We start from the raw sequence: 144179 nt of genomic DNA, 5'->3' as shown, positions 1-144179 counted from the left end.
AATTCCAACTCTAGTCCTCATCGCTAGTCTCTGGACCTGAATGGTGTAAATGTGGGTATTTCCATGTACGTGAAGCGCATAGACTTCTCTTGGTTGTGTATTAATTTTCCATCCAATCAGAGGACAGTAAGGCAGACTCATTATTTTTTTTCAAGGCTTTAAGAGATCACAACCATTCTGAGACAACAAGAAAACAGCACAGAGTTAAAAAACCACAATGGTTGGGGGTGGGGCACTTGGGTGGCTCAGTTGGTTAAGCGTCCGACTCCTGATCTCCGTTCAGGTCTTGATCTCAGGGTCATGAGTTCAAGTCCCGAATTGGGCTCCATGCTGGGCATGGAGCCTACTTATAAAACTAAAAGAAAAAGAGGGGCGCCTGGGTGGCTCAATCGTTAAGCGTCTGCCTTTGACTCAGGTCATGGTCCCAGGGTCCTGGGATCGAGCCCCGCATCGGGCTCCCTGCTCTGCGGGGAGCCTGCTTCTCCCTCTCCCACTCCCCCTGCTTGTGTTCCCTCTCTCGCTGTCTCTCTCTGTCAAATAAGTAAATAAAATCTTAAAAAAAAAAAAAAAAAACTAAAAGAAAAAGAAAAAAATACCACAACGGTGGGAAGTGCCTATTGCTCAGTTTCAGGACGGTACTGAGGCGTTTGTGTGTTGAGATGTGTTGGCAGGACGGGAGCTCCACAGACCACGCTGAAACCTGGGGCAAAGGGGCAGAGGCAGCTTGCTTTGACCCTCAGACTACAGGGTGCCCCTTGTGCCCCACGTCCCTGCTCAGGGCTTTCCTGGACTTCAACTCAGTTGTTCCTACAATACTCTGTGAGGCAGGCTCTGATCATTTTCTCTTGCTCCCCAGTTCCTCCCTCTCCTTCCCTCCTTCCTACTTTCCTTCCTCTTCTCCTTCCTCCCTTCTCTTCTTCCTTGTTTCTTTTTTTCTTTCATTCTATAGTCAAGAAAGAGAAGAGCATGCAACACTTCCTAAGATCACATGGGAGTAAGGGGAGAACCAGATGCAAACCCAGGCCTCTCTCCAGCCTTGTGAGGCAGGGACTTAAATCTTTCAGGTCCCAAGTACAGGACCTAAAAGAGCTGCCCCCACAGGCAGCTCGTCTCTCTCCATCACGTAAACTCTGCTCATGCGCCCACCGTGCTGAAGATGTATCGCGGCTGGAGAGCCCTTTGTCGCTCTTGGAGAAATCGTCTTCTTTGGCAAACAGCAGTAGATGTGAGAACCTCTCTAAAACAGTCACAGTGGGACCCAGAAGATGACATGCTCCTGCTTCTTAGCAAAGATTTGCCCGGCCACGACTAGCCTGCAAGCCTCATTTGACTGAACAATGCTGGTGACCATGGACCAATGGTTTCCCTGAAGCATGAGAAGTCCAGGGAGAGTCCTTCCTCCCAATTTGCCAACAACATGAAAGGCAAGCTAGTAAAATATGATAAAGTGTATTTACAATGGTTATACGGATGAGCGGGTTATACGGATGAGCGGATGCCAAGTATGAGGCAATCTTCAGTGGTTACCCACGCTTACCTTCTTTGGTCCCGGTAGAATGGAAGGCACTTCGATACCAGAGCACAATGTCGATCTTAAAAATGTTGTAGAGGTACATGACAGACGCTGTTGCACCTACCAAGGCGAGAAGCCCTCCTATCAAGTAAGCTTGAACATTTGGAGCTACAAATGACAGCAAATAAAGATATAAACAAATAATAATGATAAAACAAAGAGTCAACTCTATGCTTTACTTATACAGATCACATTACAAATGCCAAATGGAAATGCGTTAGAGGTCAATGAGGATACCGCTTAAATATTTTTTTACAGTTAAATATAATAGGTATATGGGAGTAGAATAATCTGGTGTGGCCCATGAATTTCAGAAAGCAAATGTGCTCTTGGGAACCTGGGGAGGGAAATTCTGCAGAAGCCTAGCTCCTGATGGGGCTGGCTGGAGGGCATGAGGCCTGCTCTCAAAACACACACGGCCAGGTCTCACTGAAGCCAACTCTACTAGACTCTCCCGAGGTAGAGCCTTGAACATGTTTACTGGAAGACCTTTCCCAGTGGTTCTGTTGCACATTCCTGATTATTCCACTGTCATAACTGCTTTCATGGGCACTCAAAATTGAGCAGCAGGACACCTGTTATAAATAAAGAGCCATCAGCTGCCTCCCCTGAAAGCCAACTCTGTTGTCTCCCAAAGCCTGCCCTAGAGCCAAACTCCCCCCTCAACCTCTTTGTGCCAACAAGGTCCAGGCCGGGGGCCTGTCTGCAAGGCACAGTCTCCGAAAGGGCAGAAAGGGTGTCTATCCCTGCTCTGCTTTGCAAACACGCTGCAGAGCAATTATGGCAAAAGCTGTGGGTGGGAGATGACCAAGAAGCAGAACCAGTTCCCCTGGAATGTCAAGTCCCTGAAAACAGGCTCCTACACATCCCAGAAGAGGAACAGTACAGTCTGCTCCCTTACCACAGCCCAAAAGAGTGATGCCATGGAAGGAGGCTCTAAGAAGGAGAGAATTTGGAAGGAGGAAGAAGGACAAAGGAAGAGAAAGTCTCTCCATTCTTAGAATCCACCGCATACACCACTGCCTTCATCAGCCCCTTCCCTATGCTCCAGTCTCCACTAAAAGGTGTGTATGTATGTGTGTGTGTATGGGGGGGGGGGTTAAAGGGGAAATTCTCTTTTCTGTGAACCCCCCAGAGCACATTCATTTTTTTTAAATACTCCCTAAGGAGTTTATCATGACCTGCCCTATGTCACACCATGTTGCAAACAGTTTGAGGTCCAAGACATCCCTATGCACTGCTGTATGTCTTTAAATACAATAAAGCACAATAACTAAAACACATTCTGGGTCAACAGAAATAGCAATGCATTGATTAAGTCCCAGCACAACCAAGTGGATCTGCTCTGCACGCAGGTGCCCAATCTGATCCTGACCACCTGTTTGAGCCTCTAGCTTCTATTAGATGGATTCGCCCTTCCCTCCCACCTTTCCACTTCTCTTTGTCCTTCCCCAGATCTAGGAGCAACAATGCCACCTCCCACTTTGGGAGGTCCCAGGTCTGGGAAGCTGTAATGTATAGACTTCAGGGACCTTGGTACTGCAATGGTCACGATAAGAAGACCATGCCCTGCAATATTTATGAGATTCATAAAGCCCCTGGTAAGTAGACAGGAGTGATGGCTGGCAGTTCTTGAGTTCGTCACTCATTGCCTTCAGGAGCATTGATCCCCTGCTCTGCTCTGGAAATGAGTTTGAAACCAACAAATTCCACACAAGAAATTAATGCTGAGTTTCCCTACTGAATACCACTCTGCTGCCTCACACCAAGTGTCTCCTTGTCATCATTTTGAACCTCCTGAACAGCGTGTACCCCACCAAACCATTACCTGGGAGTTTTAAAATAAAATATGCCGCTGACACTCCGGCGTGACAAATGAAAGGATGACCATAATCTTCCATTTTCACTTCCAAGAAAGTTATGTTCACTGTGTAAAAAATATGTTTCTGGAAAGAAATGTGGGATCTGTGAAAGAAAGGAACCAACCATTTATACATGAGGCATAGTTACCCAGCATAGTGTATCATCTTCAGTCTAGAGAATAAAATTCTCTCTCTGGAGAACACTTCAGGCCATCACAGTTACCCTGGGAATGCTTCACGGACTAGCTCGGTGAGGTGCGTGAGTCGTGGCCCTTCCGGATTTGCATTTTCTTCTGGACGGCGACAGACGGCATCCTCAGCCCTCCAGAGCCTTCCGCTGGTTGTCTCCACATAGGCTCACTTATCTACCCTGCAGGGCCCAGCATCAGTTCTTCCGCCCTCGCACTAGTGAATCTTGCTTTATGCCACCCAATTTTATACCACCACAAATTGGGTTTCTACCACGCAATTAGTGCATGATTAAGCCCTGTCTCCCCCAAGAGTCCCCATGCTGCTCCCTGCTTTGCTACTGGAGCCTTGAAGATCTATGGCTCATGATATAACAAAATCGGAAGGAGGCTAGTTTTAAGGACTAGCTGAGAGAAATGGATTTTGTTGTGTGAGTCCCATACTTGATGTGTTGCCTCATCTGTCTAACTAGGATGTGGGAATGTTGATAAGATGAGCCCCTCACACTTCTCTGAAGCGGAGGTAGCCCTGCCGAGCACTGAGGAGATCTTTGAGAGACAAAGCCAAAAGGAGTGATGAGGGCTCAGTGAGAAGCATCTAAAAAAAGTAGTACTAGCGCCAAAATAATGTAAAGTGAGGAAATGCTTGTCGGTTTTTAGGGAAGGCAGAAAAACACAACACCTACTCGGATCCTTCTCTGATGCGTTTGGATTCACTGTAGTAATCATCCACCAAGGTGTTATTGACTCTCCAGCATCGGAGATTTGTATTATCCCTTGTGTCTGTGATATTGCAGTCCACAGTAAGGGGAGAGCCTATAAAATCAAATTTATAAATGTTACATGAAAAGCCTACAAAAAAGTGATCAGCTGGACAATATCCTTGAATATCTTTTGATTACCAAAAATTCACCCTGGAGGTCAATGTTCCTCTACTTTATTCTCTCCCTGGACAGAGATGATAAGGGACAAGTTACCTTCCAGAGTGTCTACTGTACAGAGATATCCATGTGATATCCAAATACCACCAGCTTCTGGCCAATGCCCTCCCCAATATCAGGGACACAGATACTACCACCAGTCTTAGGAAACTTAACAAAGAACTTTGCAAAGTATTTCACAGCTTAACAATAACCCACAACCCTCGGACCAAGTATTTCACACACATTGTCTTCTTCAGTCTTCCTATCTTCAAAACAATCCTACAATCAGGAAAGAGGAGGTAATGCCCATTTTACAAATGAGAACGCTGAAGTTCAGAGAGGCTGGTGACTTGCCCAAGGTCACACATGAGAGCAAGAAATGAGACACGAACGCTGGTTTTCTATTTCCAAATCCAGTAATATTTCTACTTCACCAATCGTGACCCCTCTCCTGACTCCACCACACACATTCACAAATTATTCATAATTTTCTATTTTTATTTGATTTTTCTATTTATTTTCTATTTTTATTTGATTTTGTTCCACGAGCCTAATATATCCCATCTATTTACTCTACATAAAAAATTACTTTATTCCTACACAGTCTACTTCATGTTTCTTTATGCTAGGTGGAATTTATTTCTTCTAATTTGGTTTTTTTTGAAAGATTTTATTTATTTATTTGAGAGAGAGAGAGGGAGAGAGAATGAGAGAGATCACAAGTGGGGAGGAGAGAGAGAAGCAGGCTCCCCATGAGCAGGGAGACAGATGCGGGGCTCAATCCCAGGACTCTGGGATCACGACCTGAGCCGAAGGCAGAAGCCCAACCAACTGAGCCATCCAGGCGCCCCTAGGTGGAACTTATTTTTTTAAAAATCATGAACTATAACACATGTATAGTAAAAAGTATAGAACATAAATGTAAAGCACACATCCATACCACCTTCACCCCGTCAGGAAAACAACATATTGCCGGAACTCCAGAAGCCTCCCACGTTCCCCTTGCCTACTTTATACTTTATCACTTATGCATTCACTCTTGAACTGTAGCTTCTGTTGCCCGCATTTTGTTTGTGATGCTGATCCGTGCTGCTGCATGCAGCTGACTCCCTTCAGATAGGAGAATGCACTAGCACTTGTTTATTTCTTGTACAGCTGCTATGCACACATCTGCATTGTTGCAGTGTTTGCCTCAATGCATAAGGCTGCTGTGAGCTCTCCGCTGCATGCCTCCCGGGGCACGGTCCACACCTTTCTTGTATACACACCCGTGTACGTGACAGTACACGTGCCTCTCTATCTACCAGTAAAACCGGTAGATCTTAGGTTATGCTTATCTTCAACTTTAAAGGAGATGCCGAATTGTTTTCCAGCGCAGTTGTACCGATTTACCCTTCCACCAGGAGCGTGGGAGAGCACCTGTTACTTTACCTAACTCAGCAGTATGTGGTGTTGTCAGTCTATTTATTTTCACCAGCTCGGTGTGTGTTGGGACATCACACTGTGGATTGAATTTGCATTGCCCTAGACTGCACTGCCACAGCACATTTTTAGACCTTCACTGGCCATGTCAATACCCTCTGTTGTAAACTCTCACAGCGGTCTGTCTTGCCTTCTGGTAGGTTGACTTGTCTTTCAATAAACGGAAGTTACTATGTTTACCGTAGTCGTACTTATCAAATTTTACCTCAAGACTAGTCATTGACTAGCATGTGTTTATTTTTTTTAATCTTTCCTTACCCCAAATCATGAAGGATCTTTTTTCTAGAAATGCATCATTTTGACTTCTTTAGATCTACAACTCATTGGAAATTATTTTTATAAATAGTGTGAGAAAGGGGTCAGGTTTTTATTTTATTCTGTATTCCATCCCATTATCAAGTTCCATTTATTGAAAAGGTCACACCTTCCCCAGAACAGTGTCAACCTTGCCAAAATCAAGTGTGTTTTATGGTGGATCTATTTCTGGGCCTTCAATTCTAACCCGTTATCTATCCTTGCATCAGAACTACACTGTCTAAACCACGGTAGCTTTTTAATAAATCTTGAAATCTGGTGGTACAAATCCCCTCAGCTAGTCCTTTTTCATTAAAAGTGTCCTGACTATTATTCAGTCTTTACTTTTCCATACCAACATTATAATCAACCTATCAAGTTCAGCAAAAACTAAAATCTGTTGAGACTTTGGCTCTCCCTCAAAACAAAGGACATATGTTTAATAGTTCAGTCTTGTGTTGTTTCTTCTAAGGGCTTCTAAAAATAGATTTTTAAAAATCAGATTAGGGACATTCCTTTACATTCCTAGTTTTAAAAGTTGTTTTTTTTTTAAATAATAAATTCCTAGTTCAGGTGTTCTAAGTGACTTTGCTGTATCTATGAATGTATTTTTTCTTCTTTAGTTTGTTAATGTAAAATAAAAGGAAGACTTACCTAATATGAAGCAACTTGGCATTGCTTCACGCAAGCCCGAGCCGCAATGTATCATCCTTTGGGTATGCCGATAAAATAAATTTGCTAATAATGTGCTTAAAATTTTTCATCTGTGTTGAGGAATGAGACTGGCCTGAAATTTCCTTGTCCTTGCTGGGTCTGAGTGTCAAGATTTTCCTGACCTAATAAAATGTGTTAACGACGATTTCTTCTTTTTCTACTTTGTGAAAAAATTTGTTTAAATCCGTCAAATTTCTTTATTAAATGCTTTGTAGAGTTCACTAGTAAAGCCAAGTGCATCTAGAATTCTGTTTGTGGTAAGATTTTACATTTCTGGTCATATGTCTGTTCTGAAATCTGTATCTTCTTGTGCCAGATCCTTTGTGCTGATTTTTATGGAAACTGCCCATTTCTTTTAGATTTTCAAATTGTTTGGCACTAGGTTTTCCAGAATAATTCTTTTATGACCTTTTTCATGTGTATATGATCTATGGTGATGGCCTCTTTTTCCTTCAGATTGTGCCTTCCCTCTTTTCCGAATCATTCAGGGGGTTAGCAATCACATTCTACTTTTCAAACAACGAACTTCTTTCTCTGTTCATCACTCAATTGCATGTTCATTTACTATTTCACTATTTTCTGCTATTACTGCTCACCTCATGTCTTCCATTTCTGTTGGATTTATTTTGCTTCTCTTTTTCTGTCTTCAGCGGTGAGCGTGCAGCTCATGGATATTTCAAGTAGCTTCCTTTTCTAATTCAGACTATCAAGTATGTTCTGATCAAATCTTTGTATCCCACCAACCTCGGTGTAATCTTTTCATGAGTATTCATTGTCAAATTATTTTTTGATTTCTATTTTTATCCATGGGCTATCTGGAGGGACTTTTATTTGACTGTTTTCCAACCTATGCAGTTCTTCTAATTGTCTTCTTATTGCTTATTTCCAACTTCAGTGTCTTATGGTCTGAGAATATAGTTTATATGATTTCAATCTGTTGGATTTTATTGAGACTAGTTTTATAACCCAACATATGGTGGATTTTATTAAACATTTCTTTTTTTTATTTCTTTTTAAAGATTTTATTTATTTGAGAGAGAGCAAGCACGAGCTGGGGGAGGGGCAGAGGGAGAGGGAGAAACAGACTCCCCGCTTGAGCAAGAAGCCCCATGTGGGGCTCAATCCCAGGACCCTGGGATCATGACCTGAGCTGAAGGCAGACACTTAACCACTGAGTCACCCAGGTGTCCCTTTATTAAACACTTCATTGTGCTTAGAAAGAATGTGTAATCTGTAGTAGTTGGGCTCAGGGCTCTATAATATGAATATTAGGCCATTTGTTGGGCACATTTTGTTTGTCGTGATAGGGTGTTCTGTTTGCTTTGTTCTACCAGCTACCTTGCAAAGTGTCATTATTATTATTCCATTGTTAGTATGGACTTACTTTCTTCCGTAATCCTGAACTAACTCTCTCTTTCTGCACGTGTACACACACACACACACACACACACACACACACACACACACACACACTTCTAAGGCCATGTTATTATGTATCTACAGGTTCACCAGTGAACTTTTAATCATTACAAAGTATCTCTGTGTGCCTCTAATAATGCATTCTGCCTTCAGATCTACTTTAATATTAGTATAATTATACCAACTTTATTTTGGTTAGTGTTTATAGCATATACCATTTTCTAGTCTTTTCTCTTCCAGCATCTTGTAAACAGCCCAGAGTTTTGATATCTTCTTTCAAATCCAGTATGACAATCTTTATTTGGAGCATTTAGTCCAGCCTGTGATTGGTGATATACATACGTTTAAATCAACTATCTTATATATGTATATTTTTTATTTGTAGCATCTGTCTTATATCTGTCTTTTCCTTCTTGCTGTCTTTTGATTCCTTCTTTTGGATTCCTTCTTCCTTCCTCTTGATTATTTTTTATTATTCCATATAAGGCTGTATTTTTGAAATTATTATTACTTTAGTGTTACCCTAAATATTAAAGCATAGATCCTCAAACTTATCAAAATCTGATATTATTGATTATTTCTATTGTCTTCTAAGAGAATGTAACGTATTAGGATGCAATTGCATTTAACCTTCTCCCAGCAGACAGGCAAATGCAGTTGTGAATTCTAATTTCATATATATTTTAAACTCCATGAACAACCGTCCTCATTATTGCCTCATTCAGTCAAGATTCATTTGGATTTATTCACATATTTATGCCAACATTCACTCCTTCCTTCCCTCCTACAAAGCTGATTCACGATCTAGAAACATTTCCTCCTGCTTAAGGAACACTGTAGTAGCTCCTTTAGTGTAAGACTGTGGTTAGCAAATTCTGTCATTTTTAGTTTGTCGTATTTTCACTGACTATAAAATTAGCATTTTTTTTCAGCAGACAACCTCCATTATTTCCATCAAAAATTCAAACAGTGAGCTTACTGTTGCACACAGAGGATTTTTTTTTCCTTTTTTCCCTAACTTTTAAGATATTTTCCTTTGTTTTTCTGCAGTTTCACTTTGGTATTTCAAGGTATAGGTTTGCCTTTATTTGTCCTGCCGAGGTCTCCTTAGCTTCTGGCGTCTTTGGATTAATGTGTCTATCAGTTTGGAATATTCTCAGATTATCACCTAAATAATACTGCCTCTGCTCCCATTTTCTCTTTTCTCTTTCTTCTGGGATTGCAATTACATACATGTTAGCTCTGGGTATCCTCTCTCTCTAGCCTCTGTACTTCCTATTCTTCTGTCTCTTTGTGCTTAATCATAGGCATTTCCTCCTGACCTATGTGTTTTTGTTCAGTAACCCTTTTTTCAGATGTCTCATATGCCATTAAACCCTTTATTGAGTTTTTGGTTTGGGTTACTGTACTTGTCAATTCTGATATTTTATTTGTTCTTTTTCGAATCTGATATGGTCCTTTTTATTTTTATTTTTTTATTATTTTTTAAAATTTTATTATGTTATGTTAGTCACCATACAATACATCATTAGTTTTTGATGTAGTGTTCCATGATCCATTGTTTTCGTATAACACCCAGTGCTCCATGCAGTACGTGCCCTCCTTAATACCCATCACCGGGCTGATGTGGTCCTTTTTAAAAAGTTTGCAGTTGTCTTTTGAAAACGGCAATCATGTCTTTTCCTTTCTTGCATATAATAAGCAAAATTAATATCTATCTATCTATCTATCTCTGGGGCCCTGGGGGTCTGTTTCTGTTATATGTGGTTTACCATCTAGAATTTACTGAGTCAAAAGTTATTTGTGAAGGTTCTGAATGCATATTGGCATTTCCTTCTACAAAGTTTATACCAGTCCATTCATTTATTTAGCTATTTAGCAACTATTTCTTGAGCATCTGCTTTGTCCTAGAAACTGTTCTGAGCACTGGTGATATAGGAAGGAACAAACCAGACAAAAAGCCTGCTCCTAAGGAGCATTGATTCAAATAGAATTAGAGACACCAGGACAAAATATGTGAGGTAGTGATAAGTACTTTACCAAAAATAGAGAGAGCTCAGGGGATAGAACATGATGGTGAGTGAGGTGTGCTACTTTTTGTTTTTTAAGATGTTATCTATGTATTTCAGAGAGAGCAAGAAAGAGAGCATGAGCAGAGTGAGGGGCAGAGGGAGAAGTAAGCTCCCGCTCAGCTCGATGTGGAGCTCAATCCAAGGACCCTAAGATCATGACCTGAGCAGAAATCAGATGCTTAACCATCTGAGCCACCTATGCACCCCAGAAGTGTGCTGTTTTAATGTGGTGGTCAAGTGAGATGACATTCATTGGCGACCTGATGGAAGTGAGAGAAGGGACCATGGAGCTGTGTGGGGAAGAGCATTTCAAATAGAAGGAACAGCAAGTGCAAAGTCCCTGAGGTGGAGGTGTGCTTGGGATGTTCAAGGAACAGCAAGTATACCAGGGGTATCAAGTGTGAGCTTACCAGTGTGAGCACTGGCAAGGGGAAGTCAACCATGGAAGGCCATGTTGGGAATGCAAGGACTTTGAATTTTATTCAAGTGAGTGGGAATTTAATTCACTGAGTGAGATGCGAAACCATTGGAGAGCTTTAAACACAAATGTTTTAAAGGGAGCGCTCATATTCATAGCCAGTAATGTATTAGAACACCCTCTATATTATCCTTGCTAATATTTGGTATTTACATTTTTAATCCTTACCAATTTCATAGATGCATATCATTTTTTGTGTATATTTCTTTCATTGTGGATGAATATATTTTCATATTTTGTTAGTCTTTTTTTCTCTTCTGTGAATTATTCATTTGCCTCTTTTGGATTATTCCTTGTCCTTGATTTGTTGGTATTTAATGATATTACCTGTTTTTTGATGTCTCTGTTCCAAACATTCTCTCCTAGTTTGTGATTCACATTTTCACTGTACCATTTTTCCTGTATACAGATAGTTACAGTTTTTATGTGAGTCTAATTTTTAATCTTCTGTAATTTCTTCCACTGATTTTATGTGTAGAAAGTACATCATCCTGAGGTTAGATATAAATTTATCTCAGTTTTTAATGGTACTTCTGTGGGTTTATTTTTATATGGAGTTCTTTGATTCATCAAAAATGTATTTTTATGTCTGATATGAGGTAAAGAATGAAATACATATTCTTCACATTTAAAAAGTTACACTAATATCACACATATACTATATCTCTCTCTATGCATTTTTAAATGCCACAAATCTTTACCAAACTGTTGTATATTGTAGGATATGCTTATTATTTTCCATTATGTTGCTTTAATCTTTCTATTTGTATATAAATACCAGTATTTACGTACTGTTGCTTTATAATTAAACATACTTTACTATTCACTAGAAAAGATCTCTATTTCTTCTATTCAGTTATTTTCTTGCTAATTTTTCCAACATTTTTCAACATGAATTTTTAAAATGCTTTGTCAAGTTTTAGGACATTCAATGAAATTTAACTGGTTTTATATTAAATATGTGTATTAATCTGCCCTTAGTGATTTCAATGGCTTTGATAATTTTACTCACCAAGTTGTACTTCAATTGAATTGTTTTTTGGATAAATGATTTTAGGAATTCTTCCTGCATATCCATTTGTTTCTGCTAAGAAATCATACCCACATGAAATTGCATTAGAATCATATATGATACATTCCCACCTATTTATCCAATGACAGTGCAAAGAAAACATGGCACTGAGCAGGCCTTTAATAAGCATGAGTCAAGGAAAGACAAAAAACTCATGGCGTGATAAACTACCACTTCATAAATGCATATTTTTAAGCCAGAAATAATTGAATGCTAAGGGAAAACCCTAAAAGCTGGGCTACCAGGAGAGTTCGCTTCGCCGTTCTATACTCGGTATAAATATAAACTGACGAGATCGTGTAATAAAATCTTATTACCTAATAATCCAAATACAGTTTGTAAACAGTGGCTCTAAGCCAAGCTCCGTTCTAGGTCCCAGATAGAGAGAGAGCATGAGCCAACGTTTTATCTTCGGTCCCGCTGCTCCATCCTCCATCCCTGCTTTTCCATATTCTTTACATCATGTCCTCTTCTGTCCTTCCTCGGCTCTTCCATTCCTTCACCCTGCTGTAAGACTGCCTTTCCTCGTGTTGACTTCCCAGCCCTCTGTTTTACTCCACTTCTTCCCTTCCTTCATTTGCCCACCAACATCTAGCAATCACCTACCTAGCTCCACATTCGTCCTCTATATTTGGGGTGGGATGCAGAGACATTACAAGAGGGAAGCTAGGAAAATGCAAAAACATGTGTCCTGTATAATGACAATACTATGTGCACATTCTACAAACGATTCGAGTTCAGTGCGTCCCAAACAGAGGTCATCACGGGCCAGTGATGTACCACTCTGCACTAGATCACACACAGCTCAACTCTGGAAGTCACTCTAGGCAACAGCTCTTCTCACCTCTTCAAATTATCAATCATGAGACCAAACTAATTTCAGCTCTTAACATTTCTCCGTGTGCGCATCCTTCTTCATGGCTAAACCCTCTATTTTCCACTCTCTGGTCTTTCATTTGTGCTCTTATTCATATCCACTTCTTCCATTACCATCTAAAGGACAAGGACTTTGAAAGTTGCATCTCCAGACCTTTCTCCAGACCAGGACCAGGCCAACTTGATATCTCCACAGGGGCACCTCCAAGTACTCAGCTTACCCATGACCAAACTCATGATCTCACTCCTAAATCCAGTTTTCCTCCAGAGTTACACTATTTCGTTGAATAGTATCATCATCTAGTCTGTTGCATATGCCAAAAGGCCTAGCTCCCTTAACTTTGCCTCATCCCTTATCCCATATTCAATCCAACACCAACCCCTGTGGGATTTACCTCCTCAGAAGCCTTGAATCCATCCACATGTATCCATCTTCAGTGCCACCATGTTGCCTGTGCCTACCTGATATCTCACCTGCATTTCTGTACCTGCCTCCTCCCTGCCACTCCTAACTCTATAGGGATCGTTCTGTGCATGGCAGCCACACTGAGCTTTCTGGAATGTAAGTTACATCATGCCACTCTCCTGCTCTCAATCCCTCTGGCTGCGTACCACTGTTCATAGAATAAACTCCATACTCTCTGCTTTGGATTGCATGCTCCTACCAATTCTTGGCCCTGATTACTTCTCCAGCCTCATTGCCTCACATGACCTCCCCACTCAGCATTGCTCCGGCCCCCCTGCCTACTTCCCATCATTCACACATACCACGGTCTATTTTGTCAAAGGGCTCCTTCAATCTGGAAAAATCTTGCCCACTCCATCACGCAGTTAATGCGTCCTGACCGGCAGCGTCACTATTATCAAGAAGCTTTCCCTGACCCTCTGCCTTCTCAACAGGTCCTTGTCTGTTCGGTCTTATACTTTCCATTCCTTCATGGCATTCATCTCCTTGATTATTACACGACTCACTAGCAGATTATCTGATTTATCTCTGCCTCCCTTCCCTGCTCAGACTTCAAAGCTCCATCAGAGTGGTGATCATGGCGGCTTTCCTCCTTCTCTCTACAAAGTGCAGAACCTGGCCTTATTAGGCACTCAGTAGAGAGCCACTAAATTACTGCCCGAAGAAGAATCCCCTGCCACTTCCACTCAAGTTCAGATTATCAGCACTCTTATCAATACTGGGTATTGCAGCAGCTGCCAAAGTGGCCTACAGGCTTCAAGATCCTCCTCAACTCTTGCTCAACCATCTCAAGACTGGTCTTGTCCATCACAAACACAGCCTCATTGCTCTGCATCCAAGGGCTCTTCAGGGGCTGCATGGTAAAGCCTACATGTAATTGGCCCCCTAAACCTTGACCCTATTTAACTCCATGGCCCCAGCTCCCACCACTCCTTACCTCATGCTTACGTTTGCTCTAACAAAATTAGTTTTAGGTCCAATACAAACTATGCTGGTAGACACTGCTATGCTTTGTCTTATAGTATTCTCTCTGCTCTACATCACTCTTCACTTTTATAAATTTGATTCATCCTTCAAAATGCAGCTGAAAAGCCATTTCCTCTTGGAAGCCTTCCAAGACAATTTACTTGCCACCCCTGTGGCTAATTCTGATTCTTTCCCTGGTCCCCCAGACACTATCTATAACTCTATTTATAACTCTATCCTTACTACATAATGTGAAAATGATTCATTTATATCTCTAACTCCACTACCACCAGGCTGAGAGCTTCTCAATAGAAGAAATGATGGGTTTTTTTTTTTTTTTTAAGTTTTTAGTTATCAGGTTCCAACAATTGGGGCATATACTAGATCATAAATAAGTGCTTATTGCAACGACATGAAATATAGACTACTGAACTCAATGACCTCTTGAATCCCTTATGGGATTTACTTGAGGTAGTCTTCATTTTGCCTTTCAAAGAATTCCTCCAGCTACCAGTGGAAAACTAAGCATGATAAGTCATCAACCATTCAGTTATTAAATGGGTCTGTGCCTAGTCTAGTCCAGGGGCTAGGTGTGGGAGATTCAACTGTGAACAAGACAAAGATCTTCTTTGCCTACATCTGGAGAGATAACAGGTAACATAAAACCCAAGAGCATAAAAATCATGAAATGTGATACAATTAATTTTCTTAATTAAAGAGTTCTGGGTGGGAAGCAAGAAGCCACCCATGCTGGACTCATGCCCCAAGAGAGCCACACCATCGAGAAATTGTTAGGTACCACCCAGTACAATGAAATCTGACAGACATGATGGTCCAAGTCAAAGAAATATTCAGTTTTCAGTTCTTTCCATTTAGATGAGTCAACATAGAAGACAACTGTCTACTGACAAAGGAGCAAAAGGCAACGTAGCAAGAACTCCTTGCTGAATGTGTTGAGAAGAAATGATGTTCATCTGGGCACCGCAAGCCTTTGTCCTGGCCTTGTTTCTGTCACTAACCAGCTTTGTAAGCTTCCTAAGTCACCCCCTCCTGGGTCTCTATAAAATTAATGGCTTAAGCTAAACTATCTTTAGGGTTCCTTCTACCCTGAAGATTCTGTTTTCAACTCCAGGTCATATGTTCAAGCAAACTGGCTGCTCTGGGTTGAGAGCTGATGCCCCACGAACATCAAGTATCCTGGAGCCCAGTTCAGAGACCTTGAACTCTGCATGCCCTGGGCGGGGGGCGGGGGGGGGGCAAACCTGGAATGGCCCACCAAAGTAGTCACACCAATGATGGCTGAAGGAAATAAGAGTAACAATAATATCTACCACTAGATGAACACCTATACTTTGCCAGGCACCCCAGTACCCACTTTACATACATGCTCTCATTTAATTTTCATACCAAGAGTGTTAGGGATTCTGCTTTTCCAGATGAGGAAATGAAACTGCTCATGCTTCTTGCCCTCTTCTTTCTACCCTCTGATTCTAACAATGGCAAGTCTGAGAGCCTGCAGACCCTCAAAGAAATCAAGATCAGGAATCACTGCTGCCCAAAAAGCCAGCCATCTCGCGCAAAGCCAAGAGGAAGCCAAGGCGAGGGATATGAGCATACTTACCAATATTCACAGTGATGCTGTTTAAAACGGTGTACTGTTTCCCTGTGTGTGTCAGTCGGGCTTGACACGCGTAGCTCCCTCCGTCCTCTGCTGAAACATTGCTCACTGATAGCTTTGTTTCCCAGGAAATAAACCGTTCTCCTTTAATCTCTTCACAGCCCTAAATACAAAAATATATGTACATACATAAATTAATTCAAAGAGTATTTTGGTGTATCAGTTACATTTCTAGTTAGCACCATCCTATGAACCGCGGGGAGATGCAAGAAACGTAAGTGATCCCCAGGGTAACTTATAATCTAACTGAAGATGATATCTTTATCTATAGATATCAATAGGTAGATAGAAAAATAGATAGACAGATATCTATAGATTTGACAAAGAATATGTTACAGGTTACAGTGAGTACTATAAATATTAAGTCTAATGGAAGTTGAAAGGAAAGAGGCCTACGTGAGCTAGAAGGCAGACCACACAGAGGAAGACTGCATGGGCCCACAAAGGAGTGTGGTAGGAGGGTGTGAACAGGCAGGAAAGCCCTCCACCTACAGGGGCCTATATCTCCCAGTGGACCACCATCTCACGGCACCAAGGCCCTATGCCAAGACTGCAAGCCCAGGTGGTTAATGACTGCTTCCGCTGTGTTCCAGGGCCAAATACACCTTCTCCACCTATTGGGTCAGACTTTACAGAGGTCCAAAATAATTCTTCAAGAACATTCTGCTTGGAGGCCTGAACAACAGTCAAAGTATGCTGGCTAGGCTTGTGGGCAGACGTCACGTAACTTGTTACATCACCCTTGCTTCCACTGCATCAACAAGAACAACCTCATGCCAAACCAACTTGAGGCCTGGTTAGTCTCAAGAATGCCTTTCTCACTTGTCATCCTCAGCAACCACTCCCAGGGCAGACCTCACCATCCACTGGGCAGGACACAGTCAGCAGCTCGCATTCCCGTGCTCCTTCCATCTCATAGACCCACTTCTGAACTCTCTCAAAACTTTTCCCCCCTCTCTCAAAACATTTCTTTGGTGGGGAGCCTGGGTGGCTCAGTTGGTTAAGTGACTGCCTTCAGCTCAGGTCATGATCCTGGAGTCCCGGGATCGAGTCCCACATCGGGCTCCCTGCTCAGCGGGGAGTCTGCTTCTCCCTCTGACCCTCCCCCCCTCTCGTGCTCTCTCTCTCTCATTATCTCTCTCTTAAATAAATAAATACAATCTTAAAAAAAAAGTTTCTTTGGAAAGTGCCCCTCTACAGAGTGAGTTATTGGATTATTGAGGCTGCTTATTCATTCAAGCATTCAGGTTTCTGCTCTTTGCTAGGCTGTGAGAGGCTCTGTCATGCAGGAATAAGATAGAGTCCCTGTCCTTAGAAAGCTCACAATCCTAATATAGAAGACAAACTCATAACCCCTAATAAAAAATTTAATTGCCCAAGTGTCCAGCTCTCTCATCACTGAGTCAGCTGTAGCTAGTTCAGCGTCAGAGCCCATTCATCACCACTGGAACAGTGTGAATGGATCCACCTTGGAAGAGGAAACGCAATCATGCCCAAATGAGCATTTGTTTATTCATGATGCGAATTTCTAGAAGTCTTACATTATTCCCTATTTGGGAAACCCGATTATAATTGGACAATTGCTTACCAAGTAGAATGGGAATTACTAGTAAGAGTCAGATGGGCGAAGGCATCAGATTCCAATAATGTGGTGCCACCTTCTTTAGAGTAGGGACAAACAAAAAGCATTGAGTCCTTGACTATGAAAACTTCTCTGGAGAGAGCTTGGAGAGGGGCAATCCCTGGGCCTCCCCTTCTATCTATGTTTCCATCATTGACCAGTCCCTTCTGATCAACTCATTCTTTCTCTCAAGATGTACAAATATTTAATCATATGAAAACCCAGCCTTGATAGCTGAAGAGCCATTCTGTCCCTTTATGGTAACTAAAGCTGCTTCTACTGTGATCCACCACAGCATCATTTTAGAGTTTAAATTCTCAGAAGGCCTTGATTTTTATTTAAAAATTTGTGGGCGACGTCTCATTAAGATTTAAAGTTAAAATATTAATACCAATAGCAGCCAACATTTTAATATATTTTGTCTTTCAAGCACCGAGAAGAACACTTTTGACTCAGCATGGACATGGGCTGGAGACATAAAATAGCCCAGGGCATTCTGGTTAAGGTGCAGGGCTTACAGGAGATGATGGAGATAGAACAGGTCAGGCAGCCAGGGGCCCAATCCCAGAAGACGATGAAAAGGGGATGAACATTGAAGCTTTTCCAGCAAGGGAATAACATGATTCCATTTGCCTTTGAGAATGATCTCAGCAAATATAGATTTAGCACAGTGGCAAAGCAGAAATCAATATATTGGGAAGTAATTTGGAATTGGAAAAAAAAAAAAAACCTGGGGACATCACTGCATTTCCAAATGTGAATACTTCACTATCTATGAGAATGGATATTTTAATACCTGAACCTTGTCCTCCATAACACCTCAATTTCAAGGACCACCTCTATACTCCTCTCGATCTCCAGTTCTCCCACCTACAAGCTGGACTTTGTCACGATCCAGAACTGCTATGTCTCCAAATTCCCAAAAACATCTATACCATTCTGATCGTCATTTCTTATGATTCCTTCTCTTCCATTCCTTTATTTTCACCAAATAATAATACCTGATATTTATTTATCAAGTAATTACTACGCATCCACGCTGAACTAAGGGCTAATGGATGGATTATTTCATTTACTCTTCAAAACAAATCTAGGGGGCTATGTCCCTCCGACTGGATTTAGTTGCAGAAAACACAAAGCATTCTGGCTGTTCCAGGTGGAAAAGGATTTAACACAAGGTATTAGGTGCTCACAAAATTTTAAGAAGTACGCAGGGAGTGAGATCTAAGCCAGAACCGAATGGCGGACCTAGCTCGCAGGATACCTGCTACCCTCCACCACAGTGGTGAGGTGGGACTCAAGACCTTGAACCACAACACCTGCTAGTCAGAGACCAGGGGTTGCCACGGTGCAGCCAGTGTGTGTGTGGCCATGTCACCTCTAATGAAAGCCACACCAACAACAACATCAGGAGGCAGATGCACGGCCTCTCAGCTCCCACAGAGCTAGGGCCTGGGCCCGGAGACACCGCTGCAGAAAATCCCCATGGCCATGCTGCCTAGCAGAAAAGCAGGAAGAGCTACTGTTCTCACTTAAGCCTTTCGGGGAAGCCAGCTGAAGAAAGTGAATCACATCCAGAACCTCAGCTGCAGGCAACTCGGGGAAAGCACAGGGTGTGTTTGGGGTTGCTTGGTTCTAACTTTGTAGCTTTATAGCCGCTCTAGTTTAAAGAGGCTCACCATGGATAGTGAGCGTCTATCCACCACATTCATTATACTTTTCTACCCGAACTTTCTCTCAAACTCATTTTTCTATGTTATCTTGAACATAGAGTCCCCTTGGCCCCTCTGTTTTGTTTTAATGACCACTTTCCTTCAGGCATCACTTCCTTTCCCAACCTGTGGCCATTACTTTACTCACACCCTTTCAGTTCCTCAATACTGTTGCCCTTGATCCTTCCAGCACGTTCGGCCTGCAAAATCCCATCCATGTCAGTGCCATCATCCTTCTCCTACAAGCCTGCAACCCGATGAGCACTACCGGAGAAAATCACATCGACACTCCTCTTGGCACCACCACCAATTCACGGTCCTCACCTTAGATATTCTTCGCCTTCGACTCTCTCATTCACCTATTCACCTCCGCCGCTCTTTCTAAATGTCCGCCTAACATCCCAGGGAAGGGCGGGGCCACCAGGAACGAGTTCCCTCCACTGACTCTCCTCTCCTTCCCCCTCATTCGACCAGTTCCACTTCATATGCTGTCCTACCCGGTCCCCACTCATTCACTAAATTTCTGAAATAGCCTCAATGATCCACATGCCACCACTCTCAAGCCCTTCCAATGTACTCACTGCAGTGCCGAGAGGACTTGACTAACACATAAAGAAGCTGAGCATGTCATTATGCTAATGGTGTAACTGACATGCTTTTTAAGTGGGGAAAAGGCTACGTGTAGGTGAGCATACACGATCTACTTCCTAGCATCACCTTACTCCACTCTAACATGGACCCCAAACTCTAACCAATGCCCCCAAACACCATTCTCTTTCTCACCTGATACCTTTGAAACTGCTGGGTTTTTGTTTTGTTTTTTTCCTAATTACCATCCTCCCTTCTGCCTGCCACGGCTTCATTGCGATTCATTCCTGAAGCCGTGCAATAGTCATCTCTTCCAGGAAGCATTTCCTAGCACAGCTGCAGGCAGATAAACACGAAGCTCTACAGCCTGGAAGAATTGATTCCAACTCTCTCATTTGACAGAAGAAAACACTGAAGCCCAAATAGTAACTCAAGGTCTGAGAACCAGGAAGTAGCAAAAATAGAGCCATAACTGAGGTCACTGAATCTGAGCAGGTGGGACAGTTTCAGAAGGATCTCTCCTCCTTATATGGCTTGGCTCCTAGCCTCCTGTCTTCTCAAGCTGAGCAGTTAATTTATTTTTTTAAAAGAATTATTTATTGGGACGCCTGGGTGGCTCAGTCGGTTAAGCGTCTGCCTTCAGCTCAAGTCATGATCCCAGGGTCCTGGGATCAAACTCCACGTCGGCCTCCCTGCTCAGCAAAGAGCCTGCTTCTCCTTCTGCCTGCCGCTCCCCCTGCTTGTGCTCTTTCTCTCTCTCTCTCTCTCTGATAAATAAATAGATAAAATCTTTTAAAAAAAAAAAAAGAATTATTTATTTATTTGAGGGGGGAGGGGCAGAGGAAGAGGGAGAGAGAGAATCTCAAACAGACTCCCGGCTGAATGCAGACCCCGACATGGGGCTCGATCCCATGACCCTGAGCTCATGACCTGAGCTGAAATCAAGAGTCGGACATTCAATCGACTGAGCCACCCAGGCGTCCCTGAGCATTATTTTAAAAATAAAAATGCCTGAACCCCACCCATGGATAATCTGATTCAGTGAGTAGAGGCAGAGCCCAAGCAAGTGCTTTAAAAAAAAAAAAAAATCCATCGCTCTTAACACTGAGGTAGTAACAAAGTTGATTCTAAACATCTACCTTTCTACAGATGTCAAGTACTTTTAAATCTATGACCACAACAGGTCCGGGCCAAGAGGAAAAGATTTCCGGAAGAGTCCTATGGTCAAGAGGGTCCTAACGCTGGTTCCATGAGATAATGGTTGCAAGGCCACAAGCTGGGAGACAGGATGCTTGAGGAAGAGTCTACAGAAGCCACGGAGAGGAACTGAGACTCACCATATCCTGAGAAGGCCAAAGCAGGACTTGAAAAATGGGTAATGCCACAGTCAGAGCCAACTGAGGCTGAGGGGACTGTGGCCTGGCAACCAATACCCTCTGAACGGAACAGGAATACTGTAAGGGGATTTTTTTTTTTTTCAAGTAGGCTCCACGCCCAGTGTGGGGCTTGAACTCACAACCCTGAGATCAAGAGTCACATGCTCTACCGACTGAGCCTGCCAGGCGCCCCCTGGAACAGGATTATTGTAAATAATTAAATTGTAGCCAGAGCCAATGTTAGTAAGAGGATAATGAGAGAGAGTATGCAGAGCATTTATTATACATCCTGACACACATTAAATGAATACCTGTGTAATTTTTCCATTAGCCCAATAGTTGATACAAAAAAGGGAAAATACTGGAGGTAGGAAGAACTTGGAAGCCATCCACCTATTCAGTAGAAACTTCCTGAACTAAGGCTAATACCTAAGGGCCAGGTATTAGCGTTGCAAGTGGAGACAGCACAGGTGGTAGCTTTAAATTCGATCAAGATGAACTTTTCATTAATGGAACAATAGATGTTTAGAACTATCGCCAATTATTCTGAAGGTGATGGCTGACAAACTGATAAGACAGTGCTTCTGACAGATCTATGCATGTAGGGGACAAAAGCTAGAGTCAAGACTTGACAATGAGGAACATCCCCACCAAATTCTCTAGTTGTCATCGGGATGTGACCAAGCCATGTGGTTTGGTTGAACCACTAAAAGCAGGGCCCTAAAGAATGACTGAACCAATCCTCTCTTCAGAGGATGATTCTCACAAGTTTACAACTGAGCCAAGCAGGCCAGACACAAAATGCGACATACAATAGGACTCAATTTCAATAAAGTTCATAAGCTGGCAAATGAACTATTATATGCTTATATGCTGTTATAAGTCAGGGGATTCGGGAGGCATAGTTTTTGGAAGATGGCAGAAGTGAACCTTCTGAGGTGCTAGTAGTATTTTTGTTCTTGACCTTGATAGATGGAAGGGGTAGCCAAAAGGTGTATTCACTTTCTGATAATCCATCAAGCTTGTCCAATTATGCTTCCTGCATTTTCTATACATATACTATTCTTCAATGAAAACTGTTCCAAACATTGGTACCCAGGATATATAAATATATAAGATCTCCTGTAAGTCAGTAATGAAATGGTAAAAAAAAAATGAAAAAAAAAATATAGGGCAAAAGACATGAATCACAAGTTCAGAAGAGGATTCAAAAACAGTCAATAAACGTATGAAAAAGTTGGTCAACCTCACTAATAATTAAGGAAAAGCAAACTAAAACAAAAATAAGGTAGCAATTGTACCCATCAAACTAATTTTAAAAATGTAAGTCTTATAATACAAAGTCCCACTTAAGGTTTTAGGGACCCCGGAATATTGCACAGGAGAGTATAAACTAATTTAAAATTTTGTAGAGTAACTTGGCAGCATCAATAAAACTGAATACTTTATTCATATACATACTCCACAATCTTAACAGTTATAAGGCTAATCAGCATGTACCCTAAAAAAACTCACACACTGGCAAATGTGCGTTAAAAGACAGGGATAAGGGGCACGTGGGTGGCTCAGTCGGTTAAGTGGCCGACTCTTTTTCAGCTTAGGTCATGATCTCAGGGTCCTGGGATCGAGCCCTTCTTGGGCTCTGTGCTCAGCATGGAGTCTGTTTGAGGATTCTTTCTCTCTCCCTCTGCCCCTCCTTCTATGCATGCACAGGCACACACTCTCTCAAATAAATCTTAAAAAAAAAAAAGACATGGATAAGGATATTCATTGCCACGGTCCTTTTGAGACAGGAAAGTGGAAACAAAGTAAATGAACACGAATCACATAATAAAAAGGATGAACAAGGCCAAAATTTGATTCTTTGAAAAAAAAATAATAGAACGGACAACTCTCTTATGGGACTAAGCAAGTGAGGAGTGAGAGAGAAATACATTGTAACAGGGATTAAAAGAAGAACCTTACTTCAGAAACAGACATGAAAAGAGCAAAGATGACAAACAGTTGGGTGCCAGAGTATCTGGAATATTTAATGAAATGAGCGAATTCCTACAAAAAAAAGGAATCTTACCAAAACTCCTTCAGGAAGAAATAAGAAACTGGCATAAGGCTATCTCCATTAAAGAAACTGAATCGGCAGATAAAAAGCTTTCTCCAGAGAAAATTCACCACCCAGATGGTTGTATTGGCAAGTGCTGACAAGCAGAGAGTTACAGGAAAACTAATCCAATTTTAAATAAGAATCCTGTGCTCCCCTGTGCCTCGGATTATGTCTTAAACATTATCAACTGCCAGGACAGCCAAGAAAAGGGAGTGTTGGAGGGTGAAAACACAAGCTGCAGAAAGATGAGTTTAGGATTCCCCGTTTGCATAAAAATGGAAGGACAGGCCGCCTGGGTGGCTCAGTCGGTCAAGTGACTGCCTTCGGCTCAGGTCATGATCACCTGGAGTCCCGGGATCGAGTCCCACATCGGGCTCCCTGCTTGGCGGGGAGTCTGCTTCTCCCTCTGACCCTCCCCCCTCTCATGTGCTCTCTCTCTCTCTCTCTCTCTCTCTCATTCTCAGTCTCTCAAAATAAATAAATAAATCTTAAAAAAAAAAACACGTGAAAATCCTTAAAAAAAAAAATGGAAGGACAAGGGTATAGTTTCATTTGCTTGTATAGCATTATACAAAAATAATGTGGAGAAAGCAAGCACCTAATCATAGCAGCCACCGGTTAGGAAAGGTGTGATGGGCCCAGGGCAAACAGAGCTCAGGAGTGGGGAGGGCACTTGCCAGGGATGACTTTTTATACTTTGGGATTATTGAATCATGGGCATAAGTAGTACACATTCAAACAAATTAATTAATCTCTTCAGAAAAAAAAAGAATAACCAAGGAGAGTCTGAAAACTGTAACTGTGGGGAGATGGTGAATACAAGTAACAAAATATTACAAAGCTGTAATAACCATTAATTTTAAAAACAATAATTAGCAGGGTAAAATTATTAGTAGCAATAGGCTAACAAATCTGTCTCAGGTACACAAATCTCTTTACCAATTCTGCCTTAAAAGATCCAACTTGAACCAAAAAGCAAGTAAGTTTTAAAGAAGAAGAAAAATAGCAATAGGAAAATCATTTTGTGTTTTACCTTATACCACTTTAGTGAATCCAAAACACAACTCTGTGGGAAGTTCAGATGACAGGTAAGGCTGTCATCCCTTCCAGCACGTAATATTTGTCTGTATTCGTCTGATAAAATCAGCTGGCCATTTCCAGAAACACCACACCAGTATTTTCTTAACACAGTGAGGTTTACGTGGATTCTGTGACAGGTGTTTGTGCTGCTGTAAGAAAATGACAAATTGAAACCTCAAAAACTCAAACAACCACAAATCAAATGAAGCCGTTCATCTTCCAATCTTGCCAAATCATCATTAAGATACCGTGCAAACGCCCTACCTCAGCCAAGGCAGGATGCGTCTCAGAAATCATTAATTACAAAAGAAAAGAAAAGATTTCTATTGTGGAAACACGGGACCACACCATGGCCAAGGCATCAGGCTGAACAGCACCAGCGAGGGGCAAAGGGACACTGTGAGCCTCAGAGTGTGCTGTCTGAAGAGGGCACAAATGACTTAACATGGTACTCCGCCGAGACGGTTCAACCTCAACCTACGCATGAAGAAGTATCTGGCAAACCCAAATTAAGGGCTAGTATATAAAATAATGGCCTGTACTCCTTAAAAATGTCAATGTTGTGAAGAACAGACCGAGGAACTATTCCAGATGAAAACAGACTGAAAAGACATGACAGCCAAGTGCGATTTATGAGGCCGGATTGGACCCTCTCCCAGAAAGGAAAGTAAAAAATTATAAAGAAAAATCGAGACAATTGACAAAATTAGCGTATGAATGGGGAATTAGATAAAAATATTGCATGATGGGTAGGATAACTATCCTGTGATTATGTACGAGAACACTCTTGTTGATAGCAAATAGCACACTGAATTACTCCAGGCTAAGGATGCATACAACTCAAAATTTAGAGAAATCTCCAAAAACTATTTTGGAAAAAATGGTTTAGAAAAAAATATTGCATGTAAATATACAAATAGAGTTGACCCTTGACCAACTCAGGCGTTAGGGGCATCCCCGGATCCCTTGCGCTGTTGAAGATCCGCATAGAACTTTTGACTCCCCTGTAACTGAACTCCTAATAGCCCACCATTGACCAGAAGCCTTACTGATTACATAAACAGTGGATTAAAACATATTCTGTATGTTATGTGTATTATATACTGTATTCTTAAATAAAGTAAGCTAGAGGAAGAAAATGTTAAGAAAACCATAAGGAAGAGAAAATACATTTATAGTAATGTACCGTATTTATCAAAAAATATCTGTATAAATGGCCCTGTGAACCTCAAACCCATGTTGTTCAAGGGTCAGTTGCATATGGAGAGAGAGAGAGAGAGAGAATTATAAGGTAAATGTGGCAAAACGTTAAATAAGAGGAATCTAGATAAAGGGTAGATGGGATTTTTTTATACTATTCTTGCAAATTTTGTGTGAATTTGAAATTACTTCGAAGTAAAAATACACAATTTACTAAGTATGTATCATCTCTGTATGTTAAAGATTTGTGAGAATTCACATTTATTTCATGACAGATAGCATCTATGTCTACCTTCTATGAAAGGTTACCTTTCCCCGTTTACAGCTCCCAGATTTAAGTATTTCAAATCCAGCCTAGACATCCGCACGGAATTTGTGTGCCGTACAATCTCCCCCTCTCTTACTTCATAACCTAGAGTCACACAAGACAGCAGACCACCACAAGACGTCAGCACCTGGGAAGGAGCCAGGAAATAGGGGCTCATGACCTCTCCCATTCCTGTAACACTGACAGGCAGAGGCAAAGACCACAGAGACAAAGCAGCAGAGGGAGAACACAATCACCCTTCTGGAGTACTGACCTCACACATCATCTCAACTAATTGTCCCTTCAACTCTATCAGGCTGACATTTTACAGATAGGAATACCAAGGTTCTGATTTATTGAATAATTTGTTATTCAAATACTGACGAGCACATCAGTAAGGGAGGGTAACAAAATTGAGGGCCTTAGGCAAAATTTATCCATGAATGTGTTTTATTTAAGCCACACACACAAAGCTTACTGAAAAGTTACACACACACACACACACACACACACACACACAATTTCCAGGTTCCCTTGAAAAATTGGAAAATGGACTTGAGCTGAATAGACCACTGCCTTTGGTGCGACAAATGCTTTCTGGCTCACCACAGCCCCCACCAGGCTCAACTGTCTCCCACCAGATCTGTGCCACTCAGCTACACTACTTCCTAGCACAGGGCTCATCATGGGGCCTGGAACATAGCTGATGCTGAGTCACTGTGAAGTTCCTATCACAGAGCCCTTACAAAAAGGTGCTCAAAGGAGGTTTATTCCTATCTGGTTGTGCCGCCTGTCACACACACTTCCCAAATTCCAAGAAAGAAGGTAGCAATAATATTGGGAGAAACAAGTTTTTAAGCTGGTCTGGCTTGTGGCCTCATTTCAATGGGAAAAGATGCATCTCATGTTCCAACAACTGCTTTATAAATCTGTTCTGTTTTAAAATATGTTCACTGGAAACCATCTGGTAACAATTATAAAACTTTTATTCTTCTCACTGAATTTTCTATGTTTATTAAGAGTTTATTAAGAATTTTCCTAAAAGAATTGTGTATGTATATAACTGTAACATTATATATTTTTACATATACACACACACACATATGACAGACAGAGAGAGAGGGGGGTCTATTTGAAATGAGAAACTTACTTTATAACACATTGGTAGATCCCAGAGTCCTCCTGTGTCAGGGGCAGAAACAAAATCCAGTTTTGCTCCTGGTGAATTCTAGACTGTGTGTTTTTGGATACTGGGACTTTGTTAGGATATTTATACCATGTTACACGTACTTTCCCAGATGTTAGTGGTGGGTGCGTACAGTTAAAAGCAAAAGGCTGGCCTGCTGAAGGTGCCTCGTTTTGCACACTAACATCCTTGCATGCATCTAGGGAAAGAAAGGGAGAAAATCATGAAAGAGAACTCTAGCGTTATTGGTTATTAGTTTTAACAAATGCCTCTTTAATCTTCTAGCCAACTTAAAATTTTACTGGAGAGTTTTCTCACTGTGAGAGTTCCCTAAAATAGCCTGCTGATTTGAAAGCATAATTGGAAGTCCTTCAAATGTGTTCATAAAACACACTGACTCATCCTCCCCATTTGGAATGGTTTCTCTCTGTCCATTCTTTTGTAAGACCCTGAATCCCTTCATCCTCCTTCTTCAAAGTAAACGTTCCTATTCTGAGCCCCCCTTGTCCCATTTCTTTCTGCTCTGCCACCCAACTATTTCACTCGGTCTTCACTAAAAGGTGTAAGTATACCATCCCCAAAAGAACAGTTGAAAAAAATCTGCTCATTTTAAAGTTCGTTTCTACTGAATTGCTTTGAAGAAACTGTGTTTCTTCTTGGAAGAAATCTGCTGTGTTGATGGTTTCCGTGTTTTTACCCTGGGTCATAAAATGACCCTCTGTCATGTAAAATAGTATTATATCCATTTGAGCATTTTGACCCAAGACTTCCAAATTTGCCTATTCCCCCACCCCCATCCCCATCAAAGTCATCTCAAAACTCAAACGTGACACTGGGGCTGAGCATCAGATGCTGGGAACTGAAACTTGCTGTTTCCGCATTCAGCCGGAATTCTGCCTGGTCCCCTAGGGTAAGTGTAACCACAAGGTTCGGGTGTCATGCGATCCCCCAGGGGTCTGCACAGGGGCTCTCGCAGAGCCACAGGGAGGCAGGTAGGTGAGGGTGGCCTCTGAGGCCCAAGGACGGCCGAACGTACCTGCTCGGACAAAGGGTGGAAGCGCGAGGGACACTCCGCAGAGCACCAAGGCCAGCATCCCCCTGCTGGGCTACCAGAAGAGAGAAGGTGGGAGGGCATGGGGCACGGCGGCGACAATGAATCTCACAGATCCTAACCCAGGCCGCTGGCCTTCCCTTCCTTCGTGGGGAGCCTTCCAACTCTGGCCCCACATTAGCCCGACGTGCCCCCAAAGACTCCCTCCTCCCCGCCCGAACCTCCTGAATCCCGGCTGGAAGACTGATCAGCGGGAGGGGTTGGGAGGCCCGGGGCCCCGGGACCAGAAAGTCATGGTAGGATGGCCGCAGGAGGGAGGCCCCCAGCCTCCGGGGTGCGCCATCGCCTCTGTCTGGCAGCGAGGCAGGGTCTGCGTCCTGCGCCCGGTGGGAGACACGCCACCCACCCCGGATCCCCACCTGCGCGGCGTCGCGCGTAGCCTCCCTGCGCGTCCTTAGCCTCGGGCTCCCCCTGGGCCCGGCGGTCCAAACGGAGCCCCCACCACCGGCTCACCTGGGAGAAGCCAGCTTGACCAACCTGACAAAGGCCGGCAGGAAAAGAGAGGAACCCGGAGCGCCGCCGGACCGGCAGGTATAGACGGGAGCTGCACACCTTCGCCCAGAGACGGAACCCGCTCCCACAAGGTCGCCCAGCTGGTCCGGGGCGGCCCCGGCGTCCCGATCTCTGGCCTCCGGGTCGGTCGCGCACATGTTTGCCAGCCACCTCTTTCCCTCCACACCTTTCCGACGGTCGGCGCCCCACCCGCTTCGCTCAGCCGCACACTGCCAACCGGTGCCTACCTGCCCGACGGGACTGGAACGCGCAGGATCTTGGAAAGTGGAGAATCCGGCGGACAGGCACCCAACCCAGGCGAGGCGTTTCCATACCACGCTACTTCCTTGCCACGGTGGGCAGGGCGGGCCTACCTTCCCCCAGGGGTTGCGTAGGAAGGAACCGGTGGCATCACACTAAGAAGTGGGTTTAAAGGCGTGTTACCTGATTCTCTGGCAGCCAACAAGTCTTTCATGGGCAGTCATGTCTGCTTAAATCTATTCCGAATTATCCCCGTAAACGAATTCTTTCCTTTCCAAACCTCATCTGAGCAGTGATTACATGCCCTTCTTGGCCTATATAGAATGCCCCCAGAGTGGAAGCTGTCCCAGGTGGCTTCCAAGGAATAGCCTTTATCTGCCTGAGTCGTGCTGTCAACTTCTGTAGAGCAGACATCCCAGTGTGATCCTGAACTACCTGGAGCACGAAGTCTGGTCCTGTCTGAAATTTCCAAATAAGATGATATCAGCCGGGACTGTTGCCCTAGCCCTCAGGAAACACGCCCAGAGAGATCCCCCTGAGGGGCAATGGGACTTAGAAAATACATATAAAATGTCATCTCCATTCAGCAGATTCCCGGCCAAGCTCTATCTGGTGGTCTTTGTGGTTTTAGACACAGTGAGGCAGGGGGCAGCCAGAGGAACAGGCCAGGAATTCAGCACCTGCATTACCAGCAGCGCTTTCTGTGATGGGCCCGAGGCCAGTGGATTGTTGGCACATTTCTTCAGTCTTAAACATTATTGAGGATTCCAAAGTGCTTGTTTATGTGGGTTATATCTGTCAATAGTTACTATATTAGAAATTAAAATGGAGAGCATGTAAAACATTTATGTTCTTATTTATTTTAAATAACAACAAACTTAACATAAATGTTAGCATAAATAGCGTACATCTTATGAAAAATAACTAGACTTGCCAAAACAAACAAAATTATTGAGAAAAGTGATATTGTTCTACCTACTACCACATACCCCTACTTAGTGTTTGCAAACGTCTTTGGTGTGTGACCTAATAGAAGACAGCTGGATTCCCATACCTTCTTCTCTATCAAATCTCTTAGGATGTAACATGCTGAGCAGCCTCTGAAAAAGTCCACTATACTCAGCAGAGAGAATGAGAATTTAAAAGATAAATAAGGTCTGAATATTACTGTAAAATCAAAACGATTTCACAGATCTTGGGGACCCTTAGGGCTCTCACACTTTGAGGACCCCTTTGCTAAGCTATAAATGGAGATCTTTATTGCTTTTCCCTAACATCAGCATTAAATGAGATTCCTCTGTACATACACATTTTGCAAGGCTTCAGCCCCCACCCAAAACAAAACAAAGGTGTTACTATGAAAACCATCAGATGACTCACATACAGAACTACTATAAGCAGTGTTAAAAGTTATTTCCAAATTTTCCTTAATTTCCGTTGTCTGTTTCAGGTTTCTACCTTATGAACAAATTTGGATCGTATCTTATTTTTTTATAGTTTGAATACAGGCGTGAGTGCCAAGTCCAATCAGTATACTTGCCCCAAAGCTTATGAAGTTTCAACGAGCCACCCCAGCCTCCCTGCAGCACCTCCTATGGGACATTTCTGGTATTTCCTTTTACTGGTGAGGCTCTGGACTGGAAACTTAAGACTTTGCGGGATGTTTTCTATGCCAAGTGTGTTTCCTGATACAGGGAGAGCAAGCCACATGGCTTTGAAGGCAGAACTGATGGGGGGCAGAGGTGGGGCATGATTATAAACTTCATAATTAAAAACAACAGAAAACCAAAACATTATTGCAGGCTCTCAATTACCTTAAAAATTTGGAGAAACCTGATAACATTGTTTGCTAATGAGAAAAGGGGAGGAAGAAATTCAAACTATTTATGGAGCTTCGAGGCTTGCTTTGTTACAGTCATGAGAAAATTGCTGTTTTATGCGGGAACTTCCTGAATTCAATCACTTTATTCTTCTTCTCTGATTTTCACATTTAAAATTTTCCTTTTAAATGTGCATCATGCAATAGTTAACAGCTAAGTAATTCAAAACAAGTCATAAGTCATGTGAGCAAGACCCAGCCTCAGAAATCACAATGACCAAGTTTCCTGTATATGTGTCTCTCCCACCGCCCAAACTCATTATCCTCTTTAGTGCTTACCTTTCTGATGAGTGTGTGTGTGTGTCCCTTAAGCAATATAAAGTATGATATGCGAATATTTTGAGAAGTGTAGTTCTAGTTCATGCAAGGCCACTACTGTATGGATATTCCAGTGTATGAATGTACTGCAATTTATGTATTCATCTCCTTTGGACATTGTTTCAAATTTATATTTTCTCTTAAAAAGAATGTTGTGGTTGGACGCCTGGGTGGCTCAGTCAGTTAAGCGTCAGACTCTTGATTTTGGCTCAGGTCATATCTCAAGGTTGGGAGACAGGCGCCACACTGGGCATGGAGTCTGTTTAAGATTCCTTCTCTCTTCCTTTCCCTGCACCCCCTTCCTCTGAAAAAAAAAAAAATAGTGCTGTGGTAAAGATTTTTGTAATGTTCTCTTGTGTGGATTTTTGAGAGGTTATCTAGGGAGTAAAATCGCAGCATCTTTGGGTAGGTGTATCTTTGACTATATTAGAAAAATCCCTCATTTTCTCCACATTAGCATCTTTTAGAGGATAAGAGTTTCATCCTTTCATGTTCTTGTCAATATTTGGTAATGTTGCCAGTTTTGCCAGCCCAATGATGCAGAAAGCTATCTTGTGATCTTGTGATTTTACTTTACATTTCTCTAATTACTAGTAAGATGGGACATCTTTGCCTATGTTCATTAGCCATGGGTGTGTGTTTCTGTGATATTTCCTTTTGTGTATTGCCCTTTTACCCACCTGGTTGTTTGTCTTCATCTTGTCAATTTGCAGAGAACTCATTAAGTCCTACCTCTGATGTCTCCTGTAGTTGCCTTCAAAGGGAGGCGCAGATGTATCTCGCTGCCCTTTCCCTGGCCAGGAATTCAAACACCAGCAGCGCTCCTGATCTATGGAATAGGGATGATTAGACCCACTCTGCAGAGATGACCTTTGTAAAAAGCTCCTTGCTGAGTTCCTGACAGCAACAGATGTTTGATGAGCATGCAGTTTATCCTCACCCTCCCGCTGACTCCCTCTTCACAGTCTCCCAACTGTAGACATTTTTGCAATGGGAACATTCTGGGAAGTTTATGCCATTAGGCACAAGCCTTGGGTAATGGACTGTTTCCAATTGTTTCGTTTTGCTGTTTTGTTTTGTTTCTTTGTTTTATGAAGTGAAAGAATCCCTCCACAGACTCATTGCCTCATCCTGAGAGCAGGGGTAAAGCAACAATCTATGGGTGATGGAGGCATTGCTGAGTTCAGATCGGTTGAATTTTACCTTCAGATCTCAGACAAGGATGTGATGCAGCTACCGAAGAGTAGCAGGGCAATGATTTTTATTAAAGGTCTCATACATGAATGCACATTTTATATAATGTGCTGTGGCTTTTCTGTGTTCTCGTTAAATATCTGATGGTTTCCCACTGAACGCAACCTACATGTAACGTTTCTCAGTGAGAATGAAGCAGAAATATGTTCGTGTGTAATGGACAAATGCTCTGAAACCCAGGTTAGGCTGGGGTTGAGGGGGTGGAGGTTCTGCCCAGATCTTTGTATCTTTAAGATTCTTACATTCTCACATTTGTCCTCTCTGGGAGACTTGAAATCTACACTAGCAATGCTGTGGCAGGCTTTTGTTGCTGGGACAGCATGAACTTCCAGAGACAGAAGAGGCAGTAGGGAGATAGCCTTTGGTTTCCTGAGGTCCCGTGCCTGCCCTCTCCCCCAAGCCCCATGATCAGCTCGTTCGCTCACTTGCGGAGTATTCACACCGCCCCCACTGTGCACCAGAAGACATTCTGAGTGCTGGAAACAGCTGTAGAGAAGATGACAGATCCTCTCAGAGCTTACAGTCCAGTGGCTGGTGGGCGGGGGGGGGGACAATAGATATGGGAGAATCACTGAGTAAGAGATGGTTTCAAGCTGATGAGAACCACAGAGGATACGAAATACAATGAAATGATAGAATGTTGGGAAAGGCTTCACTAAGGAAGGGACCCAATAGCTGAGACCCGAGTGATGACAAGTAGCCCACCCAGGTAGCTATCTGGGGAGAGACTTCTCCTTCTAGTAGGGACAGCTAATATAAAATCTCTGAAGGAGGAGAGTGTTTGCACATTTCAAGATAACACAGATGAAGCCAGTGTGACCTGAATAGAGTGAATCAGCAGGAACCCTGGGTAAAAGAAGTCACAAAGTAGGCTGGAGCTAGACCATACACGGGCCCATAGGCAATTAAAAAGAAGGTTAGATTTTATTCTAGGTAAAATTAAAAGCTATTAGAAGGTCTAAAGCACAAAAGAGATATAATCTTATTTACATTTCTTAAATGTCATGTTGATCCTTAAAAGCCCATCAAAATGACTGAAATTATAAAAACTGACACTACTAAGTGTTGACAAGGATGTGGGACAACGGGAGCTGTTGCCTACTCTTGGTGGGAGCACAAACTGGCATGACTACTTAGGAAAACTATTTGGTACTATCTTCTGAAGCTAAGTCAGCAAATCCACTTTGAGGGATACTCCAAATAGAAATGCATGCATATGTTCCCAAAAGAGACGTTTGCCCGAATATCCACAGCAGTGGTATTTATAACAGTCAAAAACTAGAAATTACCTAAATGCCCATCAACAATAAAACAGGTAAAACAGGTGTGGTAGATTCACACAATGAAATACTGGAGAGCCATGAGGGGGAACTACACACAAATACAGGCGACAACATAAATAAATCACACATATGACTCTTATATATATATATATATATATATATATATATATATATATATATATCAAGCAAAAGAAAATAGATTTAAAATAAGACATCATGCTACTTGACTCCACTTAACATAAATTTCAAAACCAGGAAAAATTAATCTATGCTGTTGAAAGTCAGGATGGTGGTTCCCCTTGAGGCAGGGGCTGTAAGTGTCTTGAGGGGGCACATGATGGAGATGTCCCAGTGCTGGGCATCTTCCTTTCTTGATTTAGATGCTGGCAGCATGGATATATGTGTCTGTGAAACTTCATGGAGCTGTTCCCGTATGTTCTCTTTTCCAAATGTAGGTTATACTTCAGTGAAAAATCAAAGAAAATTTACTCTGGATGCTGTATGAAGAATTGGTTATGGGGAGCGGGGTAGCAAGAGGAGAAACATGGCCCCAGGTAGGAGGCTACTGGAGTACACCAAAGAAGAGGTGATGTGGCTAAGTCTATTGTCTATGTTGGTAGAAATGAACACATGGGGAACCATTTGGGGGTACATTTGAATGTCTCTCTGTTCTTTCTCAATTTCAATCTATCTTTAGTCTGATTCAGAGAATCACAAAATCACAGGGTTGGAATAGAACCTACAGTTTGGCTCTCTCTTGGGTAGAGTAATAAGCACCCTCCTATACATGGGGCACTGCATGATGCAATCATCAACACTTTTAATCTCTCACAATTTAAGGACTTTTATGTTATACACCCACACATGCACACAGTCAGAGCAGCATCCCCCACACCCACCCAGCACCAGTTGATTTGGCTCAGGCATAGCCCCCCACTAGAGACACCTGCTATATGTCACCTGGTTTAATCTCACATCTGGTGTTTGGATTTCTTCATATCCCTGCTTAGCTTAGACTGGGAGGAATTCATTCATTCTCTCCAAGGCAGCCCATTCCAAATTGTAGGCCTACTAGCAAATCAATCCTTCTGAACAGGAGGAGGAAATCTCATCCACTTAGGGTTATACCCTTTGGGCCTATAGAAAGAAGAACCCAGTCTCCCACGTTGCCACACATCTAATGTTGCTGATGTCCCTGCAGCGATCCTTCACTCCGGACCAAGTACCTGACATCAGAGATGCCACCAGACCACAAGGCCACTCTGATGCTGGCTTGTCTCCTGGCCTCTGAAATATGGAGGCCATGGGACCTTCATCGCTGCAATTCTAAATGTTAGACTTGTTTCAATATAACCTCTGCTCTAGCTGGACTTGTATGCTATTTTGCCCCCACATTGCTCACTCATTCATTCTAGAATTGTACACTGACATCCTAAATATTTTTGTCACTTTTGTTGCTGCTAAGCCATCTTACTTGCACCTGTGTTTACCCACTTCCTTTATTGAAAGTGAAGGGTCTTCCACTTATCCCTAGTCACTGTCATCTGTTAACAGTGGTTGGGTAAAAAAAAGTCATTTATCTGGGAGCCGGAACATCTGGGCTATATTCTTAGCCCTCTTGCTGATTAGCTGGGAGTCTTAATGAATTTGGGGGTAAGGATTGCCCCGCAGGAACTGTCAATGCTGAGTGAAACTTTTGACTTCATTGTTTAACTTACAAAGAAATATTTATCACAAAGGACACCCTTTTTGTCTATCAAGTTGATGAGGATTTAAAAATGAGTATTTTCAGTGCCACATACTTCCTGTGGGAAGGCAGAACAAATGTCTCTATGAAATTCAATTAGTGAAGAACCTGAAAAGGTCCAGTGCCCTCTGGCCCACCAATTCTAGGAATCTATGCTAAACAAATAATGAAGGAAGTGGACAAAGATATTTAGGCAAGGTTGACTATTTCATTTTCACAACCAATGGCTAAAAACTGGAAATTGTCTAGATGTCCAAACAAAGCAGTAAAGCTAAATTATGGACTGTCCATTTGATAGGCTTAATCATCACTCATAGATCACATCTCAAATAATAGTAATGTGGGCAAATATTTTTACTAAGTTAAAAAAAAGTTGGGGATTAAACTGTACATATTAAATGATCTCAGTTACTTCAGTAGGAAAACGATAAAATGTTAGTAATTAAGGGTGCCTGGTTGGCTCAGTTGGTTAAGCATCTGCCTTCAGCTCAGGTCATGATCCCGGAGTCCTGGGATCAAGTCCTGGGATCCATCCCCCTGCTCATGCTAACTCTCTCCCTCTCTCATACTCTCCCTCTCTCTCAAATAAATAAATAAAATCTTTGTTTAAAATGTTAGTAATTATTTTTTTAAAGATTGTAATTATTTATTTGACAGAGAGAGAGCACAAGCAGGGGGAGTGGCAGGCAGAGGGAGAAGCAGGCTCCCGCTGAGCAAAGAGCCCATTGTGGAGCTCGATCCCACAACCCTGGGATCATGACCTGAGCCAAAGGCAGACACTTAACCTACTGAGCCACCCAGGTTGTAATTATTAGTCCCATTAGTAATTATTTTTAAGTTGTAAGGTTATGAGTGACTTTTTTCTTAGTTGTACTTTTCAGAAATTTTTGCATTCTCTCAAACCAATATTGTTTCCATAATACAAAATGTTTTTTTTAATTCATTTAAGAAAAATGGTTCTAATACCATCAACTTGCAGAGGGATTACTATCCTCACTTGCTAACGGCCTCCCTAAACTTTTACTCCCTAATTCCCCTGCATCATCATGTCTCCCAGCCAACATTTCTCAAATGTCTTCCCAACCAAAATCTCCGATAACTCCCTAATACCATCTCTGAATGATGAAGAGCAGATATTTTAGTCAGGGATTTAAGACCTTCTACAGTACGAGTTCATTTCCTGAAGTACTTTCTCTTCACACTACTCTCTTTGGCTAGATTTAAGTGTTTTCTGATTCTGAGACGTGTTCTTGGCGTCTAGTATAATGTGAGGCACATAATTAGCACCTTTAAAACAATCCAAAAATAAACTTGAGAGCAAAAATAATTACCCTACGTTTGGGAATTTGAGGGAGGACATGGAGTCCATTTTTAGGAAACAAGAAATCCGAAGAAGACAGGATTACGGGATGTCCTCTAACAATAGTGTTCAAGCAGATGGCCACTGTGCACAGCCCTGAAGGCGACGAGAATTGGGACTCTGTCTCAGGCTAAGCAGGACGAGTGATATTAGAAGGCTGAGGAGTAAAAAAAGGAGACAGCGCCAGGCACGAACGACCGCAGGGCGAAAGCGGAAGTGGGTTCCCTCGGGAGCTGTTCCACGTGCAATGCCCACCACCCCGACCCGGGAAGTCCCGGGAGTCTCACTCTCAGGATATATTTAGTGAAAGGAAAACCGGGGAACCCTGTGGAGTGGTATAAGTGCAGCTCATCCCAGACCCAGAAGGGTGAACCAAGTGACACTTGGGATCACTTCCAGGTCAAAGGTTCTGAGAAAAAAAAAGCTTCACTTTCACTCTGAGAAAATTAATCTCCCAATTCCCAGCACAGGCCTAGAGAAGTCAACAGCATCCTGTGCGTCTAGGTTCAAGTGCTACAGGCTCAACTGGTCTCACAGCTACAAATCTCCGACTGCTGTGTTAATGTTGGGGCTGCAAGATTGAGGTGAACACACAGGGCCTAGGTGCTTTAATCAGCCAAAACCTGAGCAACATGTGTTAAGATGAACATGTTTTTTGTTTTGAAATGTTAATACTCACTTTGGATAGTGTTCTCTGTTTCCTGTAACTCTTCCTCCCAAAATTAGTATGCGCACGCGCGTGCGCACACACACACACACACTCATATAGGTTGTAAAATAAATGTTGGTACACCAAAAGAAGGTCCTTCTTACCTGTCTCCTTATGTACATTTTCATGTGTAATCTATTTTTCCTATTTTATGAATTTTGGCTACTGTCGTGATCCATTTGTGCATCTTATCTTTGTGAAAAAGGAACCACTGGCCCCATTCCAACTCCAGAACATTGTCTTGCCACCTACTACCCTCTCTGGCTTTCACGTCAAGCCCAACTTACCACACTCACAGATTCTAACCTCAAAGGTGAAAAGATTTGCTTCTGACAAATTAACTTGAGGAAATCTGATTTTATAACTCTATGATACTTATATTTAAAAGTCCCTCAATTAACATCTGGGAAACCTGCTACAGTTGATCCTGGAATGATGCCGCAGTTCAAACCTGCATTGTTCCGGGGTCAAGTGTACATTAAAAATAACAAACCAGATCCTGACTTGCTAAAACTGGATTAAATAAAAACTACTATCATTTTTAGAAGTTAACTCCAAGACATATGCCTTCTTCCCTGTTCAGTGGGAAGTCTGCTTTTCCCTCTCCCTCTGCCCCTCCCCCTGCTTGTTCTCTCTCTCTCTCAAATAAATAAATAATAAAATCCTAAAAAAAAAAAAAAGATGATATGCCTTCCTCTCCTTCCACACCCAAAACCTCAGAATCTGAAAAAGATACATTTTGGATAAATGATTTTTTTTTGTTTTATCTGATCAAAAGGCAAAATTTTTAAAAAATATATTTTGAGATTCTCTCTCAGATTCTGGACAGAGGCTTTCCACATATAAAAGCCTCGAAACACAGGAAGTCCTATTTCACAGATGAGAAAACAGAGGTACAAAACAACCAAGCGCTTTGTTCTAGCTTCAAAACCGTGACAGTGCAGGAATTTATACCCAAGAATTTTTTCCACCAGATAGCACCCCAACTGAGAAACATTTCCAAAGACCAAAAAGCAAACAAAAAACAAAGCAAAACAAAACCCTATTTTGAGCAAGTTATTTGGTAAAGAGAATAAAAATTCTCATGACAAAAAAACAAACCCACTTTTAAAATGGTTTTTTTAAATGGTTGTTAGCATTGACATTTTTGTTTGCTAAAATATATATTAACTGGTAAAATAACCAAAATCTGGTGAAAATTTTTCTGAATTTTTCCAGTGAGAAATTGTTTTCTGGATAGCTTATCCTGAAATTTTCAGGAGTTCTTGCATTTTTTTCATTTTTATTGAAAAATCCTTCCGGAACGTGTGAAATCCCTTTCTTTAGAAACCAGACATCCCTTGAAATCCCCAGGGAAGCAGAGGGTCAGTGTGAATGAACATCAGTCACCGGTCCTCGGTGACACAGTAACGCAGGGACTGACGGGAGCAGGGCTCCTGGCCTCCTAGTCACACAGATTCATCTGAGCATTTGTACTTTATTCTTCTAATTGCTTGTCTCCCCGCCTCCCTCGGTGTCAGCTGCAACTTCTGGTTTGCAGATGCTCTTATGCAACTCCATTCTATTTGCAGATTCTAATAGGGCCAAGTTTATTCATGGAATTGCCTCTAACCAAGCTCCCATTTCCTGAGGATCTGCTGTATGCTAGGCACGGTGCCTGTCAGAATATACCTCATCTTTCTAATCCTTACACAGCTCTACGAAGGAGATATTATACCCATTTTATAGGTGAGGAAACTGGGGCTCAAATAGTTTGTCCAAGTTTGCACACCAAGGAGGAGGCAGGATCTAGGGTGGGCCCTCAGACTCCGAGCTGATTGCCTCCCCGGGTCTGCTCCCCAGGTGCTGCCAGAGCCACCTGCTTGTGAGAACGGCTGTGAGGTCAGAACAGAGCAGCGTGGACCGTGCGGGGCTCTCTGATCCCTGGAGTTCGTGAGCATTGCAAGCTTGCAACGTAGACACCATGTTTGCAGATTTCGTTCACTTCCTGGGTCAAAGGAGAAAATCAACGGAAACCTTTTGTAAAATGTGAAAAAGTCCATACAAATGTTGCCCTTATCTTTTTTTGGACTGGTAAAGGGTGAATAATTTAAAAAAAAAAACACCTCACATTTTAATCCATTTCAAAAGCAAGCAAACAAGTGGACTGCAGTTGAGGCTACAGATGGGATTCAGGGCTCCTCGGTTGGCTAATGGCCTCTGAATTCCCCAGGCAGCACGGGGGTCCTCACCCTGTATCAGATGCGGGAGTGCGGCCCAGTGAGCCCAGGATAGGGCCGGTGCAGAAACAAGATTTTCATGAGAGTACTCAATACCAGGTTTTGCCAATTTTATTGGAAAATAAGTTCAGTCCATCGACCAGTGATATATGCTGTACATGGATCTGGAGTTTTACTATATAAAAATACTTGGTATCTGCTCACAATTGTACAAACAAGTTTCTAAAAACCCTTCATCATTAACCAGTAAAAATATAATTTATCAAACATACCACTGGAAAAAAAATGGCTCAATACCTTTTCTTTTATCACAAATACACAAAGAGGGGTAGGAGAAGGAAAATATAAATTCTGCTAAGCCAGTTTTCACAACTGGAAGCGAAAGGCTTTGTTGGCAAACTTTCCTCCAAACACTTAGGCTGACCAAAAAAATATCACCATCAGATAATGCAGTGAAATCTAATCAATGGGGAAGGCCTGAAAGGAAGAGCTTAAAAGAGGTTTTCAGGGAAAACAATAAAACAAAGGAAGTTCCCAGAGACCTAGGAGTGTAGCTCCTTCCTCCAGAATCCTCCCCTGGGAAATGGGAGTGACACAGTGACATGCACTTTCCTGTCATTGCTCCTCCTGGTCCCGGGCACATCTCTTGACTCTTGTCCCTCCCTAAATTCCAGATGCAATGCCACTGGTAATTCCTGTTTTTGCTCCCCGCTCTTGACTTTCTGGCCAACTTTGCTGTAAGTCTAAGTTTCAGAATTGGCTTTCTTGGCACTACACACACAAGTATATTTTATAGATGACAGACTAAAAATCATCAGCAAGCATCTGATAGGCCTTTTGATCATGACAGCCCCGCACCCCAGACCTGTGTGTGCTGCAAAATAAAAATAAGGCACTTAAAAAAAAAAAAAACTAAAAACCAGCAGTTCCAAAACAGTGCAAATACTCAACGCTGCCAGATCGGATCCAAGAGAAAGCAGGTGGAAGGAGAAGAGGCAGAGCATTCAACTTTGTTTTTGTTCAGCTCTGATCACTTTGGGGGGGAGGCGTGCAATATATACTGTATAAGTCTGGGTTCACCCATATCATTAAACATTAAAAATATAAAAAAAAATGGGGCAACTAGCACATGAACTTGGCTTTGCAGTTTTTCAGGGTTTCCGGGGTTGACTATCATCAAGTTTTAAAAAATACTTTCCTATACCAAAAAACCAACTTGCTTTCATTTTTAATTCACTAAGAAATAATTACCTTTGGGGAAAGAATATATGAAAGCAGAAATGTTTTTCAGAAAACCTAACCATAATTTTTGTAAATTCCAACACTCAAAAGTTTAGAATTTGGTTTCTTAAATGAAAGCCTTCCTAGACTCAGCCACCAACCTAGAAAACAATCATTTCTTCTCACAAAAGTGCCAGGGGTAGGGCTGAAGGGGGACATTTATTGACCTGAAGTCAAGTGTTCAAGACATTACATTCGAAGGCAGCAACACTGTTGTGAGCCCTAGGTCTGAGAGGACTAAGAGCATAATTTAAAAAAAAAAAATAGGTCACTTGCTTTCTCTATAAAATTAGGATGATTGCAAAACTTAAATATGATAATCTGTGGACATTTTTCAACAAGAAAGCCCTACCCAAATCTATGTCAAGTGGGCAAATTACTTGTGAAGTCACCCAGACAAGGAGAGACACACCCACAGCCTCCCCGGCAGAAAGCAGGGTTTCTGGTTCGAGGCAGAACAGCCTTCTCATAAGGTGACAGTCAACAGACTAAGTGCTATCAGACTCAGAGGAGACAGCAGGTGTCTTAGGGCAGTTTCTTGGGGAAATCTCTTAGAGAAACAGAGTTGGAGTAAACTTTGAATTTCATAAAACTCTGGTCAGCTGGAGAAAATTCAAGAAGGTATTCTGGTCAGAGGAGACAGGAAGGAGAAGCAGAGATGAGGGAGCCCTAGGGGTGGGTGTGAAGGTGCATGAGGCTGACCTGAGAACTCACAGAGCAGGACAGTGAGGGGAACAGCTGTGCCGACGACTGGGGGAATCTGGGGGCTTTAGCTCCTCAACCAGGAAGACCCCTGCAGAGGTGTTTTAGTAAGAGCAGGAGGAGCTTAGAGCAGCACTTTATGATGGACAGCTAATCCGTGGGCCAGGTGTGTGACACAGAGGAAGGAGGAAGTGACTTGAAGTTGTCCTTCCAAAGAAGCCATGAGTCAAGTGGAATGCAGAAGAGGAAGGTAGAACAGAATGGTCATTCCAGGGGGGGGTAAGCATGCAGAGCTGGATCAGGTCTCTGCTACCCCTGCTTTTGAAATTCCCTCTCTCCAGCAAAAAGTTAAGGTTATTTCAAAAACGTGCAATCCTGAAGAATCCCTTTTTTCACCGAAATGAGAATTTCAAAGGTCTGTAACATGAAACTCGGTCTTTGGAAACGGACAGCTGGCTGCTCAATGCGTATGGAAAGTGCGAAGCAAATGGAAAATTCTCCAAGAATACTTCTACCCTCCTCTGTGAAATACCAGTCTCACTTTGCCGGCAGCACTGCCAAGGAAAGCCAGTGGGGGGCCAGGGACCGGGCAGTCCCCAGACTGGGCCACAGCCCCGCCCTTGGACTGTAGACAACTTCATAAAACCGTATATAGGTGCTAAATATTTCCTGCTTGTTCTTCCCTCTCATTCACGGTCCTGGTGCCTGTTTCCAGCAGTTCAAACATTCAGACGGGGCGTCTGTTGCCTTCTAAAAGGATTTCCAAGCCCTCGGTTGTGAATTGCTCTGACCTGCTATCGTCACCACATTTTGCACCCTTAACAATCCAATTCCAGATGACCTCAGGGATAAGGGATGCTACAGGTGCATTTTATGACTGTATAGTCAGTGGGGGCACAGCCCAGCCCGCAATGCCCGAAGACAGGAGTCACCCAAGGAACTCGGGGCCAAGCTTCTCCCTGCTACCCGAGAGGCACCTGCACCTCCCTCTGCAGCGTTTTCTTAGAGTCTGGCCCTGAGGCCAAGGACAGAAACTGGGGTTTGGATGAAGGGGGCTGTCGCTGGACTGGCATGTGGTATCTGATGTTCTTCCAGAACCTTGTCTTTGCAGACCTCGATCCCTCTCTAAAGTCCCCTGACCAGCGTATGGTCCCATGTTTCCGCTTAATGAATTTAATGGTTTCTGGCATTTTCTCATAGTCTTGGATTTTCTCCAGTTCGAGCAGGACAACTTTAATTCCATCCTGAACGAAAGCATTGTACATTGCTATCTGCTCTTCAGATGAATTCCCCAGGCAGACCAATCCTGATGCTTCTGGGACCAAAATGATAATCAGTCTTCTGCTTTTCCTTATGTTTTCATTAGCGACCTCAACAATGTCTGAAAAACATGAAGCACAGCAAGAGTAAGTAAAATTTCAATTAATAATCATTCTCTCCCAAACCAAAACCCGACAAGGTTCTTCCCACCCCATCCCTTGTGTCTTCTAATGCTCTTTTTCCCCATCCTTTTCAAAAATATTTTATTTATTTATTTACATGAGAGAAAGAGAGACAGAGAGAGAGAGAGAGCATGAGCAGGGGGAAGGGCAGAGAGAGAACAAGACTTCCCGCTGAGCAGGGAGCCCGATGTGGGACTCGACCCCAAGACCGTGAGATCATGACCTGAGCAGAAGGCAGACGCTTAACCAACTGGGCCACCCAGATGCCCCCTCTTTTTTTCTCATCTTAATTAAGATGAAAGAAGTTTCCGATTTTATAGACCAGCTCAAAACCTGATCCACAGAAGCTGAATAGTTCATTTAGGACTCAGAATACTTCCAGTAGAAATTTTAAAACCTTAAACCATTTGATCTCTTCCACCCCTATTTTGCTATCTCAGTTGTAAAGTAACTATTGGATCTAACTAGTTGTGAAGTTTTTCTAAACTAAATAAAACTTAGTTAATTCTTGTGCTAGCAAAATATGAGAAAAATAAGTACTTTGCATTTAATAGATGTGAAAATCATCATCACACACCACCGAGGAGGTTCTTAAAACTGCCAAATCTGTATACCTATGCCACAGTTCTTCTAGAAAGATGAAACATAACTTTAGCAATTATTTTTACAACAAAGGCTTTTACTTTTTTCCACGACACACTTACCTTCCCCAACATAGGCATCCCTTCCATAAATGAACAGTTTATATCCACACTGTTCTTCCAAGACCTCAGGCAAGACTTTAAACACGAAAATATCTGAGTTAGAGGTGGACCCTTCCCCAAGGGTCTTTGGATATAGTATGTATGCATCATAGGTCTTTCCATCTGAAGCTAGAGGGAAAAATGCAAAATATTTAAATCCAAAAAACAAAAACAAAAAAACCCAAGAGATTTGGTAAAGCCAGTATCCCAAACATGCATTTCAGAATGAATTAATTTTTGTGTGTGAGGGTATGAATGAAGCGGCAATACCAGAAATACAATAACTTTTTAAAGTGGTCCTCTCCTACAAGTTTCTATTTATTGTGTTTTACTATGAAGGTATTCTTTTATTACTCAATGGCCACCTCAAGTGCAGAGATTCTTTACCTCTTGGTCTGGGAACTATCCTTAGCTCGCTGGTCTTATCTTCTTCCCTGGTGTCTCAGCCCTGAATTCTATCCATTCTTCCTTTTATGTATTATCGTAGTGTTAAATTTTTTTGCAAGGTTTAAACAAAAGAGAAAGTGAGAGCTTCCCTGATGCATGAAAATCGACATCTCTTTCCTCTGAAGGCAGATTATGGGGTCATCTATGTCCTAACCAGCACTAAACAATACAAACTGGATTTGCAAACAAATGCTCTAAATGCCTGTTTATCCCACCATTATGAACACTAAAGCAGTAACTTGGAAAACAATGCTATTCAGTCTGTTCAGTCCCCAAACTATAATTATGTATAAGAATAACTACTATGCTTGTATATGCCACTTTTCATTTTAAAATTTAAGTAAAAACCCTCTCAGTTACCTTCTACATCTCTTAACTATCCCCTCTCTCCAACAAGAAAACATTGCATAGAATACAAAATCGTACCTTTTCTGGGGAGAAAATCATAGCAAGAATCCCTGTACCAAAGCACAATGTCAACCTTGAAGATTTTGTAGATGAAAACAGAGCATGTAATGATTACTGTTAGCATGACAAATACACCAATTGTGTGCTTCTTGAAATCAGGCACTGTAGTGGAGAAGAGGAAAAAAAATATATTAAAACCAAAAGAATTAAAAACTTGGGCATACCAAATTAAATATTATCATCCCAGAGAAACCATTTTTGGGATGGCTCTGCAATCCTAAATCCCAGATAATATTAACCATTTTATTATCATCACTTAATAAAACATACTAACATACAAAGCCATCTAGAATTGATACTTTATAAAACTGAGGTGCACTGTATTAAATTTCCACCTAAATATTATAATACAATTGACCCTTGAACAATACAGGTTTGAACTGTGTGGGTCCACTTATACGCAGTTTTTTTTACAATACAGTTACTGTAAATGTATTTTCTCTTCCTCATGATTTTTTAATAACATTTTCTTTTTTCTAGCTTACTTTATTGTAAGAACACATTATGTAATACACATAACATACAAAATATGTGTTAACTGTTCATGTAATCAGTAATGCTTCTGGTCAACAGGAGGCTATCAGTAGTAAAGTTTGGGGGGACTCAAAGTTATACTCGAATTTTTGACTGGGAGTGGGAGTGTTGCTGCTACTAATTCCCATTTTGTTTAAGGGTCCACTATATACAATAACACAGAAAAGATGCCAAAGCCCATAGGATAGAGCACTTCAGAGTAAAACAAGTCAAAGTCACTCAAAAGCCTACAGAAGTTTCTGGAGTGTAGAAGAGTCAGGTGAGGAAAGCTGAAGTTCAGGGGAAAGGAAAAAAGGGGCTTAGGGATGCCATACAGACTGTGTCACTCTTCCACATTTTCCTAGCTTCACTCCCTAATTATTCATCCAATGATTACAGAAGGGCAGAGAAGCAAGGTGAAGGAGAGGTAAGGGGGTGCGGTGTAGAGAAGAAAGAAGAATAAAGTGCCTTCTAAATGTCAGGAGTCATGTAGGCATCCAGAAAAGAGAATCTAAAAGCTCTATTATATTTAATTTCCCAGTTTGGGTCTTTGATCCATCTGCAGCTGATATGAGTATAAAATAGGAATCAAGAGATATACCATTTTCCAGACCAATATCCAACTGGCCCAATGGATACTTCACATTGATAGCCTTAATTATGGTAGCTTCACACAAGATCATGATACCTGTAGTGTAAATCTTCTAGATCTGCTGTTTTTATTCAAGACCACCTTGATTATTCTTGCCCCTTAACATTTCCATATGACTTTTAGAATAAATTTACCCACAACATACCCCACACTTGCACAAATACTGTTGAAGTTTTGATTGGAATTTTTTTGAATCTATAGATTCATTTGAGGAGAACTGATATCTTTATAATACGGAGTCTTTCAATCTATGAACATTGTATATCCTTCTACCTATTTAGGTCTTCTATAATTTATCTCAATGACATTCTTTTAGTTTGTATCACAGAAGTCTTAAAAACCTTTGCCAGATTTATTTCTAAGTATTTGATAATTTTTGATACTATTGTAAATGTAATATTTTAAATTTAATTTCTATTTGCTGTCGGTATTTACTGACATACATAGAAATACTATATGTACATATGTGTTTACATGTAGAGAGAGACTACTGCTAAATTCATTTACTAATTCTAATAGTTTGTTTATAGGTTTTTAAATTTTCTCCCATGTACACATTCATAAATACCCTATATTTAATTCAACTACAAATAATCAAAATATTTCACAAATATTTTTAATATTGTTTGATTATATAATTGAAAAAAACCCAGTAACTTCTGACATCCTCTCTGGAAAGTGGATATTTAGGCTGTCCTGTGCTGTCATTTACCTAAAAATATTCATTAGATATCTATGATATGCCAGATTTAAGTCCCTACTAGCTCTAGAAATAGAATCATTGGCAAGATAAGTGGTCAGCACCGTCAAAGAATTTAAGTCAACAAAGAAAACTAAGTATGACAGATATTGTGACAGAGACATAGGGTTCTCTGAAAGTATATAACAGAGGCATTGTCTGTTTGGTCAGAGAGCTTGTCAAGGGCAGGCAAGAGGACAGAAAGCTTCCTAGAAGAAATAGTTCGGCTGACAAGTGAAAGAAAAGAAGTTTGCTAGGTTAAGAGGAATCCAAGAGCATTCCAGGCAGAGGGAAACAGCATTGCAAACCTCAAGGTCATAGACTCTTGCCACAGTAAACCAAAACTGCATTTCAAATATTCTGTTGTTTACCTGGATGTATTAATTGGATATATGCTGAATTTACACCCTCTGTATTCTTGGCTACACAGGTAAATGGATATAGATAAAATCTACTTTCCACTTCTGAAATATTAAGAATGGTGATGATTGTATTCTTTCTCCTTTTTGAAGGATTTTCCACTCTGTTCAAAAGAGAGAGAATAAATGAAGTTGTTTAAGTAAAACTATAACTGAGACACATGTACATGGTTCATCTCTTTTTTCGCTACATGAATTACAGCAGAAATTATCACCAGCCCTATGCACAGGGATAATAATCAGGCTTTTAGCAACACTGATCTGAGATTTTATAGCCCAAAGACCACTATGCGTAAAAGACTCAGTAGTTGAGATCAAAGTAAAATTACCAGCTTCCGAGAAGAAAAAGATGGATGTGCATTCTAGTCGCCATGGGGGCAGAGAGAAGAATACATGAAACAAGAGGAGACTGGACCAGATGACCAAGGAGAATGCTAAGGAGTCAGGAGTTGATCCCTAGAGAGGAAACAGAAAGCCACTAGAGACCTGAGAGGTGGAGTGCCCGATTCTCAGTCCCAATTAATGAGTCTTTCCTAAGCTGTTTAAAAAATGGAATAACATGAAGGGTAATTCAGGAAAGTTGCTTCATTGGAATGTTGTAACATATTTATCCAAATTCAAGAGAAAGCCTTCCAAGTGGTCTGGAATTTGTACCACAATGACACGTATTTTTACCTGAAGTGTATGATATCTTATAAATCCTGTTTAGCTCAGCAAAACTCAATATGGGCAGCAAAGGGTCAAGGGCCAATCAACTAACTTTTGCTATCCAACTAAACCATCAAGGTTGTATACATTTCATGACATGAAATTTAATACCAAAACCTCTCTGTTGCACGAGTGGCTTTTAGCATACTTACGGTACATATTCCTCTGCCAGCACGGAGTCCTCCTCCTGAATTAATGAGCCGTTCCACTTCCAGTAGACATAGTCACTAATGTGGCCACTGACATTGCAGATCAGTTGTAGCTTGGATCCTGCAAAGCAATGTAGTTTTAATCATAGCAATTGACTTTTATCTGATTTTTCTAGATTAATAAATGACCATTGAATAAAAATTTTAAATTATAGAAAAGTACAAAGAAAAAGAAAAGTTGCCCTTAAGCCCACTACTTGGAGATAACCATGATTAGTAACTTCGTGCATCTTATTCCTCATCTTCTCTGTGTACACATGCAATTTTTTTCACATGCAATTTTAAAAATGGAGTGTTATTATCTATCATTTGTAAATATTGTACACTGGGAATTCCAGCTGACATGATCAGCCTTCCAAAATAGTCTGTTTAGTATTCCATAACACACTATGACTGATGCTTTTCCAATTGCTAAACACAATTTGTTTCTAATTTTTTCACAATTAGGATTAATATTCTAATGACCATTCTTGTACATTAATATTGTACATATTCTGAAGCACTACTTTGAATCTGGAAGTACAGATTTAAAAAGCCAGACCCCCTCCCCCAAGTGTACGTATCTACACTTTGTCCAGCAGTGTAGGTGAGTGACTTTTATCCCCCAAACCCCCAGATTCCAAATATTTTTGGTCATTGCCCAGTAAGAGAAGAAAAAATTCCATTTAAATATTCATCTGCATTTCTTGAAATCATGGTGAATGAACATGTCTTTTATAAGTTTAGTATTAATTTGCCTTTAAGAACTGCTTGTTATGCTTACTGTCTATTACTTAATTGATTCTCATATAAATCTCACTGCTATGTAGGAGCTTTTTATTCATCCATGATATTAACTCTTTATCATACATGAAAACTATTCCAAATACTGTTCAGAGTTCACTACTTTCCTTCTATTTTTGTTTATGGAAATTCTTTGGTGTAGATATTTTTATTTTTTATTTCGTCAAATTTCTGTTTTATCTGTTCTCACAATTTTTTTCTAAAAGCTCTACTACCAAATCAGGAAAATATCTATATACATTTTCATCAAGGTATATAAAATGTTCTCATTGTTTTATTGTTTTGACTGTTTGAGTTCTTTACTCTGTCTAGAATATAATTGAGTATGGTAGGAGGGAGAGATTTAACCTAAGCTTTTATCTAAATAGCTGATTGATCATTTCAGAACCACTTACTGAATAATAATTTGTAATGCCACTTTTATTAGAAAATAAATTATTTATCTGAGACTTTCTTAATTGATTTGAATGTGTATACTGATGCCAACAGTGCCACAATCTTAATTACTGCAGTTTTAGGGTAAATGTTAGTATCATTTAGAGCTCTTCTTCCCAATGTTATTTTAATAATCTCATCATTTTAATCTTCTGGGTGAATTTTAAGAACCACTTGCCAACTTTTGAGCCCATTCATATTTTTATTGGAATTCCATTAAAACTATAATTTTAAGAGTTGCTATTTTTACAATTTCCAGTTTTCCATATAAGAAAAAACATACATTTCTATTACAGTTTTCCTTAAATCAGTGTTTTTCAAAATTTCTTTCATTATTGTTCCCCTTGGAGCCTTCTAATACATTTTTATCCTAATTGCCTCCTTCCCAGTGAATTTTTAATACCACATACAGGATATTGCTTTAGATTTTTAATTCCAATAAGAACCAATTTTCTCCCCATTGGAAACAACATCACTCCTACTCTTTGTCGATATGTAAGCTTTAAATCTCAATTTTCCTGAGATATAGGTCAGAATTTGCATTTTTTTCTCCCCTATAAATCCTATATAGTTTTTAAAAGATTTTGCTAAGAAATTTTATAGACATCTCTATGACATGTTGCAAATGGGGTCTCTTTCCCCATTATGTTTTCTAGTTGGTTATTGCCAAACAAGTTTACCATTTTGGAATATCAATTTTATTCATTTGCTTGCTTTTACAAATACTTTGTTTATTTTAACAAAGTTGCTACAGACAATCCATTTAAAACCCATATGCCCAGGCCAAAAAGTACAAATAAAATAAAAAAGAGCAGTGTTCTGTTGTAGACACTTCTGCATGAATAACTTCATTAACTACTTATGAAAATCACAAGTTTTCGGGAATCTTCTGACAAGATTTTTCCTTGATCTTAAAATGGTTTATCTTCAGTGAAGCCATCTTTGGAGTTAGTCCCTATTCTCACCGTCTCTATGCCACCTTGACTCCAGCCCGATATTCCTCTTCTTTGGGGCCAGATCCCCACATTTTCAAAGCAGCTTTAAGTGAAGGAAAGGCCATTTTTCCACAGCTCGGTTCTCTGAGAAAATTCCATCTCCCACTGAAAGCCACAAGTCCAGGAGGGAAGTAACTTCCTGAAGTTGCCAGAACTTCAGGGCCAATCGGAAAGCCATTATGAACACTAGCATTGGTGAGTCTTATTTACCATAAGCCTGAAGACCCACAGTCCTGGAAAAGGTGACCCCTCTGTGCACACACATAATTCATAAAAAGGAGAGGGCAACGGGAAGGGCACTGAGGTTTCATCACCAAAACTCAGCACCAGGAAAACAAATGATAATGACTAATGGACACCAGAATTCACATCACCAGATGTCTTAAGGAGGTGAGGTGCCAGTCTTCAATTCCATCTTGAACGCCACATGACAAAAGAACTATTTTTAAAACTAAAAGAGGATTGAGGGGGAAAGAAGAAAAGATAAAAATAATATCTAAACTGTTGAATGACCCCCTGATAAAGGGGGTTTGTTCCTGATAAACTTCATTCACATCTTCCTCCATTCCCAGCTCCCTAGGACTGTGATTATCAGCAATCCTCTGACCTTCGAAGAGAAACCTGAGTGAATTCACTGGAACATTCAGTCTTTGACAATATGATTCTCTGAGTTTCCGGAGATGTGTCATCCACCATCCTCACTTCCAAAGTGAATCTCACTGCACCATGTCCAATGACTCTGAGTTTAATGTATGCTCCTTCCTTATCCCTCAAGTCCCCAGTAGAAGGTTTTGCCTCCTGGTCAAATGTAATGACAACGGCTTCACCCAGAGTCTCCTCTGCCAAGTAGTGGCCTCAAGGAGGCAGGACCTCACTCGGGGACTTACAAATCCATCTCTTCCCCACAGCACACCACCGCAGTTGAAGGGACTTCCGCTACACCTAGAATATTAATTTTATATCTGGCCAATTAATAATATATTAATCCTAACTTCTCCCCAGTAATTCTCTTGAGAGTTATACATACATTATATGATCTGAAAATAATAATAAAGTCCTTTTCTCCCTTACAGTAAGCATGCCTTGGTTCTTTTATGTATGATTGCCTCAAGTGGGCACTTCTAGAATATGTTAAGTAATGCTGCCTAATTTGGGCATCTATGCCTGTAGAACATCTAACACTACAGTGGTTCACCATTAAGAATGTTAGTGACTATTGGTTTGAATCAATATTATTTATTAAGTTAAGGAAGTATCCCCCAGTTTCTATTTTTCTAAGTCACTTTATTGGTAATTGGTATTGAATCTTAGCAAATGCCTGTTTGACACCCTTCAGGATAATCATATGACAGGGTGATGTGTGCATCTGGTCAATGGGATATGTTAAAATAACTGTTTCCTAATATGAAGCTATTTTTTAGATTTGGAGATCAATGCCACCTGAACTTCAGAACTCTAAAATGTATGCCACTAGAATATGAATTCTTAACAGAAGCTAGGGCCAACAGGGCAAAAAGTGGTTCTTGGGGAGAGGGCAAGAAAATCTTAGATATTGCAATGGTTTGGGGCCCTGACAAGTGCCATGGTACATCAACAGATATATAATAGATCTGTGGCATTAAAACTAAGGAAGGGAGGAAGATCGGGGAAGGGAAATGCCCTTTTAGGCTCTACAGGGGAGCATTAATGAGGAAAAAAAAAGGGGGTTGAGGAAAACTGCTCTAGATTCTATTGGCCTATATTTAATTTGAGTTTTCACACCTCTGTTTGTTTATATCTATGAATTTCTTTATATTACCTTCCACCATGAATAACAACTTGGCCAAGTACAGAATCCATTGGTCACAAACTTTCACCTTCTAATCTCCGTACAACTATTCACTGTCTTCATGCAGTGACTTTTACAGAAGAGCACTTTGCATGCCAGCCTGGTTTTTGATCCTCTGATACAAAAATCTGTTTTTATGTCTGGACCAGTGGTTTTCAAGAGAATTTTCAGGGACGGCAGAAATGTTCTATATTTGTGCTACCACGGTAATCACTGGTCACATCTGGCCATTAAGCCCTTGAAATAGGGCTAATGTGACTGACGAACTAATTTTTAATTGAACTAAATTAATTAATTTACTTAATTTAAATTTACATGTACATAGCCAAAACATATAGCTAGTGGCTATTGGAGTGTATAGTATAGGCCTGGATGCTTAGAGGATTATGTCTTTGTTCTTGAAACAAAAAATTTTCACTGGCTTGATGGTCATTCTAGAAAAATACTTTTCCTTTTTGGTCTGTTATCTTACCCTTCAGTCTAAAAGCTTAGCTCTGGTCTTAAGAAATCCATCCTGTGCCAGTCAGATAAATTACATTTCTCATTTCTAGTCCTGTTGAACTTAGCCTTTGGCTGATGTTTTCATGGGTAATAAGCATCCACAGGAAAGTGAGGGTGGACAAATCAGACATAGCTAGATTTCTGCTATGAAAGGCAGGAAATCCAAAGAAACATTTAAAGACATAATTTGTGCTATTTTCCCACTAATTATAGATCCATTCAGTAAATGGTTTCGGTTATGTGTAGTAAAGGTACAGTTTATCTTAATCTTGAGTTCAGAATAAAGATCTCAGCATAGCGTGATTGGAACCCACTTACCCAGACCTGCTTCCATGGTCTCATTAGCTGGACTCACAATTACAGGCCTCAGGGGCTTGTATTCTTCTGAAAGACAAACATCCGCAGGGCTTCTTAGTCTCTTACAGATCAGAATCTCAACTGATGACAACGGTTAGCAAAATGTACTAAGAAATACCACGTGGTTAGCTGGCCAGATATTCCCCTGAGTGCCAGAGCGTATGCGGCAGGGGACAGAAGGCAAGAGGTGAAGGAAGGAGGCCAATGAGGAGGTCACAGCTAAACCACGAATACCTGCTACCACGCCTGAGCCCTGCTCAACCCATCGAGTTTGATGCTACAAACACACACATCACCGGGACTCCAGACAAGTGCCTCTCTTGAAGCAAATCAGGAACAACAAGGAGCTCTGGGGACGGACTTCCGTGGATGAAGCATTAACCGGACAGACCATCCAGTGCTAGCACCTGCTTGTCTTTAGTAATTGTAGTAATGACCCAAGAGGGGAATGCCAAGCGATTCGGCAGAATTTATTTAAAAGGGCAGAAGAGTATTAGGGAGCTCCAGAAATTCATCTGAGTTTTATTTACAAGAAGATGGACTTCGAAGGTCCATCTGTGGCCAAGCCTGAGAAACTATGAATTGAAATGCCCATATTCTACCACGGTCAAAAAAAAAAAAAAAAAGTAGGCTCCATCAGGGCAGGATCTTGTCTCTCTTGTTCCCTAATGTACACCTAGAACAGTGCCTGGCGTATAGTAGATGCTCAATTAATATTTTTGAATCTGTTTTACGAAAACAAAATATGACCCCTTCTCTGATGAAGTATATTATTTCTATAAAGGGGATCAGAAAAGAAGAGAGTATTTAAAACATATTTGACCTATTAAAAAAAAAAATTCCCTAGTTCTCTCTAAAATTCTACCTGCTGGTCTGGTTGCTGTATGTAAAGAAAGACAAACCAGAGTTATCCCGTGGCCAGAGAGAGGCTGCTAAAAACCCAGGATGGGTGTGATATAAGGACTGTTGAAAATTATAATTCGCTGATGCTTGTAGGACTTGGGCAAGGAATTCATTTTGATTCAATAAAATTAACATTTGAAAGGGCGCCTGGGTGGCTCAGTCCTTAAATGTCTTGCCTTCAGCTCAGGTCATGATCCCCGGGTCCTGGGATCCAGCCCCAGGTCATGATCCCAGGGTCCTGGGATCCAGCCCCGCATATGGCTCCCTGCTCCTGGCTCCTTGTTCCTGGCTCCCTGCTCCACGGGAAGCCTGCTTCTCCCTCTCCCTCTCCCACTTCCCCTGCTTATGTTCCCTCTCTCGCTGTCTCTCTCTCTGTCTGTCAAAAAATAAATAAAATCTTAAAAAAAAGTTTAAAAAATAAGTAAATAAAATTAACATTTGAAAAATATAAATTATTAGAGAATTGAGAAAACCTAGCTATATGTATGGTGATCATATTTAGGGTTTATCTGAGACAGTCCCCATTTATTCCGGTTGTCCCAGCATAATTACTAATAAGGCCCCTTTAACTTTTAAAGTCCTGGTTAAAGGAACTCTTCTTTTATTACTGAAAGCTTACAAAATCTACTATTTACAGAAAGGCTGAGCATTCTGCCCATCCCCAGGTAATTTGTAGGAGTGCATTTTTTTGTAAAATCGCTTTTAAGGTGAAACATAATTAATAGAGAACTGAAAGCCTCGGGAAGATTTACAAGAATAATTATCTATGCCTATTTACTTCTCCTCTGTTTTTCACCAGGCACACGGTCACAAGCTGAGCATACTTGATCTCTAATCTCCCCAACAACCTTGGAAAATTCTATCATCTTACAGAGGAGGAAGCAGGCTTAAAAGAGGAAAAGTAACTGAGCTAACAAGAAACTAAGAGGGACAGTGCAGTCTGGGAACGCAACATATTCCAAAGCCCATTAGCGTCCACCCCATCAAGATCAAGTCAATTTTCCTTACTGCTAGACACTTGGACTCCCCAGGTGAAAGTGCTCAGAACTGTCCTTCCTCATACACCAGTCACAGGGAACCCCAGAGCTCTCTAGAAGAACCATCTTTAGTCATGCAAAGAACAAGCCTCTTACTTCAGTTGGAAAACGTAACTCCTACCGTCTAATTAGCACTGCATCTGAAACAGGAATGCAAAACATGTACATAATATTGGCAACAACAAAGCTAAAGCCATGCGACCTCTGGCAAGTCATCAAGCTTCTCTTGGGTTTAGTTCCTCCCTGAACAATGAAGGTAATATTAGAATCATGGTTTCTGGGCCTTCCCAGGTTCAAACCCCTAGGATTGGAGCTGTGACTCACCTATAGTCATCAGTTCTATAACCCGGGTAATACGGTATTGCTTTCCCAAGTACGTGTAGAATGTTCCACAAGTATATTTCCCATTATGTGCTGCAGTCACATTTGCTATGATGAGTCTATCTGTCACTCCCGTAAAGTTTATATTGTCAAGAAGTAGAGGTTTGCAATCCTAGATAGAGGGAGAAGTAAGAAGTATTAAAACCAATTAATGATTTTCCCCAGCCTACCAGCAAAAGAAACTCCATTTTTTCGCATTGGCAAATGTCTTATGCATGTCATGTATATATACATATATATTCATATTCATAGATATTCCTACATATATGAATTGAATACCTCAGGAAAATTTACAAGAATAATCATCATACACTTGTTTATTTCTCCTCTGTTGTCAACCAGACACATGATCACAAGCTGAGCATATATGTGAATATATATGACTATGTTCCTTGCGTGCAAGTTTTAAAATATAGTATTTTTTTGGCAATAGTACCAATTACATTCCCAGGGTATTAAATCTTTATGCTTATGAGCCTTGCACTTTGAAGACAAGTGAAGACAAATTTACTTTGCAAGAAAACCATGTTTGAGGACAGAATGCTAACGTCATAATTTCTCAGTAATGCTGAACTTCCTTTCTGCATTGATATTATTTATTTTGTACTTCTTAACCTCTACAAGATGATTCCCCCTGTAAGCTCCAACAAACTAGGTAGATCAAAGGTGCCAAAACATGACGTGTTCCAGGGAATGCTAGCCAATCCACTCTTAAGACAGTTACAGAAACTTAGGGTGCCTGGGTGGCTCAGTTGGTTAAGCGACTGCCTTTGGCTCAAGCCATGATCCTGGAGTCCGGGATCGAGTCCCACATCAGGCTCCCTGCTCAGCAGGGAGTGCTTCTCCCTCTGACCCTACCCCCTCTTGTGCTCTCTCTCTCTCTCTCTCTCTCATTCTCTCTCTCTGTCAAATAAATAAAATCTTTAAAAAAAAAAAAAGACAGTTACAGAAACCACTCAGTTATTTAAGAACCACTTAGTATTTTTAATAAAACAAAAACACAATATATTTTATAATAAATAGAGATCTCTCAAACACCTTGAATTTATAATCAGCCTTATCTTTACATCTTTTATTTCTACTATCCTTTTCTCAACTTTATCTTGTTAAATAAAATTAACAGAAAGTAAGACTTTCATTAAATGTATGCAGTCTTACAACTTTAAAAAAAAAATTCCTATTAAGTTTCACCAGGCGAAAGCAAGCAATACGTCAAATGAAAAAGTACCCTGCAGATTCACCCTATTGTCTAGGACAGAAAATTTTATTTGCTGAAAAAGTAAAATACCGTATTTCACGTAAAATTACCTTATGCCACTCTATTTTGGGTAACTCATTTTTTTCATCTTTAAAAAACTCCATGTAAGGACACACAAGTTGTCCATCTGCTGCAACAGGTAGTCTCTGTGTAAATATAGCTTCTCTGTTGTAACACAAGTTAGGTTCATGCTGTACAAACTTAGTAGTTATTTTAATTTTGAGGCAGTAAGTTGAATTCCTAAAATCAATCAAAATAGGTGAATTCAGCACAATTAACAATGTTTCTGTCCTTATCTATTGCAGGCACACAGAACACATGTTTGCAACATACGGATTCCTTTCATACCTTATGGTGCAATAGTAATATCCTGAATCCTCCACCTTAGCAGGAACAAACCAAAGTTTATCTTCATGCTGATGAATCCTGGAGGCTACTTCCATAGATATAGGTGTCTTGCTGTCATTTTTATACCAAATTATAGGGCCTTTCTTTTCATTTGGGTTAAGAAGACATGAACGAACATCAATTTCATATGCAGATGAAACTAAAATTACTTGTTCTGCACGTTCCTCACATATGTCTTTAAAAGGGAAAAAGAGAAAGCAATTTCTGTGAGAAATTCATCCATGTTTCTTAATGTAATATCAACATTTAAACACATTAACTATAAAATACATCAGTTCATATTATATATGTTTTAACAGCTTTATGATTAAAAGCATCATCCTGGAAGTCTGAAAGATTTATATTCAAATCCAGTCGTGCCACTTACTATTTGTGTGCCCTTGGGAAAGTTATTTAACCTCTCTTATCCCCTCTTTATTCATCTGAAAATTGGTGCTAATGTAGCAGGAGAGAGATCTGCTTCAGTACAAAATGGACTGGATTTGCCCTCCCACCTGAACAATTAAAAAAATGGACCAAGTATATGAAACAATATTCAAGACATTGAACATCACGGAACAAAGGACAGAAATACCAGAAAGATGGAAAACAGAATAGGTGAGCCCTACAATTTACCCAAGACCAGAGTGAGAATTGCCAAAAGGATTAGAGTGAATATCCACTGGAGCACATACTTCTGTTCTCAACAGCTAGAATGGAAAACCTCATTAATCATGGAACATCAGTAGGGTACCCAGAGGGTTTTGACCCTGTAGATGGGGCAAATTAGGCCTAAAATTAGCCTTTTTCTGATTCTGACTAATAAAGCTTATAAGCAAAACCTGAAAGGATCAACTATTTCCAAGTGACAACCTTGTGGCAGAACAGTTCAAGGACATTTTTAGTAATACAAAAATACCCAGCACTCAAAATGGTAAAACCTACAATGTCTAGCATTCAATAAAAAATTACTAGGTGTGCAAAGAAGTGGGACAATACAATCAATGATAAGAAGAAAATAATCAGGGCGCCTGGGTGGCTCAGTCAGTTGAGTGCCTGCCTTTGGCTCAGGTCATGATCTTCGGGTCCTGGGACTGAGCCTGGCCTCAGGCTCCCCACTCAGCAGGGAGTCTGCTCCTCCCTCTCTCTCTGTCCATCCCCCCACTTGTGTTCATGCTCTCTCTCTCTAAAATAAATAAACAGGGCGCCTGGGTGGCTCAGTTGGTTAAGCGACTGCCTTCGGCTCAGGTCATGATCCTGGAGTCTCGGGATCGAGTCCCACATCGGGCTCCCTGCTCAGCAGGGAGTCTGCTTCTCCCTCTGACCCTCCCCCCTCTCATGTGCTCTCTCTCTCTCTCTCTCACTCTCTCTCTCAAATAAATAAATAAATCTTAAAAATAAAAAAATAAAAATAAATAAATAAACAAAATCTTTTTAAAAAAGAAGAAAATAATCAATCAAAACTGACCCAGAAATGATACAGATGACAGACTTAATAGATTGAAAATTCAAATAGTTATTACTACTGTGTTCCATTTGTTCAAGATACTAGATCAAACATGTTGAGTAGAGACATAATAGAGATCTTTTTTTAATTTAAATTTTTAATGATGAAAACTACAATGCTAACTTAAAAAATATATCGGATATGATTAATGGCAGATTTGACACTACAGAAAAAAAGATTAGTGGATCTCAAGCCATAGCATTATTAAATCTCTTTAAAGATAACTGAATGTTTAAAGCAAAAATAAAAAAAGGATTGTGAGATTTGTAACATATAAAGAAGTAAAATGTTTAGGGAACAATTAGACAAAGTTCGAGAAGAGAGAAGTGGATGTATATTGTTTTATGTTTTTTATAGTATATGTGAAATAGTATAGTATCACACAGCAATAAGTTAAAGACAGATACCATAAGCCTGAGAGCAGTTATTTTTAAAAAGACAAGCTATTAGTATATGTGAAACAAAGGAGAGAAAGTGAATTGTGATATATGGATGGCAAAAAAGCACATGAAAAGAAGTTCATTGTCATTAGCAAGAAATGGAAATTAAAACTACAAACAGGTATTACTCCTTTCAGTATTAAAATTGAAAAGCTTGACAATATCAGGTGTTGGTGAGATGTGGAACTTTCACATTCACGTTCACTGCTGGTGAGGGTATAAAATGGTACAACTGCTTGGAAGACACATCAGTAGGTTCTTAAAAAGTTTGATATAAGCCTAACATATGACCCAGCCATTCCCCTCTGAGGTATTCACCCAAGAGGAATGAAAACATATGCCCATTCAAAGACCTGAACGCTAACTTTCTTAGCACCTTTACTCTGAATAGTCAAGAACTAGAAATAGCTGAAATGTCCATCAAATGTGAATGGATAAATAAATGGTGATATACCCATACAATAGACAACTACCATGTAATAAAATAATAACTATCAATTTATACCATCTGAATGGATCTCAAAAAAATTATGCTGACTGAAAGAAGCCAGACTAAAACAAACAAACAAAGCCATCTCTTGATGGCTCTCAGCTATGGGTTCGTAACAACTACATTTAACACCTCTTCTGAATGAAAGCCAGGATCTCCCATCACACTCTTCAATCAGCAACAAAGTCGGAGGAGGCCTGGCCTTGACATTGGAGGCCTGGATTTTAGCTCCTGCTCTGACATTAGCTATGTGAGCTTGGACTCTTAGCCTCACTGTGCCTCAGTTTCCCAATCCGTAAATGAGAGAATGCACAGTACAGTTCTGGGATCAGGAGGCTCTCTGTTCTGGGATTCAACAGAAATAGGTGAGGGAAAAAAATGACTCTGTCAGGGAAGGTTCTTCATGTATTCTAAACAACAGGATTTCTCAGCAGACAAGAACACGAAGAAATGCTTAACTTACCGGCTTCCAGAGAAGAAATCAATACAGCTATGAAACAAACAAGCCTGAGTAACACTTTCATATTCTCCTGGAAAAGAGAGGTATGGACGTGAAACAAAAATAAAAATGTTACTATTCCAGAAAAATCTCTAAAACCATATACATTAACTCCCACCTGCCTCCACCCTCAGCCCCAAGTCACAATGATGGGTTAGTCTCCCCACATCAATGTGATCATGCTTCTGGTCAGAATTGGGGACCTACCTCACAACAGTTAAAACTGCATTCCTTACATATCCTATAATTCTGACATTTTATTCACATAAATTGGCCTTCTCCCAAGTGCACCCAGATTAATTGCATTATTATCATATTTACTTTTAAACTATATTTCGATTATTAAAATAAGAAGTCTAGCAGCCTGGCTTATTAGCTCTTTCTGTAACTGTGTGGGTGTGTGTTTTAAGGCTCCATGATAGAGAGGCAGAAAATAAAGGATTAAATTATTTCCCAATGGCTGGTTCCAGGCCAATCAACTGCTCCTGTTAGTTTATCTAAAACAATATAAAGACACCAGGAAACTAAGTGAACCGGGCTAGCTGTTAGTTCATGCAATTACAAGGTCTGACTTGTCTGATTACTAAGCATGGGAGAAGAAAAGGAAGGTGCCAGAGTGAGTTTTATACAGATTCTATCTCAAGATGTAATTCTAAATTAATTGTGGGGAAATGCTGATTCATTACAGGTCCAAGGCAAATGGCCTGCCACCACAGGGCAGTGTGATGTCGGACACAACGCCTCCTAAGGCTTCAGTTCCCTCATACATACCCGTGGGCATGGAGTCAGACGGTCACTGAGCCATTGCCACTCCGATAGTCTATAAACATGGAAGCCAAGCCCCCTGGGTCCAGGTTTTGCTTTGCCTGCCCCAGAACTGCTCTGAGAAAAAGCAGGGGAGATAATGGCCCCTTCCTCTCAACAGGGGACCTTCTGAATCCAGATAAGTCCCCAGAACCTCAGGGCAAGGGGGGGTCATCTCCTGGCCAGGAGATGTGGTTAAGGGTCATATGTCCAAGGAAGGCCAGTGGAAGGGAGGTTAAGATGCACCCGAGACTAAACTAACCGTGCTCCAGACAAAAATTAACACAAACCCCACTAGCCACCCCCCCGAAACAACACAGAAATTCCAAGGATGATGCCAAACCTGACTAGACTTGCACTGCCAATAGTTGAAAGGGTGGCCAACTGAGGAAGTCTCTCAACAGCATCTGTGTTCTGCTATATGCCAGGCAGAGTGCTAGTCCCACAGACAAAAAATAATAATAATAATAATTAATGAAATAAAATAATAAAAACAAGAAGCCACCCTTCAAGATGGCCACAATTTAGGCATAAGCCCCATGTGATCACGGATGAGTCCCACACCCTCCCATCAATGGCACTGGATCAAAGCCCAGCTTCCATGCTTCAGTTCCCCATCTTGTCAGATGGGGATGACTTGAGCGGTATTTGTCACTGACAACTGTTGAGGGTGAAATGAATTGTCAGGTGTGAGGGGTGTAGAACCATCTGGCAAATGGTCACCCTCAAATGTTAGCTGTTATAATCACCCCCATGCTGATGACAAGTACAAGCTTTGGTGAAATGTTTCCAGATATCCATTCATTTCTTTATTCATTCACTGCTGAATTCAACAATTGTATACTGGATATTTACTACGTGCCATAGTAAATATCTATACATGGCCCTGGGAACAAACAGGAATAATGACCCAGGGTCTGGCTCAAGCAGCTCATCAGCCAGTGGGGAAAGCGGGCAGGTCCACAGAGTTATCCGATGATGCGGGGGTGTCTATGGGGAGAGGAATGCCCAGGGCCCTAACTCAGCCTGGAGGAGGGGTTACCTGAACCTCATGAGGTGGTGGGGAGCATCTGGAGGAGACCAGTCCCAACCAGTTCTGGAGCATCAACCAAAGGTGGGAAGCCAAGAAGCAAAGCTGGGGAAGCTGACAGTGCCCAGAACACAGAGCCTGGCTGTGGAGTTGGGACAGCAATTTGTAGATGGCAAAAAAGAGAATCACTTAAAGGTGTTAAGCCACAGGGTGGTGTACAATCAGATTTCGTAGAAATCTCGGCACCCGTGTGGAATGTAAACCGGAGACAAGAGGGTAGGCAGGGAGAGCAGGCTGCAGTGAAAGGGTGTCCAGATGAGAGAGGATGTGGCCGTGAGCCAGCCAGCAGTGAGGGATAGACAGAAAGGGGGCATATCTGAGACTCGCTCAGAGGCCAGCAAGAGGAGGGCTGAGGGAGGGCTGGGATGCAGCTGCCCCGATTCACTCAGACCAAGACCAGCGAGGGCCAAGCCAGGTAAGAGGGACATGTTCCAGAACCCACACTCCAGAGCCCGGGGAGATGACCCAAGGGTGTCACTCACAGCCCCACTGGGCTTGGGTCTGCTGGGGCTAGCTAGCAGTGTTGCCTCCGACAGAAATGGAGAATCCGAGTGTCAGCTGAAAGCTGAGTGACATGGACACAGGGCCTGGAATGTGCTGGAACTGGACAGCACACAGTGCACTGGGAGCCATCAGCACACTTGTCATAGCTGTAGTGATCGGTAAGTGGCCCTCGGAAAGTGGGTGAGCAGTGGCCCTCAGTGGGGTCACCGACCCCTTCAGAAATCAGATAAAACCATGGAGCTGTCCCAAAGGAAAGTGTACGGACAAACAGAACGTTCTGTGCACAGTGAGAGAGACGCCAGAATCACCTGAAGCTGAGGTTGGAGGCTCCAGCCGTCTGTGAGAAAGCGCTGATGGAAGCAGCCCTGTTACCTTGGAGATGGCCCTTTCTTGTGTGAAGTGCTCCTGCTTCTCAGGACCGAGTCAGCATCCTTGAGGGGCAAGTCTACCTGGGGAAGGAGGCACACATGCCAGCGTGAGCTTCAGTGAGGAAGCTTCCAGCTACCGACTACTGCCCAGACCTCAAGAGGTGTCCAGAAACAACCAACACAAGCTAACAAAAATGAGTCACATGTTTAAAGAGCCCTATGTTCCACAGTCCTCTGAGACAACTGTTTCAGAAAATCGAATCACAGGGGGTCAGGAATACCAAGAGGTTGACGACCACCATCTCTTTTGGAATAAGCACACATAGCCTGGCACTTCGCGGGGCCCAGGCAGAAAGGTGGAACCACCTACGGGCATCTCGCCACTTTATGCCCTTAGGGAACAGAGCTCAGAGAGAGAACCAGATGCCAGGGAAAAAAAATGAACAGGCCCTTTATAAGAACAGGCACGCTGTGAGTGCTCGGGCTTCCTTCTGTCAAGCACACTGATACACCTGCATTCCAAATTACAGAATCTGAAAGAACTTCCAAAAAGCTGAGCTGAGATGTGTCCTTGTTGTGTCCTGTAGACATCGCACCATCCATTCCCTGGTTTTTACAGTTTACTTTTGATTTTTCGGAGTCTGGTATTTGTTTCAGGTCTGATTCATTTCCTGAGGCCTTTGCAATTGCTGGTAAGGCTGAAGCATAAGGCCTTTTAATGCCCGATCCATAAAATAGCCTGACTAATGCAACACCAAACACTCTGCTTAGATTAAACGGACTAACTAGCACCCGATCATTCATGTCAGATTTATGGGAGGGTACACAGCCCATCATTAAGGGATCAGAGGCACAGAGGCTTATCCACATGAATCGTAACACAAAACCAAAGACTCCCTGGTCTTCCTGTCCCCTGTCCGAAGCACAGTGCCCCCCCCCCACCTCCATCAGTGTGGCCCAGAAATGAGCGCAGTTTGGGGTGGGGGGACTTGTAGGGAGAATGTCAGAGAAATGAATAGGGTGGGGAGGGGGAAGAAGGATGGGCAAGAGGAATGAATTTATTTGGAAAGTCCAGGAAACCTTTTGCAGAGTTGACTTCCCAAGTCCCCCAAAAACCACTTCACTTTCCCTCTTCCTCTTTGCCCCAGAAAGTTTTTTAAAAGAACTTTTATCTTCACTGTCTCTTTTTCCCATCCTCTGCTACTGGGTTCACGGCTTCTTCTCCTTGCCCATCTGCAAGCATTCTGCCAGTCTCCCTCCATGGCACCTCCACAGGGCTCCCCAGGCCTGTCACTTGGTTCTACCCTTTCCAGTCAGCCCGCTTCTTCTGTGACTTCCCACCAGCTCTGAGCTGATTCTGATCTGAGGCCTTTCCCGGGGGGCCCTGTAGACACCCCCTTCCTCCACAGCCAGGAGCAGCAAGTCACATAGGTTCTCCCTGGCCCAGGGCACCTGGTGCCTCAGACCTCTGGCTCTGGCACCCACGGCTCCCCTGGGGGCTGGCCTTCCCTAACTGGGCCAGGAGAGAAAGGTACAGAGAAGATCATCTCCCTCCCCCATACTCTTGTGAAGAGGGCCCCCATCCTATTCAGCCTGCATTGTGGTCAGAGCTCAGGAAGGCAGGGAAGGAGGGAGAGAGGGAGGGACCCGTCTACCCAGCATCTTCACATGGCCTCAAATCAAGGGGAGAAAGGATGGAGTATGGGTACTGAGTGTGAGTCAGAGAACAGAAATGCGAGGGGAACCATTATGGGGCCGGCAATGGCACTGGAAGAGGAAGACTACTACTTCAGGGGCTACACAAAGGCTGCACAGCCAGGAAGCCAGGGAGGACGCTGAGGAGGAGCAGAAGGAGCAGCACCAGACACGGGACGTGACTCCCGCCGGGAGGGATACCGGCTAAGCCAACCTCCCTTGTCCAGAGGCCACGGAGCGAAAACCTGCTGCGACTTTTGAAATCAGTTTACAAGTAAACTTCAAAATATTTTTCAGAAAGTATTGACAATAAGAAACATTACAGATTTACTCCACTGTGTCATTGTTCAGATGAATTTTCCTCCACCTAAAATGAAAGGATGAAGGAAGCGGAAAGGATTAATGCTCCCAAAAATTAACACACCGCTCCTTTCCTACCCTTACATGCAGTGATATCTGTATTACATATGAAATTTCCCACCCTGCCTACCATCCCTTCCAGAGTGGATTCCAGCTGGGGAGCAGCGGCCCAGGGACACCGAGCTACCGACGCCCGACCGGGACCCAGAATGACAGGCGGCTCGGCTGGTCACCCCCCTGCCCCTAGCAGCCTAGCCCATTCGCTGCAGTGCACCGGGGTGGGAAAACAGGAAGCAGAGCTTTCTATGACAATCACATGAAAAAGCGAGCCATCGTGAACTTCCCAAGTACAGTTCCCCTTGCTTTTTGGTGATTACAACGTTATCTGGAAACCGGTACACACCATGGCTCTGTGGCACACGATGGATACATGCGAAGCCTCTTGTTTATTACAGAGAAAGTGGCAACGTGACTGTGAGGCATACAGCAATGTCCTACTAGACCTAGCACGACCGACTTCAGCAGGAGCTCAACTACAGAAGCACAGACGGGAGTGTAAGAATTAACGATGGACGTGCAGGCTCCTCAGCAGAAGCCCTGCTTCATCTCCGAGAGCTGTCCTGTCCGGCTCCAAGGAACTCCATACCCCGTGCAGATACAGGAAAAGTTGACAGCTGAGGGATGGAGGGACAGTCACCAGAACCCAAGAGGCTTCCCCAAGGCCCAGGGCCCCGGTGCAGAGGGAAGGAGAGGTCATTCCCACGTTGTGGCCATGGTGCATCTATTAACGCCTTCTTATTCTTGAAGAATTTCCCACAACCTTGAGGAATTTCCTTCTTATTCCTGAGGAATTCCCCCACATTGTGTGTCTCGCCTGCCAGGCCAGAAGCCAGGCACAGGACAGAGGTGGCACGCATCAGACACACCCCAGACCTCATGAAGACACATGCACTGTGTGGGTCCACTTCTGGGGAGGGGGTCAGCAGGCACGTGGCTCTGGGAGCATGGACTGTCCCACACAGCATCTGCATGGAGCAGCCCCTCGTGGGGCTTGTGCTCTTCCTGTCCACGTCAACCTCCCAGCTGGACTCCCTGGATGGCCCCCCCGCTCGGTCACGTATCATGAGGCGCCCTGAGCGTGCATACGGGTAGACATCCCGCTCCACACATCCAAGTCTACCCTCCCCCCGCCCATACAGCCCGGGCCACTCAGCAGATCAGGGAGGCATAGCGGCGGGAGTCCACAGGGGAATGACCTAAGAAAGAGACCTATAGATAAGCTCTGCCCAGGCTCTTTGGACAAGGAATTTCCAGGGTCCCGGGTACCTGGATTACGGCCAGGCTGGTGGGCACAGGCTCCGAGGAGGCACATCCTTTTAGCCCCACAGACTCCTGGCCATGCTGAGGCCCGCGGCTGGCTGAGAAGCAGCACAGGACCCTCTGAAGTACAGGGCCTGGATGAGACCCCTCTCACCTGGCTCTAAGGGAAATTCTGCAGGAGCCACACCTCGGTAGAAACCCAAGAAGAAAGGGAAGACAACAGCAGAAGCCTCCTCCTCCTTCCAGGGACCTGAAGGGCCCCACGTCTGAAATTTAAACGGAAATCCTACTGGCAGTTTTCACATTTCCACCGCCTACCCGCTCACTCTTCACACTGAGTGCCTCACAAATACATACACAGCCTCGTTTAATATGACTTCTCATCCCACGCACTATTCAACATTGAGTAAAACTGAGGAGGGACTGTTCCCTGAAAGAAGCAAAGATGAAAGCAGGTTCTTCAGCCTTTTCCGTATTGTCACACCTCCACGTGAACCATCGTGAACACCTATGGGGAGCGGGGCATGGTATTAAAATCAAGCCTGTAATTATGATCTTCACCTGTTATAAGGACTCAAATGGCAATTAAACAGTCTCCAGTATCGTTAAGACCAAAAATGTCAGTTTTCAAGACAAGGTGTAAAGGAACTTACTCATAAAGCCATAGAACCACGTGATTGTGGAAGATTCTTTAGAATTCTGGGCTTACACAAGTCCCTGTTTCTTAATCTAGAATCTGCAAATCCCCAAGGGGAAGCTGTGTTCAGCCAGGGAACTCAGAGTCGAACTTCCTGGGGTACTGATTCGACTCAAGGATTTTCTGGGCAGAGTCATTTTTTATATTAGAGAAAACACTGCTATATTATGAAATGGAAAGAAAAATCTCCCAGAGGTAAAACATGAGTCATCAAAGAACTAGCCCTTAGGGTGAGCCACTTTGGAGTGCTAGCCTGAGCATTCACTTTTCATTTCCCAAGAGGAGTCCTTTGGTGGTAAAATCTGGGAGGCACTGCCCTACACAGACAACAATCATCTCTACCCGGTCCCAGTCACGGGAAATGAAACCATGGGGGCCACACAACGTCACACCCATGGGGCCAGACAGAGCAACCTCGCCCTAACACTGAGGAGGCCCCCCAGGATGGCTCCACACTCGAGACATGGAAGGAGAACCAGGGTGCGGACACAGAGGAGTCTGGGGGTCACCACGGTATGATACGACTATTTCCCTTCTGCAGAGAAGAGTGACACATACCCCACCACACACAGACATCCTAAAACCCCACCGTGTGTTCGTTCAGCATGGCTATCCCTGATCTTCCCCCAGAGAAAAAGTTATACAGAACTATGAACAAACAAAACCACTCCCATGACGGAGGCAACAGAAACACTCATCATCTCGGAAGGTCTGAGAAACACTGAAATTTTGGCGATCTTCTTATCAGACGATCCAAAAGCCTGGCTCACAGCAGATTCATCTGGCTTATTTACTCACGCAAACAAGGCAAGGAAGGTTTTCTAATCATCAAAGGCTATCGTGCACAGGGATATGGAGATAAAGTAAAAACAGCCACAGAGGTTTTAGGTGTTGCTAGGCAGTCTAAGTTGTTCAGCTATGACAAGGCACAAAGCCACCAGATTGGTGGTTTCACGTGGGTTTTAACAGCAAAGGGAAAAATAAGGCACAGAGGGGCAGGATTACCATTACCAGAGGGCCACAGACAGGAATGGGCCAGACCCAAGCCTCTTGATGGTTGGACTGAATTTTAACACAGGGTCTGTTTCTCCACAACGAACCTGCTAGGGCTCCTGGATCACAGCAACCAGACCCGGTGATGGGAAAGGCCCTGCTCTCCCGTCCCTTGTCCCCTCTCAAATGATCTGCCTGACCCCGTCGGCCCTCTGGCACGGCTCCAGTTCCGCTTGCCACAGCCTCCATACTGAGTCCTGCCTCCCAGGGCTTGTCCCCAAGCACTGCCCGCTGGTCCAGTGACAACAGCTCCGTTTCAAAGTGAGAGTTATGGGTACTCAAGGCGGACTAGACATTCTCTGTACGAATTTTTCTTTGTCTTCACTCCTCTGGATTTTTTTTACTGAGATATAATATGCACACGGTGAAACACACAGTAAGTCTTAAGTGTAGAATTCCATTAACCGTGACAACTGTATACCCCAGGAATACCCCATCAAGATACAGACCATTTCTATCCTCCCCTAAAGAGTCTTTGTGTCCCTTACTAGCCACCCTTCACGGCGCACGGCCCCACTGTTCTGATTTCTATCACCACCAATATGACCCCGTGTAACAGTCAACAGGAGTGCACTCCGGATGGCTGGCTTACACCCCATCCGCGCCCTGCTGTCAGGGTGCACAGTGGCATTAGGGCTTTAATCACTTACTACCAAGTGATGAGGGGAAACCCCTGGTTCTCAAAGGGGCTGGAATGGCTGCTAAGGGAGCACTTTTGAAAGTATGGAGAAGGGGACACTTTGGGTGATCACAACAAAGCGTTGAGTAGTAGTCACTTCCAGAACAACACAGGGCAGTTCCGCAAGGTAAAGACTGTCTCTTGTCCTGCATGACCTCCAAGCCGTGCACGTCATTTATCATTTGGGGAGCCTAGTTCCTAACTCCATCTACACTTATACAGAATATTTACTGTTGGCACACTTTTCAGACATACTGAATTTTCCAGAAATATGATTACTGTGAAAACAGAGAGGACCGGCGTTGACTACCATTTAGACCTTAGACCCTGAGCAAAAGTCACTCATCATTCAGGGGTACTTGCATCCCTACCAGAATGTCTCTGTTCTGGACCACACGTGGAGCCGTCCCCTGCGATGTTATAGTCCAGTCTCCACAACGCATTTAGTGGCTTCACTGGGTTCTAGTTTGGCTCTGCCCAAGCATCCATCCACATAGTGATTCTTTACATCTAGCTATTATACTGATTAGCTGGAAATTCCGTTGCGGGTAAGTTTTCTTATATTGTTTCAGAATTGCAAATATTTGCATTAAAATAATGGGTAGCGGATTCTGAATGAGCTGAGAAGCCCTGATTGAAGCAACGGCATGTAACTCTTGATTGAACTCAGGGTCAGGAGTCATGGGCTGTATCTGCTGGGGTCCCTACATTCTCTGGTTTGGGAGGCCACACATGGAAGAACTCGGGGTGCACAAGCCACCTCCCCCATTTCCTACTAGCACCCTAAGTCCACCTGAAACTCGGTTACCCAACTGCACTGGCAATGGGGAATCATTTCAAGAGACAGACTAAAATTGCTCTTGGCACCTCCTAAACCGGGACCTGCAGGGGAAAGTTCCCACTCTTCTCCGTCCCAGGAATTCTCTCACTTCTCCTGAGCACCTCCTTTACATCTTGAAGACACAGACGGCTGTGCCCCACCAGGTTCCCCCTCTCCCACTTCTGGCAGGAAAGTATATCGGTGTTGTCAACATTGGCTCCATGCTAGAACCACCTGAGGGCTTTAAAAATACCAGTGTCTGGGCGCACCCCCAGAGATGCTAGTTTGTTTGCTCTGTGGTCAAGTCCTGCCATTTCTCATCAGAGCTCCTCAGGCAATGCTAAGGTATAGCCAAGGCTGGGGCACCGGCTTACTTCCCTATTTGCAGGCCCAACTTGGCAACTCTGCAAATATATAGTTCATGAAGGTTTACGTTTGATGCATTTCTAGACTCATTTCAGGGGACACTTCATCTCCACTCTTGGTTTTCTTTCATCCGATTTTTAATCTATGGCACCTTATAAATCCTTTCCGGAACAGGTAGGAATGGAAAAAAAAAAAAAAAGCCTCCGCTATTCGGCCACGTGTATGAGAAGAGACAGCACAGAGTTCAAAAGTATGCAGGTTGATGTATTGTATGGTGACTAACATAACATAATAAAATTAAATTAAATTAAAAAAAAAAACAAATAGGTATGCAGGTGAACAGGGACCTTCGGAAACCCCAGGCCCTTTCAACACTTGGTGGGATCACTCTGGGGCCAGGGCTCCTCCACACGCTCCCAAGTGCTGAGCATGGCCTGGAGGCTGCAGCACATTTCCTGGGATGGGCAAGGGTGCAGAGAGCGAGGCACAAAGCTGCTGACGGAACAGAGGCTGCAAGACCGCCTGACCTCCTGGAAACCTCAAATAAAGGAAAACACAAACCCAGTTCCTATGCACAGCAGTAGATAGGGAACATCATGGGGCTGGACCACGGCCAGTGAGTCCCAGTGCCTCCTGAGGCCTGCTTCCTTCAACAGGCAAGTTCACAGTGGGTCCATCATGTAGCAGAATCTCTGTACCTGCCTACCCCTGTGTTATGGTAGTTTCACTGCAATTGTCCAGCTTTGCCACACGGACTAATGAGAAGCTCTTGTTGACAACATCTCTACCTGCTTCCAGGTGGACGCCCATTTCCCACCAATGCATCCCAACCACGAGTTTTCCATCTTCCCTGATCCGAGGGCACAGCCGAGCCCTAGAGTATATCTCAGCACCCCTGCCAATCCTTAGGAACCCGGGAGCCATATCTGTGTCCATTACCTTTCTGCCCTCTCCACTGGAGACACTGAATGGTTTCCTGCCTGTGGGCAGCCAAGGTGTCCACACCTTATTCAAAGAGGCAAAGTTCAAAGAAACTCCTTATGCAGAGAGACTGCAGTTGTGCTGGGGCTTCACCAAGAGGATTCATGTCCATTAGAGGGCAGGGATTTGCATCTGTCCTGTTTGCTGCTCTATCCTCAGTTCTTGGAATAGTAGATATTCAATAAACATTTGTTAAATAAATAAGTGGATCTAATTTTAAACAGTGTTTCGCCAACAGTGAAAGATTTACTCAAAAGATCCTATTAAAAAAAAAAAAAAAGGCCATAAAGAAAGTCCTTGCCACATTACGCCACACAGGGCTGAGTAGAGCCTATTAAAAAAAGGAGGCTGTAGTTCGGCCATGCATAGGTCATATGAGAATTCAGGTCAAACGTTCTTTCTGGAACCACATGGAGGCTACCCAAGGGTGGACAGGTGCAAGTGATGCTCCACACGCAGTACAGTGGCAGCTAGCCAAATAAGACAGAAAATAAGGGGTTCCACATCCCTTCACTCATCAAATCCCATCCCAAAGGCCCCCCGTTTTTGTCTAGTACAAAACATAATACAGGATATGAATACAGAATATTAAATGAAATAGTAAATAGGATATTAAATGAGAAATTAAAAGCAGTCAAGAGAGAAAAAGATGCCCACAACTGCACATAAACTGGGTGGGGAAAGGGGCAGCAAACTTTCCCAGCACTACCCGCACCCCCCACCGACCCCCCACCCCTCGCCCCACTGCATCCCCTGGCTCCCCTCAGTTCACCAATATTCATGGAGTTCCATTTGATACATTCACCTTCCAGAAGCTTGGTACCAAGTCAGGGTAACCCAGACAGCACCTTCCAATGCTGAATGGATCTCAGCTCCCCTTTTCTCCACGGCATCGGTGGCCGAGACTTCCCTTACTCGGTTCCTAGGCTGTGGAGCTAAAACCCCTAGGACATGCCCATCTGAGGAGCATCTCCTGCCAGTGGGAATCACTGGGGACAGCCTGTGGGCAGCCAGGGTGCCCACACCCTATTCAAAGAGGCAAAGTTCCTGGCAGGAATCTGGGCACCCTCAGCAGCACAGAGGATAAAGCCCTGGTAGGCACTGACCCTGGGAGCCATCGTGCGGTAAAGCAGAAGGCATAGGTTTGGAGTCCAGAGGGTTCGATCTCCTTCTGGGTGCCAGTCTAAGCCTCTGCTTCACTCTGCTCTGGAAGGAAAGGGATAATAGCCTGTCTCTCCAGGACTGCTGGGGGGGATGAAAGAGAAATGTAAAGGGCCTTATAAACTGTGAGGTACTGGCCCTGCCTGCTGTGAATGTCTTCCGCATGTCTGTTTGTAGCTACACTCAGCATCAGCCCTTCCGGGGTGGGGGGCGGCACAAGTTACCCTCCCCCACTGTGTAGGCCGTTAGTCCCTAATCTTATTGACCAGAATGACCCCTCTGAGCCCAAACCCCGGAGAGGGACACTCCCGAAGCAGCTGAACTTGGCTGGAGTCAAATGCCTGGAAGCAATTTACTTACACACACACACACACACACACACACACACACACACAAACACACACAAACACACACACCCTGGAACAACCTCCAGGACCATCGCAAATTCGCCCCCAAAGGGATTTGAACAACTCTTATTCCGGCTTCACACAGGAATAGAAACAAACAAAACCCCACAGATTTCACCGCCATCACCTTCTTCCACAACAAACTGACAAGCAAGGGTGCGCGGTCGGTGCGGAGGGGAAAGGTGTCAAAGCCACGGCGGGTACCCCCCGCCCCGACCGCCTGCCCCGCCAACCCCGCACACTGCACTTTCCTCCTACCTGAGCGAGCCCCCGACGGCCCCGGGCCCAGCGCGACAGGGGCGAGCGCCCCGGGAGCCGGGCGAGGGGCTCCGGGGCTCCGGGGCTCCGGGGCGCGGGCGCGCGGCGGTCACATGCCCGGGCTCCTGGGGGCGCCGGCCGAGCGCGCTCCCGCCCCTCCCGGCCGCCGCCGCCGCGCGCTCCGGGACGGCTCCGGGGTCCGGGCGCGGGCGCGGGCGCGGGCACGAGCAGGAACCGCGCCGCCCTCGCGCGCGGGAACTGCGGGGCGCGGCTCTTGCTGCGCCGGGGCTCGGGCTCGGGCTTCGGCTCGGGCGCCGCGGGCGGGGACGGACGGGGGCGGGCGGAGACGCCAGGGCGGGCTGGGCCCGGGAGGGAGCGAGCTGGCCGGGTGCCCCGCGCCTACCCGGAGGAGCCGAGGAGCCGGCGACGCCGCCCTGCCCCGCGTAACCCCGCGGGCCAGGAGTCCCCGCACCACGGAGGGGCAGCGACGGTGGTCCCACCCGAAGTGAGTTGGGACGACTCACCGGGACATCGCAACCTGGCTACCACCCAACAGCGGGGTCCCTGGGCATGAGTTGGGCGAATCGAGCTCGCGAGCCACCACTGGGCTTTCAGGCCCCACACTTTCCAGCCAAAGAGACAAGACAGTGTGGGTCAGCCACTGGAGCCTTGAGGCCTGGCCCTGGCTCTCTCGCACTGGCTTTGTGACCTTGCAGGACTCACTAACTTCTTGGGACCTCCGTTTCTTCTGTGAAAAAGGATCGTCGCAGCACCCATCTCATGGGGAGATGACGCAAATTAATACTGTAAACCAGGGCCAAGTACGGGGTTGATACAACACAGGAGTCACCTATTTGTTATTATGTGCCCAGATGAAAAAGCAGCTTACAGGTCGTACAGTCTTGATACCAGACTTCTTGGCCAGACTGGGTATTCTTTTCAGCTTAAAACCCACTTACTCCCATCCACTGGTTTTGCACATGAGAACCAGTACTCAGAGGAATGCAATGAATGGCCAGGATCCTGCGTGGACCTTGGTGGCGGAGGGAAGGACGCTGGGGTACCAGTAGTGGCTGCCTTGGGCTCTAAGCCCAACAGCCAGGGGCTTGGAAGCAGGTTTTCCCTTTCCACTCTGCACCTCCAGCAAGTGACCAGCCCCTGACTTGTTTTGAGGACTTAATGAGCCATCTTCCTCTGAGGAAACATTGAGTAGATGATAATGCCTTCCTTCCTAATAGAACTCACACACTCCCTTCCTATATCCCTTCCAGGCTCGGCAGGTGCTGGTTTCCCTAACCCGTCCCTTGATAGCTCTGTCAGAAACCCAAGAATTGAGATAACCCTGGCCTCCACTGGCCCAGATAAAGAAACCAGCAGCAATAACTCATCAATCCTAATGCTGCCTTGTGGCCTGGTATGATGACAATTTTTCTTTCTTTCTTTCTTTCTTTTTTAAATTTTATCTGGTTCCAGCGCTTGCATCTGGTTCCTCTTTCTCCAAGGAACGGGCTCAACTCTGGGGCCAGTAATATGATATTGGGAGAATTCATCAGATGTCCCCATCTCTTTAATATTCCTTTTTAGAGTGTGGTTCTTGAAACCTTGGGATCACCAGGAGAGAGATCTAGACCACTGATGCTCAGATTAGTCACATGAAAATCTCTGGGGCTGAGGCCCAAATGTGAGTGTTATTAAAACTCCCAGGTGATTCCAACGTGCTGCCAGGGTTGGGAACAACTGTTCCTCTAAGCCCAAGGCCCCATCGTGATGGCCTTACTGTGAATCCTCCACCGGAAGCTACAATAAGCAGGCCAGGCTCAATGCTGCAGAACTAGCATTGTTGGTGAATATAAACACATCTCACCATTTCTATAGTGAAGGTTTTTAAACAGTTTACAAGTCGAAAGTAAAATTGGCCTTTGCAATCATGTAGAAATTAAAATTATACTTTTCCTTGTTTTTTTTTCTTTATATTCTGATGCTTCCCACGCACCCCTACCCCAACCATCCTGCTAGACACATAGGCCCCTAGACTCAGATAGGACACTCAAACACCCCTCTAATATGAGGATGGGTTTTGAAGACCTCCCCTTCTCACCTATAACTACTGTCCTGTCTGGCACCTTGAATTCACCTCCTCCCTCACTCAGCCGTGCCGACCACTTTCCCCCACTTCTTCTTCCCTTTGTTTCATTTCCGGGGTAGCTCATGTGTCCACCTGCCCTGCTTCATCCTGGAGTTGGAGACTCACGAGGTGGAGATTGTCACCCCTCTGTACTCTGGTCTCAGCACCACGCAAATGCTCTGAATGCGAGTGTGTGAGACGTACCCCTTCATGAAGGTGATGTCAGATGTGTTTGACAAAAACTTATGAGAAACAGAAATAACATCGAGAGTCTCGTGACACAATCTAGAGTGTGTGTCCCTCACTACCCTTCCCTCTCTGAGACTCCGAGGTGGTGTCACAGGCCATCAGGACCATCATAGCAAAGCCCTGTGTCCCGAGTGGTCTGTGCCAAGGGGCAGCTATGACCTCAGAGCTGCCTGGGCCCTGAGGACAGGCTGTTTCACAAACGGTGACGCAACACTCCCAGAGTGTTCCGAGTCCCCAGCGCCTCCAAAGGGACTGCTAAGGGGTAAGAAGGCCAACACTGAGAGCAGCCCTTGCAGCTGGGGACACTGGGGCAAGCGTGATCCCAGCTGGGATCGTTAAGTCCAGAAGGTGACCTATGGACAGAAACCCTCCCCAGACACCAAGACAAGCTGTGAGCAGTCCATGCCCTTTACCTCCACCACCTCCAAAGAACCTCAGTTACAGTCCAGAAGGACAAAAGGGTTTGGGAAACGAAAGGATTCTGAATAGAGGAGACGGACTCTCGAGCCCGTGGAGACTAAACAACTCTGAACTGGCAAGACTTTTTTTTCTGGTGCTAGAGATGGAAATGAGGATCCATGGGCTAAGTTGACTTCTGTTGTGGAAAATAAAATTATATCTTTGCACACAGGGCCTCTGTGATTCTTGCTACGCCTATTTTTTGTTATTTATAGAACTGCCAGTAACTGCTCACAGAACCACAGTGTTCCCTGAGAGATTTAAAAACCACTGTCCTACATGGACTTCCTTCTACAGCCTTGTTTTGCGTTCCTTTCACACATTTTCCACCTCCTGACCTCCAAATAACCACTTTTTCAATCTGTGTCTCTTAGTACCTCCCACTATTGCCACTTCTCAGTTTTAATTGGCTCAACACTGTCCCTTTTCCAAGCAGTTAGATGTGAGTTTCTCTGATCGTCTTCCCGTTCAAATCCCTCCGCTTTTGCAAGACCTTTCCCTGTCAGAAAGCTGCATGTGACCTCAAGATGGGAGCGGAGGAGAAAGTGGAGAATATCATAAAGTTGCCACGGGCAATAAACTATTTAACTTCCTTTATAAGAGGAGGATGAAAAGATGGATGCAGCCGGCAGCCCCGCCAACTTCTCGCCCTAATTGCGGCTTTAATCTTGCTCAGTGAAAGCAACTGAGTGCAAGCGGCTTCTTGCACCTGGTTTTTTCCATGCTAACAACACAGAAACAGCACAGCAAGTGCCAGAGACCCATAGACTCAGCGGCTTCTAAGAACAGCTGTACCTAACGGAACCAGACTGGTGGCCTCTTTCTTATGCCAGATCCTGATTCGATCATTGGTTCAACAAATGAAAATCAAAGCACCAATAACCAAACCACCCATCACCAACCAGAAGGCAGCCGTGACCAGCTTCCCACATCATCTGAGAAGGGCCTATTGAAGCTTTTGTCCTCAGTCATATACAAGACACATAACAGAAGCACTGCCTTCCTTAAACTCATCATTAAACATAACATAAGTACTGCCTGCCTTAAACGCTTTCCCTGGTATTTCTACACGGTCCCACCATCTTTGGTTCTCTGCAAGCTTCCTGTAATTTGTCTCATGTTTGTCACTTTCTCTTTTCCACAAGCACCTTCCAAAATCCAGGTTCATGTTGCAGCCTTTCAATTCTTCGATCCTCTCCAAATATCCCTGTCAATTTGTTTTCTCTGAATGGTTCCCTTTTATTATGATCACTGTGGTAGATTTAAGATGGCTGCAACTTCTTTGCTTCTCCAATCAAGAAGTGAAGTCTAATTTCCCTCCCCTTGAATCTGGGCTGGTCTTGCTGCCTTATTCAACCAATTTCAACCAATAGAATGAGGTGGAATTGACTTTTTGGGACTTTGGAGGCCACATCATCAAAAACCTTTCAGCTTCTTCCTAGGTTTCTTGAAACACTTACTCTTGGTGCCCAAAGCTGTCAGGTAAGAGATGTTACTACCCCAAGATTGCCACACTATTAGAAGTTCTAAACCACATGGAGGTCACACGGAGGCACTCTAGTCCACAGCCCCCGCTGACAGCCAGAACCAACTCCCACCATGGGAGAGCACCATTTTGGATGTTAAGCCAGCCAACCCTGGTCAGCCGCTATTTGACTGTATCCACAGGGAAGTCTCCAAAGGAGAACCACCCAGCTGAGTCCCATAAACCCCAGAACCATGAAAAACAAAATAGTACATTGTTGTTTTAAGTCACTGAGTTTGTAACACAATAATAGGTAAGCAAAGCAGTGACCCTACTCGGGAATATGTCACAACTCTCTGTTGGCCCGTCCTGTACCATACAGAGTCAGCTGAGCATGCAAGGTCTCTTTGAATTAAAATGACACCTAGCCTCCTTCCTTCAGGATCACCTCTGACCACTGCCCAGTTACAGACTTCCTGAAGATTGTGATTATGACTATCTCACCAGCAAATAAAGGGAAAATGAGAGTTATGGGATCATCAAACAGGCTTAGCTTTAAATATGCTATTTTGAGTAAAAGAAATAGCTATAACCTTGTACTTTTCAGCAAGTGCTAACTGCAAGAATGATTTAGTTTCTAGTGTTGTTATTCAATGGTTTTCCAAGAAACAGAGAAACCCAGGAGAAGTAAGCCTCTATAGACAAAGGTACTTGGACAAGTAAAGAGCAGGCCACTACTTCTGACAATAGAAGCAAAAGAAAAATCTGGCCAGACTCAAGAGTGCCATATTTGTTGAATCATTTTTTTAATGTCCAAAGATTATGTTAACACCCGTTCCATTCTTTTGTTTTTCCTCACAACAAACAATTTGGCCACAATTCAGCAGCAGGTGGACTATTGTCCAATAGTAATTACTATTTCCCATGACTGCCCTTAGGATGGGAGCTGGGAAAATTCTCTGTCTTGCGTCCAAAGGTTGAGAGAAGAGGCAATAATACCACTGATTCCTTCTTTGCCTCTTGCATCCTCATAGGAAAATAACTGAATTAGGAGCCTGGGTGGTGGGTGTTGAGCTGTTCCTACTCTGGGATAGTTCGACCTAATGAGCTTGGCTTACAGTCTAGAACATAGCTGGTATTGTTCTCATAGGAGGCCAGTGCTGCTGGGCTTCTGAGTCCTCCTGAGAGTGACAACGGTAGAAGCCTATAATATCATTTCCGCCAAAAATGGCATAAAAGATTTAGGATCCAGACTAGACCAGACTTTGGACAGGAGACGCAGAAGGTCCCCTGAGTGTGACTTATGCGTAGCTCTCAGGAGGTGGGTCCGAGGACTCCCTCTTGTATTCTTCTAGATCTGTGTTATCCAATACATGGGACCTCTAGAAACATGAAGCTATTTAAATTATTTAAAATTAAATAAAATTAAGAATTCAGTTCCTTAGTTGTACTAACTCTACTTCGGGAGCTCAATAGCCACACATCACTAGTGACTACCATATTGGATGCACAGCCATAGAACATTTCCATCACTGCAGAATGTTCTATTGGACACTGCTACTCTAGAGCCTAGACAATTCAAGGCTTCTGGACTAGAGGGTCCTTCTCCGGCATGCTAGTTTTCATCCAAAATAAACAATCTGCTCATTTTAAATCTATACCTAAGCAAGAATCTTCTTCACACCTTCCTCTTTTCCTTCCAATCAACCATGTCATCGCTCAGTCTATCTTTCATTGCTCAGCTAAATCACACCAGAGCACATGTTTTCTCCAGATTTTATGTGCTCATTTTTCGTAATTACTTTACATTCATCAATATAATGCTCTGCCATAATTGTTTCATGTCTATATTTTTATTTTTCTAATGAAAATAAACATAAGAGCCTCAAGGACAGGAACCATATATTAAGGAAAGAGTGGATCTTTCCATCCCCTGTCCCAAAATACTTATATACAACCCTGAATGTCAGAAGTAGTCAACCGACCAGGTAAGGAGGAGAGTGCAGAGAAATTTTTTATGGTAAGTGTCACCCCAAACTTTGGCTACACCCACAATGATTTCTAGCAGAGGCAACACAAGGTCATAAAATCAGCAACAAGATATTTATTACTTTTCAATTTAAAAAAAAGAGAGAGAGAGAGACCAAAGATTTAAAATACAATTATGTTAGCATTATAAAATCTTACCACACTACATTTTTGTCATTCCTTTTTGTTATTCTCCAAGGGGGGGAAAAATCATTTACAGTGCTTTGCCCTATTGCTTTGACATATTAAGTGTGTGCTTGTCAAGTAACTTGGCGATTTCCCAATCTGGACATCAAAATAATGACACAGAGAAAGAGTCTCAGAGAAGGTGCCCAAAGAGAAGAGGTGTAGGTGGCACCCAGAGTCCAGGCTTTCCTAAGAGTGTGAGAAACATAAGTGCGTAAGATTTTGAATGCAAAGAAAAGCCCTAAGCTGTCCCAGGAAAAGGAGAGGAAGTCGAGAATAAAACACAATGCATAGAAAGTATTGGACACTTTCTCCACTTTCCCTGCTGTGTGGAAGTAGTGAAGTAGGTACCTGGAGGCCCCAGTAAAAGACAGCAATTGGGAAACACTGAAATAGTATCTGCAGAGAGAGAAACCCAAGCCAGGCAGGGCAGGGAGCAGAGACCACAGACAAGAACAGTGCAGGCACACAGTGGGCTCAAGGGCAGAATAGTGCCTCCATCGCTACCCCCTCACATGTTGACCTTGTACATCTTTCTAATTTATCCCAAGGTTTTTCATATTACTGATAAGAAAATGATGTCAATAATATTGGTATGATATTATTGATTGTAAGGGTATGGCTTTTAATTTTCGATGCCTGACTACATATTACTAGTATATAGAAATACAACGAATTTTTGCATATTGATCTTGTGATCCACAAAACTCGCTTATTAGTTCTAGTAGCTTTTTATTGATTTCATAAGATTTTCTATGTAAACCACCATGCTGTCTGCACATAAAGAGAGTTTTACTTCTTCTCTTCCAATCTGGATGACTTTTATTTCTTTTCTTGATTTTTTACACCAGCTAGATGCTTTAGTACCACGCTGAATAGAAGTGAGGAAAGTTAACATTCTTGCCTTGTTCCTAATCTTAGGGGAAAGCTTCCAGTCTATGATGTTATCTGTAGGTCTTTCATAGATGTCCTTTATCTGGTTGAAGAAGTGCACTTCTATTCCTAATTTTCTGAGAATTTTTATCAGGAATAGAAGTTGGGTTTTGTCAAATGCTTTTTCTGCATCTGTTGAGATCATTATATGGTTTTTCTTTTTTGGTTTTATTAATACGGTAACTTACATTTATCGACTTTCCAATACTAAGCCAACTTGGCATTCCTGGGATAAAGCCTTCTTGGCCATGATGTATTAGCTTTTTTATATACTACTGGAATGGATTTACTAGTATTTTGTTGAGAATTTTTATGTCTTTCTTCATGAGGAATATTGGTCTATAGTTATTTTTTCTTGTAATATCTTGTCTGGTTTTGATACCCAAGTAATGCTAACCTCAAAAAGTTGGGGAGAACTCATGAGTCAGGAAGTGCTTATTTCTCTTAAATTTTCTGGAAAAGTCTGGCAGAATTGATATTATTTGTTCCTTAAGTGTTTGGTAGAATTTGCCAGGGAAGTTATTTGGGCCCAGAATTTTCTTTCTGGGAAGATTTTCAACTACAAATTCAATTTCTTTTTTTTTTTAAGATTTTATTTATTTATTTGAGAGAGAGAGAGAATGAGAGACAGAGAGCACGAGAGGGAAGAGGGTCAGAGGGAGAAGGAGACTCCCTGCTGAGCAGGGAGCCCGATGTGGGACTCGATCCCAGGACTCCGGGATCATGACCTGAGCCAAAGGCACTTGCTTAACCAACTGAGCCACCCAGGCGCCCCACAAATTCAATTTCTTTAATAGATAGGAGGATATTCAAGTCATCTATTTCTCCTTGAGTGAGATTGATAGTTTGTGTCTTTCAAAGAAATTTTCCAGTTCATGTAAGTGTCAATGCTTTTAACATAATTTTATTCCTAATATTCTGTCATTATCCGTTTATTTATTTTTTTAATTTAAATACAATTAGCCAACATATAGTACATCATTAGTTTCAGATGTAGAGTTCAGTTATTCATCAGTTGCATAGAACACCCAGTGCTCATCACATCACGTGCCCTCCTTAATGCCCATCATCCAGTTACCCCAACCCCCCAGCCCCTCCCCTCCAGCAACCCTCAGTTTGTTTCCCGAAGTCAAGAGTCTCTCACGGTTTATCTCCCTCTCTGATTTCTTCCCATTCAGTTTTCCCTTCTTTCCCCTATGATCCTCTGCATTATTTCTTATATTCCACATATGAGTGAAACCATATGGTAATTGTCTTTCTCTGATTGACTTATTTCACTTAGCATAACTATCCTTTTTTTAAAAAAAGATTTTATTTATTTATTTAACAGCGAGAGAGGGAACACAAGCAGGCGGAGTGGGAGAGGGAGAAGCAGGCTTCCCGCCGAGCAGGGAGCCTGATGCAGGGCTTGATCCCAGGACCCTGAGATCATGACCTGAGCCGAAGGCAGATGCTTAACGACTGAGCCACCCAAGCACCCCCATAATTGTCCTTTTATTATTTGTTATGTAGTGCAGTGATATTACCTAAGCCCTGATACTGACGTTTCTGTCTTCTCTTTTATTCTTGATCATGCTGGCCAGGGATTTATCAATTTTACTGCTCTCCTCAAAGCATCAGCTTTTGGTGTCATTGATTTCTCTATTATACGTCTGTTTCCTATTTCACTGCTCTCTGCTTTGATCTTTACTACTTCTTATCTTCTGCTTGCTTTGGGTGCAATTTGTTTTCCTTTTTCCGGTTACAGTGGAGGCCAACGTCATGGATTTTACACTTTTCTGCCTATGGGGAGCAGAGGGAGAGATAATCTCAAGCAGGCTCCCCACCGAGCATGGAGCCTGATGCAGGGCTTGATCCCACAACCCTGAGATCATGACCTGAGCTGAAATCAAGGTCAGACCCTTAATCAACTGAGCCATCCAGGTGTCCCAACACATTTCTGCCTTTTTAAATAGGCATTTTGTGCTGAAAATTTCTCCACAAATGATATATAGTTCTACATGTAAGAGCCTTACTTAAAAACAGAACTATCATATGATCCCACAATTCCACTTCTGGGTATTTATCTGAAGAAAATGAAAATACTAATTTGAAAAGGCTTATGCATCCCTATGTTCACTGCAACATTATTTATAATAGCCAAGATATGGAAGCAGCCCAAGTGCCCATCGACAGAAGAATGGATAAAGAAGAGCCCTGCATCAGGCTCCCTGCTCGGCGGGAAGCCTGCTTCTCCCTCTCCCACTCCCCCTGCTTGTGTTCCCTCTCTCGCTGTTAAATAAATAAATAAAATCTTTTTTTAAAAAAAGGATAGTTATGCTAAGTATATATATATATATATATATATATATATATATATATATATATATATATAATGGAATACTACTCAGCCATAAAAATGAATGTAACCTTGCCATTTGCAACAACATGAGTGGACCTAGAGGATATTAGGCTAAGTGGAATAAGTCAGTCAGAGAAAGACAAATACCATATGATTTCACTTGTATGTGGAATCTAAAAAACAAAATGAAACAGAAACAGACTCATAGATATGGAGAACAGACTAGTGGTTGTCACAGGGGAGGGGTCTGGGGTGGGCAAACAAGTGAAGGGGATTAAGAGGTACAACTTTCAGTTTAGAATAAATAAGTCATGGGGATGAAAGGTACAACATAGGGAACATAGTCAATAATATCGTAATAACTTTGTATGGTGACAGAGGGTAAAGGTGATCATTTTGTAATGTAGAAAATCATCACACCATGTTGTACCCCTGAAACTAATATGATATTTTATGCCAATTATAATTCAATTTTTAAGAAGAAACTTACAATACTATAGTTCCATCTTTCCCTGCCTGGCTTTTCTGCTATGTGTGTCATTCATTTCACTTTTGTATATGTTAGAAACCTCACACCACACTATCACTACTTCTGTTTAAATAGTCAATTTTCTTTTAAAGAAATTTAAGTCATAATTTCATTACCATTTCAAGAGCACTTTATTCCTCTGGATAGCTCCAGATCTCTACCTGTCATCATTTTCCTTCTGCCTAAAGGATTGCCTTTAATATTTTGTAGTGCAGGTCTGCCGGTGATTAATTCAGGTTTTGTACATTTAAAACAGCTTAATTTTGCCTTTGTATTTGGATATTTTCATTGTGTATAGAATTCTAAGTCGACAGTATTTTTTTTTTCAGTACTTTAGAGAAATGCTTCAAAGTCTTCTGGCTTACATTGTTTCTGTGAGAAATCTGCCATCTTTCATCCCTGTTCTTCTGTGTGTTCTTTCACGGACTGCTTTTAAGATTTTATTCTGTACCACCAGTTTTAAGCAATTTGATTATCACCGAATGTAATGTATTTTCTCAGGGTTCATTGAACTTCTTGGATCGATGGGTCTGTAATTTTCATCTAATTTGGAAAAGTTCTGGCCATTGTTTTCAAATATTTCTTCTGCCACCCCTCCTTTATTTGGGGGACTTCAATTATGTGTGTAATTGACCGCTTGAAATTGCCCTACAGTTCACTGATGCTCTGTTCTTTTGTTTGTTCATTCGTTTTTCTCCTCTGTTTCATTTTGATAGTTTCTATTGTTGTGTCTTTAAATTCATTAATCTATTCTTCCACAACATCCAATCTGATATTAATCTCATTCAATATATTTTGATCTCAGACACTGCAGTCTTCACCTCTAGAAGTTAGAGATGGATATATATATTTTTTTAATATCTTCCACTTCTCTGCTTACTGCTTCGGACATATGGAATATAGTTATAAAAACTGTTCAAATGTTTTGATCTCTAATTCTAACATCCGTGTAGGTTTTTAGTTCATTTTGATTGATTGATTTTTTCTCCTCTTTATTTTTCTACTTCTTTGCAATCACAGTAATTTCTTTTTAGATGCCAAACATTGTGAATTTTAACTTGTTGGATGCCACATATTTTTGTGTTGGAGGATGCATTTTAGTTCTTGGAAGTGCCTCAATTATTTTGGGTCTTGCCTTTATGACATGTTAGGCAGGGCTGTGACAGCATTCAGTGTGGGGCTCATTTTGCCCCACTGCTGAAATACTTGATCCTCATGCTCTACCAAATGCCTGCAGGTTATGAGGTTCTCCAGTCTGGCTGGTGGGAACAGAAATTATTCTTGGCCTTGTGTGCTACTCTTTCATCTACTCCTGTAGGGTGGTTCATTTTCTGGCCTCAGGTAGTTCCCTCACACATATGCTCACCCATACTCTGCTACACTCTTAAGGAGGACCCCCTGCAGACTTGAAGTTCTTCCTCATTACAGCTCTCCCCTCTGGTATCCATCCTGTGAACTATAGCTACCTTGGTCTCCCTTGACCCTTAGCTCTGTCTCAATTCAGTTTGCTGGGAAGTTTGCTGAGTTCTGCCTGGGTCTCCCCTCCCTATGAAAGTGGCTGGACACTCTTCCATAGCCTGGAAGCTCTCTCAAGTCGGTAAGTAGGAGCAATTGCAGGGCTTATCTCATTTTTTTTTTCTCTGTCTCTCAGGGGTCCCTGGCCTTCAATGGTTGAGGTCCAGTGTCTTAAAAACCCTGGTTTCATGCATTTTACACAGGTTTTTTGTTGTCTGTGGTGAGAAGTAAATCCAGATCCTATTAGTCAATCTTGCTGGCAGCAGAACTTGGCTACAGTTTTCAGAGTTTCCATGACAGTTGGCCATGAACATGTCTAAAATTCTTTACACATCTCAAAAAATTTTTCCTTTCAATTTTGTTGGAAAATATTTGAAATATTTATAAAACATAACCCAGAATTAATAAATGTTATCCAAGACCGAGACTTTTGAGGAAGGAAGTAAATTGTGAATGATGTCAGGTAAAGGACATTGTGGCAACTGATAGGTCCCAGAGGCAGAGAGACCAAGGTTGTGCCACAGGGTGTGGAAAGGAAAGAAGAGTAAAGGGAGGAGGAAGGAAGGAAGGAAGGAAGGAAGGAAAAAAGAAAGGAAAGAGGAAGGGAGGGAGGGAGAAAGATATATAAAGTCCAAAGAACCAAGTTACCTATCTCCAGGGTTGCCAAACCCAAGATTTTCAAAGGAAGAATTATTAGCAATTGTGATTGGTTGAATACAGGTATCAGGAGGGAGAAGTTGAGAGGAAATTTTATGAGTGTTCCAAAAAATTGTTAAAAAGAAAATATATTTATATTAGTGGCTCTCAGAGGTCTCTGAGATCCTTTTACAGGTCCACAAGGTCAAAACTACTTTGATAATGATTCAAAGACGGTATGTGTCTTCTTCACATATATTCTCTTTCAAGTATACTGTGGGTCTTCCAGAAGCTACATGATGTATATCTCAAAGATTGAATGCAGAAACAGATATGAGAATTCATCTGTCTTCTGTTAAGCCAAATATTCAAGAGATTTCCAGAACAATGTGAAACAATGCTACTTTTCCAATTTTTTTGTTTTCAAAATATATTTTTGTAAAAGAAATGTTATTTGTGTTCATAGGTAATGAATTTATTTTTATTTTTAAATGATCAATAAGGTTTTATTTTTTAATTTGTTTTAATTTCTAATAATTTCTAATCAATAGAGTTCGCCACATAAACTAACCTCTTTAAAGTTCTCAATAATTTTTCAGAGCCTAAAGGGGTCTTAGCTGATAAGTCTGAGAACCTCTGTTCTACCTAAAGCTTTTGCAGCTTTATGGAGACCCCTGTGTACTTCATGGAAGCATCTCCCCAAGAACGAGGACGAAGGGCAGATCAAGAAGTCAGAAGGGAGAATCACCTCCACCACCAGCTGCTTCATCTTTTACCCAGACATTGAAATGATAACTCAGAGAACAGCAACCCCTATAAGTGTCACCAGTAAGACCCACAAAGAACTGGGTCTTAACTCATCACTGAGATCTGAAATGCTCTTTTAGGTAGGACAAGTCCCACCCCGAATTTCTCAAAGGGTTTGTGAAATTGCCAATACTGTTTCCAATCTCCTTCATCATAACGTTCCCACTCTTCATCTGACCCATGCCTCATAACTGATCATTTATGAAGGAAGGAAATGTGTTAACTATCAAGCTCTTATTATGTGTCTGACAGTGAGTTAGATGCTTTAATAGGACATCACATTTATGCTTTCCACACTATGAACTGTGTCACTATGCCCTTGTTTTATAGACAAAAACAGAAAGCTTAGGGCACTTGCCTAAGATTATCCAGTGAGTGGAATAACCCAATGGGGACTCAGCTCATTCTCCAAAGCCGATGGTCTTTGCCATTCATATTGCGACCTTTCATTGCCCTGCCATTTATCACTGTTGTGTCGTTGTTTGTGAAGTAAAAAACACCCTAAAATATGGGAAGTCTGCTTTCCACAACTAGAAGGAGAATAGCCTAGTGCTTACAAGTGTAAACAATGGAGCTGGACTACCGTAGCTTGGATCCCAGTTCTATCATGTATTAGCTGTGTGGTGCTGAGCAAGTCACTAAACTTCTCTAATAGTACCTGCTTTATTGGGTTATTGTGAGGACTAAATAAGTTAATATGTAAAGAGCATTTAAACATGGTCTAATACATAGTCAATAATAGAAATGATCATTATTTGCCATACATTAGTTAAATTTGGGTGACTTACTCACGATCTTTTAACCTGTGAAATGGGTATAAAATACCTGCCCAGTTACACCAGAGAGTTATTGAGAAAATCCCAGATAATGAATATACTTGACAGTATTTTTAACTGAATAATATGCAAATAAGCAAACATTACAGAAGCTTTATTTGGCATAAACTCCTAATGTGATGTCACTTTTGAATAGGGAATTTTCTGGTAAAGAGTACATCAGTATTTCTGGCTGAAAGAGTATGGACTTACCACCCACTGCTGATAAATTCCTCATTCCAAAAACACTAACCAAAACCACATTTAAAAAGCCTGGTATTTCTGCACAAACACAAGTCTAAAGTAACCAAGTGTGAAATGTAAAGAACTTGTTCTCTGCGGGATAGGACAACGAATTTTGTCGGTAACGTGAAGAGCTATCAGGCACTGAAATTTAAGCAGTCCTCAAAGATAATGAAGCACTTAAAACAAACAAAAGGTCAGTTTGCAACCAGAAGTTTCTCAATATTCCTTACGTAAACTCAGAAATTCAATTATTGCCATGCCAAAGTTGTTCTGTTTCTCTTCATTTTTCATTGTTAAAAAGTTCTACCAAAACTTGAATCATTTCCTGTCTTAACAACCGCAATATCTCTTTCCCGTTCTTTCTCCACTACTAAACTCCAAATCACTATTGCCAAAGAAATTCCCCACCTCATTGCCAAAGAGGTAGCCGCAGCCCTTGGATGTCCCAAGCACACATGCACACACGAGTGTGCACACACACCCGTATCCTATCTGAAGTCCCTCCTGGTGCTTCAGAGCACATAACATCTAACTCATTGTCTCTATTACCTTGGGATCTTGGTTCTTAACCGTCTATGCCTCCTAGCATGTAAGCCCCATGAGGGTAGGGTTTGGGTCTGTATCATTCACTGTTGTACTACCATTGTCTAGAAGAAAGCCTGACATGTAGTAGGTACATTTTCAATTATTTACTGAACGAATGAATGAATCACTTAACTCTGCACATTGAAGGCTCTTGTATGTTTGATTTCAGTATTTTTCATCCCTTCCATTTAACAATGTTTTATCTTCTTTGCCCCAACTCTTCCACAACCAGTTATAGTTCTCTCAACCATCTTTGTTTTGTCTCACCAGGCACCAGTCATGAATACGCAGGTTGTTAGCATGAAGACAACTTATCTGTCCTGGATCCTTCTAAGGGTAGGTGGGGAGCAGACTCAGCAGACTTCACAATATGGAGACCTGGAGCAAAGTGTTTCTCACCCTTGATGAAGTGAGGGGGTCTGAACATGGGAATGAGCAGAGCAGAGAAGGCTGAAGACCAAATCACCCATCAGCCATCTCCCGGGCTGCCATATACAAGGAAGGACCCAGAAAAGGGATTTATGTAGGAACTGTTCCAATTCATTGCTTATATTTGGACTAATAAGTGGGCTGGAAAGAGAATTGATGTTCAAACCCTCCTCCTTCAAACACAGACTGAAGGGGCACCTGGGTGGCTCAGTCGTTAAGCATCTGCCTTAGGCTCAGGTCATGATCCCAGGATCCTGGGATCGAGCCCCGCATCGGGCTCCCTGTGCTGCAGGAAGCCTGCTTCTCCCTCTCTCACTCCCCTTGCTTGTGTTCCCTCTCTCGCTGTGTTTCTCTCTGTCAAATAAATAAATAAAATCATTTAAATAATAAAAAAAAACCCAGACTGGATAGCCACTGGCCCTAGATATGGGAAAAGGGCCCCATGAATCAGATAGAGAAATGGCTGAGTCAGTGGGCCCCACATTTGGCAGTGCACCAGCATCTCATGCGTGTTCTAGAGCCCTACTTTCTGAGCAGAATCTCACCACAGATGGTGCCTGGAAATCTGTATGACTAAAGGTCTACCAACCGCTCCACAGATCAACACCTGTTAACCAACAATCGCCCCAAGGGCTCTTCCAACCCATGATTATGAGATAATGTGTCTTCGAAGGAGTGGAGCTTGCCCTAGGGGAGTTTTAAGTCTAGATGTAAGTACTTTGGGCTGTTTCTTTGGGTAGGTACTTCATTTAGTGGACAGAAGTCAGGGATACTAGAGGTTCTGCAATACCCAGGACAGCACTGTACAATAAAATGTCCTCCATCCTACAAAACTTTCAAATATCCCACCAGACCAGAATGTGGATAAAACCTGAGTCTGGAGCCTAACTCTGTTTTTCAAAGAAGCACAGAGTAATTTTTGTGCCATTTTAAGATGTACTGGAGATGCAGCTACCACAAAAATTGAGGGGAAGTAGAACTTTATTTTTTCTGGAACTTTAAAAAAGATTTTTCACCACTGGGGAAAATCACATCATCAAAGGCAATGCCACTAATGATAGGTGAATCTCCAGGGAGACAGACTGTTGCCCTCTGTGTTTGCAGCTGCCACATTATAGACATCTCTGTGTGTCACTGCGAGCATCTGACAGCTTCTTTGTGTCTTCTGGTTCAGTCATACCCATGTCTGCACATATGGAACTGAATGTGAAATAACTTTCATTTCTCCTTCACATCATGGTTAGGGTAATATATAGTTAAATTTTTTTTAAAGATTTTATTTATTTTAGAGAGAGAGAATGGGGGAGGGAGGGTCAGAGAGAGAGGGAGAGACAGAGAGAATCTCAAACAAACTCCGTGCTGAGCGTGGAGCCCGATACGGGGCTCGATCCCACAACCCTGAGATCAAGACCTGAGCCAAAATCAAGAGTCAGATGCTTAACCAACTGAGCCGCCCAGGTGCCCCTATTGTTAAGTTTTTAATATCATGTGTAGGTAGGAAATGTTAACAGTAAATTTCATTATAGAATACTAGAGGGCATTTATAAGATATTTTTTAAGAAAAAGAGCATTAAGTCCGTTGAAGTTAAGAACTACTGATCAAAACCATCTAATTCATCCCTCAAAACAAGGCTACTGGTTGGAGATGACATCACTACTGTCTTTGACTTGTCCTTATTGTCTATTTTTTCACCCTTGACTTCATCTCACTTGGTGGCCTATTCAATGACAAGTCTTCTAGGAAAACCATTTCAAATTCCAAGTTTTGCAACATCCAAAGCATCACAAAAGAAGCCTTTAATTCACAGGAAACCCCCCTACCCCCCTCCCCTACCCGTGAGAGACCCTCTCCACCTTCCTTGTGAGCCTGTTTTGAAACATTACACCCAAGACCATGAGAGAGGCTTGACCCAACCAGGTTGGCTGACAGGCCGGAGCCATAAGTGCCACAGGGAGGCCGAAAGTTCTTAACATGTTGTGCTTCACCTTTTTAAACATCTTCCTTACTCTCATTTCTCACCTGTGTGCCCCCAGGTGGATTCTGGCTGCTAAATGTGACTTAATTCTGAACTCATCTTTGTAACTGCCCTCAACCCATGTCAGAAACTCTTGCCTTGGGCACCTGGGTGGCTCAGTCATTAAGCGTCTGCCTTCGGCTCAGGTCATGATCCCAGTTCCTTGGATCGAGCCCTGCATTGGGCTCCCTGCCCAGTGGGGAGCCGGCTTCTCCCTCTCCCTCTGTCCCTGCTTGTGTTCCCTCTCTCGCTGTGTCTCTGTCAAATAAATAAATAAAATCTTTAAAAAAAAGAAACTCTTCCCTTCACTCTCCCAGGAAGCCCTTAGTCCAAGAAAGAATAATGTTACCAAGACTTCTGACCAAGGGGGGAAAAAACATTGTCTGTGCCAAACTAAATCTCAGCTCAGAATTATTCTCTCAAGCCAAGACGAAGTTGCAAGAGTAAATCTTCTACTGTGGTTTTCCTACCAAGTTGCTCTGCGGGGAGAACACAGCACATGCTGAGTGATCAGTGGGTTCTAGATCTTTGGGGAGTAGCTGAGAAAGAGCCTCCAGAAGATCCTCCCAGCCATCAGCCTCAAGGGCTATGAGGATGGGCACTCTGCCATCTCCCGCGTTACCCTTGTCAGACCTTTCCCTGGCTCAATAGTGAGGATAGCATCTGGGTGCTCCACTGAAATGAGCTCACTCAGAAACCTCCCCACTGTCTCCCCTCCTTTCCTCTCCTGCTACAGTTTCTTCCATGTCCCCTTCCTCACTCTCCATCAACCAAGAACAATCCATGTAAGACATTCTACTCATATTTCTATATTTTCTTGGAATTGTATGAGGGTACATTATTTTCAACCATAACATTTTATTGTTGCATCTATATAAAGCACATATATGAAATATCTCCCCTGGCCCTTTCATTTACCATGAACTGTGGTAAATGTGCTTTTGATGTACTCATATTTGCTTTCAGCATGGAATTCTGGGAATACTTCATTCCAAAGAAACAAAGTGTATTTATGAGAAAGCTCAGCTTGCTTCTCAAAGTTGACTTCACAATGCTCTTCCCAACAAGATAAAAAACACACCTTCAAATGTAACAGGGGTAGCCTAGCATTGGTACATCGGTGGTTAAATGTCTCTGACTAATGAAACTTAGACATTATATCATATCATCCTTTGAATCACCACACCTTGGATCGGGACACTATGTTACCTTAAGGAAATAGACTGAAATGTACTTGTGTATTTAACTCAAGGCTGCATTCCATCTTTCTGTACTTATATGGATGCCTTTGGGTTGGTGTCTACTCAGTGCATAGCATACCCCTCTTTCTCAAGAAAGTAAACCAACTTCCCTGACCCCCACTTCCAGTCCACAGGTGTAGGCCCAGGGAGATACTCCTGGCCATGGATGGTTGGGCCAGGAGTATTCACTAGACCCAAAGCTAGAATATTTACATGCTCTCTCCCAAGAATTTTGTATCAAACCTGAAATATAGAGAGCTTATTTCTATGTGTCATGGATGGAGTCAAAACAAAGGTTTTGTTCTCCTTTGGATGCCTTTGGGAGATGCGGGGTGGGAGAGGGGCCCACACTTTCCTCCGTATGAACCAGAGAAGCAAAGAAAGCCAGATTTCAGAGAAAGAGAAAAGAGAGAAGTGGAGACAAAAAATGAAAAGGGACTCCTTCAGATGCTGAAAGACAACCCCTTACCCCCCACCAAGGCTGGTTCGGCCCTTCTAGGAGCCAGGCTGCTTCCCTGCCCTTGGGTTCCCAGAGGCACTTGTGAATGTTGACTAAATTTCTTCCCTTCTGCTTGAGCAAATTTAATTCATTTAAACATGCCAGTGGCTCTTGCCATTGCCAATTCCTATTGCCTGCAATCAACATCTAGCTGATAGCCCTCATTCTTATCAGATTTTTTTTGTAGATTCTTAGATTGGGTTTTTTTTTGCAAGATTTGGTTCTTCTAGATTTCATGTCCATTCATTCATTATCGTGGTGGGGGGGTGGGGACAGAGAGCAGCAGAGAGACAGAGAAAGAAGGACTGCCAAAGGGACAAGGTATTATTATTTACTGATAACACATTTTCTTCTTTCAGAAAGGACACACGGAGAAACCAAGATATCATCAGAAGTGTTCTGAATGATCAAGGAATCAGACAGGAGGGTTATTCTCATATTTAATGGCATCAGTTTGGGGGGTCTTCATCCTCACCCTGCACCAGGACCTCTCAGGGACTGTGACTGGCCCACAGCCTTTGCTGTATGGCAGACTGGGCTTCTCTGAGATGGGTCCATATTTTCTTTTGCTGCATTCCAGGGTATAGCATGGAAGCCAGTCTATTGCATTAAGTTGTTCCTATCCCATTTATATTAATTCAGAGAATGATCCTATATACTAGGATTTATATTTCTTGAATATATAAACAACATATATTTTTTCCGGGTCACCCTTTGGGTCTGCTTGCCCAGTGGCTTCATACCTTTGAAAAAGAGGCATCCATTACCTTGGGAAGAGGAAGACGGAGGCTAGAACAAAGAAGGTATTGCTCATCTTTGAACTCCAGACTAGAGTCTAAGGCCATGACCAGGCAATAGCCTAAGCTAAAATGTCATTCACTGTAATATGTGTAAGAGAAATGAAAAAAATGCTGCCAATTAACTATGACCTATCATCTATTGCAAGGTGAATCTTAAAAATGTACTGGAAAAGGGTGCTGGGATTTGTTGAGAGAAAAAAAGGGATTTATTTGGAGCTCTGCAAACTGGACTTCACCTCTTAAAAGTCAGGGAGGCAGCCTTGGATCCATACACCAAAGACTAAGCAGGGCTAGACTCGGGTGGCAGAGACTTTCTACCACACAGCTGGGTGGGGAATATCCTGAAACTGATGGGAAGAGCCCACAGAAACAGAAAAAGGAGAAAGTAAAAGCTCAGCTCCTACAGTCACATCTGGAAGGGGGAGCAGAAACCTATGGTCAGAGGGCGGGTGGCCTCCTCCCCTTGAGGTAGCCTGGGCAGATGGCAATTCCCTCAGAGAAGGTGGGCGCAGAGCGAGACCTGGCTTCCAGCTAGCCAAGGAGGATCACACAGCTGAGTGAGTTGCCACCAGTAGGGTGAATTCCTAACACCAGGAAGATGGATGGAGTCCAGGGACCTGTAGATGCTGCACATCTGCCGTAGTGGCAAGGCTTAGAGTTATCAGCACTGGGTAGCTTGATGGCCCAGACCCAGGTGACACCTGTCACACCACAATAGACATACGGTAGACAAACTGCAGCAGAGACCCAAGGACAGGGCTGCCACCATTGACCAAGTGGAATGAGACATCTCACCAGGGCCAGCTTGGGTTGGGACCCCCTTCACAATGCCAGCACGGGAAGCAATCCCTATTGGTGTTAGATCAACCTTAGGGAGAGGACCAGAAAAAAAGCAAGAGGCAGAAACCCTGAAAGGCTATCTACCAAGACTTACTGATACTGAAAGTAAATTGTGACTGAGACAACACCTGTATTTGGCTAAAAACCTTGACTGGGACCCAACATGCTGGAACTCCTCTCTTCTTACATTTATTCATTCAATAAATGGTTATTTAGCACATACTACATACCAGGCAGTGTTCTAGGTACTTGGGATATATCTGGGAATAAAGCAGACAAAATCCCTACCCACATGGAGCTTACATTCTCTTAGGTGCAGACAGACAATAGACAGTAAACATAATAAAGAAGGAAACTCTATAGTATATAAGAAAGTGAATGTGGAAAACGTGTCTGCCTCAGGAAGACCGAGCTTGAGAGCAAGACTGTGGTTAGCTACACTACATATACTTCTCATCTGAGCCCCTGCACTTACTTGCCTTACGTCAGCATTGCCTCCCTCAGAATAACACTGAAGGACAGAAAAATGAACAGGAGACAGACCCTCCCATCAAGGAACTGACAGTCAGCAAGCTTCATGGGAATTATGAAGGAATTACGTCCTTTCTTCATGGAACAAATATTACCAAGCACCTGCTAAAATACATGCTAGGCGGGGCGCCTGGGTGGCTCAGTTGGTTAAGCGACTGCCTTCGGCTCAGGTCATGATCCTGGAGTCCCGGGATCGAGTCCCACATCGGGCTCCCTGCTGAGCAGGGAGTCTGCTTCTCCCTCTGACTCTCCCCCCTCTCATGTGCTTTCTCTCTCTCTCATTCTCTCTCTTTCAAATAAATAAATAAATCTTTAAAAAAAAAATAAAAAATAAAATACATGCTAGGCACTGGGGACTCCCACAACCCACATACACACAATACATAAAGCATTCACAATGCATAAAACATTCACAACACAGAAAACATTCATAACACACACACAACAAACACAACACACACATAATATATACACTCACACACAACACTCACCGACACACAGGACACACAAAAAACAGTCACACAACACAGCCATACAACATACAATACACACACAACACACAAACACACTCATACAACACATACCCCCAAAACATACAACAAACACAACATTCACAGGCTCACATCACACACATATCAAGTCTCTGTGCTAAAGTATTTTCACATGAAGGACCACGTGACGGAGGTGAAGGTTGATCTAGTCAAATAAGCATGTGAAAGTGAGTTATACTGAGGTGGTAACTGAAAGCTTTGAGACTTCAGGAGGAAACTCTGATTGAGCTAGTACAGACCAAACCATTTGTCCACCTGTGTTGCCAAAGGAGCCTTTACAGAGTTCTCTGAAGGGATTTATGACCATGAGAATGATTTCCAACTAAAATCCACCTGCACAGCTAAGAGCAAATGGTTTGCACTTACTATGTCATTCCCACTAATACTCCAAACTCTGTCCCTGCTAGACTGAGAAGGACATCTGGCACCAGGTGTACCTGACATCTTTCTCAACACCTGGGGCTTAAATGAATGTTACAACTGCCTTGTGAGGTGGTGTCGTCCGGATTTCAGTTCCAGAAGTTAATCTGATGGCGTTATGTTTGAAACAATAACCTACCAACTGCATACAATTTGTTTTCTAATTTTTGATAGACCAAAGGGAATTCAATGTGGTTTCCATGATAAATATTCCAATTTCACAGGAGAGTACAAAGGGAAACTCACCTTGGACAAAGGCATATTTTTGAAGCTCAGTAAGGAGCTTATGTTATAATTAGGTATGCTTGAGTTATTGAAAAGAAGTTCCAACCTAACTTCAGCATGACGTTACAGTTTTTACCATTAACCTCTGGCAAATTTTTTCTTTGCTTCCAAAGTTGTACTCTTATTTGGAGCAATATGTTTATATATTTTTTCTTGATATATTGCAAAACATTCTTTACCATGCCAGAGGACTGAGTTTGATGGCTAACTCCCAGGAAGTAGCAGCTTTGGCACTTTTCCAAAGTCTTAATAAGTGAGGATAACCCTTGAAACTCAAGTGTTCGGAACAGAGTAAATGTTTTCTGCCCAGTAGTGTCCTCCACCCACAAAGGCCATTTCCGAGAAGCCCACGTTACACAACCCCAAGGGGCATACAGACTTGGACACACATGTAAACACACAATAAGCTGCCTCAATTGCCCAAGTCACAAGGTGAGACTCACCTACATAAACAAATAAGCAGGGAACAAGCCAGAAGAAAATTAGGATGGAGACTCAAAGGCAGCTCTTCGAGTATAGATGTAACTGAAGAGAAAATTTGGCAGCTGTTTCATAGTCTGAGAAGTCGGAGGTAACTAACAGTAATATATGCAACCACTTGATTTTGTGATGTCAACGAGAGAGCCAAGCAATAAACTACCATGCATGGGGACATCACAAACAGCATTAACCCACCGATAAGAGAGACCAAGATGCCTCCAGCTCTGCTCTTTCCAGATGGGCTACATCAGCTTCAGTTCCCCTCTCCCTCACCTTGCCAGGATGGTGGAAGCAGAGGTAAAGTGGCTGTTGTGGTAGCTGGCACATGGTAGGTGCTTTGCGTTATTATTTTTGGTCCCCCAAAGAGAAGTGGAGAAGGTACTATGATTTCAAGTGTAGAGTCAGGGTGCCTTCCCCATCCAAAATTGGATGTGTGTTTGATGAGATTTGGGACATTACTTCCCAATATTTAAGACCAAGAAGTTAAAACTAAGACCTTACAATATTTACTTTGTCATGTATCTAAGACTCATATGGAAATAGCATTATCTTTTTAAAATGTTTTCTTTCCCTTCCCTATTTATCACTAGAGTCTTTCAAACTAGGTCAAACACTTATTGCAATAACAAATTAACATGAGAACAATTAGAAGCAGAAATAAGAAAATAGAGATGTGCAAATTTTACCTAGAAAAATGTAGTTTGTGTAGTCATCGAGACAGTATGGATATAGATCAATGGAACAGAATGGAAAACCCAGAAATAGACCCATAACTCTATGGTCCACCAATCTTCCACAAAGCGGAAAAGAATATCCAATGGAAAAAAGGCAGTGTTTTCAAGAAATGGTGTTGGGAAAACTGGACAGCCACATGCAAAAGAATGAAACTGGACCACTTTCTTACACCATACACAAAAATAAATTCAAAATGGATGAAAGACCTAAATATGAGCCAGGAAACCTTTAAAATACTAGAGGAAAACATAGGCAACAACCTCTTTGACCTCAGCCATAGCAACTTTTTGCTAGACACATCTCCAGAGGCAAAGGAAACAAAGAATGAACTACTAGGACTTAATCAAAATATAAAGTTTCTGCAGAGCAAAGGAAACAGTTGAGAAGACCTTTGCAGCCTACAGAACGGGAGAAGATATTTGCAAATGACATACCTGATAAAAGGTTAGTATCCAAAATATATAAAGAACTTCTCAAACTCAATACCCAAAAAACAAATAATCTAGTTAATAAATGGGCAGAAGACGTGAATAGACATTTACCCAGAGAAGACATACAGATGGCCAACAGACACATGAAAAAATGCTCAACATCACTTATCATCGGGGAAATACAAATCAAAACTACAATGAGATACTACCTCATGCCTGGCAGAATGGCTAAAATTAACAACACAGGAAACAAAAGCTGTTGGTGAGGATGCGGAGAAAGGGAACCCCCTTACACTGTCGGTGGAAATGCAAACTGGTGCAACCACTCTGGAAAACAGTATGGAGGTTCCTCAAAAAGTTGAAAATAGAGATACCCTAAGACCCAACAATTGCACTACTAGGTATTTATCCAAAGGATACAAAAATATAGATTCGAAGGGGCACATGCACCTTGATGTTTATAGCAGCATTATCAACAATAGCCAAATTACTGAAAGAGCCCAAATGTCTATCAACTGATGAGTGGATAAAGAAGATGTGGTGTGTATGTATGTATATATATATATATATATATACAGTCGAATATTACTTAGCCATAAGAAAGAATGAAATCGGGAGCCTGGGTGGCTCAGTTGGTTAAACGACTGCCTTCAGCTCAGGTCATGATCCCGGAGTCCCGGGATGGAGTCCCGCACTGGGCTCCTTGCTCGGCAGGGAGTATGCTTCCTCCTCTGACCCTAATCCCTCTTGTGTTCTCTCTCAATCTCTCTCTCTCTCAAATAAATAAAAAAATAAAAATCTTTAAGAAAGAATGAAATCTTGCCATTTGCAATGACGTGGACGGAGCCAGAGAGTATTATGCTAAGCAAAATAAGTCACGCAGGAAAAGACAAATATCATACGATTTCACTCATATGTGGAATTTAAGAAACAAAACAGATGAACATATGGGAAAGAAAAAAAAAAAACATGGGAAAGAAAAAAGAGAAAGAGAAGCAAACATAAGAGACTCTTAACTACAGAGAACAAACTGAGGGTTGCTGAAAGGGAGATGGGTGGGGGGTGGGTTAAATGGGTGATGGGCATTAAGGAGGGCACTTGTTATTATGAGTACTGGATGTTATAGGTAAGTGAGGAATCACTAAATTCTGCTCCTGAAACCAATATTACACCATATGTTAACTAACTAGAATTTAAATAAAGATTTGAAACAAAAAAAAAGAAAAAGAAAAATGTAGCCTGGTCATAAACACACTAGGATCAAGTATAGAAAGTCTGCTAACATGATTTCCTGATTTCCCTTGTTTCTTCCAATGGGAGAAAGGGAGAAAAAAAGCAAACTCAAGAGGTTTTCAGGACAATGACCACCCTTTTAATTTAATTTTATTTTTATTTTTAAATTTTTTTGTATCCTCCAACGTGTCTCACACAATGCAAAGCACTCAGTAAATATTATTTTGACACCTTAAAGTCAGACTTAGACAAAGTGATCTCAACTATAGGGAGAGTGATGTCTACTCCCCTTTTAGGCTGATGCACTAGCAGCACTTAGAGACTTTCTTATAAATAACATTCCCAAAATACACTGAAGAACATTTGGATGCAATAAAATTAATCCAGAAACATCATTTGCAGAAGTGTGTTGGCCATTTATTCCAAAATCTAGCTTACGTTTACAGTTTATTTTTGTATTTTGAAAAGAAGAAGAAAAAAAGAAGTTGCCGTATTTACTTAACAGCCAATGTGATCCCAATTTGTTAAGTAAATACCATGCTAACCAACAAACCTCTTAATGGCCATACCTAACCTTTTTTTTTTTTTTCACTGCTGAGGAATTAAATATTTATTGATTAGTGTAGAAGTTCGGATTCATATTTCTACAAATGACAAAAAGCTTAAAGTTTATCCGCTCAAGAACAAGGTGTAATTTGATGGAATTCTAATATTTAAAATTTTATAGAAAGATTATTCTTGTTTATGACTTTACAATCTGTGGTTTACACGTTCAAAGTTGGGACAAATCACAGAAAATCGTCTACCCAGTCACCTTCACGATTCATATGCCCCTGTTCTTTCTCTCATCCATGAAAGAGTTTGTTTCTCCAAGAAGCAATACACTCCAAAGAACCTCAAAGGAAACATACCTAATCTTTGTATATTCAGAGTTTCGCCGTTACTCCTCTAGACAAGATCACGTGGGTGGGGGAGTGGTAAGGGGGGAGTTCGTACATTTCCTCCTCAGGAGGACGGGGGAGGAACAAAGGAAGCAGGAGAAGCTAGAGAGGAGATTAAAGTCTGAACCACCTGCACGCAACACACCCAATTGTCAAAGCAAAACCGGCCTGTGTAACCTATGCGGGCTCCTTTCTCACCTCGTCAAAATGGATGGTTAGACCCAAACACACTTTTCTTCCGAATGATCCATGTTAGCTGAATAAGTAATACCAGGCAAGCCCCTACTTGCCCTTTGCTTCAGCGTTGGCAGTCAAACCTTGCTGTGCAGGGTCCCCCACTGCTCTGGGATGAAGCCAGATCCCTCGGTTTCAGGTCCTAGAGCCACCTTGCTCTCCCCTGACCCTACCTCTGTGCAGACATTTGCCTCCTTGCCAGTTTTCCCAGGGGCTACCTCTTTCCCTCCCCCGAGAATGTCACCCTTCCTCCTCCAGTTCAAGTGCTCCTCCCCACCCTTCCAAGTCCTTCCCAAATACTGTGCGCTCCTTCCAGAGGGTTTTCCCACCCCTCCGACCAGGGGAAAGGGGGGACTACTCTCTCCCACTCCCCTGAACCCTTGGCTTCACCTCCCACCCTCTGATGGCACTGGCAACCCCCAATTTCATTTTACATGAGCCCTTCACTCCCCTGATACTCAAATGCTTAGAAGTAGGCTCTTTTCTCTGACTGACTGTAACTTGAACTGAGTAGACATTTGCATCTTTGCCAAATAAATGACAGCAGCGACATTTACACGATGAATGCCCACCATGCCTTAGAAAATTCAAACCACACGGACAGGACAGAGAGAGCCTTTGATAACTTCTGGGGACAAGGTTTTCTGGGAAATGGACTCAATTCCCCCAGCAGGTAGGATTTGGCAATCGCTCTGGACAGGCTTGTTCTAGTCAGCTTCTTGTTTACTCATGTAATTTACTGAATTTATGGCTGTCTACTTCCCAGGTCAGTGGTTCTCAACCCACATTATACCAGCTGCATGGTAAAACCACCTGGTGAGTTTTTTTTAATCCCTATGCTGAGACCCAGACCAATCACATCAGAACCTCTGATGGTGGGACTCGGGCAGCAGTATTTTTTTAAAGCTCCCCAGGTGATTCCAACATGCAGCCAGGATTGATGACCTCTGACCTAGACCATAGAGGGTGATCCTATCCAGCAGACCTGGATTATTCTATTTGTACAAAACTGTGGTTCACTAACACAGCAAAACCCATTTTCTACAGGGCCCCAGCAGACTGTGGCCAGGTAAAGGAAGAGAGAGTTCAGCCTCAGGGACACACAACAGGTTTCCCTAAAACAATAATTTACAATTTGGACATCAGTTCCAGACTCAAGGAAGTACCTGTCTCCACCACCCCTCCCTCCCTCCCGCAGCATTTCTCACTTTCTTGTGAACGTAGTTCCTGTACACTTGTCACGTTATCTTACCAGTATTCTTAACAATTTCAATGCGGAAAAAGAAGTTTAGAACTCTGATCTTGCAGTTAAATAAATCTCAGAATTTGAGGTTAATGATAAATACTCAAGCATGGTGAGTGATGTTGGGTGTAATTTCCCACATTATTACAATAGCAAAACCGTAACCTCCCTTTCTCCTTGTGAGTCAGCTCAGTAACCCACTGTGTTAATCTAGAGAAATGCTTAATCCTTGGGGGAAATGTATTCAAAAGAGGTAGTCACGGCAAGTTCACATGAGATTTTTTAAATCAATGAAATCTAAGCACACATTCTATCACCACAGATTATAATCATATATTTCCTTCTAGGAAAGAAATCCCATGAGTCTTTGCATTCCCAGCTACATTATATGTGTTATGTATATGTACATCAATATAACTGTGTAATGTATATGTATATCAATATAATCTTGTGTAAGTTTAAAGTGTACAAGGTGTTAATCTGATACATTTATATATTGCAAAATGATTACCACCATACCATGAGCTAACACCTCCAACCCAACATATAATTACCACTACTTTTTTGTGGTGAGAACATTTACAATCCACTCTCTTGACAACTTTCAAGTATGTAATATGATATATTAGCTATAATCGCCATGTTGTACCTTAGATCCCCAAAACTGTCAATCTCATAACCAGAAGTTTTTAACCTTTGATCAAAATCTCTCCACTTCCCTCGCATTTCCCCTCAGCCCCTGGTAATACCACTCTGCTCTGCTGCTCTGAGTTCAGTTTTTTTAGACTACATGTAAGCGATATCATACAATCTTTGTCTTTCTCTGTCTGGCTTATCTCACTTAGCCTAATGCTTCATCCATGTTATGGTTGGTTGTATATGTATACGGCAGGATTTCCTTCTTTCTCATGGCTGAATAATATCCCACTGCATATGTATACCACATCTTCTTTATCCATTCACCTGTTGACGAATACTTAGGTTGTGTCCAGACCTTGGCTATTGTGAATAATGCTGCAATAAACATGGCAGTGAAGATATCTCCTCAAGATCCTGTTTCTATTTCCTTGGATATACACCCAGAAGTGGGATTGCTAGATCATTTGGTAGTTCTACTTTTAATTTTTTTGAGGAACCTCCATACTATTTTCAACAGTAACTGTACCACTTTAAATTCCCACCAACAGTGCACAAGGCTTCCCTTTTCTCTACAATCTTGCCAACACCTGTTATCAGTTGCCTTTTTGATATACAGATTATTCTTTAATGGACAGACGATAGTATTTGCAAAACCAGGTTTCTCCCACCTACTTCAGGCAGCATCTGTTGAATCATTCCAGAGAAATATCTATCAAGTTAATTTGTACCTTACTATTATATATATATTTCTTTGTATTGATTTTAGTTTAAATATTACCTACTGACCATTTCAGAGCATAGAAAATAACCCTTGCATATAATACCTTTTTAAAAAACTAGCTTACAGATAGCATGTACCAGTTTGGATGATAAATTCCCATCAGAGGTGGAAGGAGGGAGCCTTAATCACATGCTTCCTGTGAACATACTCTGAAAAATGTCAACACTCATAAAAATATGACTACCTTAACCACATCTGAAAAAGAACAATTCCATACACTTGTGTTTCCCTTCTTCAAGTTCTCCTATCATTTCAGCACAATGAAATACAAAGAAGTTTGGGAGTCCACCAGACACATGTTCATATCCTGATTCTGTTAATCAGCCTCTACCATCTTGAGAAACCACCTGCTGTCTCTGGGTCTCTGTCTCCCTCAGTCCAAATCTGTGTAAGGAACACAGGTAATGTCTGAAAAGCACCCAGCAATCATAGGGAGGAGACAGATCGGGGCGGGGCGGCAGGGTGCTGCGTTGCTGGTATTCCCAGGGTAGAGCGGCTGCCAGTTGGCCCACAGCAAAGAGATCAAGAAGCCAACAAATGAAGTAATAATAATAAAAGATCTATGAAAAGTTGCCCCAGGATTTCCAGTCAAGTGCTACCCTCTCACTAACTCCGGGAACAGAATTAGGGAAGCCACATCAGTTTTGGGGGGATGCACTCATGGCTTTGGAATGTGTTGGTTTTGTGGCCCATGTTGGAATATGCTGTTGGCAAAAATGACTGAGCGGCTACAGTCATCAAAAGCAACACTGCTTACCTCAGTCAAGAAGGAACTCATTGTCAAGAGGTTCAGCATCTTTAGAAACAAGATAGGGGATACTTTATAAGCACAGTCCAATAATTTCCCCCCTCAAACTATAAAAAGAGGCAGACATCCACAAAAGACACAAACATGCCATCACCTAGTTCTAGAGCAATGTCATTCATTCATTCACTGGTTGATTGATTCATTCATTCATTCAATCAATCATTCATTCCAGGAATGCCTGATGGCTTCAGACATCAAACTTGCTAAAATCCTTTCTGAAATTTTAGTCTTTAAAGCAAACCATCCCATTGTTATGGACCAACTGAACACAGATGTAAGAAAACCAAAAGCCTAACAATCTAGGAATCCTAAAATATTTATTTCAATTATAATTAGCACAGACATATTTCAAATTTTACAAATATGTTTCTGGACTCTTTTTTTTTTTTTTTTGGTAAATTTTCCTTTTGCTGCCTTTCTTATCTGCCATTCTCACTTAGCAATCCCCTTCCCCACATTGCTTTTGATTGGACAATTCTGTCCGGGTTGAGTACCTAGAATTCACCTGAGGAGTCCTTTCATCTCAGAAGCAAACCTGCCCTCTTTTCCCTGGACCAAGAGGAGAAGCTTCCTGAGCTTAAGTTAAGAAACCGACCTCATAGTCTTCCTGCTTCCTACTTCCATGTTCCTATGTCCACAGAAACCTGCATCCCTTCACACCTTTTTGGGGCCAACAGATCCTGGAGCCTTCATCCCAGATCTCACACACACACACACACACACACACACACACACACACACACACACACACTAATCCCCACTCTGCTCTGGCCACAAATGACCACCTGTGCCACTGAGATGAAACTGAGCATCCACCCAATCATCAATACTTTGTCTTGGTCCCCTATGTTTCTTCACAAAATGGCAGTGCTTCTTGGCTTCTAGCCTTACCATTAGGCACCTGAGGCTGTGGTCCATCCACACCCCTTCTGCAGGACTCTCCCAGCACTGCAGACTCATAAGCAAAGCAACTCCATCAGACTGGAACCAGAGGGACCAGAGTGAAAGAGGATACATAGTAGAGAGAAGCCCTCTCCTCAGGGCCTTCCCCAGAGAATAAAACTTAGAATTTGCTCTCTTCTGGACCACAGAAAGCCACGGCTTCAGTGCTCAGAGGACAGTCCCACTCTGCCCCTGACCCACTCAGTGGCCTTGAGGAAAGCTCTCGATTCTTCACCTCTGAAGTTAGAATAATAACCCTACCTGTACCTCCAGGGAAGGATGTGGGAGAAGCTCTGGTCCTGGGAGAGCTCCTCAGCATGAAGCCGACCCTCGGGCACACGAGTGGCCCACACTGCAAAGCCAGAGTCCTCCTCTGGAACCCAGAAGTGGCAGGCACTTTTGCTGTTTCTTTCCTGCCTTCCTTTCGGTTGCTGACATTTGCTTCGGTCTCAAAGCTGGACTGTAAGCTGCTGCTCATTTTCTAAATCTTTCTATTTTGCCTCCCACCTCCTGTTCCTCTTCCTCTTGAGAGCACGGAGCACAGGGCCTAGCCCAGACCGGACATGGCAACAACAATTTGTCAAAATGATCGATTAATTTAGTAAGGTGTGAGATAATGAAGGAGAAGGCCTTTGTAAACTGAGTTTTATCTCTGGGAGAGGTATAATGTGTATTTGTGGTGTGTCTCCATGGACATGTTTAGACTAAGCTTTTGTCACTTGTCACACACACGCAGGAATTCATGGCTGGACAAGAGAGTGAAGCATCCTGGGTGCCAGCCAGCCCTCTGCCAGAGGTCACCCATGTCACTATCTCTTGGGGCAAATACAATGACTTCTCCCCACGGCATCCATCACCCAGGTGAACATTTATAGTCTATGTGGGTAAGATTTGACAGACTCTGCCACCATCTTTCCAGCCCATAACTGAAGACTCCCCAAAATTCAGAATAAAATCCAATCTCTTGACAGGGACCCCAAATGCCCACAGTGATCTGCCCCCTGCCCCTGTTTCCAAGCTCACCTCCAACCCCCTCCCGCACACTTGGCCAGCCCTGTACATATCTTCTTCTGTTCCTCCAACAGGGCTCTACACCACTGTTCTCTCTGCCTTCCACCTGTGTGCCTCAGAACTCACCCTCCTCTACCAGGACTCCCACCACCAGGCTAAGGCAGAGCTCGGCTCATCAGTCACCATCTTAGCACCAGTCTGCCTCTTTCATGGTGCTAATCGCTATGGGTGTAATACAAACTGCTGCCCAGTTTTTTTGTGTGGCCCTTGCAGGCAGCAGCCAGATCACCCTCACCCACTATGGCATCCCATGGCTAGACACCCAGCATGGCCTCAAAAAACAATCACTGAGCAAACCAAAATTATGATCACAAACAATTTTTAAAACAATCTCAATACCGCTACACACCTATTAGAATGGCCAAAATCCAGAACATTGACAACACCAAATGCTGGTGAGGATATGGAGCAACAGGAACTCTCATTCATTGCTGCTGGGAATGCAACATGGCATAGCCACTTTGGAAGACAGACAGTTTCCTACAAACCTAAAAACAGACTTACCACACAATCCAGAAACTGTGTCCCTTGGTATTTACATAAAAGAGTTGAAAATTTACATCCACACAAGAACCTGAACATAGATATTTATAGGAGCTTTATTCATTAATTGCCCAAACTTGGAAGCAACCAACATATTATCGAGTAGATGCACGGATAAATAAACTGTGGTACATCCAGACAGTGGAATATTACTTAGCACTAAAAAGAAATGAACTATCAAGCCATGAAAAGACACGGAAGAAACTTAAATGCATACTACTAAGTAAAAGAAGCCAGTCTGAAAAGATTATTCATTGCTTGATTCCAACTTTATGGCATTCTGGATAAGGCAAAACTATGAAGACAGTAAAAAGATCAGTAGTTGCCAGGGGTTTCAGCTGGGAGTGGGGAGAATGAATAGGTAGAGCACAGAGGACATTTAGGGCAATAAAATACTCTGTATGATACCATAATGATGTATGCATGTCATTATATACTTGTCTAAACCCATAAAAGGCACAACACCGAGAGAGAACCCTACAATCAACCACGGACTTTGGGTGATAATGATGTGTCAGTGTTGGCTCATCAACTATAACTAATGTACCACCCTGGGGTGGGGGAGCCTATTGATAATGGGGAGGGGGGAGAACATATGTGGGAAATCTCTATACCTTCCCCTTAATTCCACTGTGAACCTAAAACTGCTGTCAAAAATAAAGTCTAAATAAAGAAACCTCCATCATGAAATGAGATATGAAAATTTTAAAAACACACCGAGTCAACCTCTTCCCCACAAAAGACCACAAAAGTTGAATAAAAACCAGTTGGCTAGCATACTATGTTGATAAGCACATGGGGAAACATGCTCTCTAACATTCCCAGAAGTATTATTTAGGAGGGAGGTGGATGGGCAGTTTTGAAATACATATCAAAATCACAAATTCCAAAGTCTTTGACCTGCAATTCCACTTCTAGGAATTTAGCCAATAAACACGCTTGTTTGCACTTCTGCAAAATGACACAGGCAAGGCTGTTATTCATTGCAACACTGGTTGTAACAGCAAAAGATTGCAAACAACTTAAAAGTCCACTGAAAGGGGTGCCTGGGTGGCTCAGTTGTTAAGCGTCTGCCTTCGGCTCAGGTCATGATCCCAGGGTCCTGGGATCGAGCCCCGCATCGGACTCCCTGCTCAGCGGGAGGCCTGCTTCTCCCTCTCACACTCCCCCTGCTTGTGTTCCTTCTCTTGCTGTGTATCTCTGTCAAATAAAGCAACAAAATCTTAAAAAAAAAAAAAAAAAGGCCACTGAAAGGTCAAAAATGCACCTCGTTAGAGGTGGATACAGAACAAGGTGCAGAAGATTATAAACCATTAGTGTGTGTGATGGCTAATTTTATGTGTTGATTTGACTGAGCCCAGTGAGCTGGTGTGTGTCTGTGAATGGGTTTCTGGAAGAGATAGGCCTTTGAACTGAGTAAAGCAGAAGGCTCTCCCCAGTGTGGGTGGGTGGGCATCATCCAATCCCTTGGGGGCTGAAATAGAACAAAGAGGCAGAGAAAGGTTGAATTCACTTTGCATGACTACTTGAGCTGAGACATCTATTTTCCCTACGTGCTCCTGGTTCTCATGCCTTCAGACCTGGAACCAGATCTCACATATTAAGTATTAGCCATCATTATTATTTATCCAGTACCAAGTTCAAACAATTGCTATCAGTTTGGTTCTGATTCTAACAGCCTAGCACTGAGCTGGGGCTCAGAATGAAACTCTGTACCCCCCTGTAACACATTTCATCCTCACACCAAGTCCATGAGTCTTACACATACAAGTTATGATCTCCATTTTCCTGGTTCTACCCTTTGCTTGTATTCATTTGCTTAATATCCATTAAGAGCTTTAAAGGTTCACTCAATAAAAATGGGCACCAACCCAAATGAAATTAAACAAAATCATCAACCTGCCCCAGAAAATCTCCATTTTCAAAATCTTCTGTGATTCCTTTTTAAGAAATTCTTTTCCCTGCAGAGTTAGGTAACAATGTTCCTAGATCCCTTCTGTGGACTCATTCTAGAAACATTCATTGAGCCCCGCTCAGTATCAGACCCCAGACCAGGCCCTAGGGAGAGAAACACACAAGTCCCGCCTTTGAGAAGGAGAACTGAGCAAAGCAAGGGGTCAACGACAGTGCAATCTAAGAAGAATGGTGTGTTGTCCTGCATGCAAGTGAGATAAGTAAGCAACGAAATAGAAACCATCTTCAATCTAAAGTACATACTTTATAAGATGAGAATACAAATAAACTTCATGATAACAGCAATCGTAATTGCACCGTTTTATATTTTTTCACTTCTTTTCTATTCAAAGAACTTTCCTCTGTCTCATCTCTGTTCCCAGTACAATCGTGTGGTGGGATGAAACGTCAGTCCCTACCTTTAAACTTTATAGACAAAAAGGAAATAAAATCATAAAGACTGAGCTTTGCCCTGGGTTGTTCAAATGGTAGAAAGTCAGAATAAAAGCATCCAAGTCCCCAACGCTCTCAGCAGGCCTACTGAGCGACACCAAATGAGGTCAAAGTCCCCAGAAATTAGGTTAGCATAAGTTACTGTAAGAAATGATTGCTTTGATGTGAGTAACCAAAAAAGACTAGAATCTGAACCCAAAGGGGCAGAATAGGAAGTGGAAAGGTTTTACAAAGCCTTCCTTTAAAGCAAATCAAGACAACAAAATAGCCTTTGCCAGTTATCAGATTAAAACATTAATTAAAAAAAAAAAAAAGCCAAAACCTAATGTTGGTGAAAGTGTGGTAAAATGGTATTCATACAGTGCTGCAGGGAGTGTAAATTAATAGCACTTTCCTAGATTAAATTTAGTGGCAGGGATCAAGAGCTTCAAAAATGCCCATGCCCTTTGACCCCACGGTTTTCCCTCTGGGAATATAGTCCAAGGAAATAATCAAGAAGAGACACAAAGGTTTCATTATAAGTACGTTGGTTTTGTGATGCTGATAACAGAAAAGAAAACACTCCAATATCTACCAACATGCCTTAATAAATTCTCTGTATAATGTGATCAAACAACTTTTGTAGAAAGAAATGAGCGTTTATCTCATAGTGATAGGTTTTTATCTTTCATCTTATTTACTGATCTATATGTCTTTTATTTTATTTCTGACAGTAAGGATGTGCTAGTAGTCCTGTCAGTTTTGCAAGGGATATGTTAGAAGTGAATTTCAGCCATTCCTTGACCATGCCCAGCAAGGTTTTCTCCTAAGTAAGCAAGCAGGCGTGTGCCTAGAAGGTGTTGTGGGATAGATTAGCAACTGGATGCTGACTTGAGAAAGGCCGTAAGTATCTCTTTGAATTCATCACCAGAATTAGGAAGATTAAATTCATCTCAAGAAGTGCTCCTTGCTCCTTCTGGGCAGCATTATCTTCTTCCTTTCCCCAAAAGATCCACATGTTTCCAGGGAGCACAAACCCTCCCTTGGCCTCTAGCACACACAGTGGTCTCCAGTGGTCCGTGGGCAGGTAGCGGGATTCACAAACAAGCTGCACCATCTGAAACATCCTTCCCTAACCCAGCTCCCCAGGCTCTGTTCACCATAGCGCCAACTAGCACTTTGCATAAAAGTAAGGAGTTGTCAATTGAATTGAACTGAATTGAACAGTAAACCTCATTTTGCTCTCATTTTTGTGTTCTCATTTCCTATCTTTAATCTTCCAGATTCTGTCCCATTTTCTTATTCTTTCCCACAACAATGTTACTGATAGGATTATAGAAGTCAAGCGTGTCTAATAAAAAAAATACGGGACATTGTTTATCATTTCTTCTGAGAGTTTTCCTTATAGCTCTGGATGTAACATTTGTTAAGCCTTGGGGGGGAAAAATGCTGTGCTTTTAAAATGACATTTTAAGCCCTTACTGGAGGAAGCACAGACAAGCCTTGCTAGTACAACACATTATAACTTTAAATGCAACCAGTGGGTATCTGTTAATAGTAATGCAATGCCTTCAGGCAAACATCAGGCCAGATTGTGCCCCTCTCAAACTGACAAATTTTAATGGAAAGTGATCAAATAAGTCTTAATTCTAACATCAGCAACAACATTTTTAAAAGATTCTTATTTATAATACCCTTCACTTAAACCTCACAATTTACCGTCATGCAACTATTTATGGCTTATAAGTACTGTATAGTTATAAAATATATTTCCCACATCTTTCATAGTTAATCTTCCATAGAGTAAAACATGCATTATCAGAGGCGATCTTCTAATATGACTCACAGACACATCTTAAGGTTAAATATGCCTACAGAGCCGCATAACTCCAAGAAATCCTTAAAATCCTGTTTTCAACAAACAGCGTAACATGATCAGTTTTATCAAAGTCCATTTGTCCCTCCTAAATCTTTCATCCGTATAGAAGCAAGCAAAAAGAAAACGAGGGGAAAATATGGGACCAAAAACCAGAAGTGCAATTAATCATCTTACCATCTCCCTTCTTCATCGTGGGCACATTTGGGGATGGCTGGCCCTGCAGGAGGCGGTGACTTGGAGGGTTAAGCCCACAGCGTTTCTTTCCCCAAATAAGTCAACTGAGAAAACAAAAGTGCATTCTGAAGTCAGCCCTGGAGAGACTTGCTAATTCCTCTTTTCTTTTTCCAGAGAGCTTTGGGTCTGGTCCGTGCAGCACAAGAGGTGTCCCTCACATCTTGTCAGCAGACCCAGTTTTACCGCGGCTGAAAGAAAGGAGACTCTGAGTGACGTCTGTGTCAGAGCCTATGGGGGCTTTAATCCTCAGCAGTGACACATGTGGGGAGCTATGAACAGGAAACTCAGAGCTGGGCAGACAGCCAGAATCATTCCGAAAACGTGCCAAACGCTTACGAAATACCAACACGCTTTACCGCACACTCACATCGAACGCTTCACAAGCCTGTTTCTCTATCCCTATGTGACTTTATGTTAGACCTAGACAAAGCTTGCCAGCATGTCCAGCCTAGCAGGGGTCCCATCATTTGATGGGTCAAGGCCAGGAATGGGGACTCATACCCTCTCCCTCGGTTGCCAACCTCCCGATCCTTCTTGTAATGAAAGCCACAGACGAGAGCCTGGAGGACCTTTCAGTTCCTTTTATCTTTCAGCCCTGGGGCCCCTTCATGATGTGCCCATTCACCTGCCACAGGCCCTGGGAGCACTGCCAGGCTCTCTTGTCAGCGTCCTGGAGGTGGGAGACCCACTGATCACCCCTGGGCTTGGGGTGATGATCGGACTGTGGCAGGCAGAAGGGGAGGGCAGGGCTGTAGCCAGAGCCTCTGGCTTCCACCAGAGGCAGCTGAGTCCATCCAGGAGAGATGGTACTGCCCCGCTGCCTCTTTTATCTCTCTCCTTTGGCCCCTCCTATGCCCCGCATTCAGATTCACATTCTCCGCATGACACGGGACCCAGCTTTTCACAGTGCTGCTCAAAAATCTGTAGCACAACCAAACCTCCCATTTTGGCCTTCAGGTTCCTCCCTGAGCTGGCCTCAACATACCTTTCTGCCTTGTTCCCACTGCCCTTCACAAGAACCCCTCAGGCTCTGTCCAGCGGGATGGCCACCAACTGACGCTGCTCAAAATTTGTTTGCACATGCTCTGCAGCCACCACCCTCCCACTATCTCTCCTTATCCTTTTGAATGTGACAGCACCCCCATGCGCATTTCCCCGCCCCTCACTGCCCCGCTCCGCATGCTTCCGATCTTTACCACCACTCACTGAAGCATACCCCGCCCCTGCATCCTGGGGTGATTCTTCCTGCTCTGCACCTGTGTGGCGCCTCCATGATAACAACAGATAGCAAGAGAAGCCACTTATTATGTATCAGACATTTGTCTAGGACATTTAAATTTTTTAGACCCATTTTAGAAAACGTGTAAAAAAAGTCAACACCTTCAACACCTTACCCAGACAGGGTGGAGCCCAGATGAGCCGGTCTGACATTGCTCTTCTCGTCTTACCTGGAATCAGTGCTGTTTGTTTGGGAATGTACTCAGGGACAAGGCAGTTTCCTCATGCTTGTTGGTATCCTTTCCAGAGGGTGTCCCGGAAGGCCTTCTCATTCTGGGTAATTACCAAACGGCCATGATTAATTGGTAGGTTAATGAAATTTAATTGAGAGACCAAATGTTCTACTTTAGCCATGGGCAGGGATTTTAACAACATTAAGAATAAGCACAACGGTCTTGAGGTTTAAGGCAACATTCCTGCAGTAGTTTTGCTGACATTTTTATTTTTTTATTTTTATTTTTTAAAAGATTTTATTTATTTGACAGAGGGAGAACACAAGCAGGGGGAGCAGCAGAGGGAGAGGGAGAAGCAGTCTCCCCACTGAGCAGAGAACCCAGGATCCCGGGATCACAACCCGAGCCAAAGGAAGATGCCCAACCAACTGAGCCACCCAGGTGCCCCTTGCTGACATTTTTAAAACCTATCTATAACATGAGTGTTCAGGTCTTGGCTATCTGGTAAATAAACAGATTGTTAAAGACATAATCCTAGTGAGAAAGTTGAGAAGACCTTCAAAGTTCAGAGTGAACTTGCCACCCTTCCTCCGATGTGGAGTACACATGAGCCTTGAGGGACTAATTCCATCCCCAACTCTAGGTTGGCCCCACTGGTCTGAGCCAACCAGGGTCATCCCACCGTTCCTGCTGGAGAGATCGTGGGATGGGCACCACAGGGCAAAGCCAGGCGGCACACGGCATCCTCCTGGCCCTAGCAAGGGCTCAGGGGGCAGTCTAGTCAGAGCAAGGCTTGGGGCTTCCACCTGACAATGGTAGGAAGCGTCCACTTAAGGCTGATACGTGAACTCTTCTTAAGATGAGAGAAACGAGCTTGAGAATGAAGCTCACACACAAGGGAGGGGTTTCCAGAGAACTACAGAGAAAGTGCTAGAGACTGATCCAACCCATATTATCTCTGGAATGTTCAGTGATGAGAGCCAACATCTACCTTTTGGTGTAGCCAGGTCAGCCAAGTTGGGTTTTCAAAGTGTCCTAACACAGACTCCCAGAGGGGCATCTCAGGGGAAGGAGCCTTACCCCTTTTCCTCTGCACAAGCAGCTTGCTATCTTTCTGCCTCCAGTTCAGCCCTGCTCCTCCATCCCCTCCTATCCCCCTTCCCTTCCCCTCCTCCCCTGCTCCTCTCCCTCCTCCTTCTTGGCCTCCTTCTCCTCCCACTCTTTCCTCCGATAAAGAAAGAGAGAACACCAACAGAGACTCTGAGTGGACAAGAAGAGGCCGATGAGGAGAGAAGCCACAGTCAGCGGTGGTTTGCAACTTCCAGACAAACACCAACTCGTGAGCTCCCAGGCACAGCTTTTACCTTCTGAAACATGCTAGCAGCTTCTGGGACTGCTGGCCAGGAGTGACTGATGCTGGAACATGAATGATATTTCATTCCTGAGAGGCTTCTGGCCTCCCACGGGGTGCAAGACCCTCTTCTAAGCATTTTGGAATTAGTGAAAAAAGACCTAGAAGACGCAGCCTCGGCCTCAAGAAGCTTACTATCCAGTAGATAGTTGGCTACAGATGCAACAATGGGCTTAATCCGCCATAGGTATTTGCCTCCCAAAACAGGAGTTTGTGACCCCAATTTTTCTCTAATCGGCTTCGTTTATCATCTTATCTAAACCTCCAGTAAGGGGAGCGATTTCATTTCAAGGATTTTTCTGACCCTTTTTTCCATTCCGACAATTTCTTCTCCCTTCCTCTTTCCGCTTCTCAGCAAGGAGAAAAAAATGTCAGGAATCTACAATGTTTAGTTAACATGTGTGAACACACACACACACACACACACACACACACACACACACACAGTTCTGCCTGGGATTTCTCAGTTGCTTAGTTCCTCCACGGAGTTCAAAAAAACAAAAGTCATAGTTGGCAACAAAAATTCAATACCAGAAGTTAATGGAAAATCTCTAAACTCCAGGGTCCTTTATAAATGCTGGAGCATAGGACTCACTGAGCCAAGCCCAGAGCTTTTATTATTCAAACTATAGAAAACGTCATTATGACACACTTTTATCAGTAACATGGTCTCTGTAGAACCCCAGAACGTTCTGTATTTATACTTAAGCCAGAAACAACTCATGTACTTTCCCAGAATATCCTTAAGAAAAAGTTTACACATTCAGGATCGACTTGCATTTAAGAATATCTTTAATGTGTTTGTAATTCATGTGTTTCCTACACACCACATTTGATGAGAGAGGAGAATATAAAGAAGCACATGCAATATCTTTGAGCATGAGCCTGTGTGTGGGTGCATGTGTGTGTATCTGTGTGCACTCATGCCCATACCTGGACTCTAACCTTGGCCCTCCTTCCACAGGCTGTGAGTCCTTAAGACAGGGTAAACCTCTGCTTTACAGTCCAGCAATTTTGCAATTAAATGGACACTGACCTGGGCCCCAGCAGACCTGAATGAAAGAAACTGCTTTAACTTCATCATTGCGCCTTTGGGGCAATCACCTCTCTGGACCTCATTTTCTACATCTGGGAAAAAAAAGGGGGGTGTAGTCTTAAGTCCTTGTGACATAAAGTGTAGCCATAGGCCAAGAGCATCAACAGGGAGCAGATCAGAAATACAGACTCTCAGGTCCCTACCCCAGAACTACTTAATTAGAATCTGCATTTTTAATAAAAGTGCCCAGGTGATTCATGTGCATATTTAGGTTTGAGGAGCACTGGTCTGCATGATCTCTGAAGTGCCTTCCAGTGACACATTCTGTTAGTTTAACTTTTGTTCCTTTAAACAGGAAAATTAACACATCATGCCAAATGGCCGCCTTGTAACCTTTGTGGTTAAGCCCTGGGAGAATCTGATTTGATACTTGCATGTTGATTTCACTCCTGCTCCAGGCAACCAACATATAAACAAATCGGATTGTCCACATGACCCTTCCAGGCCACCAAGTCACATGATGTCTTCCAGCTTCCTATCAAACCTCTTAAGAGAATGCCATCTTTTAATACTTCATACGTCCAGAGAGCTTCCTCATCCATCACTGGGTCTGAGGGATTTTGCAAGTACAGATTAGTGAACAGGTAAGATTTTGGATGAATTATTACAGAACTAGTCTTTTAGCACTTAATGAAGCCATGATCACTAAGAGAAAACATGAGTTGACTAAGAATGAGCCCAACCTGGGGAGGCTCATTAAATCTGTTTGATGGGGTTATAGATGGGGAGATAATGCAGAACATTGCAGACTCAGTGAATCAAGAGTTCATGCAAGCATTTGCAAACCTCTTTCTTGTCAGCAAAATCAAGAATACAGTTGGTAGAACTGGATACTTTCATAAACACCCATGCTCCTTGACAAATGGGTCAACCTGAAGAGTGGTCTCCAGTGGAAAACCTCAGGTGCCCTCTCTGGTCCCTCCTAGGAAAAAAGCAGCCAGGCTGGGTGTACATACGGTCATGGGTGACCCACCAGTTGTAGTAAGTCAAGAGTAGAGGAGAACGAGGGGAGGGAGAAATGGAAGGAATACATTTTCCCCCCCAAAAAAGCAAATTCAAGGGTAGAAAGCAAACTGGAAGAATCTGAAGCCAAAAAATTTAACAAGTGAGCATTGCCAAAAAGATCCAGATAGTGTAGAGGTAGATCCTGGTAGTATTTCCAAAGGCCATGTATGGATGAGAAGAGAAGGTAACAAAGCCAAGTTAGAGGCTGGAGGCAGAGTTGGTGGGCCCAGTGCAAGTTCCTGCAGCCTAAGGGCAAAGTTGGCATGTTTACATGATGAGGGACCCGGAGGTAGAATGGACTAAAAATTCACTGAGTGGGTAAATCGGGAACCCAAAAGATCCCGTTAGGAGGGAACCACAGGGCCAATCTAACAAAACAAAATTTAACAGAGACAAATGTAAAACCCTATTCTTTCTTCCCAAACCTAATTTTGTAAGTACAGGCCAGGGCACACAAGAAGCAGAAGCATTGGTGGAAGACAAAACCAAACAAACTGGGGGATCTTGATTGACTGAGACGTCCTCGATGAATCCTGAGTGCGATCAGAGACTGCATGCTTAGCTGCTCTGGTGGAAGTGTGACTTCTAATACAAGGGAGGGTGGTCACTCTCAAGATCAGTCTCCAGAACAGTGTTTTCTAAACATGTTCCCATCGTGGCATGCTGACAAAATGATAACGAGGGCTTTCCTGGCCTGAGAAGGCCATCCAGACTCTCCTGTTGGCCCATAAACCAAGGGGATTGATAGCTGCACACCTGGAAACCATCAGGCCATGCCAGAAGCCAAGGTATCCTAACCCAGAGATGGAACTAGGACAACGTGGCAGAAAGTTCTGGAGGCCAGTATAAGAAAGACCTTTGTAACAACAGAGCTCTCAGCAATGAAATGCACCAAATCCAAAGATGATGTGTATGCCCCATCCCTGAAGTACTCAAACAAAGGCCACTTGGGGTGGGCATGAACATCTAACAGGACTCCCTTCTGCCATCCCTTCTTGGCCCCCTGATTTTTCTTTCAGTCTGTGGATTGTTTTCATTTGGTTTGGTTTGCTCTCATGGCCAATCACTGTTAGGAAGGGCATTTTCTCACCATTCATACACTGAAATAGGAAAGTGGGGCTAGTAAGGGCAAATCCAAGTCTAGAATTTATTTTTTTAAGATTTATTTATTTATTTTAGAGAGATTGAGAATGCACATGAGTCGGGGAGGGGCAGAGAGAGAGGGATTGAAATAGACTCCGGCTGAGCACAGAGCCGAACATGGGGCAGATTGTGACCTGAGTTAAAATCAGAGTCGGATGCTTAGCTGACCGAGCCACCTGGGCTTCCCCAAGTCTAGAATTTAGATCTACAAACTTCAACTCCTTTCCTCATTTTCTCTCTAACTGTACACTTATGTGAATTTTGGGTACCGTTTTCAGTTCTTCCAGTGAATAAGGAATTCACTGTCTTTAATAAGGTAAGGTGATACGTTACTTGTACTCATTATATGTCAAGTTCTAAATGAGTCCCATCCCAGTAAAAGTGTCTGACTTCTTGAGCCATTAAACATTAAATGAAACTATTTTGTCTTCAATAGTTCTTTGACAGAAGTTAATACTGTTACTAAATCTGTAAGAAATTTCAAAAGGCCCTGATTACTACAGATTTTTTAAGTCATTTTGTTATCAAAAATATATATATAACCACAATACGGAAGATAGGGAAAATAAAGTTTAGAAAGTCCTTCCATGATCTTGTTACCTATTTCCCGATCATTGTTAGCGTTTTGGAATATTTCCATTTACTCTTTTTTTCTATGCACATATGTCTTTGTAATCTCTCTCTCTCTCTCTCTTTCTAAGTAACCTGTGCCCAATGTGGGGCTTGACTGATGACCCTGAGATCAAGAGTCACATATTCTACCAATATGTGCTCCTCTTTATGATCTCTTTTGATTTAACATTACATCACAAGCAGTTTTTTGTGCTATGACATGGCTTTCCTAATTATCATTTTCAGTACAAAATTATCACGTAGTGCATACCACCTCCTATTCTGACACATTTCCCCTTCTCTGAAGTCCCTTTATGGGTAGTTTACGTAGTTTCCTTTGCAGCTTTTGTTTTACATTTAAAAATTAAACAGATTATATTCACACACTACATTTTAAGAGTCTGGATGGATGGATGGCTCTGTCTCATTCACAGTGGTTATTTGGGAAGGAAGGAATTGTCAATAACCCAGGATTGTTTTCCTCTTCATACTTTTCTGTACATTGTAGATATCTCACCACGAGTCTCTATTACTTCAAATAGAAACTTCAAAAATCTATAGAGTATGACATTAAAGGCTCAGTCACTACAAATGGAGCACTTATGTGCTGATCCTTACAGGAATCACAAACACCATTACATTCGGTACAAGGAAGTCAATAGATCTTGTATTATTTTAATTCGCCTAATGTCAGAAGCCATTATGAAGTGCCTTGGGAGGGGGTGGGTGTGTGTGTGTGTGGCTGGAATACATAGTTTTCCACGTTTATTATTCCTATATCCTCAGAGATGAAGATTTCATGAGCAAAAATACATTCGTTTTCCAGCTTACTGCCAACGTGGTTTCAGTCATAGAAATCACAAAAATAAAGAGGTCCAAACGTACCTATTGGTTAGCAAAAGGCTGTGGGGACTATACTCAGTTCTTGACTCAATTTCAAACCCTGTTGTTCTTTGTAACAAGTAGTTCTCCTTAAAACACCAGCTCGGTTTCATTATTTCATCTCCAGTTGCCTCAATGTGGAGGGATCCTAACTAATCATGTTCCCTAAAGTTATTTTAAGTAATTCTTCCTTTACAAGTGGTGTTTCCACTTTCTCTCCAACTTCCTGTCTTCCTCACGTGAGTGCTATTTGTCTAAAGGGATGATTCCTAATAAGATATTTTCTTGATATTCTCCCCTATCTGTTGCTAAGGGAGAAAAGGCCCTTATCTGGGATGAGAAATTCGGGTTCTAACTGCAGTCCTCAAGTGGGAAGGGGCAAGGGCATGCCGAAAACCTTAAAGACATTGATAATGTTCTATTTCTCAGATTACTTGGTGGGTTCATGGGTACAGGTTTTTTAATTTAAAGCCTAATTCATTACATTTATCCCTTTGTAGATTTCGAGTATTTTGTAATTTAAAAATAATCAGGGGTGCCTGGGTGGCTCAGTCGGTTAAGTGTCTGCCTTCGGCTCAGGTCATGATCTCAGGGTCCTGGGGTCGAGCCCCACATCGGGCTCCCTGCTCTGCGGGAGGCCTGCTTCTCCCTTTGCCACTCCCCCTGCTTGTGTTCCCTCTCTCGCTGTGTCTCTCTGTCAAATAGATAAATAAAATCTTAAAAAAAAAAAAAATCAATGCCCCTCTCTTGCCTTCTTGCTTTTATTTTTTTTTAAGATTTTATTTATCTATTTGACAGAGAAAGAGAGAGAGAGAGAGCACAAGCAAGGGGAGCAGGAGAGGGAGAAGCAGGCTCCCTGATAAGCAGGGAGCCTGATGCTGGGCTCGATCCCCGGACCCCGGGATCATGACCTGAGCCGAAGGCAGACGCTTAACTGACTGAGCCACCCAGGTGCTCCTTGCCTCCTTCTTTTAAAGAGAAACAAAACGGGGGCACCTGAGGGGCTCAGTTGGTTAAGCATCTGCCTTTGGCTCCGGTCTTGATCCCAGGGTCCTGGGATCGACTTCTACATTGGACTCCCTGTTCAATGGAGAGTCTGCTTCTTCCTCTCCCTTTACCCCTCCCCCCTGCTTGTGCTCTCCCTCTCTCTCCCAAATAAATAAAGAAATTAAATATTTAGAAAAAGAAAATAATGTTGGAGTGAAACTTCATCAGATAAAACAATTTATAAACAAGGAGAATTTTTCTTCCTCATAGATACATTGGTGTCCTTTCCTGCATTCTTTATCATCACTGCAACCTCTTTTTACCATGACAGAAATTGTATTTTCCCCCATTATTACTGCCAAAAAACCGGCATCATCACTGCTGGCCATGCAGGAATTGAATGTATGTGACTCTCAGAGGAAATGTCTCGTTCAATGATGTGGCAGTAAGAAAGGACACTGTCATGGAGCAGGGAGGTAAAAGCCAAAGGTTAAACTCCTGGGATATGCTGCTAAGTGGACCTTGGTTAGGTTTTGACATAGGTATAAACCTGTGAAATCATCACCACAGTCAAGACAATGAATATATCCATCATCCCTAAAATTTCCTAAAACCCCTTTGTAAATTCATCCCTCTTATCCCTCCCTAGGCTACTGCTGACCTGCCTTTCTGTTACTACTGATTAGTTGGCATTTCCTAGAATTTTATATGAATGGAAATCATACAGTATATGCTCTTTTTGTCTGTCTCTCATCACTCTGCATAATTATTTTAAGATTAATCTATACTGGGGGACACCTGGGTGGCTCAGTCGGTTAAGCATCTGCCTTCAGCTCAGGTCATGATCCCGGGGTCCTGGGATCGAGTTCCGCATTGATGAGCGGAACCCCTGCTCATCGGGGAGCATGTCGCTGCTCCCGTTTATGTGCTCTCTCTGACAAATCAATAAATAAAATCTCAATTATTAAAAAAAGATTCATCTATATTATAGTATGTATCAGTAGTTGGTTCCCTTTGATGCTGCATAGTATTCCATTGGATGGATATACCACTGTTTTTATCCATTCCATTGTTGATGGACATTTGGGTGGTTTCTGGTTTAGGTCAATTATAAGTAAAACTGCTATGAACATTTGTGTACAAATCTTTGTGGGCTTTCACTTCTCTTGGGTAAATACTTTGGAATGAAATGTCTGAATCAGATAGTAGGTATATTTTGAATTTGCGGGAAACTACCAAACTGCTTCCCAAAGCAGCTGGACCATTTCACCTGTCCACCAGCGGTACTTGGGAGTTCCATTTCTTCCACATTCTCACCAAAACTTTATATGATCAGTCTTTTTAATTTTAACCATTCTAACAGATATTTCCCAAAGAACTAGGATGTTGAGCATCTTTTCCAGGTGCTTTTTTCCAGCCACATATCTTCTCTGATGAAGCATCTGTTTAAACCTCTTGCCCATTTTTAAGTTGGACTTTTTGTTTTCTTACTATTGCATCTTGAGAGTTCTTTATATATTCTGGATATAAGCCCTTTATCAGATACAAGATTTGCAATGTTTTCTCTGGCTCACCTTTTTTTTTCTTTTGAGTGTCTTTAAAAGAGCTGAAGATATTTAATTATGATGAAGCCCAATTTATCCATTTTTTTCTTTTATGGATTGTGCTTTGGTCATATATATCTTTGCCTAACCCAAGATCGCCAATATTTTCTCATAACTTCTTCTAGAAGTTTTATCATTTTAGGTTTTACTTTTAGTTCCATAATACATTTTAAGATAATTTTTGTAGCGGTGTGAAATGGGGATCAATGTTTCTTTGTTTTTTGGCATGTGGGCCTTCCTTTCACATATGGAGGTCCAATTGTTCCAGCACCATTTGTTAAGAAAACTGTCCTGTCTCCAATACCTTTTTAAGCTTTGTCAGAAATCAGTTGTCCATATGTGTGTACCTCTAGTTATGGACTCTCTATTCTGTTCCATTAATCTATTTGTCTGCCTTTATGCCAATATCATACTGTCTCAATTATTGTAGCTTTATGATAAATCTTAAAAATGGACAGTTCATGACATGGTGGTAAGAAAGGGCCCTGTTGTGGGGAGAGGAGGTGAAGTTCAAAGGTTAGGCCCTTAGGGGACAGCTGCCTTTGTTCCTCTCCCTAGCTTGTGTGTGTGTGTGTGTGTGCATGCACGCGTGTGTATCAGGATATCAAAGAACTGACTACTATTTCTTTGCTAAATAAAAATTTCTCCTAGGAAATTTCCCTCTACATATCTCCACTGCTAGGCTTTATTAGCTGTTTCTAGAAAATCAATCAAGTATAAAATCTGTGTCACCGTCATCACTTTTTTAAGTGTAAATGCAGCATCTCCTCACAGACATACACTGACCTGCATCATGTGTCCAGGTCCCAGATTCTTGTCTCTGAATATAGTAATGCATGCAGCCATTTCCTAGATTCAATATCCAGTAACAATGAACGTTCAAAAGTTTAGTAGGAATGGGTTAATAGCATTTCTGGGGTAATGTGGCAAACCTGGAGGCCTTATTGATTAATTGCTCTAGCCATAGAGCGTGCATTATCTTGCATAAAGGTTTTTGTTTGTTTGCAAATGACATATCTGATAAAGGGTTAGTATCCGAAATATATAAAGAACTTATTAAACTCAACACCAAACAAACAAACAAACAAACAAAAACACCAAATAATCCAGTTAAGGAACGGGCAGAAGACATGAATAGGCATTTTTCCCAAGAAGACCTACAGATGACCAACTGACACATGAAAAGATGCTCAACATCACTCATCATCAGGGAAATACAAATCAAAAGTACAATGAGATACCACCTCATACCTGTCAGAATGGCTAAAATCAAAACCACAAGAAACAACAGGTGTTGGTGAGGATGTGGAGAAAGGGAAACCCTCTTGCACTTTGGTGGGAATGCAAAGTTGCACAGGTACTCTGAAAAACAGTATAGAGATTCCTCAAAAAGTTAAAAATAGAACTACCCTATGATCCAGCAATTTCACTACTAGGTATTTACCCGAAGAATACAAAAATACTAAGTCAAAGGGATATGTGCACCCCGATGTTTACAGCAACATTATCAACAATAGCCAAATTATGGGAAAATCCCAAATGTCCATTGACTGATGAATGGATAAAGATGTGGGGCGTGTGTGTGTGTGTATGTGTGTGTGTGTGTAAATCAGCCATAAAAAAGAATATTACTCAGCCATAAAAAAAAGAAAGAAATCTTGCCACTTGCAATGACATGGATGGAGCTGGAGAGTATTATTGCTGCATTATGCTAAGCAAAATAAGTCAGTCAGAGAAAGACAAATACCATATGATTTGTATGATCATAAGTGGAATTTAAAGAAACAAAACAAATGAATATGGGGGAGGAAGAAAGAGAGGAAAACCAAGAAACAGATTCTTAACCAAAGACAACAAACTGGTGGTTCCCAGAGGGGAGGTGAGTGCGGGGAAGGGCTGAACGGGCGATGGGGATTAAGGAGGGCCCTTGTGATGAGCACCAGGCGTTGCATGGAAGTGTTGAATCACTAAATTCACTAAATCACTAAAATCACTAAATTCTACACCTTAAGTTAATATATTATCCTGTATGTTAACTAACTGAAATTTAAATAAAAACTTGGAAAAAAAAGAAAAGGGTTTTGTTTGCTTGCTTTGCTTTATTCAGTTTTTTATTTTGTTTTGTTTCGCACAAGAGTTTTACAGGGTTTTGCTAGCCTTCTCAATAAGATGAGTCAGATTGGGGGCATTTTCTTTTTTGTCCCCTGGAATAACTGCTCTTTTTTTTTTTTTTTTTCTATTTGATCTTCAACTCACTCTTCCCTTCCCTGACCACCTTTAACCACCACTTACTTACCTTGGGCAGTGTGGACCACAGAAACCCAAATCCCCACATAGGTTCTACATTGCATTACTAGAATCACAAACAAGTCCGTCATACCAAATATTATTTTCTCACCAACCTCTTCGTGAATAAAAGGTGGAAACCAGTTACTCTTCAGCCTCTCATTCCAAAAGGCTCTCATCCTAAGATGTATCACAGAGAGACATCTATGTGTACCTTTGGTTTAGGGGTAGAGTTATCTCCCTTTCAGGACTCCGAGTTTTCTAAGGGCATTTTAGCAAAACTTCACATGATCCTGAATAAATTCACATTGACAAGATAGTCTACTCTTGGCCTGCAAAAATCCTAGTCGTGGAACCGGAACTTGGAAACACATCTTGCCTTGGACACCACTCCAACCCCCGTTGTCTCAGACATCAGTTTTGACTTCAGCCTCCTCTTGCTTCCCTCCTCTGTGTCCCGTTATGCAGATCAACCCCAAATCTATAGAATGAGATCTCCGCTTCTAGAGGAACTAGTCCTGCAAGTGTGCTTCCTTGTGCTCTGTTCTCTGAGTTCGTGTGTGGTGTGCAAAGGAGAATTTCCAATGCCATTTTTAGCACAGGCCAAAATGTTATTTAACTCATTAATGAGGAAATGAATACGGAAGACCAAAAAGAGTTGGTTTAAAGAACACTGAGAAACACAGGGTTTATATAATCGGTTGGAAATGAATATCAAGATAACATTGTCAAGAACTTCTGCTTCTGGGAAGGATGTGCTAGATAAGAGATACGCTGGATCTTGCCACAGTAACTGGACAAATTAGGAGATACTTAAGTAGCTATATTTTTGAAAACATCAGAGAACTGTGAAAGCAATAAGAAGTTGGAAAAAATTTTCAGACAGTAGAGAACAATTAGAATATGAGCTTATGATTGCCAACCACTTTTTTCTCTAATGACATTTACCAATTCTATCCGCAAGCAGAGAATTGAGCTTGGCCCAGGAAGAGGACCCCTCTGGGGAAAAGAGAAGCCGGTAAAGCTTTTAGTGGTTTTGTGGGACAACCCTGACAGTTTAGAAATGAGGGGCCTCAAACACATGACTGGGACATTTGCGGAGGCCTGAGTAAGGCAGGTAGCTGGGGACAGGGTGAGATCTTGCCATTTGCAACGACGTGGATGGAACCGGAGGGTGTTATGCTGAGTGAAATAAGTCAATCAGAGAAAGACATGTATCATATGACCTCACTGATATGAGGAATTCTTAATCTCAGGAAACAAACTGAGGGTTGCTGGAGTGGTGGGGGGTGGGAGGGATGGGGTGGTTGGGTGATAGACATTGGGGAGGGTAGGTGCTATGGTGAGCACTGTGAATTGTACAAGACTGGTGAATCATGGACCTGTACTTCTGAAACAAATAATGCAATATATGTTAAGAAAAAAAAAAGAAGATAGCAGGAGGGGAAGAATGAAGGGGAGTAAGTCGGAGGGGGAGACGAACCATGAGAGACGATGGACTCTGAAAAACAAACTGAGGGTTCTAGAGGGGAGGGGGGTGGGGGGATGGGTTAGCCTGGTGATGGGTATTAAAGAGGGCACGTTCTGCGTGGAGCACTGGGTGTTACGCGCAAACAATGAATCATGGAACACTACATCAAAAACTAATGATGTAACGTATGGTGATTAACATAACAATAAAAATTATTTAAAAAAATGAAAACTTTCCAAAAGCAGGGTGAAATCTATTGGAGTTTTGAAGTAATTGCAAAACAAAACCTCCTAGAGTCTGCCTCATGAACATTACCTGTTTCCTTCTCAAGACATTTGCCAGATTTTTACTCTCATTGGTACTGAACATTGGAGAACAGGGCTGTGAACGTCTTGCGTGCATATCTGGACCTCCTGATTTATCAGGGCTAAGGAAACAAAGACTCACAAGGCTCTTTATGGAAAGCCCAGAAAAGCCTCAATCATGACGCCCCTGGGGAAACCAGGCTCTAATGTGTCTTTTTTAAAGCCGCAAATCTTGATTGGTTTGAGCTAACCAACACCTCATTTCAGCTGCCTAACAAAAAAGGAAACTCTTTCAGGTAAATAATAACATCTGAAGTATCTACGGTCCTCTTGCACATGTTGTCTGGCAAAATTAAAAACCTACTGAAGAGACAAGAAAAAATGACCAATGATCGAGAAAGAAAAAAAAAAACCAGACAACAGAATTATTTACAGATGACCAAGAAATTATGGTTAACAGATGAGGATTGTAAAATAACTACAATTAATACAATTCAAGAGGATGGAGAAAATATGACCTAAGTAGGTAAAAGGATAATAACATCAACAAAGGGGAATCTATAAGAAGTAATCCAATAGACAGTCTGAAACTAAAAACTTTAACATTTGAAATAAGAAAGCAATTAATGATGGGGCGCCTGGGTGGCACAGTCAGTTAAGCACCTAGACTCTTGGTATCGGCTCAGGTCGTGATCTCAGGGTCATGAGATTGAGCCCAGCGTCAGGCTCAGCGTGGAGTCTGCCTCTGCCCCTCGCCCCCACCCCTCTCTTTCTCTCAAATAAATTAACTTTTTTTTAATGCAATTGATGGGTTAACAACTAATTACACACAGACCCAGGGTTAATGAATCAAGAGACAATTTAACAGAAAATGTCTGAACTAATGCATGAACAGAAAAAAGAATAATTTTTAAAAGAGCACAAGAGACATGTGAGACATACTTAGAAAGTCTAACATATAATTAATCTTAGAAGGGAAAGAGAACGAGCAAGTCAGAAGCAATATTTGAAGAGGTAGTGTTAGCTAAGATACAGCAGGAAGTTACTCAAGTAAGAGGGCTGAATGCCGCTCGCAGAAGGGAGGACGAGAAGGAACAAAAGCAGGGAAGGGATGTGTTTTGTTTTTGCAGAATCAGCAGTTCCAGCCGCGGAGTAGCCCAACCAGGTGCCTCACCTCAGGACCTGTGCAGAAGACCCCCTGAGTTCTCCTGATGTTACCTTTAGTTCATTGTAATACAAAGATCTCCTCCTATGAGTAGAGCTTTCCACCATTTTTTGAACATATGATTTATGCACTAGCATGTTGACATGAGAGACACACTCGATTGAACCAAAAATTCCATGCAAGCCGCTCCCACCCACCCCCCCGACCCTAAAAACGCTGAATACAGATACGTGTACTAACTCCACAGGGAGACGGTGACTTCAAGAGCTATCCCCCGGTCTCCTTCTTATGGAACAAGTAATAGAAAGTTCTTTGCTTTCCGAATTTCCTTGGGTTCAATTTGACGCACTCCAAGTGGTGAACCCCTTCAGATTGGTTACAGTAATGGCCCCCAATTTTTTGAAGTTGTTGAACATCATATTCACGCGGCTGAGCCAGTTCACTCTTCTAGAACTGTCACTCTCCTGTACCATCAGTGGGCTGTGTTTTATTTAATTGGTCTTCATTTAAATAGGCTTTCCCAGTCAGGGTTTTTATATGGCCTTTCTCTTGAGCCTCAAGCACTAGCCTACATACAGTTGTTTTTAAATAACTGGTAACTATGGTTGCAGGTACTTGAGGAAAATACTTAAAAACTGAATCATCAGCAGTGCTCAGACCTATTTCAACTGTTCTGCTCTTTCCCTCAGACATTGGATCCTAGCAGCCTGAGATGAAGAGCCCATATGCTTGGGTCAAGACCAGCTCAGGGATTACCCTCGACCACTCAGAACTTCCAGCTCTTTGATCAAAAAAGGCACCAGTAGGATTACACACACTCCAGACTGCAGCACTTTGGGGACCAAAGCAGCTGGGGAGAAGGTGATTACCCAAAAGAAAAAAAAAAAAGATTCTGTTCTAGAAACCCTCAGTATAAGTCAGCAACTGACAGGTAGGAAAGTTATGTCGATTTTGCATTTTCTTTCCGAACACCCACTGAAAGAAAGTGCTCTCTAACTTGTGGAAATGAGTCAGCACGTGAAGCTTACTCCCCTGATGCAACAGCAGACCTTCCTGGAGTCCAGGGCAGGACTGAACGTCCTCAGAAGCCAGTCAGCATTTACGGTTGTGCTAACTCATGAGCCTGCCCCACAGAAGCTCCCGGTCCCAGGGTAGTGGCCCCTGCTAAGCCTCACGATGCTTCTGACATCATTCCGGTTCTCTCAGAAAACCGACACAGGTCCAAACACCACCCCTGATTGCAGCTCCTGGGAAGAAGTCGGTCTTCACACGCGAAGCTCCATGCTCATCTCATGGTTAGTTAAGAAAGACATTGGAAAACCCTAACAATCTCTAAAATCCAGACAATGTTAGAGGCTGGACTTTCACTTGCACTGACCGAACAGCTCCTGGCACTAAATCTCTCCGAGAGACAGCCCGACTGATGGCATGCTCACTGGAAGCATGTCAAGAGAGAGAAATAGAAATGGTATTGCGAGGAGGACTCTGTCTCCAGGGGCTCTTTTTGTCAGAGCAGGTGGAAGAAGAAAAAGCAGGAAAACCAAAGCCTCTGTTATCACCTGCCTATGGCGGAGTGTGTGGGATCATCATGGCACTGTTTCCAAGAAACTGCTCTGAGTCTACCCCGATTCCAAAGTTTTACATCCAGTGAATCAATGACGTCTGAAAACTTAAAAGGATGCACTTTGATCCAAAGCATTCCAGATCCACTAGACACCCTTGGCTCCAGGACAAACAAGGCAACCATTTTTGAGAAAATACGATTTGTATTTTCTTCTCTCATGTTTTCAACCAGAACGGACCATGTGAAAAGAAATTTTCCAGAAATAACATTCAAATTAAAGGATTGGATACAAAATGTCATGGAGGCAATATATAGGAGAGGGAAACAAAAGCAAAGATAGTTATAAAGCCAAAAAGAAACAGAAGAAAATTTGAAGAAGAAACCGAAGGAGGACAAAAAGGAGAAAATGCGTGTGTGAATGGCAGGGTGGTAGGCTATCTGGAACATTCTGTGACCCACATTTTTGCTTCTTTGAAGGTGGGACTGCATTTTCTTGGTCTCGTGCATCCCCTCAGTGTGCCAAGGAGATGGGCTCTTAGTAACCATGAGTGACTGAATGGGTAGTTCCTGGTACAGTCCCTGAGATAACCAAGAGAGGAGCCCCGGGAACCGCCCTTGCCCAGTGAGCCCAAATCCACCAGCAACTTGGCACCTTTACTACGCCTTCTGGGGTAGTGGTAACCTGCAACACAAGTGTCCTGGCACATCCACTCTGGTTTTCATTGGAGAATCAAGGTGTCATTCACCTCTAATGAGCCCTGGCCTTCTAATCAGGGGTGGCAAGATCTCTGGCTTTCTTCCCTGGCAGGAAGCTGGATTACTCAGTGATAGCTGAGGTGCTTCCCAAACCTCTGACCCAAGATTGGGGAAGGAGTGTTATTTCCTGTCCCTGGGTACAATTAGTCTAACTCAATCTTCATTTGTACTCTATTACGAAAAACTTGATCACGTGTAGGGCAGTGGCTAAAACCACTGTGGAGCCAGAAGACTGACTGATAGATGCTCTGGTAGGTTGTAGGATAGATTTTGTTTCTGGTTCTTGGGAGAGCACCAGATAGGCCATCGAGTGTGGTTCCAATTCTCCCAACCAGTTTCAACTAATGCAGCTTATTTATTTCTAAAGGATTTTTTTTTAAAACCTCTGCATTTAGAAATAGGTATTCTCAGATACTCGTATGTTCAGCAAAGCTTTATTGAGAATATAATTCACATACCATAAAATTCTCCCTTTTAAAATTATATAATTTTGTGAATTTTATTATATTCGTAGAGTTGTGCATCCATCAGTGCTACCTAATTTCTGAACATTTTCATCACCCCAAAAAGAAACCTCATGTGCATAGGTGGTCACTCTCCATTCACTTTGCACCCACCCCTGGCCACTGCAGAACTACTTTCTGTTTCCATGAATTTGCTTATTCCAGACTTTCCATATAAATGGAATCAAACAATATGCGGTCTTTTGTGACTGGCTTCTTTCACTTAGCACAATGACTTCAGAGTTCGTCCACGATGTAGTAGTATGTACCATACTCCAAATCTCCCTTGCTATCTGAAAGTTCACTTTATACCACTGGCTTTTACAAAAGACATTAGTACCTGTTTTCACTAACCAAAAGATTTCAGATAAGACTTTTCATTTTTATGGTACGGTAATTTCTTCTTTCCCTTACATCATTTCAGCTTACAAAATGTTTCTTAGGAACACTCTACTTACGAGGAGTGGGGGAAATCTGGACTTCATTCCTTTTCGTGGCCAAATAGTATTTCATTGTGTGGATATACCACATTGTGTTTGTCCATTCATCAGTGAATGGACATTTGGATTGTATCTACATCTTAGGTTTAATGAATAATCTTCCTATGAACATTGGTGAACAGGTTCTTGTGTTGTTAATTATGTTAGGTATATATCTAGGAGTAGAATAACTGAGTCATATGGTAACTCTATGTTGAACATTTTGGAGAGCTGCCAAACTATTTTAGGTCATCTCCATGAACTCTTGCCTCAGTGAATGAGTGTTCCAATTTCTCCACATCCTTACCAACATTTTACTATTACCTGTCTTTCACAATTTAGCCATCCTAGTGGATGTGAGTTGGTATCTCATTATATTTTGATTTACATTCCTTAATGACTGATGTTGAGCATCTTTTCAAGGGCTCATTGGCTTGTTCAAATGGTTGTTTAATGGTTGTTCAAATCCTGTGCCCATTGTTCAACTGGGTTGTTTGCCCTTCTATGTTAACTTATAAAAGTGTTTTTATATGTATGGATACAAGTTTTTTATCAGATGTATAATTTGCAAATATTTTATTCTATTCCATGGGTGATATTTTCACTTTCTCAGAAAACAATAAGTTTTAATTATGACGAAGTGCAACTTTCCTATTTTTCTTTTATTGCTTGTGCTTTTGGTGTCATAGCTTAGAAACTATTGCCCAATCCAACGTCATAAAGATTTACACCTCTGGTTTCTTCCAAGAGTTTGATCATTCTTGCTTGTACATTAGGGTCTATGACCCCTTTTGAGTTAATTTTTGTATATGGTGTGAGGTAGAGGTGCAACCTTCTTTCTTTGTCTGTGGATATCCCCATGTCCTAGGACCATTTTTTGAGAAGACTGTTCTTTCCCCATTGAATTGTCTTGGCTCTCTTGCTGAAGTCAGTTGATCATAAATGTAAGTGCTTATTTCTGGATTCTCTATTCTCTTTCGTTGCTTTTTATGTTTAGAGTTATGATAGCACCACACTGAATACTGTAACTTTGTACTAACTTTTGAAATTGGGACGTGCAAGTCATTGAACTTTGTTTTTGTTTTCTTTTCAAGATTGTTTTGGATGTTCTGAATCCCTTACATTTCCATATGGACTTTATGATCAGCCTCTCAATTTCTGCAATAAAGGCAGCTTGGATTTTTGTACATATTATGATAAATCTGCAGATCAATTTGGGGATTATTGCCATCTTAAAAATGTTAAGTCTTCTGATCTGTGAATATAGGATGTCTTTCAATTTATTTAAGTCTCCTTTTATTTCTTTCAACAATGCTTTGTATTTTTAGTATACAGGTCATGTACTTCCTTTCAATGTCACTGAGTATTTTATTCCTTTCTATGCTATTAGAAATGGAATTGTTTTCTAATTTCATGTGCAGATTTTTTCAGTGCTACTGTATAAAATACTATTTTGTATATCAATCTTGTATCTTGTAAACTTGCTGAACTTAGTTATTAGAACTAACAGTTTTCTGTGGATTCTTTAAAATTATCTACAAATAAAGATACTTCTTCCTTTCCCATATGAATGCTTTGTTTTTCTGATCAAATTGGTCTGGCTAGCACTTCCAGTACAATGTTGAATAGAAACAGTAAAAACAGATATCCTTCTGTTCCTGATCTCAGGGAGGAAACTGTCTTTTACTATTAAGTATAATGTCAGTCATGAGTTTTTCAGGGAGGCACATTACCAACCTAAGGACATTCCTTTCTAGTCCTAGCCTGTTGATTTTTCTTTTTATCATGAAAGGGTGTTGTATCTTGTTAAATGCTTTGTCTGCATCTATTGAGATGATTATGTGGTTTTATCCTTTATTCCGTTAATACGGTATATTACAATGATTGATTTTTGGATGTTGAAACAACCTTGCATTCTTAGAATAAATCCCCTTTTGTCATCGTATACAATCCTTTTATATGTTGCTCTATTCGGTTTTCTGGCATTTTGCTGAGGATTTTGCTGTCTATATGTATAAGTGATATTGATCTTCATTTGACTTTTCTTTTCATGTCTTTGTTTTGGTATAAGGGTAATATGGGCTTCATAGAATGAGTTGTCAAGTGTTTCTTCCTCGTCTGTTCTTTAGAAGTGTTTTTTTGAAGGATTGGCATTAATTCTTCTTTAAATATTTGATAAAAATGAATATTCACTGGAACACCAGTAAACCATCTGGGCCAGGGTTTTTCTTTGCAGGAAGTTTTTTGTTGTTGTTACCAATTCAATCTAGTCATATTGTCTTTTTTGTTGAGTCAGTTTTAGTGATGCCTTCCTAGGAACTTGCTCATTTAATTTAGGTTCTTTAATTTATTGGCATACAATTGTTCAAAGTATTCCTTTATAATCCCTTTTCTGTCTGTGAGGCCACTAGTAAAGTGAATTCTTTCAGTCCTAACTTTAATAATTTAAGTCTCTCTCTCTCTCTCTCTCTCTCTCTCTCTCTCGTTTTTTTTTTTTTTTTGTCTTGGTCAACCTAACCAAAGTTTTGCCCACTTTTCAGGAAACCAACATTTGGTCTTGTTGATATTTTCTATTTTATTTTCAATTTTCTATTTCATCTATTTCCATTCTGATCTTTATTATGTACATCCTTCTGCTTGCTTTGGATTCTGTGTTCTCTTCATTTTTTAGTTTCTTAGGGTGGAAAAATAGGTTATGTATTTGAGATTTTTAAAAATATAGTCATTTACATTCCTATATTTCTCTCTGTGTATTGCTTTAGTTTGGTATATTGTGTTTTCCGTTTCTTGCATCTTTAGGTATTTTCTAATTTCTCTCTTAATTTCTTCTTTGATCTATTATTTAGGATTGTGTTGTTTAATTTCCACACATTTGTGAATTTCTAAATTTCTTTCTCTTATTTATTTTTAATTTTATCCTGTTGTGATTGGAGAATTGCATCATTTTGATTCTTTTAAATGTATAGAAGATTACTTTATGGCCTAACATATACTCTATCCTGGAGAACGTTCCATGTGTGGTTGAGAAAAATGTGTATTTTGCTGTTGTTGGGTAGAGTACTTTGTATATGTCCGTTAAGTCTAACCCACCAATGGAAAATTCACAATGTCTACCACCCAATCAAAAACTCCCAAGCATAGGGGATGTAGTCAATATTTTAATAGCATTGTATGGTGACAGATGATAGCTACACACGTGGTGAGCATAGCATCCATAGAGAGAAGTTGAATCACTATTTTGTACACCTGAAACTAATGTAACATCATGTGTCAATTCTACTTAAGTAAAAAAAAAAAATTTTTTTAACTGTCAAGCATGCAAAGAAGCAGGAGAATATAACCCATAATGAGAAGACAAGCCAATCAATCAAAACTACCAGAAATAACACAGATTATAGAATTAATATGCAAGGACATTAAAACGGTTATTATGACTGTATTTCACATGTTCAAGATGCTAAAGTAAAGATCAAACATATTGAGTAGAGACATGAAAGAGATTTTTAAAGATCTAAATCATACTTAATGAAATGAAAACTACCATGTCTGAAATTTTTTTAATGAATGGGATTAATGGCAGATTCAATATTGCAAAAGAAATGTTTAATAAACTTCAAGACATAGGAATAGAAACTATCCAAAATAAAACAGGGAGAAAAAATATTGGATTAAAATGAACAGAGTGGGGCACCTGCATGGCTCAGTCAGTTAAGTGTCTGCCTTCAGATCAGGTCATGATCTCAGGGTCCTGGGATTGAACCTCATGTCGCACTCCCTGCTCAGTGAGGAGTCTGCTTCTTCCTCTCCCTCTCCTCCTCCCCCGACTCATGCTCTCTCTTGCTGTCTCTCACTCTCTCTCTATCATAAATAAGGCCTTTAAAAAATCTGAAATTGTAAAAAAAAGAAAAAAATAGGGGTGCCTGTGTGGCTCAGTCAGTTAAGCATCTGCCTTCAACTCAGGTCACGATCCTAGAGTCCAGGGATCAAGCCCCACATTGGGCTCTCTGCTCAGCAGGGAGCCTGCTTCTCCTTCTCCCTCTGCGTGCTGCTCCCCCTGCTTGTGCTCTTTCTCTTACTCTCTCTCTGTCAAATAAATAAATAAAATCTTTTTAAAAAAATGAACAGAGCATTGATAGATTGTGGAACAACTGAAAGCATCCAAATACACGTGTAATTGTAGTCCCCAAAGTGGGTAGCCAAGAAGTGAGGCAGAATGAGGTGAGAGAAAAAAATATTTGAAGAAATAATGGACAAAAATTTTCTGAATATGATGGAAACTATAAACCCACAGATCCAAGAAATGCAATAAACCCCAGCACAAGAAACCTAAAAAGACTACACCAAGGCACATCATAAACAAGTTGTTTAAAATCTGTGATAAAGAGGAAACTTTAAAAGCTGCCAGAGGAACAAAGATAAAAATGACAGTAGATTTCTTATCAAAAATGATGCAAAGTAGAAGACCTTGGATGAATATCTTTAAAGCACTAAAAGAAATAACAACAGTCAACCTATAGTTTTTTATGCAGTGAAAATATCTTTTGAAAATGAAGGGGAAATGAGGCTGTTTTCAGACACACAAAAGCTGACAGAAGTTATCACCAGCAGACCTACAGTACATGAAATGTTAAAGGAAGTGGTCCAGGCAAAAGGAAAACTGTAGCAAATAGAAACCTGGATCTACACAGAGGAATGAAAAGCAACAGAAATGACAACTCCATGGGAATATACATAAGATTTTTTTTTATTATTTATATCTCTTTAAAAGATGATTGAACCAAAATAACAGCAATATATTATGGGGCTTGTAACATGTGGAAGAAAAATCTGTGCTACTAACAGCACAAAGGCCGGGTAGAGACAAATGAAAGTATTATAAGTTTCTTATACATGAAGTGGTGTAACATCTCTTGAAATTAGGCTGTAATAAGTTTAAGGCATGCTTAATAAATCCCTTCATGGCACAGATTATAATTCACATGATCAGGCATCTGTCGTCCACTACCAATAGTGCCAGGAGACTGACCTTCTTAAAGCTGATTGGGTCAACCCTTTGCTGGTAAAAATTTAAATGGCTCTGCTCATCTCCCCCAATAAATTCTGAAGGCTAAAACCTATCTTTCCATTCTCGCCTGTCAAGATACGCTTTACATACGCTGTGAAGAAATAGATCTATGACATCTAGGCCTCCTTGGGACACTTCTGGAAACTGGAGTAGACAATTAGGAATGGGTGGGGGTTTTTGCACTAGAAATTTCCACCTGGGGGGTGGGTAGACATGTCGTGAGTCTCCAACAGTCATGGGGGAAGAGACCGAGGAAGGTTTAAACCCTTTTGTGGATGGCCAAGAGCTTCTCATATCTGGCAGAATCCTCACCTTGCCTTTGAACCAACCTGAGCACCTACTTGGGTAAGTAGAGGACTTGAGACCCATCCTTGGAGTCATCTATTTTAGTGCCAGCTTTGTAGAATTTTCTCCTTCAGTTTCCATATCCTTTTCCATTGAAGGAACGTTACAGACTCTGAGTTATTGAGTGCCACTGTGAAAAATATTCCTGCCTTTTCACTTAGCAGCATGTCAGTGAGAACTCCTGATGAGACATTGCAGTGGATGAAGGAAGGCTGCAGATCTTTGTCACTCCCTCCTTTGAGAGAAGTGGTTTGTTTTCCTTCTACTTGCATCTGGTGTGACTGTTTTACCCATAGGAAAGCAGGGAAAGTGTTATTCCAGCTGCGGCCAACACCTCACAAAACACCTAGCGGCTTCCAGTTTTATACTTTTGAGAGTTCTGAATTACTGTGTAAGAAATAGGCTACCCCAAAGGAGCAAATATGTGGAAGACCATGCAGAGAGGCCCTTAGATGACACGGAGAAGAGACACCCTGTCAGTAGCTGTCCTCACCAAGATGCCAACCGTGTGAGGGAAACACACTGAACCCCCCTCAGCCCAAGTAAGCTCCCACATGACTGCAGACCCAGCTGACATCACGTGGAGCAGAACTGCCTGACTGACCCCAGCCCACCCACAACATCAGGGGAGAAAAAAAATAGTGGTGGTTTTACTGGACTGGGGGGGGGGGGGGGGGTAGTACTTGCGCAGCAATACATAATTAAGACAGCCAGCAAAAATCTTAATGTTTTAGCCTCTTTGAAAATTACCAAAACTAAATTCAAAAACCAAACCTCAAGTCTTATGGTGAAGTTGGGGACAATGTGCAGGTCATCACTGATCAAATAAAAAGAGCATAGGGCTGAGAGTGGAACAGCTGGGTTGAGAATTGACTGAGCTACTTGTAAGCTCTTTGACCTTGGTAAGTCACTTGACCTTTCACTCCTCCATCTTCTCATCATACAATTAACACCAATTTTAGGGGGTTCTGAGGAAAGCCAAATGAAACCATATAAAAGAAGCTTGTTACTGGGTAAGGTAGGATTGCATTTTTGCCTCTCCTCTTTTCTTTGAGCTTAGAGATTTGTTGACCACAAACCATGGCTTTTCAAAAGGGGAGCACTATTGTCTTCTGCCTTGGAATGGCAAGAGGATGTGAGATCTAGGCTATTAAAGACGTACTATTTTATCCATTTGACATCCAAGAAAGAGTTCTGAGGGTGGTTCGTACGTTTTCAGAACTGTAAGCCATTTCACTGAGGATTTGTGAAAATTCCGAGTAAGGGCTGACAAGAGCAGTGGAGGAGCACACCATGAACTTCTGAGAAATCCACCATACTTCCCTTTTTCATCATTTCCAGTCCACTCTCAATTGTCAATACCTGGGGAGGTGGGGAGGGTAGAAGGGAGGGAGGGAATTAATAGAGATTTTCCAGTGATTGAATTCTTGTTTCTGTTCTAATTCGTGTAGGCCACAGGCCCTCTTTCCAACCCAACATGTTCAGAACCATCATGTTGCCTAATGGACCCTTTAGGTGCCCAGGTGAGTTTTTGTTTCTTTATTTACTTAGGATCTAACTCCCCCAAATAGGATGTCAGCGACACGAAAACAGAAACCTATCTACTACGTTCACCATATTTGAACCGTGGCCCTGAGAACAGCACTCTGAACACTCATGAAATACCTGTGCAATGAACTTCTCAGTCTGTCCAGGCTGCTGTAACAAAACACCACAAACTGGGGGCGCCTCAGTGGCTGAGTCGGTTAAGCGTCTGCCTTCGGCTCAGATCATGATCCCAGGGTCCTGGGATCGAGCCCCGCCTCGGGCTCTCTGCTCAGCGGGAGAGTCTGCTTCTCCTTCTCCCTCTACTGCGCTCTCCCTCCCTCTCTCTCTCAAATAAATAAAAGTAAACAACAACAACAATACAAATTGGGTGGCCTGTGAACAACAGAAATTTATTTCTCAGAGTTCTAGAGGCTGAAAATCTGAGGTCAGAGTGTGTGCATGGTCAGGTGAGGGCTCTCCTCTGAGTTGCAGACTTCTCATCGTATCCTCACATGGTAGAAGGAGCAGGGAGCTTTGAGGGCTCCCTCATCGCCACTCATCCCATTCATGAGGGCTGCACTCTCATGACCTCATCATCTTCCAAAGGCCCCACCTGCTAATATCATCATCTTTGGGAGGGCTTTCAGCATATGAATTTGGGTAAGACACAGACTTTCAAGCCATAGCAATGGAAGAAATAGAGTCTCTCACCCTTTGGCCCCAGACCTACTGCACCAGGAATGGGGTCTTGGGAATCTGTCTCTTATTGAGTATTCTTTTTTTTTTAAGATTTTATTTATTTATTTGACAGTGAGAGAGGGAACACAAGCAGGGGGAGTGGGAGAGGGAGAAGCAGGCTTCCCGCGGAGCAGGGAGCCCAATGCGGGGCTTGATCCCAGGACCCTGGGATCATGAGCCGAAGGCAGACGCTTAATGACTGAACCACCCAGGCGCCCCTCTTACTGAGTTGTCTAAGTGGTTGGTCCTTACATACTCTGAAGGTTGAGAACCACCAGACCTAATGGCTGGATCAAACAAGAACATTTAGGAAAAACAAAGAGATTGAAAAGTTTCATGATATTCCAGACCAAGAAATCCAAAGGAAGTTTTATACCTACAGCCCCCAGGGCTGCTTCCAAACAGACCAATCAGCTCATTTTCCTTGGTTCAAGCTCAAACCTGGCCAGGAAGTGTAGTCCCTCAGTTCTTGCACTGTGAGAACATCCTCCTGACACCTCGTTGACACTATTTCTAGGCACATCCATGGCTAGATGACAAGCCCTGATCGTTTTTCCTGACGTGTGAGTGTGTGTGTGGTTCCGGGGTTAGTCCATTGGAAAGGTGAAGTTGGCAAGGGGACTGACAGCCTGCTTGTCTGAGGGGGGCAGGCAGTGAGGGGCCCCTAGCTTGAGGGCCAGACAGATGAAGTTCAAATCCATCTTTTGACCACACTCTTTACAACAAACATATTTTAGATAGATCAGAGATTAAAATTAAAAAATTAAAGACAAAATGTAGGGGGTTATTTTTACAATCGTCAACAGAGGAAGGACTACTCAGCATGACCTAAAATTCAGAGACTGTGAAGGAAAAGAACATATCATTTCAGCTACATAAAAGCAAAATCCTTTCATCTAGAAAAGACACTATTGGGAAAAAATTAAGTTTACCAAACAAATGAAAACTTAGGGGAAAATGTTGGCAGCATGCATCACCCACAAAGGGTTAATGCTCATAAGAAATTAATAATTCCCTCAAATCCAAGACAGAACTGGGCAAAGCATATGAATACCCAATCTACAGAAGGAGAGAAGCAGCCCATGAACATGAACACTAGGTTCAAGATTACTAAAAATGAAAGAGACATAAATTAACATAATAGGAAAACTAATTTGTTTTGGCAGGGACCAAAAGATTTCTAAGAAGTAAGTGAGATAAAAGGAACCAGGCACAGCTTTTGTAAACAGAACTTGTTAAAATCTTCTTTGGAGGATAAAGTGCCAATGCCAAGCAAAATTTAAAAGTCGCATTCCGTTTCACCCGGCAATTTTATTTCTCGAAGTTTATCCAAAATGGGCCTTGGCACAAGTAAGCAGCCCCATGTGCACAGTATAAAGCTATTGGGTTTTTTTTTTAAAATAGCATTTCCAACCTCGAAAGATTTGGACTGATTCTAAGAGTCCATTGTGGAGGATGTATGGCCCAAATGCTTCCATAGATGACTGTTGGTCAGTGCTTGGTCACTGGCCAGGGGACAGTACATCAAGGACTCCAACAGGGTGAATCACACGACCCTCACTTCGCCTGGGAGGCAGCAGGGTTTCTCTCTCCCTCATCACCCTGAGGAAAGACTATAAAGCCTGGTACTGCTACAACAGTGAGGGGAAGCAGCCTTCTAAAAAATCCAACTCGCAGAGGAGGGCACATCAGAGGAAATGCCAAAGATAACAAGACTAACAACCAGTGAAGCTAGAACCACACTGGATTAAGCCTATCTTGAAGCTACCTTTTCCATGGACTTCAGTTACATGGGCCAATAAATTTCTTCATTGGTTAAGCCTGTTTGAGTCACTTTCTGATACTGCAACAAAAACCTCATGATAGAACCATCAGTAGGGAAGTAGTTAAAGAAATTATGGCACAGCCTGTGCACAGGATAAGAGGTATAGATAGGTGTATAAGCAGTGTTGTGCACAGATTTCCATTAATAAGGAAAATGCTGGGAAATCATATGTGTGGTATCACTCCATTTATTTTTTTTTTTTAAGATTTGATTTATTTGACAGAGAAAGACACAGCGAGAGAGGGAACACAAGCAGGGGGAGTGGGAGAGGGAGAAGCAGGCTTCCCCACGGAGCAGGGAGCCCGATGTGGGGCTTGATCCCAGGACCCCGGGACCATGACCCGAGCCGAAGGCAAACACTTAACGACTGAGCCACCCAGGTGCCCCTGGTATCACTCCATTTAGTTAAAAAAATAAATTAAGCTATAGAGGGAGATACAGATTAGAATCTGAGGGGAAGAGGAAGCTTTTATTTCCACCTTTATGAACTGATTTTTTAAGGCTTTGGCAATAAATACATGTTACTTCTAATGTACGTGTATATGCATAGATATGTATTTCAGTTTTAGAGCCCTGAAGTGTTCTAGATGCCATCATGTAAAAAGTTATGGTCTAATAGATACTAAGGGCTTAGGCTCCAAATATCATACAGTTTTTACACGAGATCAATTTGCATAACCTATGCTTATTTTGGTCACTTTCTCCAGTTCCTTGCCTGCCTTGAAATAGAATGTGTGTCTTGATCTCGAGAATAATAAAAATAAATAAAAACTACCTCACAGGGCCTGGCACAAAATGGCCAATCAATGCCAGTTCTCATTATTTCATTTTTCTTAAAGGGAGCCCTTCCTGAAATTTATTTTTGCTTGGAGCTCAATGAAGCTACCTCAGACAATCCGTGTCTTCAAACGCCCTAGAAGCAGCAACAGCTCCCTGAGTCCAGCTCAGGAGCTGGGCCAGGCCTCCTGCCCCTGGAAATGACATGGTTACAAACACAGCCCCAGGGAAACCAGAAAGGGCCCTTTATGGGAACCTTAGACTCACTGATCCAACCAGCTGAAAAGGAGCCTTGGAAAAGTCATCTGGCTGCCCTGCTCATTTTTCAGAGGATTAATCAAGACAAATTCCCTGGAATTTTCCTTAACTGGATGTCACCTCCTGTTTTCAACATGAGAAAATACAAAGGAAGAGCTTCCAGCCAGTGGAGTCTTGAGCCACATCCCCCAGATACTCAGGGCCAGGTTTTTCCTTCCCCAGGGGTAGGAGAACTGAAAAGCAGCTCAGTCAGTCAGGGCTGCCGTCTCCCCAGAAACCAGCAGCCTGGGGCTCCGAGCCCAGCTTTGAGGTCGCCTTCCATCCCAGCTCACAGCTCTGTTTCATTTTGCAGTGATGAATGTTACACACACACACACACACACACACACACACACACACTGATTTTTTTAAGAGCCTTCAGTAGAGCTTTAAACTGCTCTCAGTTATTGTTGGTTATCAGGGTAGCAGTTCGTGTTGAGCCAGGCGTGGCTTTGAAGCTACCTTTCCCAGACACATGTACATGGGCGTAGGCATATGTAATTTCAGAGATATTCCCATGCATGTTCTGTGTGCTATGGAGACTCAGAAAAGATACAAAATCCATGCAGATTTTCATGTAAGAAGGCAACCTCCTACTGAGTCTTTTGAAAATTTTGCAAAGTACAAAAGAAATGAAAGTTCATGGTGCTCATTTCTGGCACACAGGGGCACTCCCAAGTATTTGTGGGATGACTGAATGACTTGGCTCTAGGACCTAACACAGATGATTTGCCTTTGTGGGGCCCCGTTTCCTCTCTACGGATGGAAATAATTGCACCCGCTCTGTGAGATGGTGGTGAAGGCTGAGGTGAAATGTTGCGTCAAGGAAAGGCATGCTGTGAATATAAGACACTGGGAATGGCGAGAAGGCCAATCTTGGTGTCCAGCTCTGCCGATCAGAAACCAGCAGGTGATCTGAGGTGAACTTCCCAAGGACCTGTACCACCACCCTCCACTCTTATCTCCCCTAGAATGCACATCCTCTTGCAGTCAGGCTGCCTTATCAGTGTCCCCACATGGCAGGTTCAGCCAGCTTTGTGCTTTGGTTCAGGCCAGGCTCCTCTGAAATGAGTTTCCAGGCCCACAACCCGCTTAGCACAGTTTGCCCTCCCTTTCAAGTTCAGTCTTCAGTTTCAGCTTTCCAAGAAGCCTTCAAACCACCCTCTGGAGGCACCTCTCTCTCCTGTCCTCCTCTCCTGAGCTCACCACCCTCCCTGCAAGGCAGCGGGCAAACTTCCCTGGATGCCACCCTAACAGAAGCCAGGTGCCAACATGGCCACCGGGCTGATTGTCAGCAGGCTCATCTTAAAAGCCGTGAGAAAAGAGTTTTGTTTTTATTTTTGCTTTTATTTGCTGTAACTCAAAAACATATCCTTATATGTCAAGAGCCCAAAGCCTGGAAGCCACCGGAGAGGGAATACACATTCGAGCCAGCACATAACACAAGAAGTATGAGGGAATATGACTGGGTTTGGGGCTGCAGTGGAAGAGGGGTGGAGGGGACCCAAGACAAGGAAGCATCTGTGTCTGGATTTCTAGGCGAACCTTGTATTGAAGCTCCACCTCCAGCATGAAGCCCGTGCGCTGGGAGCAAGGGGGCTGGGCTGAAGGAGGCAGGATGCCTAGGAAGATGGCCTGAGGGAAGCCTCAGGGTTCCAGCAGCCTCAGTGAGCTGCAAGGGGCCTTGGAAAAGTTCCTTGGCTCTCCAACCTCCCCCAGAAAGCACATGGCTCATGAGACCAGGGACCAGGTCAACAGGCAGCTCCCAGTGAGAAGGGGCAAGTGGAGAATCTTGGACCAGTCTAAATACTTGAGGAGATACAGAAGACTGAGAGAACCTGAGCTCCCTCGAACTGGAAAGATGGCATTTTTCCACCGTCCACACAAGAAAGTTCCATTTGGGTGTAATCATGACTCAATATCACACCTGCCATCCAGCAGCTACCCGCCTCCCCTGGGTGACCAACCATCCCGGTTTGCCCTGGACGGACCCGGGATGAACACATCGGCCCGAGAACTTCCTCAGTCCCGGTGCTAACGTAGCCTCTTCTCAGGATGTCCCAGGTTGAGTGAGGAGCAGAGACTGTGTCCGTATTCACAACATGTTCACTCAACCAGCAAAGCTCAACACAGCTGTCCCCATGCTGAAGTCTGAGCGGGGAGAACCATTCTTAAATAATGAAAATACAGCGTGATAAGGGGAAATATAAATTAATGCAATGAAATAGAACTGCACACCAGCATGGCTAAAATCAAAGATTGACAACAATGTTGACATAGACATGGTGCTCCGGGAACCTCATATGCACTGGTGGGAACATAAGTGACGCCTCCGATTTGGGGAAAAGTGATACTTTTTTTTTTTTTAAAGATTTCATTTACTTATTTGAGAGAGAGAGAATGAGAGACAGAGAGCACAAGAGGGAAGAGGGTCAGAGGGAGAAGCAGACTCCCTGCTGAGCAGGGAGCCCGATGTGGGACTCGAGCCCAGGACTCCAGGATCATGACCCAAGCCGAAGGCATTGCCCAACCAACTGAGCCACCCAGGCGCCCCAAAAGTGATACTTTTTTAATAAAACTATATATATGCCTACCCTTTAACGCAGTGAGTCTGATCCTAGATATTTTCCCAAGAGAAATAAACACCTATGTCCACAAAAGATCTTTACTTCATAGTAAACTTAGTCACAACAGCCAAAAGCTCAGGGGAGCTGTCAAACAAAATGGTGGCATATTTGTACAATGGAAGAGCGCTCTTGAAAAAGGAATGACCTACACACACACACACACACACACACACACACACACACACACACACGGATGAATCCCCACAACCGTCCGCTGAGTGAAAGAAGCTCAACACAAAAGAGCACAAACTCCATGCTCCGTGTGTGTGAAATGCCAGGAAAGACAAAGCTCACCTGTAATGACAGAAATGGGATTAGTGGTTTCCCGGAGCTGGGCTGGGCAGCAGGGACCAGGCAGGGACACAAGGGAACGTTTCAGGGTGCCAGAAATATCCTATATCTTGCCTGTGGTGGTTGTTACACAGGTTTGCACACTTGTCAAAACTTACCAAGCTGCACACTTAAAATGGGTGCATTTTCCTGTTCGTGAATTATTCCTTAAAAAGGTTGATTTTTTAAAAATCAGAATGAGAAAACGTAATAGGATGCAATAAAGCGCTGTAACAAGCATGCACACAAAACACTGAGGGGATGAAGGAAGCCTTGGCCACTGGGCTGGGACAGAAAAGTCAAAGGAACGGAGCAAGTGGAGAAGAGCAGGAAGGGTGCCCCCTGCAGAGACGGCCCATCCGTGCAAGGAAGAACACAGACCGTGCGCTGCAGGAATGGCACAGAAGGGGTGGGTGGAGGCCACTGTATGGAAAACGAGAATCAAAAGGTAGGTTGGGGAGAGTTTGTGAAAGGCCTCCTGGACTCTACCTCTGGGCTAGTGTTGCTCAATTACGATGCCCTGATTCATGGAGAGAGCAGCTGGGTAGAGTGGTGCAAGTAATGTGTTACTAACTAGGATTCCGCCAAGGGGATCCCTGCAGTGCAGCCCCCTCACGTGCAGGCTGCTGTGTTTTCTTAAGGGAGGGCGGAGGAGAGCACTCCCTCCGGGTGGGACCTTCCCCATGCTGCAGGGTAACAGATGGTCAGGGGCCACTGCTGTTGGTAATGGCCGGGAAGATTTCTGGGCTTCAGAAAGATGCTCTGGTTACAGAGTCAGGGGAGAATTGGATTGAGGTGAAACTAGAAGAAGGGAGACCAGTTAGCAGGCTGGAACAATAGTCCCCCGACTCCCAGGCATGATGGGGTTTGGGTTAAGGCAGTGGAGACACGGGGAAGAACGTAAATCTATGTTTTGGCAGCAAATGCAGCAGCACTTTGGAAGATTAAGAGCACTGGGCGGGGGAGGGGCGGGGAGGCATCTGGGTGGCTTAGTCCGTTGGGTGTCCAACTCCTGATCTCAGCTCAGGTCTTGATCTCGTGGTTGTGAGTTGAAGCCCCATGTTGGGCTCCACGCTGGGCATGGAGCGTACTAAAACAACCACCACCACCACCATCACCACCACCACCACCACCAGAACAACAATAAAACACCATGAAGTGTTGACTTGGTGAGTAGCCAGACCATCATTCAGGGCAAGATCGAGAAGGAGGAGGGCGGTTGGGGAGCGAGTGGTCTTGTGTCTAGTGGCCCGTGTTCGTGATCTTCTCTGCTCTTTTGACCAAAAGTCAAAACAAAACCCTCCTCGATGCTCTCTGCAGGGCACATTTGCTCCACATCAGGCTTCCTGGAAGCATAACCTGTCCCCAAGTGCACCCCATTACCTACTTCAGACCAGAGACAAGAGCACCTGCCAAGCTGAGAGAGGTGGGCTCTCACTCGCCAATAATCCCATCACCTGCTCTCTTCCGTTACATGGGTGGCCCTAGTTAACTCCATTCACTCTGGGCCGTGCAGACCTAGCCTAATGCCACTTCAGAAATCCAATACGAAGTCCCACCCTCAGGGACAGGCAATGGGTCCCAACAGAAAGAAGCTACTCTGCAGGATACGACATAAGGCTCTTGCTTCAGGGGGTGTATCAAGAAAACCTGGCACACTGGGGAGTGTATATAATCAGATTCTCCCAGGGGCGCCTGGGTGGCTCAGTTGGTTAAGCGACTGCCTTCGGCTCAGGTCATGATCCTGGAGTCCCGGGATCGAGTCCCGCATCGGGCTTCCTGCTCGGCGGGGAGTCTGCTTCTCCCTCTGACCCTCTTCCCTCTCGTGCTCTCTATCTCTCATTCTCTCTCTCTCAAATAAATAAATAAAATCTTAAAAAAAAATCAGATTTTCCCAGTGTAGAGTTTTCTGGAAACGAGTTCAGGGTCCAGTTTTACCCCTGTCTTTACATCATTATTAGCCAACCCTCCTTGTGGAGCGGTTAAAGACCGACACAAAATTCTGAGGCACTGAGCATGTATGATTTTAGTGGTGTGTTTGCAATATATTTAGGCAACAACCGAAGCCCACAGTTCAAAATCACAGTCTAGAGAAGTCTGAGGTGAGCGTATTGTTTGTATTTGGGGAATCATTGGGCAACTGGGTGGCTGGTAAACAAATCCCGAGGGATATGGGTTCTGGGCTGGAGGAAGGAGCTACATGGTAGGGTTTCGACCCTAAGCCCCGAAAGCTAGGGTTGGCGGTATGTCTGTCAGACAGGGTCA

The 144179-nt window shown here is 42.6% G+C and overlaps 2 protein-coding genes across 15 annotated transcripts in view; both read right to left on the bottom strand.

The window, feature by feature from the left end:
• Positions 1–29332, bottom strand: part of IL1RL2 (interleukin 1 receptor like 2) — a 39751-nt gene extending 10419 nt beyond the window's left edge. Inside the window, exons 1-8 of the mRNA XM_025868788.2 lie at positions 29086–29332; positions 27199–27433; positions 24495–24690; positions 16007–16166; positions 12018–12092; positions 4310–4439; positions 3402–3538; positions 1538–1681 (exon numbers count right to left, since the gene is read on the bottom strand). Coding sequence (XP_025724573.2) covers positions 1538–1681; positions 3402–3538; positions 4310–4439; positions 12018–12092; positions 16007–16166; positions 24495–24690; positions 27199–27433; positions 29086–29170 — 1162 coding nt within the window. The 5' untranslated portion in view covers positions 29171–29332. The remainder of the gene's footprint in view (positions 1–1537; positions 1682–3401; positions 3539–4309; positions 4440–12017; positions 12093–16006; positions 16167–24494; positions 24691–27198; positions 27434–29085) is intronic.
• A 10628-nt stretch (positions 29333–39960) lies between these two features.
• IL1R1 (interleukin 1 receptor type 1) lies at positions 39961–109905 on the bottom strand. Of its 14 annotated transcripts, none has more exons than XM_025869060.2 (13): positions 109604–109905; positions 62698–62838; positions 61139–61231; positions 59956–60022; positions 57017–57251; positions 56719–56908; positions 55354–55522; positions 53051–53116; positions 48134–48251; positions 47226–47377; positions 44909–45052; positions 43997–44164; positions 39961–43231 (listed from the first exon to the last, which is right to left on the bottom strand). In XM_025869060.2, the coding sequence occupies exons 4-13, from the start codon at positions 60014–60016 to the stop codon at positions 42813–42815; spliced, it is 1722 nt and encodes a 573-aa protein (XP_025724845.1). In that variant the 5' UTR covers positions 60017–60022; positions 61139–61231; positions 62698–62838; positions 109604–109905; the 3' UTR covers positions 39961–42812. The 14 variants fall into 14 exon arrangements, with proteins under 14 accessions (XP_025724845.1, XP_073753999.1, XP_073753998.1 ...); XM_073897898.1 differs by having other exon boundaries at positions 62762–62838; XM_073897897.1 differs by having other exon boundaries at positions 62698–62834.
• Positions 109906–144179: the final 34274 nt, after the last annotated feature.

This window comes from Callorhinus ursinus, unplaced genomic scaffold, assembly GCF_003265705.2.
Source record: "Callorhinus ursinus isolate GAN/ISIS: 27379988/994484 unplaced genomic scaffold, GSC_fseal_2.0 scaffold10, whole genome shotgun sequence".
NCBI lineage: Eukaryota > Metazoa > Chordata > Mammalia > Carnivora > Otariidae > Callorhinus > Callorhinus ursinus.
Note: the sequence above shows the minus strand (reverse complement) of the source record. Positions and strands in the feature narration are given on the sequence as shown.

Coding starts and splice junctions, on each gene's coding strand:
- IL1R1 (XM_025869058.2), bottom strand. Junction 47,378..48,133: donor CTGGCAGAGGAATATGTACC/GTAAGTATGCTA, acceptor TCTTTTGAACAG/AGTGGAAAATCCTTCAAAAA. Junction 45,053..47,225: donor TATCCAATTAATACATCCAG/GTAAACAACAGA, acceptor TCTCCACTACAG/TGCCTGATTTCAAGAAGCAC.